Raw genomic sequence first — 144,179 nt, forward strand, 5'->3', positions numbered from 1 at the left:
TACACATTGTCATTGTAGTAGACAGAAAACCTCCTTCAGTTCTTTTGAAAAATATTGTGGTGCTTCAAGCCTGAAGGTCCTGGCAGAGAGAGGAAGGAAGTGTTTTGTTAAAAGGAGCCGCAGCCACATGGTCAGATAACCACTAACAGGGAGAGGCTAGGGGGAATAACTGGAGACGACAGCAAGTAGGGGCATATTTGGTTTTGGGGCCATGCAGGGTAACTGCTGGGAGTTCCATGAAAATAAGTAATTGGAGAAACACACACAAATACATCCCTACTGATAGATTAGATGATGGCTCTGTTATTTTAAAAGAGATAACTATAGTGTAAAGTCTGAGTTTGTACCTGCATTGACATGGTAGTGGCTGGTGGTTATGTTTTTATTTATGACTGGCCAACTAGTCAAGACTTCAGGACTGGAGCTTCTTAGTGTTAAGCAAACCTGATCCAGAAGCCCGCAGGCAGGTTTTAATTGCTGTGGTGATGGGTCACATTCAAGGCGTATTAGAAGTCAAGCTGTTTGCATGCAATAGTATGTGCATGTTACAACACAAAGGCATCTTACCTGACATACACCCTAATCAGAATGCACAACTGCTCATAACATCTTTGGAAAATATAGCACATTGACGTTAAACAGTTTTTTTCTCTTCTCTCTGAGACAGGAAGGTACCCACATGAAATAATACTACAGTTTACTGGATAATATTACAGTACTTACTATAGAATGCTATAGTAAACTGTAGTATACTGTAGAATACTATACTGTATTATCCCTCGATCACGTGTAGTACTTACTTTAGAATGTTGTAGCATACTGTAGAATACCATAGCAAATACTACTGTATTATCCACAAAAAACACTATTGCAAATACTAACGTCTGCAAAAACCCTACACTTTTTTAACTAGAGAAAATACTATAGTTTTGAATTTGCATTTGCCCTGCCCATTCCTCTCCCCATATCGCAATTTGTGCCTACCGTAAGTGAGAAATCTATATGCCAAGTAAAGACCATATATTGTGTTTACTACAGGTTAAAGAAAAGAGCAGAAGCTCTGAACTATCTATTCAGACCCCAGTCCTTCCTTCCTTCCTTCCTTCCTTCCTTCCTTCCTTCCTTCCTTCCTTCCTTCCTTCCTTCCTTCCTTCCTTCCTTCCTTCCTTCCTTCCTTCCTTCCTTCCTACCTACATTTCTTGAGTAGGTTCCCTGAAGGAGAAAGCCTCCACGCCTTTTTATTTCACCTTTATTTAACTAGGCAAGTCAGTTAAGAACAAATTCTCATTTACAATGATGGCCTACCTCGGCCGAACCCTGACGATGCTGGGCCAATTGTGCGCCTATGTCAAAGATAATAAAACAAAAACACTATAATATTACAGTAATCTCTGCAAAAACACTTGAGTAAATACTACAGTATAGTATAGTCCACAAAAACATTACAGTAATTACTATTGTGCTTCTACACCTGCATTGCTTGCTGTTTGGGGTTTTAGGCTGGGTTTCTGTACAGCACTTTGAGATATCAGCTGATGTAAGAAGGGCTTTATAAAACAATTTGATTTGATTTGATTATACTACAATTTCCTTTAGCTACAGTATTTATACCATAGTTAACTGTAAATACTACAGTATATGACAGTAAATATTACACTTTTTTATTTCACCTATATTTAATTAACTAGGCAAGTCAGTTAAGAACAAATTCTTATTTACAATGACGGCCTCCAAAAGGCAAAAGGCCTCCTGCGATTAAAAATTAATTAATTAATACAATATAAATATAGGACAAAACACACATCACAACAGAGACAACACAACACTACATAAAGAGAGACCTAAGACAACAACATAGCAAGGCAGCAACACACGACAACACGGCATGGTAGCAACACAACATAACAACATCATGGTAGCAACACAACATGGTAGCAGAACAAATCATGGTACAAACATTATTGGCACGGACAACAGCACAAATGGCAAGAAGGTAGAGACAACAATACATCACACAAAGCAGCCACAACTGTCAGTAAGAGTGGCCATGTCATTAAGAGAGTCTTTGAATGAAGAGATTGAGATAAAACTGTCCAGTTTGAGTGTTCGTTGCAGCTCGTTCCAGTCGCTAGCTGCAACGAACTGAAAAGAGGAGTGACACAGGGATGTGTGTCCTTTGGGGACCTTTGACAGAATATGACTGGCAGAACGGGTGTTGTATGTGGAGGATGAGGGCTGCAGTAGATATCTCAGATAGGGGGGAGTGAGGCTTAAGAGGGTTTTATAAATAAGCATCAAACAGTTGGTCGGACGGGTATACAGAGATGACCAGTTTACAGGAGTATAGAGTGCAGTGATGTGTCCTATAAGGAGCATCGGTGGCAAATCTCATGGCCGAATGGTAAAGAACATCTAGCCGCTCGAGAGCACCCTTACCTGCCGATGTATAAAGTATGTCTCTGTAATCTAGCATGGGTAGGATGGTCATCTGAATCAGGGTTAGTTTGGCAGCTGGGGTGAAAGAGAAGCGATTACGATAAAGGAAATCAAGTCTAGATTTAAGCCTGCAGCTTTGATATGTGCTGAGAGAAGGACAGTGCACCGTCTAGAACGATAGCACCCAGCAACAGTCAACAAAGAGCTATTTGAAAGCGTAATGCTTAAAACCAGCAAATCAAGTTGTTTAGGGACAGATTTGGTGGAGACAAACAAGCATTTAAGGTGATCCTTGGTAAAAAATTAATTGGCACTCCCCCACCTTTGGAAGATCTGTCTTGCCGGAAAGGTTAACATCAGTATTCAAAACACTCTTCCTTAACCACATCTCAGTAATGACCAACACATCTGGATTGGAGCTGTGAACCCACACTTTCAATTGATCCATTTTAGGTGATATGCTTCTAGTGTTAATTATGTATAGCTTTCCTGGAACTGGGTTGGTGGTAATCAGATAAATGGCATCTTGGCTGTTTTCTGAAAGTCATTCGGTGGAAAAATACATCTGAGCTCAAATTACATCTCAGGCCAGCAAGGGAACCATGGAGGCTTTTCTCCCATCATGCTTAGAAATCGATATTCTTTCTCCCCAGGTCCTTTAGAAAGTGAGCAGCTAACTAGGACAAGGACAGAATCCATTGTGAACACAATACAGAGGCCTGTACAAGATTACAAATCGGCACCACACTGGAGAAAGGAATAATGGTGTGACAGTGGCAATCGTTTTTCCTGTCATTTTCAAAATGTCCTTGTTCTCAAATTACATTTTTTTTGTAAAGTGAAGCTACATTCTGCTTATAAACACGGACTGTGCTTCTCTTCATTGTCCCTTCATATGTGAAGAGAAAACCGTAATTTCCAGAAGCCATTCAGATATGAATGTTTCATGGCTTACTGACTTAGAGCCAGATGTGCCCCTGCCAGGCAGATAGTCTGTCTAGCTCTACTTCCTGTCTTCAGATTTCTACATCAACAGCCCGGGAAGAGAGAGATGCTTCCCAACCCGCAGCCTGCGGTCCGAGTGGCCCACCCCCATAGTATCCTTTATGTAGCTTGGTCAACCCTGATTAAATAAACAGCATAGACCAGCCTTCATTTATTTTTCTACGGCGACCAGTCTTTGCTGCATTTTTGCTGGTGACCAGCGTAAATTGGTTACCCACAAAACCAGCATCAAGTCACCTTATGCTGGCTTGCAAAGTGATATCTAATTTCTATTGGAATCCAGCCGGAATGGAGATAGCCAACAGTTGGAACTGTATCATCACCCACAATCTGCATTCAGAATGACTGCCAATGTAAAATAGATGAATGAGACGAGCTAAGCCATCTCCACTGGAACAACCCTTTCAGGAATGGGTGCAATAAGTCCAACTCAGAGAGTTGGATTAGTTTAGTACAATTTAATTATCTTTGTGTAGCATAAGATAAACAAATTGATTCATCAATCAATCAATGTACACGCAAAAAAACACAGATGTTGAAACAAACAATTCTAAAAATCAAACTGCAATAGACCATGCTGGGAAATATATGGGTGCGGTTTTGCAGACCAGCTTGACCAGCTAGACCAGGGATGCACAACCCCAGTCCTCAGGTGGCCGGAGTGGTATCACACCTTTTCCCCATCCCTAGCAAACACAGCTGATTAAACTATTTTAAATCTAAACTGATTAGTTGATTGTTGGAATAAGGTGGATTAGTTGTGGCTGGGGCAAAAGTGTGACACCAATCAGGCCCCCTAAGGACTGGAGTTTCCCATCCCGGAGCTAGACCATGCTGGACCAGCATATACAAAACAATCAAACAAAAGGGTACTTTGTCAGGGGTGAGGGTGATAAGGGTAAAAAAAAAGCATACCAGGAAGGGTTCTTTACTGCTGTGATGGTGGTGAAGAACCATCCTGTTCTTTCCTTCACTGTGTTTCCTGTTTATGCCATGAAATGCTACACTGTTCAAGTTCCTATAATTTTACGGTACAACTGGTTGCAGTGAAAGTAAGGTGAACAACAACAAGTTAGTTTTTTTTACAGCTGAATTAAGGTGTTATTGCTGTAAAATGACAGTATGCTGCTGAATGCTGATTACTAGTCTATACCTCACTTGGGATTTGAACCCAAAACCACTCGTGTAACTGATGTGAAATGGCTAGCGAGTTAGCGGTGGTGCGCGCTAATAGCATTTCAAATCGGTGACTTCACTTGTTCTGAGACCTTGAAGTAGTGGTTCCCCTTGCTCTGCAAGGGCTGCGGCTTTTGTGGCGCGATGGGTAACGATGCTTCGAGGGTGCCTGTTGATGTGTGCAGAGGGTCCCAGGGACGGAAGCACTACTGTTACACTTGCATAGTAATGAACCAAATTTCCTGCTACACCTCCAGATCTGTGGTAGAAGAGATAACATCACAGATTTCATGGCAAAAAAAATACATTTATGCACTAAAAGTTGCCCTGAATCAAGTAAATCGTTTTCTGATTATCGGACAACACCAACATAAAAACAATAACAGTGCTCCGGGACATGTAATGTAAAGTGTGTATAGATGCTTTGGGGATTTGAACTTGCAAGCTTTTGGGTGGAAGGGCATTAATGTGTTAGCAGTGCCACCAGGTACTTTATTACCAAGAACATATATCCACACAATCTCCAAATTCGAATACGGTTAAGGTACAGTGTTGTTCCCTGGGGTACAAAAAGGTCAAAGGTACACATAAGGTAGGAATGAACAGGAACTCATGGAACTTGTCTGTTCGTTTTAGGGTACATGTGTGGATAATCTAGTATAATGCTAAATGTTTCTACCCAATACTTTTAATAAAAGGTACAATCATCTGCTTTGAAATGTAGGTAGGGGCAATGAACCAGTAGGGCTCAATATCATATTTGGGGGCATACTTGATGGTTATGTTGTCAGAAGTTAAGCACCTCTTTTAACACTGTGGGTTCTGTTCTGCAATTGTTGTAACAGCATATGACATTTAAGAGCTTCCTTGGCATTTCACAGTAACCTAATTGGAGTACGTTGCCTGGAAATTGTTCTAATTTTGTATTACTACATGGCAACCAGCTGACAGTAAGTTATTGAAAAATTAAACATGAACATCCCAGTGACCAACTGCCATTAAGTTACTGGAAAATGAACAGTAGCTGGTAACTTACTGTAAAATTACTGGTAATTTTTAACAGAGTGTGCCTAAAGCACATCTGAAGTATCCTATAAGTATAACTGTAGAACCTGTCATTGGTTCTAACCGGAACCAGAGGGTTCTTCATTACAGGGTTCTGTGTAGAATCCAAAAGGGTTCCCCTACAGGGACAAATGACAGAATGTCTATTGGTTATAAACTAGCAACCGAGAGGTTGTGATTTCAATTCCCAAGTAATGAGAATTTTGATGTGATTGTTCAAAAGACCAATTAGTTGAAATAATATCAGAATTGGGCTGCCTGAGTAAACATGGGTACCCTCTCTCTCCAGAAGAAACAGAGCTAGACCAGTGGCTCCCTCTCTCTCCAGAAGAAACAGAGCTAGACCAGTGGCTCCCTCTCTCTCTCCAGAAGAAACAAAGCTAGACCAGTGGCTCCCTCTCTCTCTCCAGAAGAAACAAAGCTAGACCAGTGGCTCCCTCTCTCTCGACAGAAGAAACAAAGCTAGACCAGTGGCTCCCTCTCTCTCCAGAAGAAACAAAGCTATACCAGTGTCTCCCTCTCTCTCCAGAAGAAACAAAGCTCGACCAGTGGCCTCCCGGGGGATGTACCCGCCATTCCACTTCACTTGGGAGAACCCTCAGCTAATGGAGAGCTGTCAGACAGGAGGCGCTAATTCACTTTGGTTGCATACCCAAAAATCACCATGCCATTTGGAACTTACCTCTCTGCCTCTGTCAATGGCAGCTTTTCAAAGGCAGTGTTAACACACTTTCCCAAACTTCCTGCTTTCATTATTGCTGTCCTCTCAGTCACACAGTCCGACAGCAGGGTGAGCAAAGTTTGTTTATTAGAGAAGTGCTTTGTGTCAGGACGCACACTCTGGAATGGCTTGGGTGCTTTGGGAAATACTTACTCCATTATAAGTACATGAGAACAATCATGAAGTTAATCAATTATGTGTGTGTGACTGTGATGTGAAGAAGTGTACTAGCAGTGGTGTAAAGTACTTAAGTAAAAATACTTTAAAGTACTATTAAAGTAGGTTTTAGTGGGTATCTGTACTTAACTTTATTTATATTTTTGACTAATTTTACTTTTACTTCACTGCATCCCTAAAGAAAAGTATGTAATTTTCCCTGACACCCCAAAATACTTACATTTTGAATGCTTAGCAGGAAAGGAAATTGTCAAATCCACGCACTTATCAAGAAAAAAACATCACTTGTCATTCTTACTGCCTCTGGTCAGGCAGACTAACTAAACATCACATGCTTCGTTTGTAAATTATGTCCGGGTGTTGGAGTGTGCCCCTGGCTATCCGTAAATTTTAAAAAACATAGTGCCGTCTGGTTTGCTTAATATAAGGAATTTGAAATAATGTATACTTTTACTTTTGTACTTAAGTATATTTAAGCAATGAGATGTACTTTTGATACTTAAGTATATTTAAAACCAAATACTTTTAGACTTTTACTCAAGTAGTATTTTACTTGGTGACTTTTACTTGAGTCATTTTCTATGAAGGTATCTTTACCTTTACTCAAGTATGACAATTTGGCTCTTTTTCTACCACTGTGTACTAGTTTCATATCCACACTGTATGTGCTGTCTTCTACCATTTCCATGTCTTCTACCATTGCGGCCCCAAGTGGCAAAGAGAGGTAGTGCCACGAGTTACAGAGCGCAAGAGAGAGAGAGAGAGAGAGAGAGAGAGAGAGAGAGAGAGAGAGAGAGAGAGAGAGAGAGAGAGAGAGAGAGAGAGAGAGAGAGAGAGAGAGAGAGAGAGAGAGAGAGAGAGAGAGAGAGAGAGAGAGAGAGAATAAACTTTGATTTATTATGTACTTAACTTGCTTTGGCAATGTTACATAAATTTAGAGAGAGAGAGAGAGAGAGAGAGAGAGAGAGAGAGAGAGAGAGAGAGAGAGAGAGAGAGAGAGAGAGAGAGAGAGAGAGAGAGAGAGAGAGAGAGAGAGAGAGATTGAAGGTTGGGAAGGAATACGTTTTGAGAGGGATCATGATGGCACTGGGAAACTTAAAGCTGGAATCAGTAATGGTAATACTGCTACGTCATTTTGAGATATTACAACAACAAAGATATTACTTCAAACAGCGAACACTTTTCCCCCCCTTTGGAAATCATTGCACATAATTGCTTGCGCAATAGAACAGTAGAGTAGCCTATGTATTGCGATTTTTGTTTTGTTTTACCATGACGCTATTCGGCTTCGTCTTATAAACGAAACACAAACAATAATACATGTGCAGGGGCGAACAGTGTTTATATGCCCTTCACACCCTAGTTGAGGACTCCAGCCCATAGGACAGGCTTTGGCTAGATGGGATGCAGCTAGTGTCAGAAGTGACAGGTTAGGAGAATTTAGGGATTGAGTCAAAATGAAAAAAATTCTCCCTGACGTGACTCAAACACGCAACTTTTGACATCACTTTGCCATTAGCTGCATCATTTCTAGACATGACCCAGAGGACAGTCATTGAGGAGTGTTGCTAGTGTGGCATTTTCCATTGGTGGCCTGAAGATATTTTATTTCTGTGTCTCTCTCCTGCACTGCCCCAATTATGCAATCAGAACATCACCCAGTCCTATGGTCTGAGTCCAGACACACTTTGGCGAGTCACTGGATTGCTTTTGTCCTTTACCCTGCACAGATGACAGTGCTGAATCTGTGATTGTTACAATATGTGTGGGAATGTTCCATAGAGCTTTTGTTCCAAGTCCTCGCTTGGTTTGAATTGTCTGTTTGTGTGTTAGAGAGTGGCTGTCTGGCAGATAGGTCAAAGTGCAAAGGTCAAGGAGAGGTCAGAGATGCACATATCCATGGCAACCAAGAAGTGCATCACTGCGTGGCCAATAAGGCGCACCGATTGGCCCTCACCCTCTCCGGGCAGTTTGGCCAGGTGGCTGTTGCTTGGCATTTACATGCTCCTCAGAGAAAACTTCACAATAAAGAGGTCGTAAGTCAAACATAATTGTTTTCAGGTCATTTTGAATTCTTCAGCCAATGCGATTTTAGCTAGCTAGATAAGCTAGCAAATGTTGCCAATAACAATATGGTCAAACTAGCTACATTATCCACATTGATAAATACGTTTGTGATTGTCCAAAACTGAGTTGTTGTCATCTTTAGGTTGAAGAGGTGAAAGGCCAGTGGCGAAACATCACCACTTGGCAACTCAGGTTACAACATTTTTTCACATAGAGTTTCACACTTGTAATTACGACTTGGAGGGTTGTCAAAGTGAAATTCCCCATTCGGAACTCCAAACTCCCAATAACTCCGATTGCATGTGAATTCCCGGAAAAAAAATGATCTATGCAAGACTCAGTTTTCAAAACTAACTATGCAATACATTTTGTTGTAGGCAGAACGCATCGGAGTAGGATTCTATTGCATTGACAGGTTTCAACTCAGTCCTGTACTCTACACAGACCGGTGAGCCATAACCAATCCTTCCTGTTTGGCCCTGTCCGGGGGTGTCATCGGATAGGGCCACGGTGTCTCCTGACCCCTCCTGTCTCAGCCTCCAGTATTTATGCTGCAGTAGTTTATGTGTTGGGGGGCTAGGGTCAGTTTGTTATATCTGGAGTACTTCTCCTGTCCTATCCATTGTCCTGTGTGAATTTAAGTATGCTCTCTCTAATTCTCTCTTTCTCTCTTTCTTTGTCTCTCTCGGAGGACCTGAGCCCTAGGACCATGCCCCAGGACTACCTGACATGATGACTCCTTGCTGTCCCCAGTTACCTGGCCGTGCTGCTGCTCCAGTTTCAACTGTTCTGTCATGCTGGTCAATTATGAACATTTATGAACAAAAGGCACCTAAAGGACTCTCAGTCCATAAGAAACAAGATTCTGTGGTCTGAGGAAACCAAGATTGAACTCTTTAGCCTGAATGCCAAGCGTCACGTCTGGAGGAAACCTGGCACCATCCCTACGGTGAAGTATGGTGGTGGCAGCATCATGCAGTGGATGATTTTCAGCAGCTGAGTCTGGGAGACTAGTCAGGATCGAGGGAGAGATGAAAGGAGCAAAGTACAGAGAGATCCTTGATGAAAACCTGCTCCAGAACGCTCAGGACCTCACACTGGGGCGAAGGTTCACCTTCTAACAGGACAATGACCCTAGGCACACGGCCAAGACAACACAGGAGTGGCTTCAGGACAAATCCCTGAATGTCCTTGAGTGGACTAAGCCAGAAACCGGACTTGAACCAGATCAAACATCTCTTGAGAAACCTGAAAATAGCTGTGCAGTGACGCTCCCCATTCAAACTGACAGAGCCTGAGAGGATCTTCAAAGAATGAGCGAAACTCACCCAAATATAGATGTGCCAAGCTTGTAGCGTCATACCCCAGAAGACTCGAGACACCGGCAATCAACCTGCACCATCACACCTCCTCCATGCTTTACGGTGGGAACCACAGATGAGGAGATCATCCGTTCGTCGACTCTGCGTCTGACAAAGACACGGCGGTTGGAATCACAAATCTCAAATTTGGTCTCATCAGACCAACGGACAGATTTCCACCAGTCTAATGTCCATTGCTCATGTTTCTTGGTCCAAGCAAGTCTCTTCTTCATATTGGTGTCCTTTAATAGTGGTTTCATTGCAGCAATTTGACCATGAAGGCCTGATTTACGCAGCCTCCCCTGAACAGTTGATGTTGAGATGTGTCTGTTACTTGAACTCCGTGAAGCATTTATTTGGGCTGCAATTTCTGAGGTTGGTAACTTATACTAACTTATACTCTGCAGCAGGGGAAACTCTGCCTCTTCCTTTCCTGTGGCAGTCCTCAAGAGAGCCAGTTTCATCATAGCGCTTGATGGTTTTTGCGACTGCACTTTCTGGATTGACTGACCTGCATGTCTTAAAAGTAATGCTAGATTGTCGTTTCCCTTTGCTTATTTGAGCTGTTCTTGCCATAATATGGACTTGGTCTTTTACGAAATAGGGCTATCTTCTGTATACCACCCCTACCTTGTCACAACACAACTGATTGGCTCAAATGCATTAAGAATTAAAGAAATTCCACAAATTCAGTTTTAACAAGGCACACCTGTTAATTTAAATGCATTCCAGGTGACTACCTTATGAATCTGGTTGAGAATGCCAAGAGTGTGCAAAGGTATCATCAAGGCAGAGGGAGAGTACTTTGAAGAAACTCAAATATAAAATATATTTTGATTTGTGAACACTTTTTTGGTTACTACATGATTCCATATGTGTTATTGTTTTGATGTCTTCACTATTATTCTACAATGTAGAAAATTGTCCAAAAAACAAAAACCCTGGAATGAAAAGGTATTTCCAAACTTTTGACTGGTACTGTGTGTAAAACATAATATTTGGAAGCAGTAAAACGGTGAGTGGACAATCTCCCTTTCTATTTACAGTTGAAGTCTAAAGTTTACATACACCTTAGCCAAATACATTTAAACTCAGTTTTTCACAATTCCTGACATTTACTTCTAGTAAAACTTCCATCTTAGGTCAGGTAGAATCACCACTTCATTGTAAGAATGTGAAATGTGAGAATAATAGTGGAGAAAATTATTTATTTCAGCTTTTATTTCTTTCATCACATTCCCAGTGGGTCAGAAGATTACACACACTCAATTAGTACTTGGTAGCATTGCCTTTAAATTGTTTAACTTGTGTCAAACATTTTGGGTAGCCTTCCACAAGCTTCCCACAATAAGTTGGGTGAATTTTGGCCCATTCCTCTCTAACAGAGCTGGTGTAACTGAGTCAGGTTTGTAGGCCTCCTTGCTCGCACACTATTTTTCAGTTCTGCCCACACATTTTCTATAGGATTGAGGTCAGGGTTTTGTGATGGCCACTCCAATACCTTGACTTTGTTGTCCTTAAGCAATTTTGGTACAACTTTGGAAGTATGCTTGGGTTCATTGTCAATTTGGAAGACCCATTTGCGAACTAGCTTTAACTTCCTGACTGATGTCTTGAGATGTTGCTTCAATATATCCACATAATTTCCCTACCTCATGATGCCATCTATTTTGTGAAATGCACCAGTCTGTGAAGGACATTCCCTCCTGCAGCAAAGCACCCCTACAACATGATGCTGCCACCCCCGTGCTTCACAGTTGGGATGGTGTTCTTCAGCTTGCAAGCCTCCCCCTTTTTCCTCCAAACATAACAATGGTAATTATGGCCAAACAGTTCTATTTTTGTTTCATCGGACCAGAGGACATTTCTCCAAAAAGTGCGATATTTGTCCCCATGTGCAGTTGCAAACCGTAGTCTGGCTTTTTTATGGCGGTTCCTTGCTGAGTGGCCTTTCAGGTTATGTCGATATAGGACTTGTTTTACTGTGGATATAGATACTTTTGTACCCGTTTTCTCCAGCATCTTCACAAGGTCCTTTGCTGTTGTTCTGGGATTCACTTGCACTTTTCGCACCAAAGTACATTCATCTCTAGGAGACAGAACACGTCTCCTTCCTGAGCGGTGTGATGGTTGGTTGGCTCCATGGTGTTTATACTTGCGTACTATTGTTTGTACAGATGAACGTGGTACCTTCAGGCGTTTGGAAATTGCTTCCAAGGATAAACCAGACTTGTGGAGGTCTGATTTCTCCCCTGTGTGAGTCCGTATATGTTGAGTTAGGTTCCCGCTGCGATTAAAGCTTTTCTCGCAGTCACCACAGCTAAATTGTTTATCTCCTGTGTGAATCATCATGTGCTTGGACAGAACTCCTTCAAGTTTGAAGGTCTTGTCAAAAAAGGGGTATGTGCTGGTTTTCCCACCATGACACAGTCTGACATGGGCCTTCAGTTTGCAGGTAGAGTTGTAGAAATGTTTGCAGAATTGGCATTCACTGCGTTTCTTCTTGGCGAGAGTCACATGCATCTGCAGGTCAGATTTTAGAGCAAAGGTTTCACCACAGACACAGCAGCTGAGAGTTTTTATGTTTCTTAAATGATGGGTTGTGATCCAATGGTGGGCTGGGATCTAATGTTGGGCTGCTGTCGAGTCCTATTGAGTCGCTGCTTTCGTCTGTGCTGTGGCTGGATGCATCGTTTTGATTATTTGGAGGGTCACAGGGAATATTGAGAGCCTTTAGCTGAGTCACAGTGCCAAAAGGTGTGAGATTCACTTGTTTAGGGTCACACTCTCTGTTCTCCACAGTCTAGATTTGAGGAGGAGTCAAGGGGTCCTCCTGACCACATTTACTTGTCACACAGGCAGGAGTGAACATTGTGTGTTTGGTATCAAAGAGCTCTTGAAGCTGTTCTTCCTCCTGACTGATTTGCCCCTCTTCCTCTTTAATCTGTGTGGCTTCAGTGTTCTCTTGCCCCAGACTGAAGCTCCACTCCTGCTCACAGTGCTGATGCTCAGGGAGAACCTCCTCTTCAGAGACAGCAAGAGAGAGCTGCAAGGAATTTGGAAGGAATGGGGGGGGGCTAAGGTTATCCAGCCTTTAGACAGCAGGGTTACAGTGAATTTGAATTGAAAGGAGCAATCTGCAGTTCAAACAATAACAAAGCAGGTACCCCGTCACTGTTTTGGTAAAGGGGTGAGGCTTGCTAAATGGAACCACTATCAAATTCATAGACAGCGCTATGGGTGAAAAGGACTGACCAGCTATGATATCAAAATGACAGTTTTAAACATGTTGAGGCTATAAAGTGTTTGTTTACAATTACATTGTTTAGAAACACTGTAGTAAAACAAGCTTATATTTGGGGTTCGAGGCATCCATAAATTATTATTCTTCTTCAAGAATCCATGGGTATATTATTCATTTTAAGGTTTTAAAAAATGTATGTACCAATCGCAGATTGCAAATCTAGAATCTATTTCCAATTACCTCTCAATAAACTAAAGTGAAAAAGCGATTTATTTCAAAAAAATTGTCCATTTAAAAAAAATGATAAATTCAAATCACTTCCAGGTTTTTGTGATATAGAACAGTTTTCTCCATACTAGTAAACCACCACCTCCAGAGGTAAACATGTTAAATGATTAAATAGTTACTGTTATGCATGTGTTTTATAAACTGCTATGTTTAACACTTTTTTATTTTCTTCATATATCTATAGCCCTTCGCACCAGTTTCCACCTCCTTCAAAAACCCCTGTAGCTTCCTCTAGAGAAGGAGCATGACACATGCTCTGCCTAATAGGGCTGTTGCGATAGCAGTATCGCAATATTCTTTCCATGTTTCCAAAAATGAAAACATGAAGCAGATAATACTTCGGTCCTTTAAAAACCTGCTGTATGTAAAATATTGTGTGCTATAGCTTGGAAAATAAATCAATGTGACTCTGGATGGAAATATAATGATGTTTGTTTCCACATGTTACATTAGGTCTGTTTTCCTGAAGAAGTTCAATCCGCTCCGTGTTTTGGTTCCTTGGCACGATACTAACGAGAAAAGAAAAGCTCCTACGGTCACCTCTGTCACGCCACCCTCAGGTACTTCACAATCTTCTCTCAGTTGTATCAACTACTATTGTTGACGTAATACCTCCACGCTCATCAATTTTATTTTATTTTTCAAATACAAGTAGCTAAAAACACCATCTGCTGTGCCCGCTGCGGGAGCGTGGTCCATCTGCAAGCTCCCCTCAGGAGCGTGAGACGGAGGTGCCAAGTGTGTGCTGCGACTTCTGCCAGCACTGCACCCACTGCTGTTGTGTGCTGCAGGACACAGAGAGGGCAGTGGAGCTGGACTTTTAATGCGATATGTGTGACAATATAGGGATGGAGGTCGGGATTTAGTTGTCTTGTTTGCTTTGATGTATGTATTTATGAATCTAATATATGCTATTTAATATATATTTATTCAAACCATGTCTTGTTTTCTTTCCAAGTGTATCACTGTAACACAGTGTTTTACTGTTCACGTCAATACATGTTTATTTAATGTCTATTATTCGTATTCCTTTATATTTTTGCATTAAACTAGTGTCTACTTTGTCAAAACATAAGATGCATCTGTACATCTGTTTTTGGTTCCAACACTGAAAAATATGTTGGTGAGGAATCATGTTTTAAGAGTCAGTCAACAGAAGACCGCAGCGGCGTATGAAAGATGGACAGGTAAGTACAAGTTTTTAAACCGAAAAGATAACCAACTAACCAGTTACCTACTAAACGCTTGGGAGAAGAGATCGATGCATCTTTTTTTTAACACACTTAAATGGATGTAATAAGGTGGCCACTAACTGAGGACCAAATACCGATGAAACGTTTATATTGCTAAACCGCTTATCAAATACCCGATAATAGTAGCTCGTATAGTAGCTCGTATTTCCAAAGGAATGTCAAACAGGCGAAATGCTAACGTTAACCAGTTAACTACATCTTTACGACACCGATAATCACAAAACATTGACGGCTTAATAACACTGTCGAAAATAAGATATTTCTAAAACATTGTAGAATGAGGCGATCACACATGGTTGTGTTGTACATACGAACCTATCCGCAGCAGTTCTCCGTAGACGATAATTTTCCTCTTGGTACTCAGCTAGTTCTCGACTACCCCGAAAATTTCGACAGCAGCAGCCATTACACGCTCATTTAAAAATTCACGCAGAAACTGTAGTTGAGACATTTTCAATGGATTGATAGTTGAGGATTCAACGAATATGGCTTTTGTCCACGAAAAAAAAACACGTTGATCACAAACAAAACAAATCCGCTTCAAAAAATGATATACAGAATCAGCGCTACCAGCGTCTCATCAGCAACACTAAAACAAGTATGTCCGGGTCACGGAAGTTCAGAAATGTTCATTTGCATTACATTTGTGTTTTAAAACATGTTCCAATGTCAAATAAATGCCCCCAATGCAATACACTGTATACATAAAATACATATTGGCTTATAGAGAAAAAACTATTCTAGGTGCCAAAGTAGAAGTGGGGTTGGGATCACCCTCTAGGCCAGTCTAGGGTCTGTAAAATCTACAGTACCAGTACCATATATATGGTGATATTTCATGAGGGACTGAGGTCTATATGACTTTCTGTTCCACCCACTCCGTTGATCCAAATGCAATACACGACACACCTATAAGTCACATATTGGTTTATAAAAATAAAAATATTCTAGGTGCCAAAGTAAAAGTATGGTTAGGATTAATCACCAGGGACTGTAGAATATATATATATGGTGTTATTTCATGGGGGACTGAAGTCTAATTTTCTTGACTTATTCCTGTTTGCTCCCATTGGAGCAAAAGGCCTCAACAGTCCATCTCCAACATAGATTTTTGAATGTAATTTATTTTGGGTAACAGACATATTAATCAGCAAGTGCATAGAGGATGCTGTTCCCACTGTGACGATTAGAACTTATCCAAACCATAAACTGTGGAAAGATGTCAGAATTTGAGCAAAACTGAAAGCGAGAACCACCGCATTTAACCATGGCAAGGTGACTGGGAACATGGACATATACTGTACAAACAGACTAGCTCTGACTTCTGTAAGGCAATCAAAGAGGCAAAGCGACAGTCAAGGGACAAAGTGGATACCGCCCCAACAGATCCACGGACTACGTTATTGTACTGCCCTATGCCACCTGGACAAGAGAAATAGCTATGTAAGAACACCTACAGTACCAGTCAAATGTTTGAACACACCTACTCATTCAAGGGTTTTTCTATATTTTTACTATTTTCTACATTGCAGAATAATAGTGAAGACATCAAAAATAGGAAGTAACACACATGGAATCATGTAGTAAACAAACAAGTGTTAAACAAGTCCAAATATATTTTATATTTCAGATTCATCAAAGTAGCCACTCTTTCCCTTGATGACAGCTTTGCAAACTCTTGGCATTCTCTCAACCAGCTTCACCTGGAATGCTTTTCCAACAGTTTGAAGGAGTTCCCACATATGCTGAGCACTTGTTGGCTGCTTTTCCTTCACTCTGCAATCCAACTCATCCCAAACCTTCTCAATTGGATTGAGGTAGGGTGATTGTGGAGGCCAGGTCATCTTTAAGAGGCTCCTCTGTCCTCCACCCGTTACCTGTATTAATGGCACCTCTTTGAACTTGTTATCAGAATAAAAGACACCTGTCCACAACCTCAAACAGTCACACTCCAAACTCCACTATGGCCAAGACCAAAGAGCTGTCAAAGGACACCAGAAACAAAATTGTAGACCTGCACCAGGCTGGGAAGACTGAATCTGCAATAGGTAAGCAGCTTGGTTTGAAGAAATCAACTGTGGGAGCAACTATTAGGAAATGGAAGACATACAAGACCACTGATAATCTCCCTCAATCTGCGGCTCCACGTAAGATCTCACCCCGTGGGGTCAAAATGATCACAAGAAGGGTGAACAAAAATCACAGAACTACGCGGGGGGACCTAGTGAATGACCTGCAGAGAGCTAGGACCAAAGTAACAAAGCCTACCATCAGTAACACACTACGCCGCCAGGGACTCAAATCCTGCAGTGCCAGACGTGTCCCCCTGCCTAAGCCAGTACATGTCCAGGCCCGTCTGAAGTTTGCTAGAGAGCATTTGGATGATCCAGAAGAAGATTGGGAAAATGTCATATGGTCAGATGAAACCAAAATATAACTTTTTGGTAAAAACTCAACTCGTCGTGTTTGGAGGACAAAGAATGCTGAGTTGCATCCAAAGAACACCATACCTACTGTGAAGCATGGGGGTGGAAACATCATGCTTTGGGGCTGTTTTTCTGCAAGAGGACCAGGATGACTGATCCGTGAAAAGTGAAGAATGAATGGGGCCATATATCGTGAGATTTTGAGTGAAACCCTCCTTCCATCAGCAAGGGCATTGAAGATGAAACGTGGCTGGGTCTTTCAGCGTGACAATGATCCCAAACACACCGCCCGGGCAACGAAGTAGTGGCTTCTTAAGAAGCATTTCAAGGTCCTGGAGTGGCCTAGCCAGTCTCCAGATCTCAACCCCATAGAAAATCTTTGGAGGGAGTTGAAAGTCCAACAGCCCCAAAACATCACTGCTCTAGAGGAGATCTGCATGGAGGAATGGGCCAAAATACCAGCAACAGTGTGTGGAAACCTTGTGAAGACTTACAGAAAACGTTTGACCTCTGTCATTGCCAACAAAGGGTATATAACAAAGTATTGAGATAAACTTTTGTTATTGACCAAATACTTATTTTCCACCATAATTTGCAAATAAATTCATTAAAAATCCTACAATGTGATTTTCTGGATTTTTCTTTCTAATTTTGTCTGTCATGGTTGAAGTGTACCTATGATGAAAATTACAGGCCTCTCTCATCTCAAGTGGGAGAACTTGCACAATTGGTTGCTCACTAAATACTTTTTTTGCCCCACTGTAACTGTTGCTGGTTTGAGTTGAGGCTATTATGTTGAATGGTCTGGTGCCATTTTATTATTGCAGTTTGAATCATGAAAGGATATTGCAGGATGAATGATATATGGACATTAAGATGAATGATGAATGGATGTTAGGATGAATGAATATGAGGATGGTTAACTGGGAAAAACAAGGAAAGAAAAAACAAATCCCTTACTAAAAAGTTCCACGGGAATCTTACAGGAATTTGGGCCTCTGTGAAGGAATTGTGTAGGAATCCTGCAGGATTAATATATATATATAATATTATCAACAAAAGTTGATAACTGTCAGAAGTTTTGTATATGCTTCTACAGGACTTTTGCATTTTGCTTTGCACCAGATCTTGAGACTAATACAACCTCATAGTTTGTCTGAGGTTAAGATTACTCCAGTGATAGATCCTTTATTCAAGTTGATAACATGATAACCAATAACCATAATACAAGCCATGATTTAATCAATATTAAACAGCGATTCAGCAAACTATATGAATAATTCCTACCGTAAGATAATTCTACAAATACAACGTTAAGTACTCAAATATGTATCTGAGTAATGCGCCTTCTAGTCTCCACGCGGTAGGTGGCGCTTTGTCTATCTTAACTCTAACCGGATGCGCTCGCAAGGAAGGTCACAGTTATCGAAGATGGCGAAGTGTTGACAATAAGCCATATATTCTTACCAATATTACTATTTATTGAACAAGCTGGGTAAAACAATTTTTTTTGTAAAGGTTTTTCATCTTCATAGTAGTTCTACAGTAGTTGTGACCGGTTTCACAAAAACAAGTGCTTAAAATGTCTGAGACGAGTGGTTTGCGTCAACGGATAAGCTCCGTCATGGACATTCTAGCCTCCGCTGTGGTGACAGAGATTTGCAAATTAGTAGAGGATTGCTGTGGAGCGTTAAGTGTAGAAGTCTCTCAAAGCAAAGAGCAAATCAAAATGCTAGAGAAGCAACTCAGCCTGACCGAGTCGAGGTACATGTCGGTGAGTGGCAAAGGAGGTCAGACGCCTGTCAGCAGCGGCTCACCAATAAACAACAGTCCTTCGGGCAATTACCCCACGGCCAATGCCGATGATGCGGACGACACTCACGATGACAAAGGTGGGATATCGATTTGTAACTGGCTGTTGTCAGCCTTTGCCCTAATCGTAAACTAAGAAATGGTCAAGTTGATCTCTCTCTCTCTCTCCCCGGTAGCGCTGTACTCCAAATAGAGAGCAATGGCAGTGGTAAAGTACTTAAGTAAAAATACGTTAAAGTACTACATAAGACGTTTGTATGGGTATCTGTACTTTACTGTTTATATTTTTGACAACTTTTACTTCACTACATTCCCAATGAAAGTAATGTACTTTTTACTTTTTCTCCATACATTGACACTCAAAAGTACTAGTTTAATTTTGAATGCCAGGACAGGATGATGGTCCAATTAACGCACTTATCAAGAGAACATCCCTGGTCATCCATACTGCCTCTGATCTGGCAGACTCTCTAAACACATACTTATTTTGTAAATAATGTTGGAGTGTGCCCCTGGCTATCTGTAAAAAAAGAACAACAAGAAAATTGTGCCGTTTGCTTAATATAAGGAATTAGAAATTATTTGTACTTTTACTTTTGATACTTAAGTATATTTTAGCAATTACATTAACTTTTGATACTTTAGTATATTTAAAATTAAATCGTTTTAGGAGGGGCTGGAGATGATGAATACGTGCCGCCAACTGTGTCTGTCTATCCCTGTTCTCTCCTCTCTGCACAGACCATACAAACGCTCCACACCGCGTGGCCGCGGCCACCCTAATCTGGTGGTCCCAGCACGCACGACCCACGTGGAGTTCCAGGTCTCCGGTAGCCTCTGCAACTGCCGATCTGCGGCCAACAAGGCAGAGTTCATCTCAGCCTATGCCTCCCTCCAGTCCCTCGACTTCTTGGCACTGACGGAAACATGGATCACCACAGATAACACTGCCACTCGTACTGCTCTCTCTTCGTCCGCCCACGTGTTCTCGCACACCCCGAGAGCTTCTGGTCAGCGGGGTGGTGGCACCGGGATCCTCATCTCTCCCAAGTGGTCATTCTCTCTTTCTCCCCTTACCCATCTGTCTATCGCCTCCTTTGAATTCCATGCTGTCACAGTTACCAGCCCTTTCAAGCTTAACATCCTTATCATTTATCGCCCTCCAGGTTCCCTCGGAGAGTTCATCAATGAGCTTGATGCCTTGATAAGCTCCTTTCCTGAGGACGGCTCACCTCTCACAGTTCTGGGCGACTTTAACCTCCCCACGTCTACCTTTGACTCATTCCTCTCTGCCTCCTTCTTTCCACTCCTCTCCTCTTTTGACCTCACCCTCTCACCTTCCCCCCTACTCACAAGGCAGGCAATACGCTCGACCTCATCTTTACTAGATGCTGTTCTTCCACTAACCTCATTGCAACTCCCCTCCAAGTCTCCGACCACTACCTTGTATCCTTTTCCCTCTCGCTCTCATCCAACACTTCCCACACTGCCCCTACTCAGATGGTATCGCGCCGTCCCAACCTTCGCTCTCTCTCCCCCGCTACTCTCTCCTCTTCCATCCTATCATCTCTTCCCTCTGCTCAAACCTTCTCCAACCTATCTCCTGATTCTGCCTCCTCAACCCTCCTCTCCTCCCTTTCTGCATCCTTTGACTCTCTATGCCCCCTATCCTCCAGGCCGGCTCGGTCCTCCCCTCCCGCTCCGTGGCTCGACGACTCATTGCGAGCTCACAGAACAGGGCTCCGGGCAGCCGAGCGGAAATGGAGGAAAACTCGCCTCCCTGCGGACCTGGCATCCTTTCACTCCCTCCTTTCTACATTTTCCTCCTCTGTCTCTGCAGCTAAAGCCACTTTCTACCACTCTAAATTCCAAGCATCTGCCTCTAACCCTAGGAAGCTCTTTGCCACCTTCTCCTCCCTCCTGAATCCTCCTCCCCCTCCCCCCCCCCCTCCCTCTGCAGATGACTTCGTCAACCATTTTGAAAAGAAGGTCGATGACATCCGATCCTCGTTTGCTAAGTCAAACGACACCGCTGGTTCTGCTCACACTGCCCTACCCTGTGCTCTGACCTCTTTCTCCCCTCTCTCTCCAGATGAAATCTCGCGTCTTGTGACGGCCGGCCGCCCAACAACCTGCCCGCTTGACCCTATCCCCTCCTCTCTTCTCCAGACCATTTCCGGAGACCTTCTCCCTTACCTCACCTCGCTCATCAACTCATCCCTGACCGCTGGCTACGTCCCTTCCTTCTTCAAGAGAGCGAGAGTTGCACCCCTTCTGAAAAAACCTACACTCGATCCCTCCGATGTCAACAACTACAGACCAGTATCCCTTCTTTCTTTTCTCTCCAAACCTCTTGAACGTGCCGTCCTTGGCCAGCTCTCCCGCTATCCCTCTCAGAATGACCTTCTTGATCCAAATCAGTCAGGTTTCAAGACTAGTCATTCAACTGAGACTGCTCTTCTCTGTATCACGGAGGCACTCCGCACTGCTAAAACTAACTCTCTCCTCTGCTCTCATCCTTCTAGACCTATCGGCTGCCTTCGATACTGTGAACCATCAGATCCTCCTCTCCACCCTCTCCGAGTTGGGCATCTCCGGCGCGGCCCACGCTTGGATTGCGTCCTACCTGACAGGTCGCTCCTACCAGGTGGCGTGGCGAGAATCTGTCTCCTCACCACGCGCTCTCACCACTGGTGTCCCCCAGGGCTCTGTTCTAGGCCCTCTCCTATTCTCACTATACACCAAGTCACTTGGCTCTGTCATAACCTCACATGGTCTCTCCTATCATTGCTATGCAGACGACACACAATTAATCTTCTCCTTTCCCCCTTCTGATGACCAGGTGGCGAATCGCATCTCTGCATGTCTGGCAGACATATCAGTGTGGATGACGGATCACCACCTCAAGCTGAACCTCGGCAAGACGGAGCTGCTCTTCCTCCCGGGGAAGGACTGCCCGTTCCATGATCTCGCCATCACGGTTGACAACTCCATTGTGTCCTCCTCCCAGAGCGCTAAGAACCTTGGCGTGATCCTGGACAACACCCTGTCGTTCTCAACTAACATCAAGGCGGTGCCCGTTCCTGTAGGTTCATGCTCTACAACATCCGCAGAGTACGACCCTGCCTCACACAGGAAGCGGCGCAGGTCCTAATCCAGGCACTTGTCATCTCCCGTCTGGATTACTGCAACTCGCTGTTGGCTGGGCTCCCTGCCTGTGCCATTAAACCCCTACAAGTCATCCAGAACGCCGCAGCCCGTCTGGTGTTCAACCTTCCCAAGTTCTCTCACGTCACCCCGCTCCTCCGCTCTCTCCACTGGCTTCCAGTTGAAGCTCGCATCCGCTACAAGACCATGGTGCTTGCCTACGGAGCTGTGAGGGGAACGGCACCTCAGTACCTCCAGGCTCTGATCAGGCCCTACACCCAAACAAGGGCACTGCGTTCATCCACCTCTGGCCTGCTCACCTCCCTACCACTGAGGAAGTACAGTTCCCGCTCAGCCCAGTCAAAACTGTTCGCTGCTCTGGCCCCCCAATGGTGGAACAAACTCCCTCACGACGCCAGGACAGCGGAGTCAATCACCACCTTCCGGAGACACCTGAAACCCCACCTCTTTAAGGAATACCTAGGATAGGATAAAGTAATCCTTCTCACCCCCCCCTTAAAAGATTTAGATGCACTATTGTAAAGTGGCTGTTCCACTGGATGTCATAAGGTGAATGCACCAATTTGTAAGTCGCTCTGGATAAGAGCGTCTGCTAAATGACTTAAATGTAAATGTAATGAATATGAAGAGAAAATAAAATAAAAATATAAATGCCCCTTTAAGAGATTTCATACATTTTGTTTTGAGATATGTTACATTACCTGATGAAGATTCTTGTGAATTTGAAGCATTTATTTAATAAAAACAAGCACACAGAATTGATAAGGGTAATGTTAACGGACTGATATTATCTCCTAGAACAAAATGTTTTTAAGATCTCCTAAGAATTTTATTTGTTGTTGTTCCAAGACCAATGCAGTGTGATTGTAAAGATTTTGGACATGTTTGCAAAAGGGAGAAGCCAAGACGTTCAAGTTGTGGAAAAGATCATATCATACGTTTTAAAAGTGATGAAAATGTGACCTGTTGCAATTGGGGTGGGAACCATGAATGCCCAACAAGGGTGAAAAAGTATGAGCTGGCCAAACTCTGGGCTGTCCAGAGCATTTCACATGACGTGGCTGTTAAAAGGGTTGAGGGTTCGAATGGCGCTCCTGAAGAGTCCATGGTGTTGGATAGGCCTTCACTGAAGGCTGCAGCGTTTGCTGTTCAACATCAAGACCCAGATATGTTAAAGGTTAACAATGTGGCCTTTTATAGCTATGGGGATTAATGGCACTGCCAAGGTAGAGAGGAAGTCCAGAAACATAGATGTCATTGTGGACGGGGCAGAGCGGTTCTTGGAAATGAAATACTTCTCGGCGAAGGAGTTGCATGGAGTATTGTCACAAGCCAAACCACCCTCTCAGGTCATAGAGTCTGAGAAGGGAGATATGGAGTTTTGAAGGAAGTGGGAGATTTGGGGTGTTTTATTGTGGGTGGATTAAATACATTTTCTCTATCACATATGGGTTTTATTTATACCTTGTTTTTTTCCAACCCTGTCTAGTTGGTGGCAGTAATACACCTTTTTGTGATCCAGAACTTAATTGAACAGCTGACCAATTATGCAAAAGTTTAGTTCTTTGGATTACTGAATACAGTCGCACGCTGCACTACCTTTGCTTTCTTTAAATGGACCATTAGTGGTGTTTAGACCAGTATTGAGCAATGCGCCTTCCATTATAATCATTAGAGTCAGATTGCGGCTACTGGTAAAATGGTTGCCCATTATACACACTTGAAAAACTGTTTGGGTCAATCGACAACAATACAGATTCTTATTTTTTTAACCTTTATTTAACCAGGCAAGTCAGTTAAGAACAAATTCTTATTTTCAATGACGGGCTAGGAACAGTGGGTTATCTGCCTGTTAAGGGGCAGAACGACAGTTTTGTACCTTGTCAGCTCGGGGATTTGAACTTGCAACCTTTCGGTTACTAGTCTAACACTCTAACCACTAGGCTACCCTGCCACCCCATGAGCGTGAAATCCTGAACTATCTTTAAAAAAGAAGGTTGTGCCATCCTATCCTAGACCCCGTTATGTCAGATGGTGCATAAGCACCTATCTAATCGGTGTGTAAATGTTTTTAGCAGCACTAGTATTTGCACAACAGTGTTGATGGGAATTAGCTTGCAAAAAAACTTAATAGTGAAATAAAATGATATTTCTATTTACTCTGTCAATTGTCTGTAAGTTTGGTCCTTATGCAGGGGGGGAGAAATAAAAAAAATAAAAAATCTAATGGAATGTATAATTGAACAGACTTTCCAAACATGGGTCTGTTGTAACCCACTTTGTCTCTGCTTACCTCATGTAAAAAAAGAAAAAAAGTCCCCAACAACTTGTTGATTTTTTTTCTGTGCAGGTATGGTGCATGTGCAGGACTTTTATTTTGACATGAGGTAAGCGAAGAGGAAGTGGGTCTACAACAGACCCATGTTTGGAAAGTCTGTTTAATTTACGTTCTATTGTGTTTGTTTTTTTCAAATTTAAGTCCGTTTAAATTTAATTTAACTTCTGTCCTCAGGCAGACTTCTGTTTTTTAATTTTTTTAAACCCAACTAATTCCTAGCATTGCTAGTGTGTAAATACTAGCGTTGCTAGTGTGTAAATACTAGTGTTGCTAAAACCAGCTAATTAGCATTTCAGTTCTAACTCATCCTTTCTCCTTCAGATTTCCAGCAGTTCAATGTCTCTGAAGTGGAGTTTCTCCCTGAGCAGCAGCATTGTAAGCAGGAGTTGAGCCCCATCCTGGGGCAAGATGACTGGCACCCCATACAGATTAAAGAAGAACAGGAGGAATTCAGGATCATCCAGAAGGAGGAAGACTCTGTATTCACTCCTGCCTGGGTGAAAAGTGACTATGATCAGTACTCAACTCAGTCCTCACAAACCCAAAGTGAAGAATATGAAGACAGAATGGCCTCAACTGAACAGATCAAAACAGAACCTAAGGAAGATAATTCCTCAGAGCCAACCAGTGATTCTTATCCCCAGTGCAAATTGAAGAAGACATGGACAGAAATTGGACAAAGCTCGAAGGGTAGAAAAACCATGGATCTAAGGTCACCAGTGCAAATGAGTCACACAGAAGAGAAATCATTTTGCTGTAGTGATTGTGGTGAACGTTTCACTCAGATGGGAAAACTGGATGCTCATAGGAAGGCCCACAAAGGAAAGAAACCGCATCGCTGTGATGAATGTGGCAAATGTTATACTCAAAGTGGGTATCTAAACTATCACAGAAAGACTCACACAGGGGAGAAACCTCATCGCTGTCATGATTGTGGCAAATGTTTCTATCGAGTTGGTGATCTGACACTTCATATGAGGATTCACACAGGGGAAAAACCACTTTGCTGCCAGGTCTGTGGCAAATGTTTTGCTCGTCCTAGTAATCTGAGGTCTCACGTTAGGATTCACACAGAGAAATGTTATTCCTGTCATTATTGTGGCAAATATTTTCGGCGTAAAGATAGTCTGACCGTGCACATGAGGATTCACACAAGGGAAATCATATAATTGTTGCTATAGTAGCACATCTTTCAGCACTAGTGGTAGTCACATGAGTTCATGTGAGGATAAGTCACATGAGCTATAAACTATCAGGATTGTTGTAAATGTTTCAATAATTGTAAGAATATGAGGAGACTAAGAGCAGGAACCACATGCTACCATGACTTGCAAATATTTCATAACTGCCTTTCTTTAACATTAGCTAGGTTTCCATTCAATTGGCGACAGATATGAATGTGAATATTCTAAATTCTGCATAAGGAAAATATGCGCATTTTCCCACCTGTTTCCACCAAGCAGACTTGTTGTGGATAAAAATCAGTGTGTGATGACGTGGTGCACACAATGTACATTTTCACTTAAGTTTTCATGTACCAAATAAAAATCTAACTTTGTGAATAGTTTCGTCACAAACTGTTGCTATAAATAGCAAATGTGCCTACTCTGGTCTTGGCTCGTGCTCTCTAACCAACAGGTCGCAGAGACAGGGTAGGCTAGCCTTCATGATGAGATTTATTATGGATAAGAGTGAGAATATTTGTATTCATCGATCTTCATCTCAATAAGACCCTCAATATTTTTGAGAAAGGAGCATCAAGCTCATACCATGCACTTTCACCACCCTGTGAAGTTCATCATAACATGACACGTTCTACTCTGATTTAGCCATCGCCTCCTGTGTTCCTGACCCTGAGTTGGCTCTAGAAAATGTATTCTCCATATTTATTCCTCTGGCAGATACACACACCCTTTTTAAACAATTCAGAGTCAAAGATAGATCTAACCCTTGGCTTGAATCTGAGCTCATTCAGATGAGAAATCAGGCCTGGGCCAATTCAAGGAAACTGACTTTGTAGTGGACTGACAATCTTTCAGACAATTGAGAAACAGATGTCCTATCTCGATTTCAGAAGCTTAATCAAGCAATCTCTGACTCTGCTGGTGATCCTTCTAAGTTTTGGAAAACAGTCAATGTGCTGAATAGAACACATTCCTCGTCTTCCGTGCCAAGGCAGGCCTCTGGCATCATAACTGAGAAGAATGGGATAAGTGATGCTTTTAATCATCTTTTTTTATCTAGGCAGGCTTTTTACTTGAGAAAAACTGGTTTAAATGATCCTGGTAAGTCAATCAACTGCTCTTCCCTCTGCCAGCCTCCAGCTGACACGACTGTTAACCCGTCAACTTATAGTGAATCTTTGTTTATTTCAACAATTTACTATCTGTGATGTACTAGATGCTTTGCTTAAGATTGATGTGTAAAAATGTTTTTGTTTTTTAAATAATAATATTTAAAAATCCCCTGGGACTAATATGCTTGATCCATTTTAGCTGCAGTTCTCTGCCCCCCTGATTGCTAAATTATTAACCCATCTTTATCCTGACCATTATACAGTGGGACAAAAAAAAGTATTTAGTCAGCCACCAATTGTGCAAGTTCTCCCACTTAAAAAGATGAGAGGCCTGTAATTTTCATCATAGGTACACTTCAACTATGACAGACAAAATGATAATTTCTCTCCAGAAAATCACATTGTAGTATTTTTAATTAATTTATTTGCAAATTATGGTGGTAAATAAGTATTTGGTCAATAACAAAAGTTTATCTCAATACTTTGTTATACACCCTTTGTTGGCAATGACAGATGTCAAAGTTTTCTGTAAGTCTTCACAAGGTTTCCACACACTGTTGCTGGTATTTTGTCCCATTCCTCCATGCAGATATCCTCTAGAGCAGTGATGTTTTGGGGCTTTTGCTGGGCAACACTGACTTTCAACTCCCTCCAAAGATTTTTAATGGGGTTGAGATCTGGAGACTGGCTAGGCCACTCCAGGACCTTGAAATGCTTCTTACGAAGCCACTCCTTCGTAGCCCGGGCGGATCAGTCGTCCTGGTCCCTTTGCAGAAAAACAGCCCCAAAGCATGATGTTTCCACCCCCATGCTTCACAGTAGGTATGGTGTTCTTTGGATGCAACTCAGCATTCTTTGTCCTCCAAACACGACGAGTTGGGTTTTTACCAAAAAATTCCATTTTGGTTTCATCTGACCATATGACATTCTCCCAATCTTCTTCTGGATCATCCAAATGCTCTCTAGCAAACTTCAGATGGGCCTGGCCATGTACTGGCTTAAGCAAGGGGACACGTCCCGCACTGCAGGATTTGAGTCCCTGGTGGCGTAGTGTGTTACTGTTGGTAGGCTTTGTTACTTTGGTCCCAGCTCTCTGCAGGTCATTCACTAGGTCCCCCCGTGTGGTTCTGGGATTTTTGCTCACCTTTCTTGTGATCATTTTGACCCCACGGGGTGAGATCTTGCGTGAAGCCCCAGATCGAGGGAGATTATCAGTGGTCTTGTATGTCTTCCATTTCCTAATAATTGCTCTCACAGTTGATTTCTTCAAACTAAGCTGCTTACCTATTGCAGATTCAGTCTTCCCAGCCTGGTGCAGGTCTACAATTTTGTTTCTGGTGTCCTTTGACAGCTCTTTGGTCTTGGCCATAGTGGAGTTTGGAGTGTGACTGTTTGAGGTTGTAGACATGTGTCTTTTATACTGATAACAAGTTCAAACAGGTGCCATTAATACAGGTAACGAGTGGAGGATAGAGGAGCCTCTTAAAAAGAAGAAGTTACAAGTCTGTGAGAGCCAGAAATCTTGCTTGTTTGTAGGTGACCAAATACTTATTTTCCACCATTATTTGCAAAGAAATTCATAAAAAATCCTACAATGTGATTTTCTGGATTTTTTTCCCTCATTTTGTCTGTCATAGTTGAAGAGTATCTATGGTGAAAATTACAGGCCTCTAATCTTTTTAAGTGGGAGAACTTGCACAATTGGTGGCTGATTAAATACTTTTTTTGCCCCACTGTACATGGACTTGAAATGGCCACTTTAATAATGGAACACTAGTCACTTTACTCATGTTTAATGTTTACATACTGCTTTACTCATCTCATGTGTATATACTGTGTTCTATTCTACTGTATTTTAGTCTATTCCACTCTGACATTGCACATCTTAATATTGATATATTCCTTAATTCCATTATTTTCCTTTTAGGTTGTGTGCATTGTTGTGAATTGTTAGATATTACTGCATGGTTGGAGCTAGAAACACAAGCATCACCACACCTGCAATAACATCTGCTAAACATGTGTATGTGACAAATAACATTTGATTTGATTTAACTCGAATAAAAACTGTGGATGGAAATGTGGCTACTGTGTGTGAGACATTCACACAGGAGGAATCTTTCACACAGGAGGAATCTTACAAGTGTCTGTCAAATGCTTAAGTGCCAAAAGTGCATTGAATATTCTTTAGAGAATAAAAACTAAGAAGAAACTATATAGGCTAAGTGATGATTGCTTCAAAACAAAGGCTTAAGCAGACACATGGAGAGAATGCACGGGAACATGACTGTGCCCTGTGTAGGGAAGGGCATCAGACAGACAAGTTACTATTGTTCACAGTTTAACTTGATTATATTTGTCTCATTTTATAACTTTCCATGTGAACCCTGCCAGGCAATCACTGCACAATATCTGTCAAATAATTGGTCCAACGATAGTGATACAATTATCTTGATCTGATGAAATCCACGTTGATGCAAGCTGTAACTGAGTCTAGCTCAAACGGCCACTTAAACTGGTCCTATTGAATCCAGTAGAGACCATTAGATTCCAGTTCAGCCCACTAGACACCAGTAGCCATTCTCTACCTGAACAAACTGGATTTTCACCTAGGGAATTGATACATTGTTTATCTACACATACATGTATGATACCTACTTCGGTGTGTAGTTATCGTGTGTTTAACCCTCTTTATATATATATATAAATAAAATAATTGATATTTAAAAAAATATATTTAAAAAATACTTATATATTCTTTAAATTTAAAAAAATAATAATCACAGCCCCCATCTCCGCGGGAAGTCTTTTGCCTTTTGGGAGGCCGTAGTTGTAAATAAAAATGTGTTCTTAACTTACTTGCCTAGTTAAATAAAGGTTACATTTTTTAAAAATGAGAATTTTCATCCTTGTAAGTCAATAAAACATTTTATGGAAAGGTTATGGAGTGATTTCTTGAAGAGTGGGAATCCTGTTTTTTTTTATTAAACAATTACCACATTACTTCAAGAGATCCGTGAGTTGTAATACCAGTATAAAATGTTAATTCCATTTTTGCTTTTATTGTTAATTTTACAGTTTCACATAATATTCTTACTTTGAAGGATTAAAATAACTTGCCCCGGAAGTTCTTCTTTACTCTTATAGGCTTCACGGGTGACGGAACGCAATACGAGCTAGCCATTGGCATTATCTGAAAAAAATGTCTAAATTGGAGTTGTTGAGAGTGATTTTTAACCAACGATGTACAGGGCCTGCGGAGGAGATATTCAGAGCCGTTGCAAAAACGATATCAGAGTACCAGGACAACGTTTATCTATCGAAAGAAGACAACCGACGTCTACAGGGGCTGCTTGACATCATCCTGAAACCTGAGATAAAGATGTATAGAGCCGGTTTGTTACTTTCTCAGTATTCAACATTAATTTTAAAAACATTTGCATTGTTTAGGATTTAATTCAGTGCTGCAGGAAGCTAGCTTAAGTAACGTGGTTAGAAAACTAGGCAGCAATGTTGAAGGGGTGATCAGGGGTTGTCACTAGTTGCCACAGCCACAAAATCAATCGGCTCTATCGTAAACATTTATAAAAACAAAAAGTCGATTTTTGGTATTAATTTAAGGTTAGGTATAAGGTTAGCATTGGGTTAGGGTTAAAAACAGATTTTTTAAGAAGAAATTGTACAATAGTTTGACTTTGAAACAGAGACCGTGGAGCATGTATTGCAACAGTGTGGGCAGTATCAGAGGGAAAGAGGTTGCGATCTAGAATGAGGGAGAAGGGGATACAGGAAATCAGTTTAACGAGTATATTGAGTAGAACGTCCTTAGATATAGTCTCAAATATTTTATATATATATATATATATATATATGAGCAATGGGGCTGGCAGGTAGGTTTTAGTTTCACCCTGTCACTGGCCCACACTCCAGGACAGTAGGTGGCGGTAATTCACCATAACGTTGGATGCCAAGATTGACCACACCAAATAAGTAGTGACGCAACTATGGCTGGGGGCATCTTCGTTACGCCAATTATGTTGCAAAACCATTAGTAAACAGAAGCGAATGAAACGGGAGGGACCTACCTGAATTTGTCAAATAGAAACAATCGTTTGCTCTGTTTGGTTCTTAAAAACTGAACGGTTTCCGTAATGAAAACGCCCCAGATATACTGTATGAGGAGATGCTTGTCTTCTCCCTAACAATTGGATTTGATGTCCACAGAGCAGAACGGAGGGCTGTCAAGCTCATTCCTGTTCCTCTCTTTGGATTGGTGGAAATACCTTATTTGAATTTTCTTTTGAATATTTGACGAGGGGTGTTTTAAGTCAACGGATAATATTCAATGGGGAATGAGACGCTATGCTATCCTCATGAATATGCATTGAAGTCTTGAATTTCAACAGGGACAACTAGTGTTTTTTTCCTCAAAGTTACCAGGATGTCAGTACATCATATTTATATCAGTGGCACCATCATTTGGGAGGGTGGGCTTCTAGTATGGAATCAATGGAAATGTATTAAGGTATGTGTTTGATATCATTCCATTTACTCCATTCCAGCCAATACTATTAGCGGTCCTCCTCTCACCAGCCTTCTGCAGTACACTTGTAATAACCTAAGTGTTACAAAACTTATATTAGATCAAATTAGCCTTTAAAAAAAAATCAAAATGGCAATACATTTTTATCCTGACAAAATTCCACACTCATTCCCCCCCATGCAAAAACTCCTCACTTGCTTGATAATTAATGACCTGCTTAATGTGGACAGATTTGGGGGGGAATAAACCCTCTCGCTTCGGCTCTTCCCCTCTGCCATGACTCCACTAGCAGCCTGCCTCTGCATCATTTCTAGCCTGAACAGTCGTTAGTAGTCGCTGTTTCTGTCTTTTGATGTTCCCACTATCGTTTGAACAGACATTGTACATTAGCTAACACACTAATTTCCCTGCTATACATTAAACATCCTCCATTAAGGTTGCGAAAGGTGCCGGTGTCCTCCTTACTAACTTAAATGGATAGAGGCAAAAAAAAAAAAAAAACGGGCAGAATATGCCTCCTGTCTTAATGAAACACTTTTCCAGTTTATAGTCAAATCAACTGAAATCAACACAATTATTTGATTTAGGGCTGTCCCTGACAACAACAAAAACATCTTGGTTGACCGAAAGTCTTCTGTTCTTTTCACAAATCTATTGCTCAATTTTTCACAAATCTATTGCTCAATTTTTCAACATATATTTTTTTCTATATATAGAGACACTCTGTTTTAATAAAATCAACTATATGCATTGAGCTTGTTTGATGCCTCAAGAGGGCGACAGAGATCTAGATAACCAGAAGAAAAAAACAATTAACCTGACCAGACTATTCTGCTCCAGCTCCTGCTGGCTTTTGCTGATTCTGCCATTACTCTCCTGAAGTTGCTGGTAATAGGCTACATGGGGAGTCGGCAACCTCTCTCATATGGAATGCCAATTTATCTTACCATTTCTGAGGATCTGTGTGCCAGTTATGGTTTTCATATGCATTTTCACGAAACCATTTAATTTATAACGTCTTCATATCTTAATCATTGTCATGTAGTTAATCAAAATTCTATCCAAATGAAAATGATACAAACCTAAAAAGCAACTTCTGTTGCCATTGTCAACTATGTAAAAATAGCCTACATAAAGCCAACAAATAAAAATATTGCAGCCTGCAGGTAGAAAATATCCTGATAAAAATAAATATCCTATAAATCACATTGGCTACATTTGGCCTGTCTGCAACAAACTTGAAACATTGTATTAACTTGGGTCCAGCTGGAAGCTTGCTACTTGCAACATTGTATAAAATACAGTGAGCTTGGGACAGACACAGCTGTAGGCCATTTGCGCAAGGGATAAGAAGCAGTGCTTGACTTGGGCAGGAGCTCACCAGAACTGAGTACCGACACCCTCAAAAAAATGCTTGAGCTCCTGTTCCTCTTATAGAATATAAGCTCAAAAGTATTGTGGAGCTCCTGCACCTAAATATAAACAGTACCAGGACCCAAAATGAGTACCATAACCTATTTCAGTCCAAGTCAAGCACTAATAAATAAGCCTATTTTTATGACTTTTCCACTGGATCAGAGCATGACATTTTCCCCTTTCACGCCGAGTGGTTATCGAAAGAGAGAAAGAGCTGGAAAGATTGTATTGTAATTGTAAAAGACTTAGTTTGCTTGCTGTTTTTGAGGTGAAGAAAACATTACTTTGAGAAGCTCCACAGGTCATTAGTGGTGGTGCATTAAGCCAGTCAGAAATACTATCAGATCTCCAAATGGGCACCTTTTCTATGCCTACATTTGCGCGCAGGCCAGGTAGCCTATAGAACTACTTCTATGCGTGCACATCCTTACACAACATTGACAGCAGCGCTCGAAACAAAACACACAGACTAAATTGACAGAACTCAAATTGAATTAAATAAACCAAAACTTGTTTCTCACAAGTGTAGTATAGGTTGTGCAAACAATTGTCCACTCTGACAATGAGAACAGGAATAATAATATTAAATGCATTAAAATAAATGACTGGAACCAAAGTAAAACATTGAAGATTAGTAATTATAAGAATTAACGGTAAATGTACTACTGGTGATATACACTACCGGTCAAAAGTTATAGAACACCTACTCATTCAAGAGTTTTTCTTTTTGTACTCTTTTATAAATTGTAGAATAATAGTGAAGACACAAAACTATGAAATAACACATGGAATCATGTAACCAAAAAAGTGTAAAACAATTCAAAATATATTTTGAGATTCTTCAAAGTAGCCACCCTTTGCCTTGATGACAGCTTTGCACACTCTTGACATTCTCTCAACCAGCTTCGTGAGGTAGTCACCTGGAATGCATTTAAATTAACAGGTGTGCCTTGTTAAAAGTTAATTTGTGGAATGTCTTTCCTTAATGTGTGTGAGCCAATCAGTTGTGTCGTGACACGGTATATTGTTAAATATATTTTTATTGAACACTTTTTTGGTTACTATATGTGTTATTTCATAGCTTTGATGTCATCATTATTCTACAATGTAGAAAATAGTACAAATAAAGAAACCCTTGAACGAGTAGGTGTTATAAAACTTTTGACCGGTAGTGTATGTAATGAGAATTAATATACACTAACAATCAAAAGCAAACATTTCACACAATGAAGTTGTGAAACGATGGATGTGCACAAATTGCCGGGAGAGAGCGCATTCTGGAGAGTGAAGTGCATTGTTCATCTGGGCGCATGTTCAATCTGCCGTTTGCATTTACCATGCAGCATTTATGATGATATGACCTCCGCAGAAGTCAGGGCATTCATACTTCTGTGAAGCGCAAGAGCAGTGCAGAGATGTTGTCAAGAAAGTGAGTTTGTGTTTATACAGAATGTACCACCCCCACGTACTGTCAACCAATCATGTCAATGCGGAGCTATACAGAGCCCTCTGCATTGTTGCAAAATTTGGGAGGTGCATGACGATGCGGCACAGAGCTCGATTTGGCCTCTGCGTCATGTGGAGTCTCCGACCACGTTTTCAAATCAAGCATAGATTGGCTTTAGTCTAGGCCTCCGCAATGGATTAGTTCAGAGATGGGTGCAGATATATATATATATATATATTTATTTATTTTATATTTAAGCACTGGCGGTCACACCCCAATTTGTTACTGCTTGACTAAAACAATCTCGGTTGACCAACAGCCTAACGACCAAACAATCGACCAGTCGATTAATTGGGGTCAGCCCTAATTTGATTTGACATTGCACAGTTGCAATTCCATAGATGTTTTGCTAGTTGTGGCTTAAGTTAGCCAATGTTTGTCGTCGGCTGTTTAAAGATTCATAGGCTACTTTCAAGGTGAAGAACCAACTAGAATTACGTCGTAAAAGGCTGGACTTATACTTCAACAGGGACCCCGATTATTTTTGTCGGTAATTGTCTACACTGTCAGTTGAGGATGAAGTACTGCCTGACATAAGACAATGCAAAGACCACCTGTCTCATCAGCTTATAAATTCTAACTCCTCTTTTCTCCATCCCTTCAGATTTTGAGCAGTTCATTGTCTCTGAGGTGGAGTTTCCCCCTGAGCAGCAGCACTTTGAACAAGAGTGGAGCCCCGATTTGGGGCAAGATGACTGGAACCCCATACAGATTAACAAGAAGCAGGAGGAATTCCGGATCATCCAGGAGGAGGAAGACTCTATATTCACTCCTGCCTGGGTGAAAAGTGACTATGATCAGTTCTCAACTCAGTCCTCACAAACCCAAAGTGAAGAATACAAAGACAGACCAAAACCTAAGGAAGTGGATTATTCAAAGCCAACCAGTGGCTCTCGGCCCAAATCGAGGAGGACACAGACAGAAAAGAGAAAAAGTTTTATCAGCTCCGAGGGTAGAAAATCAATGGATCTGAAATCAGCAGTGCAAAGGAGGTGTCAGACAGCAGATAAATCATTTTGCTGTAGTGATTGTGGGGAGTGTTTCACTCAGATGGGAAAACTGAATTCTCATAGGATCATGATACACTCCAGAGGTAATCAGTTTTGCTGTGATGAATGTGGCAAATGTTTTGCTCAGTGGGGATATCTGGATTCTCATATGAAGATTCACACAAGGGTGAATTGTGGCAAAGTATTCACTCAGTCTGACCGCTTCGAACCCTCCTTGACCACTTTGAAGGATCACACAGGAGAGAAATTGTATTGCTGTGGGGAATGTGGCAAATATTTTTCTAATGCTGGGTCCCTGAATTATCATACGAGGTCGCACACAGAGGAGAAATCGCATCGCTGCCATGATTGTGGCAAATGTTTTTTTGAATTTAGGGATCTGAATATTCACATGAGGATTCACACAGGGGAGAAACGTTTTTGCTGCCAGTTCTGTGGAAAATGTTATAATCAGCACACTTCTCTAAGTTATCACATGAAGAATCACACGGGAGACATCTTGTAACTGTCATTATTGTGGCAAATATTTTCGTCATAAAGGTCATCTGACAACGGATATGAGGATTCACACGAGGGAAATCAGATAATCGTTGCTATAGTAGCAGATCTTTAAGCACTGGTGGTCACAAGTGCATACGAGGATAATCAGATGAGCAGTAAACTATTTTGCTGTCAGGATTGTTGTAAATGGTTCACTTCTTCCAATCTGAATCGTCTGGGGAGACCGAGGGGAGGAACCACATTAATACCATGACTAGCAAATCTTTTCTGTAGAAAATGCTTTAGTGCCAGAAGTGCGTTGACTAGTCATCGGAGAACACACAGCTAAGAACAACCTTCAAAGCCTAAAAGGGTCACCTGAGGACATTGCTTGAATGACCTTTACTCTGGTAGTCCTGAAAACAAATGTTATTTTATTGGTCACATACACATATTTAGCAGATGTTATTGCGGGTGTAGCGAAATGCTTGTTTTCCTAGCTCCAACAGTGCAATAGTATCTAACAGTTTTTAAAAAATGCCCTGGGGGGTAAGAAACAAAGGATCCAATTTGGGAAAGTTGTAATGCTGGGGAGTTACCGCCACTCTGATATCCAAAAGTACTTTCCGGCTGTATGTAATAACACAAAACGTTCTGGGCCAGTAAATGTAAGAAATAACAAAACAAACAAAAACAAATACTGCAAAGTTACATAGCTAGAGGCAAAGCTGCCATGTCTGTCGGCATCATCTATGCATAACTATTAAAAAGCCATAATCGAGACATATTCTGCTTAACCTGTCATTTTCCATTCTGCATTGGCTGTAACTTTCATTAAGTGTAAAGCTGTATTTTTCTACTGAGAACAGAACTTGTATGGTTAATTGTGTAGCCCGCCTCTTCCAGAAACCATTTTGTGTGTTTCATTGTTCAGTATCACCCATCGTCTATAATGATGCATGTATGTCTCATTCAGAATTAATATTCTTATCACTCCGAAGAATAATTAGCCCTTGAGCCATTTTAGCAGTTGTATCTTGAAGAGGTTGCTGACTTTGTGCTGAGTGATCTCCCAGTAGGCCTACTGTTTGCAACATTAAATACTTTTTCTGAATGTGATGACTGTCACCTGACTTGTCTCTTTTCACACTGACAATTTTCATTGGAGCCTTTAAGGCCATGATACACTTGGAATTTCTGGAGGTAATGTTGCCTCTGTATCATGGGCTTAAGAGTACACATGGAGAGAAACATGACTGTCCTGTGTGGGGGAAGGGCATCACAGAAGATTGAGGCACATTTTGTAACTTCCACCTGTTAGTGGAGACATGCCACAGTTCTTATTTTAAGTCATTCAGTTTTTCAGAAGTATCTAATCGGATTACAATATTTTTGTAGTCAGATTAGTTTTGAATGTGTTGAAGTCTGTCCAGTGTTGTGGCGGGGAGTCGGTAGAGAATAGTGTTGCAGTAGTCCAGGCCGGATACAACAAGGGCGTGAATGAGGGTTTCAGCAGTGGGGTCAGTAAGAGAGGGTCTCAGTCATGAAATGTTTGAGGTGGAAGAAGGCTGACTTGGTGGTTTACTTCCCAGAAGATCCAATCAATATCATGAACGAGCTGTATTAGGTCAACATGAATGAGAAATACTCTTGGACATAAAGAAGGCAATATTATCCGGAAAGTATGTATTTTGAATGTATCAATAACATCATTCTGATACTCTCCTCATACAGAGACATTCAAAATATAACGGAATCCCTGTTTTTAATCATGTGAAAACAGACTTTGAACCAGAGCTGTGAGTTTCCTACAGTACTCTGTACTGTTTAATAGTTACATAATTCAAATCAAATCAAACTTGATTCACTTAGGGACCTATTTACTCAGGACATTTACGGCATTCCTAGGCATGCCTTTACTACGCACTTCTCAGTAGTTGGTATTCGGACTAACCTTATGTAGGTACGAGACGATTTGTGGGTGTGGCTCCCTTGCGCGCACTGAATACATTTTGTTTTACCCTAGAAAACACCCACTGAGCGACAGACTTGAATCGATCAGGTAATTTATTCAATTATTTTTTTCTGCTCCCGTATCTAAAGCAATCCCTTTAAATACGGTGTACCTTTAATTTGAATCTGATCGGCACAAGACAAATCTAGCCTACGGATAATGCGTTCAGAATATGGAGATCAATGAAAGATACCCATCAAAACATGAATATTTGTCTCCGTTTCAGAAACCATGGGTAGATTTAAAAACCCTCTGATAGATATATTACACATTTTTCGTAAGGTAAGTATTCATGAATCCTAGGTTACTTCCAGGAAAAATAGGGTTGTATAGGGCTTTTATGCATAAAAGAAAACTAAGCAGTGTACATTATTAGTAGGATATAAATGAACCCTGATTGCCCGCACTGATCATGGAACTGTGTGACAATAAGGTCCAAGTCTTGCGCTGCAATTTGAGTTCAAACTATAATGATTTGGTCTGCGCTCCATTATTGTTTTATAAGCTTAGATGCCGGGATGAATACTACAATTTGTGCGAGGCCTTCAATTAAATCATATCCACTATTACTAGCGACCCTCCGTAACAACCACAAGAACGTGACAGCGTTTACAGAAGAAAAAAAATGAAGGTAGTCTAAACCAAACAATGCAATGGAATTATACGAAATGTAGGGTACCAACTGAGGGGAACTAACACTAAATGTGTTAAATAAGAGTTAATACTGAGGGTCACTACCTATATAGCGGCGAATAACATTTGACATAAAGCAAATGATAGGAAACAGGAAACGTCGTAGCATATAATTAAAGCATTTTAGAGCGACTCACTGTGCTCGGCTTTGCTTTGTCATCTCATTTGGCTTGCGTCTCCAAGTTTAGTCCTACAAGTTATAAGAGCATAGAATTGCAATTATTTACAACGGCACAGCATTCCATACTTCACAGTGGGGAAAAGGGCAGAAATAGCATTCGTGTTGATTTGCTTATGAGTTTTCTTCAGCAATCATAAAGGTAAATGCTCTTATCAGTTTATAAATTACAGTGCATGGAGAATGGTGTCAAACCTATGGGGGGAAAATGAAGTATATGTTTTTCCACTTGAAACCGACAGGTTGCTCAACCTTATTCTTGGGATTTTCACGGTAAAGTGGTGACATTATGAGGGAATGAAGTCGAGGTCAGAATATGGTTTATATGTAGACACACCTCCATTTATTTGATCTCCTCCCCAAACACGTGCCTGGCTGGCACTAGCGTTTCCCATGCTTCAGTTCAACGTCAGAATACCATAGAGAGGGCAGTGCAAAAAAAATGGAATTAAGTTCCATTTACATTTGCAACTCGGTCTGAATTACCCCAATAGAACTGTTTACAAAAGTAAATCTATCACATCTAGAGCACGTATTATTCAGAGTTTACATAACTTTTTTTTCAGTTGTCCAAACCCTGCCTTTTAACTTCCATCTTCTGATGCAGGTCAGCGTTTTTTTCCGTTATGAGTCTTGTTCTGGAGGCAGCTCTGCAGACTGGTCACTAGGTCGCACAGCCACAAAATCACGAAGTCTGATTTGACCTTAACCTTAAATTAAGACCAAAGAGCAAAAACATTTTTTCATAATTGTTTCGATATAGCTAATTTTGACTTTGCAGCTGACCCATCTAGCAGAAATCACTCAATTTTTCCTCAAGGACAAGACTCAACCCAATAAACTTCAACCGGCTCTTCTGACAGATCTTTGTCTAAATATTTTTGCTTATGTTTTATTCTTGTTCTCTTTTGTGAACTTTATTCATATGTTTTAACAGCTGAGCTGTACGACTGAATCTTTTCCCACAGCCATATTCCTCTCATGTGTGTCAGTTTGTGTATGGTTAGGTTCCCCTTGACACTAAAACTTTTCCCACAATCACCACAGCCAAATGGTTTCTCTCTTGTGTGAGTCAGTTTGTGCACATTCAGGTGCCCCTTCTGATAGAAGCTTTTCCCACAATCACCACAGCTAAAGGGTTTCTCTCCTGTGTTAGTCAGTTTATGCTTCTTTAGCGAGTCCTTAAATTGAACCTTTTCCCAGTCACCACAGCTAAATAGTTTTACTCCCATGTAAGTCAGATTATACATGTTTAGGGGCTGCTTGCGATTGAAGCTCTTCCCACAGTCACCACAGCTAAATGGTTTCTCTCTTATGTGAGTTAGTTTATGCATGGTTAGATTTCCCTTCTGTTTGAAGCTCTTCCCACAGTCCCTACAGCTAAATTGTTTCTCTCCTGTGTGAGTCTCAACATGTTCGGTTAGGTTACTCTTGAGACTGAAGCTTTTCCCGCAGTCACCAGAACTAAATGATTTCTCCCCTGTGGGAGTCTGTATATATTGGGTTAGGTTCCCCCTGTGATTAAAGCTCTTCCCACAGTCACCACAGCTAAATGTTTTCTCTCCTGTGTGAATCATCATGTGCTTGGAAATATCTACTTGGAAAGTCTTGGGGCAGGTTTTCCCATTGTGACATAGTCTGACATGGGCCTTCAGTTTACAGGTAGACTTGTAGCATTCACTGGGTTTCTTCTTGGCGAGAGTCACATGCATCTGCAGGTCAGATTTTAGAGCAAAGGTTTCACCACAGTCATGGCAGCGGAGAGCTTTTATAGCTGTGGTGCTGGGTTTGGATCTTTGTTTCTTAAATGGTGGGTTGTGATCCAATGGTGGGCTGGGATCTAATGTTGGGCTGCTGTCAAGTCATATTGGGTCGCTCCTTTCGGCTGTGCTGTGGCTGGATGCATTGTTTTGATTATTTGGAGGGTCACCGGGAATGCTGAGAGACCTCAGCGGAGTCACAGTGCCAAAAGGTGTGAGATTCACTTGTTTAGGGTTCTGTACTCCACAGTCTGGATTTGAGGAGGAATGAAGGACTGAAGTGGGTCCTCCTGATCACATTCACTTGTCACACAGGGAAAAGCGAATATGAATTCTTTGGTATCAAATCGTTATTGAAGCGGTTCTTTCTCCTGACTGGTCCCGACTTCCTCCTCTTTAATCTGTGTGGGCTCAGTGTTCTCCTGCCCCAGACTAAGTCACATTGTGTAGAAACACTGTGGTAAAACACGCTTATATTTGGGGTTCTGATGGGGTACGACAGTTGAAGTAAGCTAATGAAGCATTATCTTAGGGTTAGTTGTAATTCTTCAACAGTCAATGGGTATATACACTGTACAAAACATTAGGAATACTTTCATAATATTGAGTTGCAGAACAGCCTCAATTCGTAAGGGCATGAACTCTACAAGGTGTTGAAAGCATTCCACAGGAATGCTGGCCCATGTTGACTCCAATGCTTCCAACAGTTGTGTCAAGTTGGCTGGATGTCCACACGGAAAACTGTTGAGCGTGAAAAGCTCAGCAACGTTGCAGTTTGACACAAACCGGTGCAGCTGGCACCTACTACCTCATCCAAAGGCACTTAAAACGGTTGTCTTGCCTATTCACCATCAATGGCACACACACACAATCCATGTCTCAAATATCCTTCTTTAACCGGTCTCCTCCCCTTCATCTACACTGTATGAAGTGGATTTAACAAGTGACATCAATAAGGGATCATAACTTTCACCTGGATTCATCTGGTCAATATATGTCATGGAAAGGTGTATCATTTAGGTGTTCCTAATGTTTTGTACACTCGGTGTATAATTAATTTAAAAGAAAAAATTACCAATCGCAGATTGCCCCGTTAAGACAATAGATTTGATTAATCAACTGAAATTTCCAATTCAATCATTTGAAAACCATAAGCTATTTTTTCAAAAGTTGACTGTCAAGACACATGATTCACCTGTAAAACTAATGAGACAATATTTGGTTGCGACACACAGAAAGTGGACGAGGAAGCATGTTTGAATTAAGCAATAAGGCACAAGAGGAATACAGTAATGAATACAGTCATAGGTAAATGGCGTTGTTCGGCCCGACGCGAAGCAGTCAGACTCGCATGCCTTATTTCTTTTATAAAACGATTACCAATATATTCGTCAGGTTGTCCATGTTACAGACGTGTGCGTGTCAGTCGCATTTGTTTTAGCGTTTTGCATTGGCATTTACTTGGATATATCCATAATAAACGAAGAAAAACATTCGGGACGCTTCACTTTTTTTGGGCACAGGAGAAATCACAGTTCAAGAGTGAAACATATTTCCGATGTCAGACAGCAACGCAAATGCCGTGTTCACGTGCTATCAGAAACCCGGAACCTCAGAGTTCAAACGGACACTTTTTTTGCACAGAGCTTCCTATTAGTTGAATCTGTTACTTCCCAAGTGGGAAACGTATCTTTCTACAATGAGTTAGTAAATCAGGCATTTCAGAGTTTCCTAGTTCCGACTAGCACGCGAATGTGACATTATAGTAATCCCCGCTGTTACAAACCAAATAGTAGCTTAGAAGCAAGGAGAAATAATGTACAGGTTGAGATACATTCAAGAGATGATTCGGACAGCAAAATGATCTCATGAAGTGAAAGCGCAGGGATTCAGATGGAACTGTTAGCAGGCAAAAGTGTGCCTGTGTCATCCAATCAGTATCCAGGATCCATACAAACCATTTTACAAGTCCACATGAGACGCAGCTGGTTATGCAATGAAATGAAAAGTTGACGGGTCGATAAATTGTTTTTACCGGAAAACTAACCAACTAGTCAGATATCTAGGAACACGTCAAAGAGGTTCATCTCTCTTTTTTAAACAAAATTAAACGGATATATCTCGTTATTTAAAAAAAATAGTAAGGTGGCCACTAACTGGGGACAATATGCCGATGGAAATAGGCTGTCAAACATGCTAATTACAAACCGTTAGCTAAGATTTCTATGACACCATAATCACAAAACACGAGAAAGGTTTTTATTGACCCAAGTTTATAGAACAAACTCAATGTCCCCAAAAAATACACAGCTATAGGATATTTTTTTAAAAGATCAATCTGTTCGACGGGTGGATTTTTCTTTTGTCTAACTTTATTGCGACAAATGATGATGGAAATGTCGTTTTTTTTTCAAATAAATGATTGCCTAATAATAAGGTAATAAGGTCAAGTGACGTCACCACGTATCTAACTATAAATTTGTAAATTATTGCGTTCTATCCATGCTCGCTTTTGTAGCTACCGGAGACATGGAGCAGGTACACTACATGGCCTTTAAAAGTATTTGGACACATGTTCGTCGAACATCTTATTCCAAAATCATGGGCATTAATGGAGTTGGTTCCCCTTTTTATGCTATAACATCCTCCACAGACAATTTAAGCTTCCCAATTTAATTAGTGTCTGAGTTTGATGTGAATTTATTAATATGATAGTACATTGTAGACTTTATTATTATTATTTTTTTTTACGTATTTACTGATAGTTACTATGAGGGTGCTCAACCTTTTTTACGTGTGTGTGTGTGTGTGTGTGTGTGTGTGTGTGTGTGTGTGTGTGTGTGTGTGTGTGTGTGTGTGTGTGTGTGTGTGTGTGTGTGTGTGTGTGTGTGTGTGTCTCATCTCCCCTTCTCCTTTCAGTAACACTGCAACGAACTGGGCGCCAGCCTGGCCTCCGCCAGCTCCTCTTCTAAGGATTGTTACCTGCAACAGATAACAAGAACAGCCAACAGAGCCACCGCCTGGATCGCTGGATTCAACCTCCAGCTGAGAGAAAGGGTCCCCCGACAACGTGACGTGAGCAGAACCTTTTTGGTCCCAGAATTTTTCACTCGGGTCACATGGTCCGGAAAAACACTTGGGCCTAAGCAAAAATAGTTCTGATACTTTACTCATGCAGCTAGGCATGATATCAGATCTGTTAGTGGAAAGGGACAGCAGTGCAGCTGTATGTAGCGTAGTTGTTAAGAGCGTTTGGCCAGTAACGGCAACTGAAAGGTCGGTGGCTCGAAACCCTGAGCTGACTAAGTGGGAAAAAAAACTGCCATTGTGCATTTGAGCAAGGCACTTAACCCTAATTTCTCCTGTAAGTCATTTGCTAAATTACTTATTTTTTTTACTATAACAGCTGGTATAGCCAGAGCACTGCAACCAGCAACTACTTTATTTATTTAACCTTTACTTGTGTTCCCCATTAAAATGAATGGCAGGTCAGATTAAACTACTAAAATGACACATTTTCGATTTTCCTTTTGTAGTGGGCCAGGGCTGGAGGAACCTCACACATGGCACACAGTACCCATTCATTTGCGCATGTTAGACCATAAAATGCTTCACAACGTTGACTATCTTGTTAGCAACACACAATTCAGTGCATGAAGATTTCTCACTGCTTTGAACGTTGGTCTTATTTTACTGCAAACAGTTACTTTAAATAAGTGTTTGCCAACAGGTTAAATGTGTTGTAATTTCTCAAAAAATGTATTTCTATGTACTTAAACTGGTATTATTGTGTAAGTAAAACATGTTTTTTGTGTGTGTGTGTGTGTGTGTGTGTGTGTGTGTGTGTGTGTGTGTGTGTGTGTGTGTGTGTGTGTGTGTGTGTGTGTGTGTGTGTGTGTGTGTGTGTGTGTGTGTGTGTGTGTGTGTGTGTGTGTGTGTGTGTGTGTGTGTATAAAAAAACATTGGATATGTTGCTTTTGGTTGACAGCATAACATGGAATGAGAAAAGATTTAAGATGAGAACAGAAAGTCTGTAGAATCCTCCATTTATTTATTGAGCCTCAATTCACCTGTTTACTGAGACCTGTCTTAGGCTCGGCTAAGGCTCTGTTAAATACAGTAAAGGGTGTAGACTGGATATGGGGGTGTGTTTCGATGAGAAGTTTTGCATGGAATGTTTATACAGCCTTATTTGGATAAGAGAGTTTCCATTTCCAGTAAGAGATGGTGTACAAAAAAAGACCGACCATATTCTATATCTATGGTAAAAACAATAAGCATATGTACTAGACATGAACAATATTAATAACGTTTTTCTTAAGCCCTTGAGACTAATACAACTGCATAGTTTGTCTGAGGTTAAGATTACTCCAGTGCTAGATCCTTTATTCAAGTTGATTAACCAGTAGCCACAAAAAAAAACATTTTACTCAAATATTAAACAATGATTCTGCAAACCAATAAGATAAATTCCTACTGTCAGAGAATACACCAAATTCAATTAGTGCTCAAAGATTTGACTCTGAGTAATACGCCTTCTAGTCTCCACGCGGTAGGTGGCGCTTTCTAACTATTTGTTTATCTAAAATCTGACCGGATGTGCTCCCAAGAAAGAACACATTTATCAAAGATGGCGAAACATTGATAACAAGAAGCCATATGTTCTTTAAAAATATGACTATTTCGTGAATTAGCTGCTGCTGCAAAAAACGTTTAGAATCCAAATAGATTAAGTAATTGTGACCGGTACAAAAAAAAAGAAAAAAACAAGGGCTTAAAATGTCGGAGACGAGTGTTTTGCATCAACGGATAAGCTCCGTCATGGACATTCTAGCCTCCGCTGCCGTGACAGAGATTTGCAAATTAGTAGAGGATTGTTGTGGAGCGTTAAGTGTAGAAGTCTCTCAAAGCAAAGAGCAAATCAAAATGCTAGAGAAGCAACTCAGCCTGACCGAGTCGAGGTACATGTCGGTGAGTGGCAAAGGACAGACGCTTGTTACCAGTGGTTCATCGAGAACCAACAATCCTTCCGGCAATTCCCCCGCGGCTGATGATGAAGGTGGGCTATCGATTTGTAACTGTCTTTAGGGTTGCCAGGTTGTTAAACGGGTGGGCCTAATCCTGAATGCTGATTGGTTAAAACCGCATTCCAGCCGTTATCTATTTAAGCAATAAGGCCTGAGGGGTGTGGTATATGGCTAATATACCACGTGTAAGGGCTGTTTCTTGAACGACTCAACCCGGAGTGCCTGGATACAGCCCATAGCCGTGGTATATTGGCCGTATACCACAAAACCCTGAGGTGCATTATTGCTATTATAAACTGGTTACCAAGGCAATTAGAGCAGTCACAATACATATTTTGTCATACATCAGACCTATACCACAGGTATCACAGCTGTCAGCCAATCAGCATTCAGGGCTCAAATCACCCAGTTTATAATCCACAAATTGCCACAGGCATTTTAACGTCATAGATTTAGCCGATTTACTCTGTTCCATCTGACTGTGTGATCCACTGTCTCATCAGCCCAGCCAGGCAATTTATAAACTTGGATCTCCACTATAAAAAGCATCTAGACATTCTCACATTTCTTTTAGACTAACATTTTGTTTTCAACAGCGGAGATTTGTATATACCTTGCTGTCTGTCTCAGACATTTGCAAAATAGTTTCAATATTTAAATTCGATCTCCTGCTGTCCCATAGTAATGAACGTGTCGGGACGAGACGAAATCGTGAACCAATTGGCATCATTTTTATGGATATATATCAAATGAAAAAATATAAAACGAAACGAAGTGCAGCTAGTTGGCAGTCTCTTTTCAGTTTGAAGTGATTGTGTTTTCTGTGTTGTTGGCTAGCTTCTCTGATCAAGTGTCCTGACAAGTGAGCACATTCTCTATGCCAGGCAAATTGCGCCTCATTAGCTCGTTATGGATGTATCCAAATAAATGTCACTAGAAAACAGCTTAAACAAATGCAAATGCGGCTACGTTGCTGTTAATCTGGCTGCACTTTTTGACGTGACTGTAAATTAGCCTTAGTTGGCTAGCTAGAAAGTAAGGGATAAGAACATACACAATGAAACATTTAGAACAAACAACTGGGTCACGTCCATAGATACAGAACAAAAAGACTGATTGACTGGGTCGTGTCTCCAGCAACCGAACCAATAGAACGAACAACCGCCCCCGGCTTGGGAAGCAACCCTAGATTTGTGTCGTCGGGACTATATCTTGTGGAAAGGTGAAATAGTATGAATACATGTATTTTTAGGTTTATAGTAGCAGGTACCCACGTGCCATCTCCTCATTGGTTATGTCGTAATCGCGTTTGGTGTGTGGGGGGGGGGGCAAAATACATTTATGCACGATGGCGCACCCGCGCAACCGTTTTGGGTTCCGTGTTAATCCAACTGCTTTACCTTGTTCTCTCCATTTCTCCCTTTGTTATTGGTTCATGATAGTGAATGGTTAAAACATATGCTGTTTTTTCTGAACATTCTTGTAAAATGGTATTGCTCTAAAATAATCATATTTTCTACTGGAGTATAGAAATCCAAACGCGCCAACAGTTTCCTTTTTGTCTTGTTTTATGAAAAGAAAACATATTTTTTTGCTGCAGACTTCCATCCCTCTGAACAGCCAGTAATGGACTTAATAGGAACCTGTCCTCCCCTCTGCTCCGTTGTGCACAGCTCTCCTCTCTCTCTCTCTCTCTCTCTCTCTCTCTCTCTCTCTCTCTCTCTCTCTCTCTCTCTCTCTCTCTCTCTCTCTCTCTCTTCTCTTTCTCTTTCTCTTTCTTCTTTCTCTCTCTTTCTCATAATCGTCCCAAACTGAAGATGAACTGTCCCAAATTTCAAATACGTTTTTTTTCCCTTCATATGACGACATGGGTGTACTCTAGGACCAAGGTCATTCACAATGATTTAGTAGGCTGTCATGACTTTACTTTCATTAATCTGATGACTTCTATTTATCTAATCAACTATGTTTAATTGTTACCCGATTTAAATTCATTGTGTAACAATTAACTCATTAGGATTTGGGGCACCACGAGAGCGGTTGTTTAAAGACTTGCCATCGCCTGAATTAAACTCTAAAGGTCTTTACCTATCACATCCATAAAACAGTCAACGTATTAATCATAACCTCATATCATAATTCTGAACAGTCGTAACCTACATCTGCGAAAAAAACAGCCTTACTTATGATTCAGTACGACACAAAACTAAATGGTAACACAGGATAAACATACACACTTAATACATTAAAACAGGTCCCTAGCAGTCTGACGCAATATGGCGACTTGTTACAAAGGAGATGGGGAGGGTGAGAGAGAGGGACAGAGACATAATACTTTGGAACATTTAGAAACTACTCTCACAGTTATCATATGCACATATGCACACGAACCGCTGCCCATTTTGGAGTAAGAAATCACAAATGCTCTGACATAATTCACATATCCCAACTTCACCTAGGTAGAGAGGGACTCCGCTTAAAAAAACAAAAGGACGCTCCTCACTTTCTCTCCATTAACCACTCAATTTGCCCGACCTGCGTCATCCACTCCAGGGATATTCTTCTATTCTTTAACGTCAACTCCCCATGACACGCCCAATATTACCCCCTTAATCTGAGTTTTCACATTGATGGGCGCCCTGCTCAAATCGGATGAGCCAAACCACATGCTCTTTCTGCTCCGCAGAAGTACAAGAAATCAAAACTAGCCCACTTCTCCTGATCCTCACTGCTTTAACTTTACCTAATACCTTTCCCACCAGTTAAATCTAATCAAATGTTATTTGTGACATGCTCCAAATACTACTAATACTAATACTACTACTACAGTGAAAGGCTTACTTACAGGCCCTTAACCAATAATGCAGTTTCAGGAAAATACAAAAAAAAGATGAGAATAACAAATGATTAAAAAGTATCAGTAAATAATAATAGAGGGGGTTACCGGTGTTGAGGTAATTATGCACATGTAGGTAGAGTTATTAAAGGAGCTATGCATAGATAATGACAGAGTTGCAGGTGGGGTCTGGGTAGCCATTTGATTAGCTGTTTGGAGTCTAATGTAATCTCTTCTCTGACGTTGAGACTGGTGTTTTGCAGGTACTATCTAATGAAGTTGCCAGTTGAGGACTTGTGAGGTGTCTGTTTCTCAAACTAGACACTCTAATGTACTTGTCCTCTTGCTCAGTTGTGCACCAGGGCCTCCCACTCTTTCTATTCTGGTTAGAGACAGTTTTTTGCTGTTCTGTGAAGGGAGTAGTACACAGTGTTGTATGAGATCTTCAGTTTCTTGGCAATTTCATGCATGGAATAGCCTTAATTTATTGCATGGAATAGCCTTTATTTCTCAGAACAAGAATAGACTGACGAGTTTCAGAAGAAAGGTTTTTGTTTCTGGCCATTTTGAGCCTGTAATCGAACCCACAAATGCGGATGCTCCAGATACTCAACTAGTCTGAAGAAGGCCAGTTTTATTGCTTCTTTAATCAGGACAACAGTTTTCAGCTGTGCTAACATAATTGCTAAAGGGTTTTCTAATGATCAATTAGCCTTTTAAAATGATAAACTTGGATTAGCTAACACAACGTGCCATTGGAACACAGGAGTGATGGTTGCTGTTAATGGGCCTCTGTACGCCTAGATATTCCATAAAAAAATCAGCAGTTTCCCGCTACAATAGTAATTTACATAGTAACGTAAAACATTAACAATGTATACAATTTTCTGTTATTTAATACAAAAATTTGCTTTTCTTTCAAAAACAAGGACATTTCTAAGTGACCCCCAAACTTTTGAACGGTAGTGTACATCTCTTTTCCATAAGAAATGTTTGAATTTTTAAAAATACATTTCATTGGGAAGGCAGATAAAAGCATTTCTATCAAAAGCAATCACTTTTGCATTTGAAAACACAGAATCCTACTCATTACTCCATGTGTTTTGAGCCGACTTCACCCATTGCAAAACACGCTTACCCGGGCCAGATTAGTTAAATCCCCTCACCAGTCAAGAAATGGTCAAGTCAGGGGTCGCCTTCCCCTGCTCAGTCCTTGCATGCATCATCCAATGGCTGTGTGTCACGTCAACAACGTGTCATCGACTGACAGATTGCTATAACATATGATGTGGTTAGCTAATACTGTAAAATACCTATCTAGGCGTTGTAAGATCTGGCAGGCCTCTCACTCACACACAGCACTGTTTTCCTAATTATCCGAACTGACAAATCAAGAAAATTGAAATACTGCTCGTTTTTAAAAGATGTTGTCAGTAGGCTAGCTAACGCTATAGCAGGTCAAAATCAATGGGTTGATTTAGTATTAGCTAAGATCAAAGTTCCTCCATAGAAGCCGCTCCACCTAGGTGCATTTCTGTGGGCCTAATTCAGATAATGCATGTCCAGCAAGATGTCCAACGCTTCAACCCAAACCTTCTCCACCCTCTCTCCCTACCAGCAAAATGTTAGTCGCATCTCGCTCAAACTAGCTTGCCTGCTCCATAGAAAGCTGCTCTATCCTCACTGTTGGGGAAGTAATTTAATGAGCTAAATGTGAGAGGAAAATAGTCTTTTACAGGTTAAAAAAAGAACAATATGAATGGTACTTTTTTTGGTTTGAACCGGTTCAGAACTTAATTTTGCTGGGAGGAACAGTGGAACGGATCGAAAAAATGGTGGTTCTGTTCAGAACAAAACGATTGGAAAATTATTGTGGTTCCAACCCGTGGTTAGGATAGTTAGGAGTTTGTTTTCTGAGCCATATCTCGCGCCGACTGTCCTGATCGTGGCATAGCACTGTTCTGACTAGAGTGAGAAGTCGTGAACATCTAGTCCGATTCTTATGGCTAGCAAGCTCCCACTGGTCAGCCACACTAGAACTGTGAAATGAGCAACATTAAGAGTAGTGGAATCAAATGTTCGCCTCCAAATGAAAAGTCCTGTATTGAAAACGATGCAAATGGACACAAATGTGCCGAACAATGTTGGAATGTCTTTACATAATTTCAACAAAAGACTCATTTATTTATTTGACAACAAACATAAAAAAAATATGTTAATCTCACTCTGGATGCATTGGACTGCATAATTGCATAGGGCAGGGGTGTCAGTCAAATGGACGGAGGGCCAAATAAAAAATTTAGCTACAAGCCGAGGGCCGGACTGTTCGAATGTTCATTGAAAATTTTTTAAATGACGCATATAGTCTAGTGAACCTAATTGAACCTACTGAAAACCTAACAAATATATTCCAATATGATCAGATAAATAAAGCAATATTTTCTTATGGCTCTGTCAGTAATCTTTAATTTTCAACAGACACAAAAGACAAATTTCCTTTATATAAAAATCCCCATAACATGAACATTAAATGAAAGAAACCGGTATTCAAGGCACCATCAGTAGCCTATATTTTCTATTTTAGCAAAAGTGGGCTAAATTTACTTCAAAGAAAAAAACAATAATAGCAATTTTCTATCATCCACTCAACTGAAATATTTTTAAAATATAATTGGATTGAAATACAATAAAATAAAGTGCAAAAATCTATTAATCAAAAACAACACTTTGTTTAAGGAGAAGTAACATGCAGTGAAAACAAATATTAAACTTTAACTTTTAAACTTGAACTGAGTAAAAACTCTAAATATGTGATTGCACAGTAATGTTCACTTGTTTGAGGTTGAGGGTGATACTTGGTGGTGTCCCATCTTTTCCACAAGTTCATCAATGTTCGGGGTAAGGCTCTGAGCTGAGGAAATCCTCAGAATTGAGTGGAGGTGTTCAGCAGTAAGTCGACTTCTGTGTGATGTTTTGTTCAAGTTCATCAAAGAAAACAGTTGTTCACACAGGTATGTGCTGCCAAACATAGACAACGTTTGAGCAGCCTGGATGCGCAGCTGGGGCATTGTGTCGGGAGGAAAAACGGGCGAATTCCGCAGCACCCACTGCCGCATATTTTGCCCTCAGTGCATCATTGCATTGGAGGTCAATCAACTCCATTTGGAGGTTTGGTGGTGAGCTTTCCACGTCAACAGCAAATGGGTTACCGAGCAGTTCCAACCTGCTTTTTTGTGCTTCAAAGTCAGCAAATCGGCGTCGAAAGTCAGCGGCAAGCATACCTATTTTATCAGCCAACTGTGCGCTCGGGAACGCACTGGTAGAGAGCTTCTCTTTCATGGTCTGGCAGCTGGGAAAGTGGCTCAAATTTTCTTTCCGCATCTGCGTCTCCCACAGAGTCAGTTTGGTTTTAAATGCCTTCACTGTACTGTACATATCAGAGATGACACGATCCCGACCCTGCAGCTGCAAGTTCATTGCATTCAGATGACTCGTAATGTCACACAGAAAAGCCATTTCACACAGAAACATTTCGTCTCGGAGTTGTGTTGTGTCTTTCCCTTTGCTGTCCAAGAACAGACAAATCTCCTCACGAAGCTCGAAACATCTTTGAAGCACCTTTCCCTGGCTTAGCCATCGCACCTCTGTGTGATAAGGCAAATCACCATGCTCCGTTTCTAACTCCGTCAGAAATGCCTTGAACTGGCGGTGATTCAAACCTTTGGCTCTGATAAAGTTAACTGTGCGCGTGATGATGCTCATTACATGCTCCATTTTCAAGGCTTTACCGCACAACGCTTCCTGGTGTATGATACAATGATAAGCTGTCAGCTCACCTGTCGCGTTTTCCTCTTGCATCTTTTCCCGTATCTTTTCCACCAGTCCGCTCCTGTGTCCACACATCGCAGGTGCTCCGTCGGTTGTCAAACCCACGAGTTTTTCCCAAGGCAGCTCCATCTCATTTACACATCTTGACACCTCTTCATACGAATCATGCCCCGTAGTTGTGCCATGCATAGGACGTAAAGCCAAAAACTCCTCTGTCACGCTTAGGCTGGAGTCCACTCCGCGGATGAAAATTGACAACTGGGCAATGTCAGAAATGTCGGTGCTCTCATCCACAGCCAAGGAATATGCAATGAAATCTTTTCCCTTTTTCACAAGCTGCTCTTTTAGATTGATGGACAACTGGTCTACTCTCTCGGCAATGGTGTTTCTGCTCAGACTCACATTTAAAGAGTTGCCTTTTTTCTGGGCAAACTTCGTCACAAACTTTAATCATGCAGTTTTTGATGAAATCCCCCTCCGTAAATGGCCGGGCTGATTTAGCGATCTCTTCTGCCAAAATAAAACTGGCCTTGACAGCAGCCTGGCCTTGTGATTTGGCTTTTTTGAACAGAGCCTGTCGAGATTTGAGGCCTCGTTTTAATTCCTCTGCCTTTTGTAGCCTTTGTTCCATGTCCATATTCTTGTTTTTGTCCGCGTGTTTCGTTTCATAATGTCGTCTCAGATTATACTCTTTCAGTACCGCCACACTTTCTCCACACAGAAGACACACAGGTTTTCCAGCTACCTCCGTGAACAAATACTCCGACTCCCACCTTGTTTGAAACCCCCGGTTCTCAGTGTCCACCTTCCGTTTTGCCATTTTTGATGGGTATCTGAAAGTTAATTTTACTGTGATGCTGACAACTGCTGTGCCAATAAATATTGAAATGAAGCAGCCTACTGCTCGGTGCGTCACCGTTGCATTGTGGGAAATGTAGTATTGGTGCGTGTAAAAGATCTGCGGGCTGCCGGCTTGCTGCGGTCTGCGGGCCGGTTCTAATAATAAATCAAGATCATCCCAGGGGCCGTAAAAAACCTTCTCGCGGGCCGGATGTGGCCCGCGGGCCTTGACTCTGACATATGTGGCATAGGGGGACATACACTGTACTAGTGCCTCCTCTCATACAGAGGTGTTGCAGGTGCAGGCCCGTATGTGCTGTTACAGGTGCAGGCCCGTATGTGCTGTTACAGGTGCAGGCCCGTACGAGCTGCTGCCCTCAGCTGCAGACCACTGACTGCAAACTACCTCCATATGGCCTGAATACTAGTAATGGGGGGGGATGATACAATTACACAAGTACATTATTTTAACCCAGAGTCTCTGGTGGCACAGCTGGCGCTGCAGTACAGCGTCCTTAACCACTGCGCCACCCGGGAGGCCTCTATTGCAATATTGTTGCGCCAGTTGGCTCTACCAGGTCCAGTATTTTTCCTTCACAGCTTGTTCTCCATCTTTTTTTCAGCACTTTTATTTCCTTGACTGATCCAAACTTGTTTTCTCATGGCTGTCTCGTCCCTCTGCAGCAGACATGGTGAGCAATATGTTTGGACGGTAATAGTCACAGTATTAAATCGCAGTACATATAGGATCGTGAGAATTGAATTACATATCGTATCGGCACCTGAGTATCATGATCGTATCGTGAGGTCCTTGGCAATTCCCAGCCCTACTAACTTACCTAGCCAAATGCCACACCCCACTAGTATTTCTTCTCCACGATGAGTCAGGATTTGCTTTGGTCCCAGAAAACCAATGGGTTGGGCCAGATGGGGCCTACAAAAATGATGAATCACAACATTGGCTTTGATTCTCTGATTGGTTGGAGACTATCCAGTCACTGATGAATGAGTTTTATACAACGCCCCCTCGTTTTAACATTAGCACAAACAAATCTGTTTTAGAGGTCGACCGATTAATTAGGGACAATTTAAGTTTTCATAACAATCGGAAATCGGTGTTTTTGGACACTGATTTGGCCGATTTTTATTTTATTTATTATTATTATTTTATTTTTTACACCTTTATTTAATCTGTATTTAACTAGGCAAGTCAGTTAAAACCTCTCTGGGATATGTGGGACAGTAGTGTCCCACCGGGCCAAAAGCCAGTGAAAATGCAGAGTGCCAAATTCAAATAAATTACTATAAAATCAAACTTTAATGAAATCACACATGCAAGATACCAAATTAAAAGCTACACGTGTTGTGAATCCAGCCAACATGTCAGATTTCAAAAAGGCTTTTCGGCAAAAGCAAACAATGCTATTATCTGAGGATACCACCATAGTAAAGAAAGAGAGAGAAGCATATTTCAACCCTGCAGGCGCGACACAAAACGCAGAAATAAAAATATAATTAATGCCTTACCTTTGACTAGCTTCTTTTGGTGGCACTCCAATATGTTCCATAAACATCACAAATGGTCCTTTTGTTCGATTTAATTCTGTCGATATATATCCAAAATGTCAATTTATTTGGCGTGTTTGATCCAGAAAAACAGTTTTCTCCACGAAACGTGACCACAACATGACTACAAAATATCTCAAAAGTTACCTGTAAACTTGCCAAAACATTTCAAACTACTTTTGTAATACAACTTTAGTTTTTTTTTTTTTGACTCATGTTAAAAGGAACCACCAGCTTTCATATGTTCTTAGCAAGGAACTTAAACATTAGCTTTCTTACATTACTTTCTTTTCCAACACTTTGTTTTTGCATTATTTGAACCAAATTGAACATGTTTCATTATTGGAGGCTACATTGATTCTATTGATGTATTATAGTAAGTTAAAATAAGTGTTCATTCAGTATTATTGTCATTATTACAAATAGGTAAAAAGTAAATAAATAAAATCGTCCGATTTATCGGCTTTTTGGGTCAACCAATAATCGGTATCGGCGTTGAAAAATCATAATCGGTCGACCTCTAGTCTGTTTCAGAATGTGTGGAGCTGTCAATAAATCAGTGGAATTAAATTCAGGTTTGAGACATCAGGCAAACCTCCCTCCACAGACATTTCCAGTCAAATATCAGGTTTGATTGGGTGTTTGGGCTTTGTCCGGCTCTAGGATTCTAACTCTTCTAATTCTAATTCTAACTCTAACAATCAATAGTGCCGGTTTCATATAGCGAGAGAAATTAAGTAATTTGCAGTCAATATTAATCATTTTAAATGTGAATATAATAAACAATGTAAAATCCATGTTTATTAAGTACATCCTCTGTAGACGTTCTCTCGTGGACAGACTATGTAAACGTAAATGATACCGTAGATGTGTCTAACGAGCAGGAATAGTTCCGGTGCTTGGATTTTTCCTGTTTTTAATTATTTATTTTTTTAACAAATCACGATTTCAGAGTTGGATAGCATCTTTAGAATTTCGGGAGGGGACTTTTGGCCCATAACTTGCAAAGAGAGAGGGTGGAGCTCCTCGTTCTTGTTCCGCTCCTTGTTCTAGTGTCTCTTCTCTTAAGAACTTAATCGAGCAGCTGACCAATTACGCAAAACTTGAGGTCTGTGTTAACAGAGATTACTGAAGACAGTCACTCGCTGTACTACCCTTGTGTTTTTTTTTATGGATCATTATTGTTGTTTAGACCAGTAATGAGCTATGCCCCCTCCATTATGATAATTAGAGCCAGATTGCGGCTGTTGGTGAAAATGATTGGCCCAAACAGTTTGCGTACATAATAGTCAATCAACAACAGCGCAGATGAGTGCGAAATCCTGAACATAGCATAGGATATCTTAGACCCCATGTATCTTATGTCAGATCATCAGTACCTAGCTCATCAGCTTATAAATTCTAACTACTCTTTTCTCCTTCCCTTCAGATTTCCAGCAATTCATTGTCTCTGAAGAGGAGTTTCCCCCTGAGCAGCAGCATTATAAGCAGGATTGGAGCCCCAGTCTGGGGCAATATAATTGGAACCCCATACAGATTAAAGAGGAAGACGAGGAATTCACCGTCATTCAGGAGGAGGAAGACTCTGTATTCACTCCTGCCTGGGTGAAAAGTGACTATGATCAGTACCCAACTCAGTCCTCACAAACCCAAAGTGAAGAATACAAAGACACAATGGCCTCAACTGAAGACAAAACAGAACCGAAGGAAGACTATTCCTCAGGGACAACCAGTGACTCTCATCCCCAGTCCAAATTGAAGAAGACATGGACAGAAAAAGGACAAAGCTCGAATGGTGGAAAATCCATGGATCTGAAATCTCCAGTGCAAAGAAGTCGCACAGAAGATAAATCATTTTTCTGTAGTGATTGTGGTGAATGTTTCACTCAGATGGGAACACTGGATTCTCATATGAGGACCCACACACGGGAGAAGTTGTATCACTGTCAAGATTGTGACAAAGTATTCACTCGGCTTGACCGCTTCAAATTGCATAGGAAGGCCCACACAGGAGAGAAACCGCATCGCTGTGGTGAATGTGGCAAATGTTTTTCTCAAGTTGGATATCTGAACTATCACATAAAGACTCACACAGGGGAGAAACCGCATCGTTGTCATGATTGTGGCAAATGTTTTTTTCGAGTTGGTGAGCTGACACTTCATAGGAGGATTCACACAGGCGAGAAACCACATCGCTGCCTGGTCTGTGGCAAATATTTTGCTCGTCCTAGTAATTTGAGTAGTCACATTAGGATTCACACAGGGGAGAAATCTTATAGCTGTCATCATTGTGGCAAATATTTTCGTCATAAAGGTAATCTGACAACGCATATGAGGATTCACACGAGGGAAATCCCATCATTGTCGCTATAGTAGCAGATCTTTCAGAACTGGCGTTAGTCACATGAGTTCATATGAGGATAATCACGAGCGATAAACTATTGCTGTCAGGATTGTTGTAAATATTTCACTAATTGTTTGAATTGGCTGGGACATCGGAAAGGAGAGACCACATTACTGCCACGACTAGAAAATATTTCACGACTGCCTTTTTTTGACATTGTGTATGAGACATTCACACGGGAGGAATCTTACAAGCGTCTGTCAAATGCTTAAGTGCCGAAAGTGCATTGAATTGTCTTCAGAATACACACTGAGAAGAAACAATATAGGCTAAGTGATGATTGCTTCAAAACAAAAGCTTTAGCAGACACAGGGAGAGAATGCACGGGAACATGACTGTGCCCTGTGTAGGGAAGGGCATCAGACAGACAAGTTACTATTGTTCATAGTTTTTAACTTGATTATATTAGTCTCGTTTTATAACTTTCCATGTGAACCCTGCCAGGCAATCACTGCACAACATCTGTCAAATAATTGGTCAAATGATAGTGATACAATTATCTTGATCTGATGAAATCCACGTTGATGCAAGCTGTAACTGAGTCTAGCTCAAACGGTCACTTAAACTGGTCCTATTGAATCCAGTAGGGACCATTAGATTCCAGTTCAGCCCACTAGACACCAGTAGCCATTCTCTACCTGAACAAACCTAGAGAATTGATACATTGTTTATATACGCATGTATAATACCTACTTCGGTGTGTAGTTATTGTGTGTTTAGCCCCCTATTGAGTACTATTGTCTTCCTTGTAAATCATGATAAAACATTATGGAAAAGTTAGGGAATGATTTATTGAAAAGAGTGGGAGCCCTGTTAAAAAATATTTAAAAAATCAGAATTACTTCGAGGTCCATGTGTTTTATAACTAGTATAAGATATGTTGATAATACAATCATTCTAGCCTATATTATTAATTTGACAGTTTCACGTGACATGACTAACTTTGAAATATTTACACTTGACCCGGAAGTGCTTCATTACTCCTGTTGGCTTCACGGGTGACAGAACATAACACAAGCTAGCCATTGGCATTATCTGAAAAATGTCTAAATTGGAGTTGTTGAGAGTGATTTTTAACCAGGTGCTGTGGATGAGATACTCAGAGCATTTGCAAAAACGATATCAGAGTAACAGTTACCAGGACAACGTTTATCTATCGAAAGAGGACAACGGACGTCTACAGGGGCTGCTTGAAGTCATCCTGAAATCTGAGATAAAGGTTTATAGAGCAGGTTTGTAACTTTTTTTTCTGTTATTCAACATTCATTTCAGGAACATTGACAATGTTGACGGTTTAATTCAGTTAGTAGGAAGATAGGCTACATCTAGCAAGCTTACACTGGGTCACTAGCAGCCCGGCCTCTGCATCATTTATAGCTTGAACAAGCGCTAGTGATCGCTGCAAGGTTATTATAGTTTTGTGATTTAATATTCATTTTTTATTTTGATTAGAAATAGTTAGTTTTTAGACTTGATTTGCTAGTTTTTATTTTGTTTGTTTTGATAGAAATGTTTATTTCGTTTTTATATTTAGTAGCCTATGTGTGGGAGGCCAGGAGACATTTGTTGTTTTAGGATGTCACTTCTGGGCGCTGTAATATATACGTTGATGGGCCTGGACCATAGACATAACATCTCTGTGTCACGATGGCATCTGTGAGAGAATGGGCAGTGCCGTTGAGGCCATCTCATCTAAAAAGTCAATTTTCTTCTTCATGAGTAAAATTCATAGGGTGATTATTCCTAATGACCCGGCATCAGGACTCCAACTGGATCATCAGGAAGGAACAGTCAATGAATTGGGACGTTAATGAAAGCAAAATGGTGAAAGTCCTCAAAAACACTGCCCAGGCTTTTAGCCAGTAGAGACGACTCCATGCAACTTGACGGCTGGGACATTGGTTTGGTTTCAATTATAAAACAATCCGAATGTGACTTTGATTTAAAGGATAAGCCCCTGGTGAAAGAACTCTTTCCAAAGTTTACACCAATCCAATGCCTTTTTAACTTTAGTAATAGTTTGTTAGAATAATTAAGTTCCTTAACCTGACAGAGAGGAAAAAACAAATGAAGGTCATGGCACATTTGACATGCTATGTTTATGTAATATTAAACATGTTCAGTGCATTCGGAAAGTATTCAGACCCCTTGATTTTTTTCACATTTCATTACATTACAGCCTTATTCTAAAATGGATTAACCCCCCCCCCCCATCAATCTAAACACAATACCCTATAGTGACGAAGCAAAAACAGGTTAACACTTTTGCGAATTATTAAAAGTAAAAAACTATCACATTTACATAAGTATTCAGATCCTTTACTCAGTACTTTGTTGAAGCACCTTTTGGCAGCGATTACAGCCTCGAGTCTTTAGGTATGACGCTACAAGCTTGGCATATCTGTTTTGGGGGAGTTTTCTCCCATTCTTCTCAAGCTCTGTCAGGTTGGATGGGGAGTGTTGCTGCACAGCTATTTTCAGGTCTCTCCAGAGATGTTCGATCGAGTTCAAGTCCTGGCTCTGGTTGGGCCACTCAAGAACATTCAGAGACTTTTCCTGAAGCCACTCCTGTGTTGTCTTGGCTGTGTGCTTAGGGTTGTTTTCCTGTTGGAAGGTAAACCTTCTCCCCAGTTTGAGGTCCTGAGTGCTCTGGAGCATGTTTTCATCAAAGATCTCTGTACTTTGCTCCGTTCATCTTTCCCTCGATCCTGACTAGTCTCCCAGTCCCTGCCGCTGAAAAACATCCCCACAGCATAATGCTCCCGCCGTATTTCTAAAAGAAAATCCAGCTCTCTCCCTTTCAATAACCACTCAGCATGAAAGTAAAAAGTTTAATTCTCTGATCCAGTGGAATCATAATAAAATAGGCCTACCTGATTACTTCTGGTTCCTTGCGCAAATAACCTACATCTTGGTCTGCATGGGAAACTTAGGGCCCAGATTATTTTTTACAATGTTGCATGGAACTTCAGGCTGGACCCAAGTTAGTAGTTTAAACAATATTTCAAGTTCGTTGCAGACAGGCCATGCATAGACAATGTGATTTATAGGATATTTATTTTTAGCAGCATATTTTTTTGTGGGGGCTTTCTAGTCTATTTTTACATAGTTGGCAATGGAAATAGAAGTTATTTTTTAGGTTTGTATAATTTTCATTTAGATACAATTAACTGACCACATGACTGAGTTACCAGCGGTTATGGATGAAGACAAACGCGTTTTGAGTAAGTTTCTTAACGTGTTAACTTTTTGTTGCTCCTTGCTGAAACAAGCATGGTGTTGTGGAAAACAAGTCTACAGTTGCCTTGGCAACACCCCCCTCCATGCAGCACACAGAAATATACTGCTTTAAAAAATAAAGGGAACACTAAAATAACACATCCTAGATCTGAATGAATGAAATATTCTTATACTTCTTTATATAGTTGAATGTGCTGACAACAAAATCACACATTATCAATGGAAATCAAATTTATCAACCCATGGAGGTCTCGATTTGGAGTCACACTCAAAATTAAAGTGGAAAACCACACTACAGGCTGATCCAACTTTGATGTAATATCCTTAAAACAAGCCAAAATGAGGCTCAGTGTGTGTGTGTGGCCTCCACGTGCCTGTATGACCTTCCTACAACGCCTGGGCATGCTCGTGATGAGGTGGCAGATGGTCTCCTGAGGGATATCTCCTCCCAGACCTGGACTAAAGCATCCGCCAACTCCTGGACAGTCTGTGGTGCAACGTGGCGTTGGTGGATAGAGTGAGACATGATGTCCCAGATGTGCTCAATTGGATTCAGGTCTGGGGAACGGGCGGGCCAGTCCATAGCATCAATGCCTTCCTCTTGCAGGACTTGCTGATACACTCCAGCCACATGAGGTCGAGCATTGTCTTGCATTAGGAGGAACCCAGGGCCAACTGCACCAGCATATGGTCTCACAAGGGGTCTGAGGATCTCATCTCGGTACCTAATGGAAGTCAGGCTACCTCTGGCGAGCACATGGAGGGCTGTGCGGCCCCCCAAAGAAATGCCACCCCACACCATGACTGACCCACCGCCAAACCGGTCATGCTGGAGGATGTTGCAGGCAGCAGAACGTTCTCCATGGCTTCTCCAGACTCTGTCACGTCTGTCACATGTGCTCAGTGTGAACCTGCTTTCATCTGTGAAGAGCACAGGGCGTCAGTGGCGAATTTGCCAATCTTGGTGTTCTCTGGCAAATGCCAAACGTTCTGCATGGTGTTGGGCTGTAAGCACAACTCCCACCTGTGGACGTCGGGCCCTCATACCACCCTCATGGAGTCTGTTTCTAACCGTTTGAGCAGAAACATGCACATTTGTGGCCTGCTGGAGGTCATTTTGCAGGGCTCTGGCAGTGCTCCTCCTGCTCCTCCTTGCACAAAGGCGGAGGTAGCGGTCCTGCTGCTGGGTTGTTGCCCTCCTACGGCCTCCTCCACGTCCCCTGATGTACTGGCCTGTCTCCTGGTAGCGTCTCCATGCTCTGGACACTACGCTGACAGACACAGCAAACCTTCTTGCCACAGCTCGCATTGACGTGCCATCCTGGATGAGCTGCACTACCTGAGCCACTTGTGTGGGTTGTAGACTCCGTCTCATGCTATCACTAGAGTGAAAGCACTGCCAGCATTCAAGTGACCAAAACATCAGCCAGGAAGCATAGGAACTGAGAAGTGGTATGTGGTCACCACCTGCAGAACCACTCCTTTATTGGGGGTACTAATTGCCTATAATTTCCACCTGTTGTCTATTCCATTTGCACAACAGCATGTGAAATTTGTCAATCAGTGTTGCTTCCTAAGTGGACAGTTTGATTTCACAGAAGTGTGATTGACTTGGAGTTACATTGTGTTCCCTTTATTTTTTTGAGCAGTGTATAATTAATAGAATGAGCTTGGAATCTAACATGCTGACCAGACACGTCGAGTGTGTGAGCGTCGCAAAATAAATGTAGATATCCAAGTTGTTCAATTATTGCACCCACACTGCTCACTTGCCAACGAGTGTCTGGAATGCAAAGGGCTAAAATAGAACTCCTTTCTATTTCTGATGCAGATCACGCTGAAAGTCATGCCTCTCCCATCTCCTCGTTGGTTTATAAAAGCAGGTATTGGTTATGCCCATGTGGGTGATTGAAAGTCAAACAATTTTTTTCAGTGGTGGTGGTAATACTATGAATGTGTAGATGCGATTACCATACAAACTCAAAGATGAAAAAGCCTGGAAGGAGAGATGACTAGAAACGATTCGGTTGGCCATTGTGTGGATTAATTGTCGGAATAGAGTTCCTTGTGCATTTCAGGTAAAATAACTCAATGTTTATATCCCAGGTCAAATTAGCTAGCAACAGCAAGCTAGCTAAATCGGACAAATTAGCTAGCAAGTGCAAGCTAACTAGCTAAATTGCCATACATGTTTAATGCTTTTCGACCTGTCCCCAAATTAATGTCATTGGTTCAGAATTTGTTTTGATATTTTAACCTACGTGTCGTGAACGCGTTTGGTGTAGGGGGACAAAATACATTTATGCAGGATCGGTTTGGGTTCCGTGTAACCCTGTCAATTTGACTGGTAAAATCATGGATACACTCACAATGACTAACTGGTATTGTAATGTTCATTCAAATGATAACTGCTGTGGCTCAGGCAACGTGTGCTGTATTCACTAAAGCCTTGCTCCCATTGATCTTTTTTTTTTGTTGCTACACAGCCAGCTTAAACTCTTCCATAAACCAGGCTGGACCTGTCTTAAGTCCATTTAAAGACATGCACTGGCACTTTGATTACTAAGTCTTTTTTAAACCTCCCATTTCTGACTGGATGTATACATTTTTACCTCATACATGCATAATCTGATCATAATTCATTATTTTTTACCACAAAATCTGTAGTTTTAAAGCAACTTTGTCTGGATGCTGTGCTGCACCATTTCCCCCACACGTGGGCCAACCCCTAGCCAATGAGCTTCAGCCCCTCGCCATTTGAGTGGCAGCTAACAAGTTGCACACACAGCAGTGCGAGAGAGAGCAAAGGTGTGGTACACATGTGACATAGTATGCAATTTTCAGGGACCAATTTTGTCTCGTGAGCACTACTTTCAGAACTCCTGGCTATGAAGTGTACAAAAGAATCTTTAATCAGAACTGTAACAAAAGACACAGGATACAACAGGTAAGTACCATAGGTTGCAATTACACAAGCAGTCCAATTCTGATATTTTTTTCACTAAATCGGATCAGCTCTGAAAAAGATCTGATGTGATTGGTCAGAAGACCAATTGGTGTGAAAAGTATCAATTGGCTGCCTGTGTAAACAACCATATTGGGGTTCTACTAAGATAATGTATTGAATTGTTTTAAGATGGTCATACCAAGGAGCATTTAGCTATTTGATTTAAAATTTTAGGTTTAAAAAATAAAAGTATACTTTTTGGGGGGGGTGAAACATTGAATTTGGCCTAACTGCTTTTGGCTCATAAATGCATTGAATAACAGATTCATACATGGAAAAAGTCAAATCAAGGAAGTTTGTTTTGAAATGTCTGTCCTTTATCAGGGATATAAGAAGTATCCAGATTTTTTGGGGGAACATATTTAACCCCTTTTTAGGCACTAAACCTCTTCCATACATTTTTTAAACCTGGTACCAGGCTACCTTCAGATGAGGCTCGTGGGCATCCTAGAGTGATTGATCATCCAAAATTCCATGACAGTCACAGCCCTATCGAATATTAATACCTGTTACATTTGGTTAGGTACCGTTAGTCGGCTGTACCAAACTGGAGTTTCCTCCACCTTTTTAAATATTGAGCTAACATGCACAATTACTTCCATGACTGATCAAAAAGGTGGTTAGCTAGTTGTGGTAGAAGTTTGCAGACTACTTTCATGGTGCTGAACCTATCCTGTAACAGAGGCCCCATTGTTCTACGTCAGATAGCACAAATCGTCTACAATGTTAGTTGAAGGACGAGCACCGCCTGACAAGACTATTCAGAAACCCCTATCTTATCAGCTTTTCAGTTGTAATTCATCCCTTTTCCTTCCCTTCAGATTTCCAGCAGTTCATTGTCTCTGAAGTGGAGTTTCTGCCTGAGCAGCAGCACTGTAAGCAGGAGTTGAGCCCCATCCTGGGGCAAGATGACTGGAACCCCATACAGATTAAAGAGGAACAGGAAGGCTGTATTCACTCCTGCTTGGGTGAAAAGTGACTGATCAGTACTCAACTCAGTCATCACAAACCCAAAGTGAAGAATACAAAGACAATGGCCTCTACTGAACAGATCAAAACAGAATCTAAGGATCTAAGGAAGAGGATTCCACAGAGAAAACCAGTGACTCTCAGCCCCTGTGCAAATCGCAAATGCAAGACAGAAACAAAAAAGGTTTTTCGGAAGTTGGGTATCTGAATTATCACGAGGATCCACACATGGGATAAAATATTTAGCTGTAATGATTGTGGCAATTGTTTTCATTTTGGCACTGGTCTTAAAATCTACGAGTCACACAGGGGAGAAATCATATCACTGCCAGGTCTGTAGAAAATGTTTTGCTTAGTGGTGATGGAGAGTTATCACATTAGGATTTTTTTAAAGGGAGTGGGCAGCCTTAAAGCTGTCATTTTGGCATATCATTTCTGCATGGCCATAATCTGACTACGCATGAGGGAAATCATATGGCTGATTTAGTAGCAGATCTTTGAGCACTGGCGGTCACGAGAGTGCATGTGAGGATAATCGTTACACCATTATGCTGTCAGGATTGTTGTAAACTTTTCACAAATTGTTCTAATCTGAACTGGCATGTGAGGGGGAGAAACCACATTCTACCATGACTGTTGCACAGCTTTCACAATAGTCTCTTATTTGACATTGCATACAGAAATTCACAGGATAAATCTTTCACCATTTATATTTACCGTCATGCTTTAGTGCCAGAAGTACATTGTAAGAGAATATAACATGATACAAAGCAATGCATAAGGACACGTGGAAAGAAGGCACAGAAACATGACTGTGCCCTGTATGGGGGGAAGGACATCAAACAAGTTTGAGAAGCACATTTTATAACTTCCACCTGTTAGTGGCAACGACAGTTCTTGGGCGATGAGGAAATGACTACCAATATTGTTTATAGTTAACTTTCAATGTGAACACCGCAAGATAATCACTGCACAAGTGGGCTCCTATCAAAGTTTGGTGGAGGGATAACTTCTATTGATACAGGCCAGATTAAGATAAACACCTCTTCCCCCCCCCCCCCCCCCCCCCTCCCACACTTTAGCAGTGGTTCATTCTGATTTAGAACAAATATAATATTTGAACGTGTGCTTCTCATGAGGGACTCAAAATTCTGCCCAACCTAAACTGTTAGCCAAACACACAATGTATTGATTGTGGCTCACTACACGCCCATTTGAAGAGTATTGAGATGCTGACAACGGGTGCAAGGAATCCACTTTAAAATACTGAGCAGATTCATGATTTAAGTAATACAGTCAATAAGGAAAATGTATCGGGTTACCAAATATTACTCTGTATGAGCAGCCATTTTATTTTGGCGAAAGAGTTAACACGATACTCAATTGATAGGCAATTTATTTAATCAGTCATTACCACACATCTTAGTCTACAAGGAGTCATGTTTCCTTCAATGTCAGTGCATTTCACAGGTCAGCAAGACAAACAAGTAATATTCCAAACCACCAAGTCGACGTGTAAAACACCATTCAGGGGTCTGCGCTACTAATGTCTTTCTTCAAAACAGGAAAGAGCGCAACAAATACCCCAAAACTAATCCATATTTACATACGATCGAATCATTCATAACGGTGACAGGGAAACAAACAGGGCTGGATTACAGAACTGGCACGCAGGGCATATGCCCCGGGGTCCCCGACCTCAACGGGTCACTTCCCCTTGGAGGTCCCCAGATATATGTAGAATTGCCCAAAATGAGCTTTAAAAAACAGCTAAATGTACTCAGGCCAAAATGTGTAGAACAGCAGTGTGAAACTGCTATGAATTAGCTGACTTCCAAATGCAGTAATCCATCCTTGGGGGGAGATGCTATAATCTTGGACTGGAAGAAGCACATAGGAAGAGATTGCTTAAGGCACCATGACGTGGAGAGTAGGTTATCAATGCGGAGTTAAAAATCACATCCCATGCTTCAAGCAGGTCTTTGCATTCTACCTATCAAAAAGGGGTTGGGGACACCTTTCCAGGCTGATATTGACTGCATTAGTGTTCATGAGACTCCACTTCTGTGTATTTTACATACATTTGTGGAGGGGAATGACAATTTGAGAACCGTAGCTTTTGAAAAGAAACACCGCGAGGGCACGATCGCATTCAAAACCAACAAATAAGGTGACGATATTAGTTATATTCTGTTCTCCAAATTAGAACAGACTGACTGAGATATCCAGGAGGTTAACATTCATTCTTAAACAGAAAAATAAGTAAAACATTTGTTTGCATATGAAAACAAATGAATTTGGTTAAAAGCTTTAACAAAACATTAAATTGTGGAATTCAGACATAGTAACCAGAGTATAATACTTGCAGTACACAAAGGGGGGAGAAAAAAAAAGACATTGCTCATCATGTGTCCCATTTTCCGAAATTCCTCAAGCAAGGAAGGAGAACTAAATCCCTTTGGGACTGCGAAAGAAATGATTGTGACTATCATACATCTCATATCAACAAATGCGTTCACTTTGCGGGCCTAAATCGTTAAAATACTACCTGGATCATGCCAAGCCTGGTCATTCATTCTGAACGATGGAATCATCCAATTGGAGACGTCTGAGCAAAACCAAAAGGAGTAATGTCATTCGTTACCTACAGTCTGAATTCAGGAACATTGTCCCCATTTTAAACTTCTTCATTGTAGTGACCGGTTGTGTGCGCGTCTTATCCAAGCTGTGTCGTGAGGCACCATACGGAATTAAACTCACTGAAACAGAGAGGGACTGTATGCACATATCCAATAAGAACTCATTTTCCATTGTAACGCGTAAAAAAAAAAAAAAAAAAAAACATTGTCACGTGCCCTAATGAACATGACCCGGGCCTTGCCAATCACGTCCCAAAGTATGTCTATCCAGTTCACACCTTCGAACGTCAATTGTGTACTTTGAAAGATGCACGTTGATTCTCGGTCTCGTGTGCGCCATCACTGTAAAACAAAACAAACCTCCCTCTGCTGAACCGTGATTCTTGAACACTTGAAACAATCCAAACGAGCGCGGCGTCATACGGTTGTTACGGCGACGTAAACGGAGTACCTTTTTATCTGTACAAGGAGAAATGTCCTCATTGAGTCGATTATACGAAAAAGTCATCAGCACAAAAGCCCGTACGGCGAGCGTGAGATGAAACTATATAGCCTGTCGTCATGTTATAGGGCTTCCCCAATACTTTTGCATCCGTATGCATGCATGCAAGTGGAGGTTGTGCTTTACCTCGACCGTTTAGGACTTCACCCCACACACACACAAACCAAAAGAGACCGTCAGTCTCGTGGCTACACCCGTTATTGATGATGGGATCTCGCTGACCGGTAGGACTAAGTTTTCAGAGTGGGTGCTTTCCACAGTGGTTTGTGGTACATCCAGCCTTCGCCCTAGCACAGAAAGAAGACATGACAAAAAAATAAAAAGTACAATCTGTGAGATTTCCGATTACTCAATTGTCATTTCAACCTATAAATGTCTGAAAGAAGAGAACCCATTATAAATATCCATATTAAAATCCATTTATTCCTGAATATAAACTGTAAATGCCCCATTAGATATATGTTCATTATCCTTGCATTCTTCTCGGAAATGTCGGTGTCAAAATGTCTGACCGCTTAACAAAACACAATAATAATAGAACGTTTCCCAAAGAAAAATGTGTGCGCTTGCTTCAGCTGTACAACAGCATGTCTGCCCAAAGCTCCCCTAGGTCTTGCTGGAGCAAGCACGCTAAATACAAAAAGGTTTGTCAAGATTATGTCCTTACATACCTCGCTCTCAAAATATCTGGTCCTCCATGGGGTCTCGGTCTCAGTGCGGTGTCTCTCCTCGGTCCTCTGTCTCTCCTCCAGGATCCTCTTGTACTCCGTGGCCTTCTCAATGTCTTTCTGACGCAGCGACTCAGTCACGTGCTGCCACAGGCGCCTAAAAAAACCCAGAGTGATCCATTTGTATCATGACTATTAAATGGGACAAGACACAATAAATCAACAATACAGAGGCGACAGCGCCAGAATTAACTAAACATCTTATTCTACAGTCCTCATTTATGCCACAACCTCACATGAAAGCAAATCTGAGCATATTAATGCAAATAAGAATTTACTTTTTTTTGTCTAACCTTGATTCAGTTGGTCCTTGCTTGTTGTTGGGGCGCACCCGCTTCTTGGTGACGGGCAGCTTGGTGACGTCCACCATGCGCGTGTCGCCGTTCTGGTAGCTGAACTCGAGCACACCGTTCCACTCGCCCTGCACGCGGCACACCACGGCGTTGGTAGCGTTGTGCTTCACCTCCGCCGTCACCCTGCGTGCGGCGCCACAAGAGCAGAAGGACACATGGCCAACGATATCAACCAACACAGCCCCTCCACGCAAACTACGCAAAACCATTTGAGGTCAATCCAAAGAGTTGTGGCTTTTGTACATTTTTCAAAAACACCAACTCAAAATCAATTCATCTTTATTTAGCCAGGATAATCCACTCCTCAACAGTCACTGTGTTCCAGGGAGTTCTAGGATCCATTAAAAAAAATTAATAGTTTAAATCTAAAAACACACAGTAACATAACATGGAAATTACTTTATGAAGCTGTAACGGCACAGGGACATAAACCTAACCAAACGCCAATGCAACAATTTATTGACGGCATTAGAAATTCCTCTGCAGGTGTGTGCGAGCTCTGAGGGGCACTCACTTGTGCAGTTTGCCTCCGTAGAAGGGTTTGGTCTGGAAGGTGATGACTGCGGAGTATCCCGACTTGGTGCAGTTCACATTTACCTTTCCCCCCAATTCCACCCAGGGCACGGTAAGGATGGAGCGGGCGTAGGCACAGGGCAGCGTGAACGTGTACTCCTCGTCATGCTCCAACAGGTATAGGCAGCCTACACGTACAGATTACATTATGGTTTATATCCTGTTAGAATTAGACAGATGCATATTACAGACCATTTTTAGCCAGGGGTTTAGCACCAACCACTCTGGTTCTAGCATGCACAGACGGTGGAATAATCGATACCCAGTCTCTGGCCGGCCTTACCTTCCCCGATCATGGACACCCCGATAGACATGCCCATGAACTTGCTCTTGGTCCACACATGGGTGTTGACGCACATCTGCCTCTCGGGGCACTCGGCATAGAAGCCCGACACGGGTGGGTGGTGAGACACCTGCTCAGCCACGAAGCGCAACTGGTAACTGCCGTTCTCCCCCTCGGTGGTGGGGCTTCCCTGGGGAGGAGAGGAGAGCGAGGGGGCATCCTTGGCGGGTTCCCCTGACCTGGGCACCTTCCAGGAGCAGTGGAAGCTCTCGCCGATGATGGGGTTGTAGGGCTTCTTGGCGATAGCGCCCTTGCGGCCTTCGTGGAAGGAGGTGAGGTAGTACTCGACGAAGCACACCATGCGCTCCTCAGGCCCTTGGCCGTCTGTGATGGCTACGAACAGGTCCGGGTGGGACATGAAGTCAGCGTACATCTCTAGCAAGGAGCGCTTCTCCAGGATGAAGGTGGGCAGCACCACCTGAGGACACAGAACTATTTATGACCTTTAATAAAGCAGGTGAGTTGACAACTGTTCAATAACCTAGTGTGTGATCTATAATGACAGGTAGCTATGAGGTAAAGATGATTATAAAGAAATCTTCAATTTTAATTTGAGGTCATTGAGAACACATTGACTTTATGACTTGACTAACCACCATCCGACACCCAACAGGCTTTGAGCCTACACTAGCTGCTGCTGACCATGGGAAACTGAATTTCACTGAAGTAGAGCTGGGACGATGACCGAAAATTATCAACACCGATCACTTAGTGCAGGAATTTTGTAACCTATACTAGAGAAATGTGAAGTTTGAAACAAAATAAGTTTGCTAATATGGAGGATTGTTAATGGGAAAACTGATGTCTAAAACTATCAAACTACTGGTATTAGTTTGAAAGATAATACCAATAAAAACTGGTGCACATTACCTTTAAAACGTATCATTCTATTTATTGTTATCGCATCAATTCATCACCCAGCTCCACTATGAAGTCAACAAGAGGAGCGAAACGACAAACCGATGCATTTCTTAACCCCAATAATGCAGTCCTTTACAATAGCCAATCAGAGGACGGGAAACAAGACACTACTATGGTCTGTTGTATGTATGTTTCAGGCTGTGTCCGGGTGGGGGGGGGGGGTGGGGGGGGGGAGGGTGCAGCTTTGTGAAACTCGACCTACCCGTGTGAGGTCCATGCCCAGCTTGAGCTGCGAGAGCAGGTGTAGGACAACACTGCGCTCCTCCTCCACCGCCACCAGTTCCTCCTCCTTTTCCGTGAAGGCGTTCTCCACCTCATCCTCCCCGTCAATCTCCTCCTGCCAGGGGATACAATATTTACTTTGAGAACAACAAAAGTTGTGGCTTGCATCTTGAAAAACAGTCAAGCTGAAGCACAAACAATAAAAGGCCATGATTGAAAATAAAAAGGCCTTTATTTAGTTATATGTACTTTACCATCCTCATCTGACCATGAACACGTTGTTAGATAGACAAATTGATCATTGGAAATGTTGATATTTATTAAATTATTAAATTAAAAGAAGTCAAACTGTCCTGTCCAAAGAGATACACCTACATCACTTTCCACATGGCCCTTTCCAGCACAGTTCCAGCAACTGTGCTGGATGCGTAACCAGGCCACCTTCATTCAGAAAGTCTAAGAGTATCAGTGCTGATCTAGGATCTGTTTTTCCTTTTAGATCATAATGAATATGATTATATGGATGAACCTAGATCAGCACTCCTACTCAGAGCTTGATACATACAGCCTCAGGTCAGTAGACTTTGGCTTGAGAGTGTGAAAAGCCCTTTTGGGTCTTGTAATGTTCTGTGTCCTCACCCCAGAGAAACTGCAGGGCTCCGTGGCACTCAGCTCCAGGAGGCCACGCTCCAGGAGTCCGCCCCCCAGCAGCCCTCCCTCAGTGCTGAAGCTGTCCAAGGGCCCGCCGTTCTTCAGGATGTCAGGCAGCTTGGGCTCCAGCCACTCGATGGTGGGCCCTGTAACAATTGACACAGTGCCCTTCAGCTCAGAGGTACTCATGCTAGGCTACAAGGCTACACTACGAGGCCCCTTAACTACCGGACCAAAACTAGGTTGTATGCAGCGACCATTCAAAAAAACAGGCTGGCTCGACGGGGTGGCTGGCTGGCTTGTTCCTCTGACAGTTCCCCAGGACCACAGGATGGAGACATTAACCCGATCCCCGGTGAGTATCGAGATACGTTTCATGCCCCGCCAACAGGAAACGTCCTCGCTTGATTGGTGGGTTAGCATTAGGGTATTTCTATGGGTGTTTGGGAGGGAGGCGAGACCCATTCAAGCATGGCCCACACAATCCTTGACAACTTTTCCTGATTGGCTAGTCTCCAGGTTCAGTCCTGTTCGTGGGCCTAATGAAATATGGTTGCCAGGTAACAAGATCTCTTACGATCTCCTACGTTAAACTGGGAACTTGTGATGGATTTTCCCCGTTTCCCCTATTCCACAATGTCTGGTTCGCTCTGTCAATAGAAATGGCTGAGATCTTAGCAGCCATACTACTTTTGGTAAGTCTCTTGGCTGTCAGTATGGTGCTGTGTGAGCAAAAAGGAAGAAAGGTAGTTAATTGGGAGAGCTGTTATTACTCAGTTACCCAATGAGAGATCTGGTTACCACCCTAGACAGTCGGTAAGAATTAGCACCGCTCCTTCATAAATTATTGAAAATAATTCCACTGTCGGCTTTCGGAGTACATCTGGACTGGGAGAGTTTACATGTGCAATTCCATGATTTGTGAGGTAGAATTGTGCAAGCACATGATGGGTGTCTAGTACATGTCGCATACAAACTAAACACGACTAAAACCATTCTTGGAAACAAACCACCTTTAATCCATGTAGACTTCCATGGCTAACTTTGAGCAATGGGTCAAAGAAAAGGTAACTTAAACCGTTTCTACCTTGCTCTCTTCAGTGGTAAATTAACCTGCATCTAGAGGGCAAATCTGAGAAAGCCTGGCAATAAAGATCTAAAACTAACTGTCCTTTTCATTAGAGTTCATCCATAAATTAACACTCATTACTGTCACCAGTAGTGACCTTCTCCCCATCCCCTCCAGCCTTCACCCTCACCTCCCAGGGAGCTCTTCTGGCGGGCCACCTGCTGCAGCTGCAGGATATGCAGGCAATCGTTGAGGCAATTCATGGTGGCCATGGAGGTGGCCTTGAGCATCAGCAGGTCCTGGTCCAGTGGGGAGAGAGGGCCCGCGGCCAGGGGCAGGCCCTCGATGGTCTGGATCAGATCTCGGTGCTGGCCCTGGGCCTGGGTCATCATCTATGAGTAAGAAGAGCGGAAGGAACCGGAGGAGTGCGTTGATACAGATGTATAAATGTGCTTACCGTATTCGTCATTAGATTAAAACAAGAAGTCCCTGTAACCTAGTCCTAGATGAAAGGTCTTCATAAAATGACAAAAAAAAGCTGGGTCAAAAGACTAAGAGAATACCCTCGAAGACAAAACACATTTCAAATAAGGCAGAAGAGATATTCTTCTCTCTACCACCGGCTATTCCTGTTGAGACGCAAAGTTATTAAAAAAAACATTGATGGAAAATAAATACAAAACACAGAGAAAATAATTAAAGCTATGCTAAACCCCAGTTCTATTTTGGTTCATAAGGTAATAGCTACCGTCCCTATCCCCAGCCTACCTCTCTGGCGTCAAGCAGATGGTCAGGCAGCAGGGACCTCTTGGAGGAGTACAGCGAGGAGCCCTTGTGGAGCTGAGTCATGCTGAAGAAGGAGGCCACGTTCTGGTTCTGGAGCTGGCTAGGTCTGCGCTGGGACAGGGGCGAGCTGGCGCTCCCTTGAGACGCCATGGAGTAGCTGCGAGACTTGGGCGGAGGGTTACTCTGGACAAAGACAGAACATGTTTGTCATACAGTGCATCTCATCTGTGATAGGATGTTGTGAAAAGTATATTTTGATCATTTGAGCTTGTGGAATGTAAGTAAAGTTACCCCTAGATGCTGATATTGGGTCAGTTTAGCATTTCCCTCACTAATGGTTACAGCATAGAGATAGAAGACTCATCTTTGTATCTGTGCCATTAGTGTGTGTGACAGCATGGGCAGTGACATTAAGGCTTTGTCCATTGTCTTCTTTTACATTTAACATTTAAGTCATTTAGCTTCTTCAGCTGATTGCACTCAACTTATAGGAATCCCCACCAGTTGACTACTTTCAAAATGGTGGAAGCCCTCAATGGAAAAGTCCATGTTAAAACAAGTTATATCAATGATAAGTCCCCTCTCTATTAGTTATGGTTAGGATTGTGGGAGGGGAAGAGGATCCTAGATCTGTACCTAGGGGAATTTTAACCTATGGTGCCATCTTGTTTGTGACCATTTGTGTTACCTTATGGTGTCATGTCAATGTATAATGTAAAATGTTGATTGTCTTCAACTCAAGTGCTCAAGATGCGAGACGAATTAAGGCCAATAATGTGAAGTACTGAATCAAGTTATGGTTACGCCACAATTTATCCAAGAATAGAGATAGCATCATTCTTGTGGTTTGTCACATTCTGTCTTATCAGTATTTCAATGGAAAGTGGAAATCTGTTAGGAAGGAAATCCCACAGTAATGCTGACTCACTGACTTCAGCCAGGAAAGTAAGATCAAACCTGTTTGTCTTATAAGGAAGTGTCACACACCACACCCCCCCCCCCCCCCCCCCCGTTTGTCTGCCATGATGCAGCCAGGCGTGTCTTTGGCGCATTACAACACTACACTCAAAGGCTGGCATCTCGGATGGTCTTGGCTCATAACTAAGCTAAATGAATAGTAGCTCGAGTTCCCCGTCAATATGTTCTCATTATCAAGCACAAACACTACTACATCTAATCTAAATACAAGACATCCGCTCTGCACTTCTGTTATGAAGCTCATGTTACAGGCAACCATGGACACGATCAATGGGATTGCATAACAAAACGAGCTAGTAGAGTGTTTGGATCAAGGGAAAACATTGTTGCGAGTGAGAAAGAACTTGTGGTGGGGAGTGCGTGTGCCCGTCTGTGTACGCATGCAACTGTGTGTATATGCATCTGCGAAAGTGGGTGTGTGTTAGATGAAAAGACCTTGCCTTTACCTTCCCCATGGCCTCAGTGTGGTGCTGCGTGCAGATCTGCAGCCGGCTCACCCAGTGCTGTCTCTCTTTGGCATCCGTGGCTGGGACACACACAACAGCACCACAGGGTCACACTAATTAGTGCACACCGTTGCAAAATGTTTTGCAACTGAACATGAGTTTCCTATTGGATATGTTCAGTTAGAGTGCATCCCTGTTTCGGTCAGCTTTCTTTAGTTTGTTGCCTAATAGTGAGAACTCATTAGTGCAGCCGAGTGAATCTCTGCATGGATCAATAACGACAACGTTATCCCTCTCTTCATAAAGTCTTGGTCCAATAGTCTGACAGTGACTATATGTGTATCTTGCCTGTCCAACGACTGACTGATGCATTTAGGATATAATAACATTGTGCTGAAATGCAAACATGTCCTGTAGTAGGCAACTCCTACAAGAGTGTCATGTTGTATGAGTTGTTGTAGCTGTTTTGATTGGCGAGTGTGAGAGACAATAGTGTGCGTGTTTCACCTCGGAGCTTGTATTGTTCCCCACTTATGGCGTTGACCGTGAAGGTGTGGGAGTCCTCGTCGCTGGGGGATATGACCGCCCCTGCCAAGGGGAGTGTCCCGCGAGGTTTCTGGGGCCTGGACTGCTCATTGACAAAGTACTCCAACAACCCTGCCTCATTGTTGAGGACAAAGAACCTGCACGAAGAGAAGAACGTTCAATCAAAAAGATTTACATTTGAGTAATTTAGCAGACGCTCTTATACAGAGCGACTTACATGAGAAAACAAGGTTGAGTGCCTTGCTCAAGGGCATATACAGATTTTTCATCTGGTCAGCTCAGGGATTCAAACTAGTGACCTTTTAGTTACTGGCCCAATGCCCTTGAGCTCAAGATGCTTGTTGGCAAAACATTGAATCTATTCAATAGTATGTGTAGTCGATTTGATCATATTGTAAATACTTTTATTAAATGCACATAGCATTGTTTCATCAATGTTCTTCAACCTGGGCTGGCCACTCACCTATATTGCCATCCTGTTACCAGGTTGGTGTATTTCATCAGGCAACCATCAATATTTTCCATGTGGTCACTGAACAGAGCAGAGATTGAGAAAATTATTGACAGTTAGCAAAAAAACAAGAAGCTAGTTATGCTTCAATAACAGCAGTGGGTTGGCAAAGTTCAACTCCAAATGAACCTCTGATTCAACTCTGGCTAGCCTGTTAATGAACTAATAGCGAAGTCAGTAAACTCAGCTAAGAAAAGCTAGAAACCATAGCTGGCCAGCCAACTAACATTTGACCAAGGGCTTGCTAATTATAGTTACCAATTGAAGACGTGTTGCACTGCCTATTAGCCAAACACATCACTGCAGTTAACTAGGTTAGCCAGATATGGCTAAATCAGAGAATTAGCCTAGCTAGCTAGACAGTCATCATACCTGTACTGCCAGCCTTTAGAACTCCCTCTCCCAGAACTACCAGGAATCCCTTTCTGGGGAAAGACATCCAGTTTCCCTTCACTGTCCGATATTCGTAGTGCACTGGCGGTTTCCCCTTGCATAGTCATAGCCAACGTTATAGTTAGCGAACAAGCTACAAACCGTGCCAGAAACGCTAGCCAGGTGGCTAGCTAGCTTCAGAGCTAGCCACACATCAAACGCTAGACTGATTTGCTAACTCGAAGGCCTTGCTCACAGATGGACTTTTTCTGCTTATGGCGTGACAAAACACATCGTTTTTCCATGAACGACAGCTATCTAAACGACTGATTAAGTCATCCATCACAACATATTCTTATAAAAACAGTGGCGTGCTAGGTTGTTAGCTTGGTGTTTACATGATCCAAATCGCTGCTAGCAGGCTTCACGATGACGCGGTCCTGAAGTCATGTGATTCAATTCCATGAAAGGACTTCCGTATTGGCAAAAAAGGGGGAATATTTTACCATACAAAGTTTGTCGAATTCTACAAATGCAACCTATCTTCAAATATATCCTGCACATACCCCATCGAGCTACCGCCAGCATATATTCCAGTCATGTTGCATGACAGACAGTGAGAATTTTGTTTTTCCTCCGAGCTCTGCAAATCGAGAAAACTATAGTACTTTCTCCATGCATTAATGTTCGTCGTGGTGACACACCCAGAATAACCCTACTGTTATCTAACGCGTACAAACCTTTCCCTTCTTTTATAAACACGTTTAAAAAAGGGCGGTGTGCTAAAAAAGAATGTGCTGCCCACACGACTATGGCGTATAAGGAAGTTATGGTTATAAACACGGCATTTTACTGATCTGTTAACACTGTTAAAGGAATCGTGCCTGCTACTCTACCTTAAAAATGCCTGCTAAGAAAGTGTGCATCGTTGGATCTGGAAACTGGTATATTTATGTGCTTTCTCTATTTGCATGTGCCTGCATTCGACAACATTGTATCGTCATTAATTCCACTGATTTATTCATAATGTAGCCAACTAAGTGCTGATATTTGGCTAAATTTACAACTTGCGTGTAGTTTCATAGAATATCAAACATAACGTTTGATTTACATTCATTGAATGTAAGGTTTGGGGATATGCAAGCCATTCCGTGTACTGTTATAATCTGGTTATGGTACCCCCAGGATATATTTAGCATGTTCATTTTGCGACTGGGATTTTGAAAATATTAATGGTGTTATTTCATTGCCCTTCAATCTGTTTTCATCATCACCTAGGGGCTCTGCGATAGCCAAAATCGTCGGTCACAATGCAAAGAGATCCAACAGGTTTGACCCCATTGTCAACATGTGGGTGTTTGAAGAGATGGTCGAAGGCAAAAAGTTAACAGAAATCATCAACACAGAGCATGAGAACGTCAAATACCTACCGGGTCACAAGCTTCCCAAAAATGTGGTAGGTATTGTGTTTTGTTTAATATGATATTTTTTCCCCTCAAGATTACAAATCATTGAGTTGGGCAATACATTGGACTTAACATTATCTCCTATCTCCGGACATGCTTTGTGGTTGTGTAAAAGGACACACACAGATAGTGAGTGAAGTTTGACCTATACAGAGCTAACAACATGTTCTCAAGAACCCAAGGCATTAACAAGGCATTCTGCCTTATCCCTAGGGTTCTCAGCTATAAACACCGTTTACCGGTGGGCCCATTTAAACTACAATCCCATCTCTTTGTTTTAAAGTTTAGAAAACTCCAATAATCATTGCTTGCAATGTGGTTTTTGAAACATGGAATAATCTTTCATATCAGTGAGAAGTAATCTTTCAAATATAAAAGATAACGCTTACTGTATCAGGTTTGCACAGAACCGTAGGGCTGTGTGTATGCGCAGTATGGGATCAATATCATGCCAAATGTGTTCCTCCAGACCACAAACTACATTTCCTTTCCAGTTACGCTTACACACAGGTGTTTAAGCACGCTAGATAGCTAATTAACACAGGTGGTCTTCTCTGCCTTCCATCAGTCTTCCTTAAAAAAGTGCTTGTAACATGGCCATGTGGGAACACAAACCCTAACCGTATAAAATAGTGCTGGTGTAAGAAATCTATACAGTTGCATGTCAGGATATTACTTTTGACAATATATCATGTAGTTTTGAAAATATTGCAATATAATTTTTTTGCTAGTTGTTTGTAGCTAAACCAAAACTGCAGTACTTTTCCTTCATAGCTTGTTCTCCATCTTCTTTTTATACTTTTTTACAAATTGCGAGCCAATTTGTTTTCAGTAGTTTTATTCCCATGACTGATCCAAACTTGTTTTCTCATGTTCTTGCTTGTTCCACTGCAGCTATGATAAACAGTTTGGAACACTGAATCGCAATAAAATCACAGTGGCGAATCGCAATACATAGAAATGTGAGAATCGCAATACATATCGTATTGGCACCTAAATATTGTGATAATATGGCATTGTGAGGTCCCTGGAAATTCCCAGACATACTATAAAGGTGTGTAGAAATTTACACTTTAGGTTTTTGGGTAATTATTTCTCGCTGCTATAAAAGATACGTCCCTTATATTTCCCAAACCGTACCGCAAGCGATGCATGTTAACGTTCAGAATGAACATCGAGGCTCTTAACAAAACTCCCCCAGCCAGAATATACCTTCATGAATAGATTCTAAAGGTAGTTGGCATCTTTGAATGGCCTACCAGTCTGACATACCTTGCTTTCCACTGTGTCAAAACGTAATGTGTGTGTTATTGTATCCAGCCGCCCCTTATGTCAATTCCTTAACCGACCATGTAACAAAATAACATTATATAACGTCTTGTAATCACAGGAGGTTGGTGGCACCTTGATTGGGGAGGACGGGATCATGGTAATGGCTGGAGCGGGGAAATAATGACAGGGCATCAAACCCATGGTCTCTACGTGTTTGACCGCATTGCGTCCGCTCCGTTCCAGCCATTGATTATGAGCCGTCCTTCCCTCAGCAGCCTCCATCCACTGCGTAATGTAGATTCACGATAAATGCTACTACATAGTAACATCCATCATGAATAGTACAGTGTATCATGCTATCTTTTCGCGCTCCGGTTTACCAGGTTGCTGTTCCAGAAATCACAGAAGCGGTGAAAGGGGCCAGCATACTGATCTTTGTCATTCCACATCAGTTCATTGGGAGGCTATGTGATCAGATGAAACCTCATATTGCACAGGGAACCATTGGGATATCCCTCATCAAAGTAATGTCATTTACCTCTTTTTCACACCAGCTCTCACTTAGAAAAAACAAATCTATACAATTTTATAAGTCTGACTTTACTCTGGCTTCTTATCACTCAGGGAAAGTCTCGGCTGTATGAATTTATCATCATGGCTATGATTTTACACTCATTATGTAACAGCAGCCTAGTCAAAAAATGCAGCCACCCAAATGCTGGTAACGAGGGTTATATGTTACAAAATGAGTGATAGAAGGCAGCCTAAGATCTCTTTTCTGCCCTGATGCCTATTCAGGGCATCGATGAAGGTCCCGAGGGCTTGAAGCTCATTTCTGACATCATCCGTGAGAAACTGGAAATTGAGGTTAGTGTCCTGATGGGGGCCAACATTGCCAACGAAGTGGCTGATGAGAAGTTCTGTGAGACCACAATTGGTAAGACATTTTTAGATGATTTTATCTACACTTTTGCTGTAATGTTTTGTGTCCTCGCTTGTGTGGCATCTCCCACTGATGCAGTTATGTGTACCTTAACTTTCTATCACTACCTAAACAGGAGCTAAGAATGAAGCAAACGGACATATCTTTAAAGAGCTGCTGCAGACTCCCAACTTCAGGATCACCGTGGTGCAGGAGAGTGACACCGTAGAACTCTGTGGGGCTCTTAAGGTAGAAATGACATTTCAGCAACTTTTGCTACATATAGTTACATCGTTAACGTAACTTACACAGGAGGCCTATGTTTCGTTGCAATGCACCTCTGTTTTATTTGCTCACATTGGCGAATAATTATTTACAAACCATGAATCCTAATATTGCTACAAAAAGAGTAGAAAACTGCAGATAACACTTATGGTTCCTTTCCCACTCTCTCCTTCCCAGAATATTGTAGCGGTAGGCGCTGGGTTCTGTGACGGTCTGGGCTTTGGGGACAACACCAAGTCTGCAGTGATCCGGCTGGGGCTGATGGAGATGATCGCCTTCACCAAGCTGTTCTGTAAGGGCCAGGTGTCCTCCGTGACCTTCCTGGAGAGCTGTGGGGTCGCCGACCTGATCACCACCTGCTACGGGGGGCGCAACCGCAAGGTGGCCGAGGCCTTCGCCAAGACGTCCAAGGTGACATATCTAGACAAATGCGACTCAAGGATGTGCCTCTGCTGTGACCAGTACAACTTTCACCTGTTTTGTCTGGTTGATAACAGTTAAGATTTTACTTCAAGAAACCAATGGAATGTTTGTGTGTGGATTAGAGGTCGACTGATTATGATTTTTCAACGGCGATACAGATTATTGGAGGACAAAAAAAGCCAACACCGATTTAATTGGCCTATTTTTACATTTTATTTGTGATAATGACAATTACAACAATACTGAATGAACACTTATTTTAACTTAATATAATACATCAATAAAATCAATTTAGCCTCAAATAAATAATGAAACATGTTCAATTTGGTTTAAATAATGCAAAACAAGAAAGTAAAAGTGCAATATGTGCCATGTAAGAAAGCTAACGTTTAAGTTTCTTGCTCAGAACATGAGAACATATGAAAGCTGGTGGTTCCTTTTAACATGAGTCTTCAATATTCCCAGGTAAGAAGTTTTAGTTTGTAGTTATTCTAGGAATTATAGGACTATTTCTCTCTGTACCATTTGACTATTGGATGTTCTTATAGGCACTTTAGTATTGCCAGTATAACAGTATAGCTTCTGTACCTCTCCTCGCTCCTACCTGGGCTCGAACCAAGAACACATCGACAACAGCCACCCTCGAAGCAGCGTTAGCCATGCAGAGCAAGGGGAACAACTACTCCAAGTCTCAGAACGAGTGACGTTTGAAACGCTATTAGCGTGCACCCCGCTAACTAGCGAGCCATTTCACATCGGTTACATGAGCCTAATCTCGGGAGTTGATAGGCTTGAAGTCATAAACAGCAGAGCTGCTGGCAAAACGCACGAAAGTGCTGTTTGAATGAATGCTTACGAGCCTGCTGCTGCCTACCACCGCTCAGTCAGACTGCTCTATCAAATCATAGAATTAATTATAACATAACACACAGAAATGCCAGCCTTAGGTCATTAATATGGTCGAATCCGGAAACTATCATCTTGAAAACAAGACGTTTATTATTTCAGTGAAATACGGAACTGTTCCGTATTTTATCTAACGGGTGGCATCCATCAGTCTAAATATTCCTGTTACATTGCACAACCTTCAATGTTATGTCATAATTACGTAAAATTCAGGCAAATTAGTTCGCAATGAGCCAGGCGGCCCAAACTGTTGCATATACCCTGACTCTGCGTGCAATGAACGCAAGAGAAGTGACACAATTTCACCTGGTTAATATTGCCTGCTAACCTGGATTTCTTTTAGCTAAATATGCAGGCTTAAAAATATATACTTCTAGGTATTGATTTTAAGAAAGGCATTTGTGTTTAGGTACACGTTGGAGCAACGACAGTCCTTTTTCGCGAATGCATCTATTATATGCAATGCAGGCCACGCTAGATAAACTAGCAATATCATCAACTGTGTGTAGTTATAACTAGTGATTTTGATTGATTAAGTTTAATGCTAGCTAGCAACTTACTGCATTCGCGTAATAGGTGAGCTCCTCGTGAGGCAGGTGGTTAGAGCGTTGGACTTGTTTTTTATTTATTTATTTTATTTATCTGTTATTTTACCAGGTAAGTTGACTGAGAACACATTATAATTTGCAGCAACAACCTAGGGGGATTAGTTACAGGGGGATGAATGAGCCAATTGTAAACTGAGGATTATTAGGTGACCATGATGGTTTGAGGGTCTGATTGGGAATTTAGAAAGGACACCGGGGTTAACACCCCTACTCTTACGATAAGTGCCATGGGATCTTTAATTACCCCAGAGAGTCAGGACACCCGTTTAACGTCCCATCCGAAAGACGGCACCCTACACAGGGCAATGTCCCCAATCACTGCCCTGGGGCATTGGGATATTTTTTTTTAGACCAGAGGAAAGAGTGCCTCCTACTGGCCCTCCAACACCACTTCCAGCAGCATCTGGTGTCCCATCCAGGGACTGACCAGGACCAACCCTGCTTAGCTTCAGAAGCAAGCCAGCAGTGGTATTCTGCTGACTAGTTCACTGTAAGGTTGCAAGATTGAATCCCTGAGCTGACGAGGTAAAAATCTGTCGTTCTGCCACTGAACAAGGCAGTTAACCCACCGTTCCTAGGCCGTCATTGAAAATAAGAATGTGTTCTTAACTGACTTGCCCAGTTAAATAAAGATTAAATAAAGGTGTAAAAAAAAAATCGGCGTCCAAATTTACAGATTTTCCGATTGTTATGAAAACTTGAAATTGTCCCTAATTAATTGGCCATTCCGATTAATCAGTCGACCTCTAGTGTGGATACATGCTTTAAGTAAAGTAACTAGCTATGTTGCATACTTCTCCAGTCTATTGAAGAGCTAGAGGCAGAGATGCTCAATGGCCAGAAGCTGCAAGGCCCACAAACCTCCGCTGAGGTGTTCAAGATTCTCAAGAAGAGAGACATGATCAGCAAGTGAGTACAACCGCTTTCACCTTAAAGCGAGTCTCAGCGCTATGGCTTTGCTTGCTCTCACACAGAGTATCTGCGCCTGTGCACGTGTCCGCTTCACGCTGTTACAACATAATGGCTATGGGACCAAAATAGTGCTTCAACGCTCTTGTGGAAATTGGCCCAATGTTTTTGTTTGCTTCGTGAATTGCTGAGCCTACCTTTTAATACATTTAATGACCTGAAAATGTTCCCCTACTCATTCACAACATACATGTTCATCAAATTACCTGCAAGTATGAACTGAATCTCTCCTCAACATATGTGTGAGTGCTGCTAATGGAACCACCTCTTGCTGCATTGAGATTTAGTGCAATGTTTTGTCTTGTAGGTTTCCGTTGTTTGCCTCTGTGTACCAGATCTGCTTTGAGGGTAAAGCTGTGCAGGAGTTTATCACATGTCTGCAGAACCACCCTGAACATATGTGATCACTCTGGAACCGGCAGCTACGGAACCTGCAGCCACGGAACCTGCAGCTCCTCCAATGGTGTCGAGTGAAGTTTCCCCTAGATGCTGATCTTGTCAGCATTCCCCTATGGTTAGGTTGGGATTGGAGAGGGGAAGCTGATCCTAGATTTGTATCTATAGGGAAACTTCACCCCCGGAGCCACTTCCATTAGCACCATCATACCATCAGAGGGCAGCAGTGCTGCATAAATGCTCATTATAATACTGTAACCACAAAATATTCCTTTTCGTTTGATACTAAGTCTGAAGAACCACTACTTAACGTGCTTTGTCGAATATTCATATGTTTTGTGTTTTGATTGTGTATCAGCTTATCAACTAAAGCACTTGACAAATGTTAAGTAACCATTGTTGGTTACAAAAATGTTTTCTATTCATTTGACATTTTTACAATTTCTGGAACAAATATTCTCCCAAAAATTATTTTGATTAAAAAAAAGAAATGTATTGTGATTGTTTTGTTTCACTTCATCTTGTCACATGGGGGCACGCTTACTCTAGCTGCAAGGAAATGGATGTCACTTGCCCTTTTTTAAAACTTTGAAAGCCTTTCAGAGGATAACAGTGAACAATTACATATTTGAAATAGTTAAGATGAGGGAGAAAGAACAAAGAGAAGTTTATTTGATTGTCTAATGTTGTCCGTGCTCATGTTTTGAAAGAAAATGAAAGATCATATTATATTAATTTTAATTAGATGTTCCCCTGATGAAATACGGATTGATTATGTTTAACTGATTGATCAGCTTTTAATAACAATGACATTTATCTAGTTCTTGCCTTCACTTCAAAGATGTCCTACTTATCCTAGAGAACACAGATGTAAATGTAGCACAGATATCCCACAAACCCTATTCCCGGGAGTCTTCTGTGACACAACCATATCAGACCCAGGATTAAAGAACAATCGTGGCCCTTGTCTCTTCTGGCCGTATCACAGTGAGAAGAACAGAGGCTTAGTGGGATAGCGAGTAATCAGCTAGGCCTTTAAATGTCCCATCAGATCAGAGGGACCTTGATGCTTCCATCCATCCCTCCACGCTTCCACCTTGTCAGTAGCCACGACGTATCCAGCGGGGCAGCCGGGTTCACTCTTTCCTGGGTAACCTGATGAGGAGGAGGCCTCTTTTCTGGTTGACAGCTCCACAGACCGGGCTGCCCCAGATCCCACACATCCCTGGACATCAAAGAGCCCAACGGCAGGGAGACATGGAGATGGCAGAAGATGGACAGGCACCCTGTCCTCCACAGTTTCCCGTGGGACATGGGGCCCCAGGAGAGGACTTGTGTGGGTTCTTCCAGCAGGTTAGGCTCCCCCTCATCTCCCTTCACCTCCAACTGAACTGTCATCAGTGTTTTGATGTGAGAGCCTTGTGCAGGTTGAGACCCTGATCCTCTGTCACAAAGAGAATAGGTGCACATTCAGTCCTTGGCCTGAAAGAGCAGCTTAATCACCATGGTAACTGCACTGAGGCCAACCAGTCCCTACACAACACTGTCCCGTTGTGAGAGAGAGTGAGTCTTGGACTCAGGAGGAGAACGTGAGCAAAACAGAGTGTGCGGTCCGGATAGTTCATGGTTGAGATATCACTGAGTCTGCATGCTGCTGACAAATACATCTACTTATCCAATTATAACAGAACAAGTTGACAGTGTGACTGACTGGAGTTCAAACTCGGCTCTGCTGGCTGACACAAGACTGTGTTAGACTGCTGAGCTAAAGCCTAGGCATTCGCTTGAGGAACTAACACAAGTTGTCAAGCCTCAGGCAAGGTTACTCATTTAACCAGTGCGGTTCTGAACCACCTCTGTTACAGCATCAACAAATCAAGGCTGTCATTACATGAGGATTAATTCAACACTTTGCAATATTAAGTTACAACAAGTAGTGTTCGATGTGATTTACTGCGTGTAATGAGGTGGGGTGAGTTATTCACAGTTGGTTGATCACACCTGTGTCTCACATGGATGGTTCTGTCAGTGTTCCTCCTCCAAATGTTTCCCCCAGGCCTTGCAAGCTCTATATGGGCCACCCCAGGCCCCAACCACCTGGCTCTCACAACCTTAGATTTATAACAGTCGTATAATTCTAGTTCTGTGTGAAATCCCACACAGACTTTTGCAGAGGTTGATGGTTTTAAGTCCTCCCTTCTCTCAGTCTAGTTCTGTGTGAAATCCCATGCAGACTAGAATATCTGGCTGGGTAAGCTATATAAGCTGTGTCAAATAGGATGTATTTTCTTTCAAATACTTGATTATTTCACTTGTACTTCATCGAACACAGTATGAAGGAAGCAAAGGAGTAGGGCAAACCTGCACCCTATACTTAAAATGTACGCACGCATGACTGTAAGTTGCTTTGGATAAAAGCGTCTGCTAAATGGCATATATTGTTATATTATAAACTGGGTGGTTAGAGCCCTGAATGCTGATGACAGCTGTGGTATATCAGACTGTATACCACGGGTATGACAAACATTTATTTTTACTGCTCTAATTATATTGATAACCAGTTTATAATAGCAATAAGGCACCTCAGGGGTTTGCGGTATATGGGCAATATACCACGGGTAAAGGCTGTGCGATGCGTCGTGCCTAAGAACAGCCCTTAGACATGGTATATTGGCCATATACAGTTGAAGTCAGAAGTTTACATATATCTTAGCCAAATACATTTAAACTCTCTTTTTCACTATTTCTGACATTTAATCTGAGTAAAAACACCAGAGCTGGTGTAACTGAGTCAGGTTTGTAGGCCTCCTTGCTCGCACACGCTTTTTCAGTCCTGCCTAAAATGTTCTATGATTGAGGTCAGGGCTTTGTGATGGCTACTCAAATACCTTGACTTTGTTGTCCTTAAGCCATTTTGCCACAACTTTGGAAGAATGCTTGGGGTCATTGTCCATTTTGAAGACCCATTTGCGACCAAGCTTTTACTTCCTGACTGATGTCTTGAGATGTCGCTTTAATATATCCACATCATTTTCCTCCCTCATGATGCCATCTATTTTGTGAAGTGCACCAGTCCCTCCTGCAGCAAAGCACCCCCACAACATGATGCTGCCCCATGTGCAGTTGCAAACCATAGTCTGGCTTTTTTATGGTGGTTTTGGAGCAGTGGCTTCTTCCTTGCTGAGCGGCCATTCAGGTTATGTCGATATAGGACTCGTTTTACTGTGGATATAGATACTTTTGTACCTGTTTCCTCCAGCATCTTCACAAGGTCATTTGTTGCTGTTCTGGGATTGATTTGCACTTTTCACACCAAAGTACGTTCATCTCTAGGAGACAGAACACATCTCCTTCCTGAGCGTTATGACGGCTGCGTGGTCCTATGGTGGTTATACTTGGGTACTTATGTTTGTACAGATGAACGTGGTTCCTTCAGGCGTTTAGAAATTGCTGCCAAGGATGAAACAGACTTATGGAGGTCTACAATTTTTTCCTGAGGTCTTTTCCTGATTTCTTTTGATTTCCCCAAGATGTCACGCAAAGAGGCACTGAGTTTGAAGGTAGGCCTTGAAATACATCCACAGGTACACCTCCAAATGACTCAAATGAGGTCAATTAGCTGATCAGAAGATTCTAACGCCATTACATTATTTTCTGGAATTTTCCAAGCTGTTAAATGGCACAGTCAACTTAGTGTATGTAAACTTACTAGATTTGTGATACAGTGAATTATAAGTTAAATAATCTGTCTGTAAACAATTGTTGGAAAAATGACTTGTGTCATGCACAAAGTAGATGTCCTAACCGACTTGCCAAAACTATAGTTTGTTAACAAGACATTTGTGGCGTGGTTGAAAAACAAGTTTTAATGACTCCAACCTAAGTGTATGGAAACTTCCGACTTCAACTGTACCACACCCCTCATGCCTTACTGCTTGATTATGGTATTACTGTACCTGCCATTTCAGATAGGCTCAATTAAACGCTCAAAGTATTTGAAAGAAAACAAACACTAGTTGAATCCAGGTCTGCTATACCCAGTTTGTCTGTTTTTCAGAATATGAACAGTGATGCTGAATGTCAAAGGGGGAGAGGGGGAAGCAATGGCCCATCCTACATCCTCTCTGTACACACACAGCTAATTACAGGGCCTGCTCTCCTCAGCTGTCACTGACACAGTCTCTTTACATGTCAATGCCAGCCGAATGGGCCTTCATCACCGGCGCACCCTCCTTGTCCCAGGGCCCTCATAGGAAAATAAACCAGACAAAAATGCCTTGTCCTCGCCCCAGCTGCCAGTCTCACAGGGCAAACATGGCACAATGGCGCAGGGCACTGAGGCTCAGTCACAGGGCACGCACACACACACACACCCCTCTCTCCACCCTGCCCTACCCTTCATCTGCACCCACCCTATCCTACTCCATTCACAGGGGCATAACGTAGTCTTTCTGGGGTCCTCTCATCACGCCACGCCCCACAACCGCCCTCCTTTGTGTTGGTCTAGCACTCTGAGGAAATGATAAAGTACAAGGAGTGGGTGTGTATTTGTAGCGGGAACTTGTGTGTTTTTTTTGTCGGCCATTTGCCATTTGTGGAAGGGGAGGTAGGGCCTTGGCTAGGAGCCCGGCTGTGGTGTGGTGGTGTTGGCTGCATACAAACATCGAGGGTGAACACAGGCACATTTGTTTAGGCCTCCTCCCCCCTCACCTCAGGCAGCCTTGGGAGGAACAGTTGACAATTCCTAACCACACCAGCCTGGACTGCATACCCATCCACACACTGGGGATAGACAAGGCTGGTTGGGGACAGGAAGAAGAAAGGAATTTTACTTGAAGACTGGACAAAAGAGGCAATATCAAAACATTTTTTTAAGTAAGTTGACTTTGAAATAGTTTCTAAAACAAATGCATGACTTATCACTCAAAATGACAGTGGACTGTCTCTAAAAGAAATCAGGGAGGTCAGAGTTGTATAGCTCGCTCATGTTTTTATTCCACATTTTGTGCCTTGGTTCACCGGCATCTCTGTTCATCTCCTGGGAAGCAAGAGTTGCTAGAATCAGTGAGCTTAACGTTTCAGGATGTGGACCATTTATTTATCTATAAATTCCCTTTGTAGCTAACGAATGTTGATGGTCATGTAAAGGGCCTCTCTTCGAGCTTCTGATGTGAAATGGGACATTGCTTTTTTCCCAGTGGGACTGCTAATAACATGGCTTGGACATTCCAACATGTCATTGTAGCATGGGGCGATGCATGAATCCACTTAGTGTTCCTCTGAGAAAAAACATTTGAATAGACACAGAATCTATGTCCCAATTGGAACCCTTTCCCTTGCATTGCAGTACTTTTAACTAGAGGCTTGTATATTTCTATATTTGTTTATTTGTAGTTCTGTTCTTGTCTATTATGTTTCTGTATTATGTCATGTTTTATGCTTTGCGTGGACCCCAGGAAGAGTAGCTGCTGCTTTTGCAACAGCTAATGGGGATTCAAATAAAATCCCTGGTCAAAAGCAGTGCATTTTAAAGGGTATAGGGTGCCATTTGGGACACACTCAGAGACTGCCTCGACACTGAGCACGTTTCAGTAGACACAGACTGCCTCTACAACCCCAAGTCATCTCACTACACTGGGAGCTACACTGTCTTAGAGCCATCTGGTTGGATAGAGCGTTTTTGGTTGGATTCGTATTGGATAGTAGATTTCCTTCGTTATTATGTTCTCCATTTATGATGTTATCGAATCTGTTATCGAATCATTTTTACCTTTACATGTATAGGGCACTCTATAGCATTGAGTTTGCTTGTTTTCATATTTGTTCTAATAAGGAACAAAACGCATGCGCTTTTACCGTTAACCGGATGCCTGGCTAATTAAAAGTCATATTTATCTCAGTGTTGGTATGGAAGCAGTAGGACTGACTGCTTTATGGCCAAGCAGATTTAACTCCCAGATGCAGCTGAGAGAATCGCAAAGGGTAGTGTTCTGGTTAAATGGTATAGATGGAAAAATGCATCTTAACTCTTGAGAATTCTCTAACGATGACTTTGGCCGAGACATTGGTCAACTCTTCATCCTCATGAATCCCAGACATTGGTCAACTCTTCATCCTCATGAATCCCAGACATTGGTCAACTCTTCATCCTCATGAATCCCAGACATTGGTCAACTCTTCATCCTCATGAATCCCAGACATTGGTCAACTCTTCATCCTCATGAATCCCAGACATTGGTCAACTCTTCATCCTCATGAATCCCAGACATTGGTCAACTCTTCATCCTCATGAATCCCAGACATTGGTCAACTCTTCATCCTCATGAATCCCAGACATTGGTCAACTCTTCATCCTCATGAATCCCAGACATTGGTCAACTCTTCATCCTCATGAATCCCAGACATTGGTCAACTCTTCATCCTCATGAATCCCAGACATTGGTCAACTCTTCATCCTCATGAATCCCAGACATTGGTCAACTCTTCATCCTCATGAATCCCAGACATTGGATTGTGTCTGATTGTATCAAGGTATGGATTTGCCATTCCATTCCATCACGTAATACGTTATGGCAGACAGAAGAATGGAAATATCTTTCAAACACGAATCGGTCTGAGACTGTTTGAGAAGAGCTTTGGTTGTTCCAGTATGGTACACTCTGGTATGCATTTGCTGCAGAGTAAAGTGTAGTAGCCTATAGCTCACCCCATGGACCAGCTCCAACCTCTCGCTAATCATCAGTGCAAAGAAAACAGGAAGGGATGTCTGGTGAAAGCTGGTCCGCACTGAAAGCAATGAAAAGTGCATATTTCGTCATTCTGACAATGATGCCATGTAACGATGAGGGCCGGCTAATTGTACGGGTTTCTGACCATATAAGTCCAACGTTGCTCCTCCCCAGTGTCCCAAACGGGTTATTAAATCATATAAAATGGCATTTGTCACATGCTTCGTAACAACAGTAAGCCCTTCCGAACAATGCATAGAGAATATAAATACAAAAAATATAGGAAAATAATAACACAAGGAAATAAATACACAATGAGTAAAAATAATTGGCTATATACACGGGGCAACAGTACCGAGTCCATGTGTAGGGGTACGGGGTCGTTGAAGTAAATATGTACGTATAGATAGGGATAAAGTGACTAGGCAACAGGATTGATAACTGACAGTAGAGTCAAAAGAGTAAGTGCAAAAAGGGTCAATGCAGATAGACCGGGGAGCTATTTGGTGAAGTATTTAGTAGTCTTGGAGGTAGAAGCGGTTCAGGGTCCTGTTGGTTCCAGATTTGGTGCATCGGCACTGCTTGCCGTGCGGTAGCTGAGAGAACAGTCTTTGACTTTAGATACTGTATGTGAGGTATTGCTCTCTTATTGGAAAGAGCAGGGTGAAAAATCACTGGAGCTACTGGCCAGATACACATGTTCTATCCTATTTAAAACCTCATTAGAGAGCAATTACAGCCAAAGTACAGCCAATATGCTGCTAAGTACACTTCTAAAACAATGGGCGATAGCTCAACATTCAGTTGCTAATAACGATAAATCCATAAATAAGTAAAACTACTATGGCACACTTAATGTTGAGTACTTGGCTCATCTTCTTTTGAGAGTCTCTCTCGACTAGAACCTGCATTCCACGTTTAATAGGTTTAGAATGTTCTGGATTTGAAACTGCTGACATTACTCTTTACAATAGTCTCTGTAGTCTTTGCAATAGGCTTTTTATGGCTCACAGGCCTCTACCTATCTTAACCAATATGACTCAAAGCAGACTAGATATGAAAGACCTTATGAGAAACACTTCTGTTTGGAACATTGTTCAACACATAACACTAGTGTATAATTATGTTGTGAGAGATGTTATTATTATTATTTGTCAATGTTGCGTAGTTCCAAAATATGAGGAATCAGATTTGAATTGTAATGGGAATTAATGATCTACATAGCAACCTACTTTCCTCTGTTCTGATTGGTTAGATGTTGAGAACAGGAAGTACTTGAAGTGACATATTTCTGTGAATGTAGTCTGTTCACGAGTAAAAGACAAATCCAAAAAGTAAAAGAGTAATCTGTCTCCATCCAGTGTTGTCAACATAGAGAGTCATCGATCCGCCTTCTAAAGAACCCCAAACTACGTTAGTACAGCCAAAGAGGAGTAATGGTAAGTCTGGCATTGGCAACCTATTGTCAAGTAGTACAGGCAATAACAAAAATAGAGTGACTTTGAAATAATTACTATAAAAAAATGCCCTTTTCTCCCCAATTGGTAGTTACAGTCTTGTCTCATCGCTGCAACTACCGTACAGACTCGGGAGAGGCGAAGGTCAAGAGCCATGCGTCCTCCGAAATGCAACCCAACCAAGCCACACAGCTTCTTGACACAATGCTCACTGAACCAAGAAGCCAGCCGCACCAATGTGTCAGAGGAAACACTGTTCACCTTGCGTCTGTGTCACCATGCACTGTGCCCGGCCAGCCACAGGAGTCGCTAGTGCACGATGGGACAAGAACATCCCTGCTGGCCAAACCCTCCCCTAACCCGGACGACGCAGGGCCAATTGTGCGCCGCCCCGTGGGTCTCTCAGTAACCAGCCGGCTGCGACAGAGCCTGGACTCTAACCCAGAATCTCTATGGGCACAGCTAGCACTACAATGCCTTAGACCACTGCGCCACTCGGGAGGCCTGACTTTGATATAATTTAAAGAAAGCATAGGCTATTTGTCATGTATCCTGTCCTCAACTCCTTCCCTTCATCCGCACTGATTGAAAAAAACTACAGGGCCATGTTCAGCACGACACAATAAAAACCTATTATGTAGAACAAGCATGCCCCTGGCACATAGAACAAGGACTCATGAGAGCTCTATTCATGGTATTTCTATGTGAAATGTTCCACAAGGTGTGCTTGCTGAAAATGGCCCAGGTAAAAACTATAAGGTGGAATCTCGTCATTAGGCTGGTCTTCACCTGGGGCAAAACGTTTTGTTTTGCAACTGTTTGGAGTAATGATCAAACCCCTGGTCAGTTCTTTCAGATCAGTGCATATAACGGAGAAGAGGTTAGAAGAGGAATGATCTTTAAAGCTTTCTTCCTCTTCAGTAGAGGGAGGAATCGTTTCTACCGTCCCCTCAAAGGGTCTGACCCTTAACCCCCAACAGTTTAAGGTCTTCCCTCCAATGGACGGGTTCTAGCCACGGGTCAAGCCATATATTTTGTGCATGATTACCTTGTCAGTAGCCTCTCAGGCCATGTAGCCAGCCACAGTGAAGGAGAGATGAGAGAGGAGAGAGATACTCTTTCCACTTCGAAACTGAGATGTGAGTGTGTTCGATTGCACAAAAATGATTTATACCACCATGTATTCAATGAATTAGATTAGATTGAATAGAATAGATTGAATTTGCATGTTCAAATGTCAGTTCGAAGATAATGGAGTGCTCTGTCCCCATACATAACTTGAAGTGCCTCTTCATAAGGGGCTTGTGTACTAGCATTTGAGCCAATTGATTAATACTTGGGTTATTCTGCTTAGATTTATGTACGAAGGCTTATCATAGCCTACAAATGTTTTTGACAGTATGTAGCATTTGACGCTTTCCAATTTAATATCACAAGGAGTAGGCTACACTCTCATCTGACCGGCAATGTAGTTGCCTTATTGCAGTATTCCCAAACTGGGGTGCGTGCAATGCCGTCGGGGGTACGCCAAATAAAAATGTGATTCACATTTTGTATATTTAAAAAACAAATTCTTCACATTTTCGAACAGTCCATTTATATTTTCCAATGGGGCTATACGTTTGGGTGAGTTTTTTTCTCTCGCCTGAGTAGCCTCGTTTCACTGCCAAAAATAAAATTTAACCATCTAGTGTTCAGCGAAATAACAACACAATGTCAAATACAGGTAGCCTCGTCAAATAATTAACATCCAATCACATTAACCGTTAATCTCTCACTGGAATTCCACTAACGGTCCGTATGTAGCCAAACATAGCAGCTGCTCGTGTTGGTATCTGTTATGATGGCGCAAAAGTCATGACAGGGAGACATAGTGGAGTGGTAATCCACGTGCAAGCAGTTGCTCCCGACGCCACTTGGGTACACTGCAGCATCCACCGAGAGGCTCTTGCTGCCAAAGGAATGCCTGACAGCTTGAAAGACCTTTTGGACACTAGTGAAAATGGTTAACCTTGTTAAAGCAACACCCCTGAACTCTTGTGTATTTTCTGCACTATGCAAAGATATGTGCAGCGACCATGTAACACTTTTACAACATACAGAAGGGCACGGGTTGTCAAGGGGCGGCAGCGTAGCCTAGTGGTTAGAGCGTTGGACTAGTAACCGGAAGGTTGTGAGTTCAAACCCCCAAGCTGACAAGGTACAAATCTATCGTTCTGCCCCTGAACAGGCAGTTAACCCACTGTTCCCAGGCTGTCATTGAAAATAAGAATATGTTCTTAACTGACTTGCCTGGTTAAATAAAGGTAAAAAAAAAAATTGAGAGACGAGCTTGAAGTGTTCTTTGCTGACCATAATTTTCATTTGTCCGACCACTTGCATGATGACGAGTTTCTTACATGACTGGCCTATCTGGGTGAAGTTTTTTCCTCGCCTGAATGATCTGAATCTAGGATTACAGGGACTCTCCGCAACTATATTCAATGTGCTGGACAAATTTGAGGCGATGATTCAGAAGTTGGAGCTCTTCTCTGTCCGCATTAACAAGGACAACACACAGGTCTTTCCATCATTGTATGATTATTTGTGTGCAAATGAACTCAAGCTTACGGACAATGTCAAATGTGATATAGCGAAGCACCTGAGTGATTTGGGTATGCAATTACGCAGATACTTTACCGAAAAGGATGACACAAACAACTGGATTCGTTATCCCTTTCATTCCCTGCCTCCAGTCCACTTACCGATATCTGAACAAGAGAGCCTCATCAAAATTGCAACAAGTGGTTCTGTGAAATTTGAATTGAATCAGAAACCACTGCCAGATTTCTGGATTGGGCTGTGCTCAGAGTATCCTGCCTTGGCAAATCGCGCTGTTAAGACACTGATGCAATTTGCAACCACATACTTATGTGAGAGTGGATTCTCAGCCCTCACTAGCATGAAAACTAATTGCAGGCACAGACTGTGAGGAAAGTTATGTACATCCTTGAAAGCATACCCTTCTCATTGACCTGTGGTGAGTTATTCACAATTTTTGATGAACAAATAAGGTTTTATATGTAAGATGGCTAAATAAAGAGCAAACAAATGTATTATTATTATTTGTGCCCTGGTCCTATGAAAGCTCTTTGTCACTTCCCACGAGCCGGGTTGTGACAAAAACTCACACTCATTCTTATGTTTAATAAATGTATTGTATAGTGTGTGTGCGGCAGGCTTACGATGATGGCAAAAAACAACAGTTAAGAGTGCGCTGACCCTGGTGCTAGAGGAGGTACGCAGCCAGAGGTTGAATGTTTGAAGGGGTACGAGACTATAAAAAGTTTGGGAACCACTGCCTTAAGATATAAGACCCATTGTGTATCCAAATAACAAAACAACCGTGAAGCTTAACAGGACTAAGTGCCACAAACAAAGTTAACTACCCACACTGGGCGGCGGGGTAGCCTAGTGGTTAGAGCGTTGGACTAGTAACCGCAAGGTTGCAAGTTCAAATCCCTGAGCAGTCAAGGTACAAATCTGTCGTTCTGCCCCTGAACAGGCAGTTAACCCACTGTTCCTAGGCCATTGAAAATAAGAATTTGTTCTTAACTGACTTGCCTGCTTAAATAAAGGTAAAATAAAATAAAACTGAAAGGTGGGAAAAAGGGCCACCTGAGTATGATTCCCAATCAGAGACAACAATAGACAGCTGTCCCTGATTGAGAACCATACCCGGCCAACACAAATCATAGAAATAAAGGACATAGAATGCCCACCCAAGTCACACCCTGACCAAACCAAATAGAGACATAAAAAGGCTCTCTAAGGTCAGGGCGTGACAGTCCAAGAGTCAACACCAACGTATGTTTCTTCAACCGAGTCAACCACATCCCAGCCTTGCTTTGACAGCCAATGTCATGGGTCTCCACGACATCTCTTGCCGACAGCAATGCAATGAGCTATGAGAGGAGGAATGCGAAAACAGTGTGGAATCTATCTAAAAATTATTGCATTCGTGGCCACAAGGTATGCAACAGAGGCATTTAGAGAGGCTGAATCGGTGCATTTGTGCTCGCCGACTGTGATGACAAACAGTGGGTGACGTGACCCGGTCTGATGGTTTCTGTCAGTGTGCCCCTTGTCTACTTTATTATGGGTCTGTGGTGAGGAATGCTTAAAGTGTTAAGAAGCAGACATTCTGTGGGGAGCCCCAATGAAAAGCAGACCAGGGTCCTTATTTGGAAATACTGTAGTCTTACTAGCATGAGGGCTGATCTAGGATCCCCTCCCTGTCAACATTTTAACTAATAACACTTATTGAATATAACTCCAGGGCGTCTATCTAAGAGTAGGAGTGCTAATCTAGGATCTGTTTTGTATTTTGGATCATATTGATTAATGTTATATGGACAGGGAGAATCCTGATCCTAGATCAGCACTCCTAGTTTTAGACACTTGAGACATACAGCCTTTAGTCTAAGAGTAAGAGTGCTGTCCATAAAATCAAGCTCATCATTATCTAAAAGGCTAAACTGACCCTAGATCAGCACTTCTAAACTGATCCTAGATCAGTACAACTAACAGCTCTCTTGAGTTTGTGAATAATAGCCCAGACCAGTAGTTTCCAATCAGCATGATAGTAGAAAAATCTGGTTGGCAGTAAAGCTGTGAGTCATGTGTCTCCCTTTAAATGAGAAAGAGAGAAAAAAAGATAAACACTTTAAACCTTCTGAGAGACTGGGGTCTACGCCAGGCCCAGACGCTTAAGGAATGCAGCTGGGCCTTGCTTGGTTTGCCACAGTTGAAGCCTGAGAGAGAGACATAATAACGCTTGCTGGTCAGACAGACTCAAGTCAGCTAGCTACCTAGCGTAATCAAAAACTAACCAACAGAGCTTTTGAGAAGGAAGTATAGCATATATGGTTGGATTCCATCCTTGTGGGGACCTAAAATCCCCAAAAGTCCCCACAAGGACAGTAAAACAAGGAAAAGTATCCCCTGTGGGGACATTTCCCACGTCTCCATGAGGACAAACGCTATTTTAAACTTAGGGGTAAGAATTAGGGTTAGAGGTTAGTAGTTAGGGTTTGTGTTAGCGTTATGGGTTAAGGGTTAAGGTTAGGGTAAGGGTTATGGTTAGGGGTTAGAGAAAATAGGATTTTGAATGGAAATGAATTGTAGGTCCCCACGAGGATAGAAGAACACGACATAATTATGTGCGTATGAGTAGAGTAAATGTGATTGTTCATGATATGGGCGAGTCTGTGTAAATTGGTGGGCATTTCTTTGTAGAAGTCCCATTAGCAGTAAACGGGAAGTTCATAGGAGCACATGAAATTTGGTGTCAAATGTTTTATTAAGGCATATACAGTGGGGCAAAAAAGTATTTAGTCAGCCACCAATTGTGCAAGTTCTCCCACTTAAAAAGATGAGAGAGGCCTGTAATTTTCATCATATGTACACTTCAACTATGACAGACAGGTTCAAGGGGTCTGAGTACTCTCCGAAGGCACTGTGCCTTGTAGACATTTTCTCATTTCTCTCCCTCATGAGGACGGCAGACAATGAAAGCTCACAGAATGAACAAGTAAAGGCTAGAACTAACAATTAGTTATAGTGTTTTTACTGATAGCAATTTGGTTAATGATCGTAATGGGGAATATTTAAGACAAATGAAGTTTATATTCCGTTAGGTGTAATTAACACAATGAACACAATACATATTTATATGTTTTCACTGTCTGTAATAAAAGTGATTACAGACACCACCCCCAGGTGGTGAGGGTAGGCAACAACATCTCCTCCCCGCTGATCCTCAACACGGGGGCCCCACAAGGGTGCGTTCTGAGCCCTCTCCTGTACTCCCTGTTCACCCACGACTGCGTGGCCACGCACGCCTCCAACTCAATCATCAAGTTTGCGGACGACACAACAGTGGTAGGCTTGATTACCAACAACGACGAGACGGCCTACAGGGAGGAGGTGAGGGCCCTTGGAGTGTGGTGTCAGGAAAATAACCTCACACTCAACGTCAACAAAACTAAGGAGATGATTGTGGACTTCAGGAAACAGCAGAGGGAACACCCCCCTATCCACATCGATGGAACAGTAGTGGAGAGGGTAGCTAGTTTTAAGTTCCTCGGCATACACATCACAGACAAACTGAATTGGTCCACTCACACTGACAGCGTCGTGAAGAAGGCGCAGCAGCGCCTATTCAACCTCAGGAGGCTGAAGAAATTCGGCTTGTCACCAAAAGCACTCACAAACTTCTACAGATGCACAATCGAGAGCATCCTGGCGGGCTGTATCACCGCCTGGTACGGCAACTGCTCCGCCCTCAACCGTAAGGCTCTCCAGAGGGTAGTGAGGACTGCACAACGCATCACCGGGGGCAAACTACCTGCCCTCCAGGACACCTACACCACCCGTTGTTACAGGAAGGCCATAAAGATCATCAAGGACATCAACCACCCGAACCACTGCCTGTTCACCCCGCTATCATCCAGAAGGCGAGGTCAGTACAGGTGCATCAAAGCTGGGACCGAGAGACTGAAAAACAGCTTCTATCTCAAGGCCATCAGACTGTTAAATAGCCACCACTAACATTGAGTGGCTGCTGCCAACACACTGTCATTGACACTGACCCAACTCCAGCCATTTTAATAATGGAAATTGATGGGAAATGATGTAAATATATCACTAGCCACTTTAAACAATGCTACCTTATATAATGTTACTTACCCTACATTATTCATCTCATATGCATATGTATATACTGTACTCTACAACATCGACTGCATCCTTATGTAACACATGTATCACTAGCCACTTTAACTATGCCACTTTGTTTACTTTGTCTACACACTCATCTCATATGTATATACTGTACTCGATACCATCTACTGTATGCTGCTCTGTACCATCACTCATTCATATATCCTTATGTACATGTTCCTTATCCCCTTACACTGTGTATAAGACAGTAGTTTTGGAATTGTTAGTTAGATTACTTGTTGGTTATCACTGCATTGTCGGAACTAGAAGCACAAGCATTTCGCTACACTCGCATTAACATCTGCTAACCATGTGTATGTGACAAATAAAATTTGATTTGATTTGATTTGATTTTAAAAGTGTTGTATTTGTGACACTCATTTGTGTCACGGGTTGACGATCACGAGGCTTGATGCAGTATTTGACATATTAAACTGATATCCGTTGACGGTGATTGACGTCAGACTGGCGGTACACCGATCGTTTCTCTGTGAAATGGTGTGATTCTGTAGCCGCTGATGTTGCCTTCCTCACAGCCTCTCAGGCTGGTGTTTACAGAACATCCGGTACTGTCTGTTAACATATACAGTGAGGTCCAAAAGTATTTGCGCAGCAACACTGTTTTTGTTGTTTTGGCTCAGAACTCCAGTACTTTGGCTCTCGTGTATGTTTCCGTGTGGCAGAGATAGTTTCTCTGCTTGTGTGCTGGAGGTGTATCCCTGCTGCAACTTGTAATTTAACCTGAAATGATTTATGGTTGACTGTATCTGCGACTGCTCTTCTCTTTGGTTCACCTGAAAATCCCTTTTTGCAATGACTTATTAAGTGGTTCAAATGCTTCATTCTGTTACCAAATCGGGTAACGAGATGACTAACAAAAATCCGTAACAGAATGACTACAACTCAATTGGCTACAATGGGAATTCATAGTAGTCACATACCACAGTTGAGTCACCTGCTACTGTCCTCTCTTCCACTGGCATACTGTTATGTTCAGCTCATAACTGTTTTCTTTCTCTTTCTGTCGCGTGGTGGTCAAAGTAGAGTATAGTATTGTAGAGGTCAGTACAACACAGTACTGTACCGTACTGTACAGCACACTAGAGTACATTATAATTTACTGTATTTTTTAAATGTATTTTTATTTAACTAGACACTGTACTGTACTGAACTATACTATACTATACTATACTATACTATACTATACTATACTATACTATACTGTACTATACTATACTATACTATGCTCTACTGTGATGTCCAAACTTGTGAAACACAGTCATCTGTGATTGGTACAGATGAATTTGGTCTTGTTTGGGGGTGGAGCTCATTAGAATAATAGCCAGTGTGTGGAATAATATCCAGACATGCAAAGCATGATATCACTGGTTCTACCTTTGTGTCTATTCAGGATGCATCACCATGAAGAGAATGACATTCATAATGATGCATTTCTGTATAGTACAGATCAGGGACCCATGACGTCATTCTGTTACCATCATTATGTTACCGGGTGTTAATCCACTTCACTTCCTGTCAATAACCAAAATAGATTTTTTTCAAACTCAGGTTGTTATATCATAGCTGACAGACCATTCTCTCTTCATTTGGAGTAGATATTCAAACGATTTTGAACATGTATGTATAGTTACCAAACTATACATACAATTTTCTGTGGAAATTGTTAACAGTAGTCATTGTGCATAGAGTTGAGTAAGCATTTCACTGCTAGTCTACAACTGCGAAGAATGTGACATGCAATTTTGATTTGAGTTGTGTGGTTTCTTTAACTTTGCCATAAATATGTGAAAGTGATAAATCATAGTCTCGGCATCATTCTGTCGCCGTGTAAATACCGTCCGTCAGGAGGGTTGTGAAGTTGTGTTATATTATGTTCCATTAGCATGTTGCGTTTGAGTCAGTGTCTGCTACTGTATGTGTGTGTAGGCCCACCTCCTGCCTGTATGCGTGCAAGTGTGTGTGCACATGCGTATGTGTGTGCGCGACACAGGAGGTTGGTGGCACCTTAACTGGGGTGAACGGGCTCGTGGTATTGGCTGGAGCAGAATGGTATCAAATACATCAAATATATGGTTTCCAGGTGTTTGATGCCATTCCATTTGCTATGTTCCAGCACATTATTAGGAGCCGTTCTCCCCTCAGCAGCCTCCACTGGTGCGCTCGTGTGATCTCGTGCGTGCGTGCGTGTGTGTGTTTGCTTGCGTGCGTGCGTGCGTGCATGTGTGTGTGTGTGGCAAAACGGGGTGTGAATCCTGCAGCAACAGATCCCATGGCTCATGACAGTTAGTTAATAAACACTGGCCTGTCAACAGCTGCACATGATGTAATGTGGAACTTCTTCTCACCCACACCACCCCCTCCCTCCCTCCTCCCTCCCTCGTTACAAGTAGCAGGGTGTTTGCAGAGCACCAGTCTGGCAAGCCAGAGTGAGTTTGTGTTGTTCGCTCAGTCTCCCCTTCTACTCCTCACTGGGAATTTACCAAAGGAGCATGTTTCCAGCCACCTTCAAAGGGAATTCCATGTTACAACGTCTGATGTAGACTTATCAGAGGCTGCTGCCAACCTGTTGAGTGAAGCAGAGGATTTGCCAGGCAAGACGTAAGTTATAGATGCTCATTTTCTGACGCACGTTGACACGGACACACAGGGCCATGGGTAATTGGTGTGATAATTTGCATTAGAGAGAGAGAGAGAGAGAGAGAGAGAGAGAGAGAGAGAGAGAGAGAGAGAGAGAGAGAGAGAGAGAGAGAGAGAGAGAGAGAGAGAGAGAGAGAGAGAGAGAGAGAGAGAGAGAAAGAGGAGCAAACAGGTCAGGATCAAATTGCTTACACACATTCCAAATGTGGCCACATACTCAGCAGGCATAACTTATGTATTAACATAGACAAGGCTTGGAAGATCCCTGTGCTCACACAGCTTGGTGAGATACATGCAGTGTCCCTTTGGACTTTAGTGTTTTTCTGTTTCTCTTCCTAACCAGCTGCCATGATGAGAGAGACAGACCGCAGCCCAGTCATGTTCCTGTCAGCAGGGCAGCTGGGGCTAGGCTACACATGCTGGACATTGTGATTGAAAGTCCCAAGCAGACCTGGGTTCAAATGCTATTAAAATGGTTCAAACACTTGGAGCATTTGCCTGGAGTGCCAGGTGGTGGGTGGGACTTTTCAGTTGGTTCCATTGCATCAGGAAATCTCATCAAGCGCCGGCTAAAGCATTTGAAATGATTCTGAAGCACTATTTGAACCCAGCGCTGGCCCGAAGGCAGGAAACCCATCTGATTTGTTTCAGGATGTAATAAGGTCTTCCTAAGGGCCTGTGTTTGGGGTGCGATCGGTGGAGGGAAATGTGTTTCTGCAGCGTTGAATCCCTGATGAGCTAGACGATGACATTACGCTCATTGTTTTGATGAAAAGCTTCAACCTAAGCAACCCTAATGAACTTGTGTGCAGTGGCGCAGTGTCACAACACGTTTTCTTCCATAGACCAGCAATGAATTTGTGAGTTTTGAAGGGAGTTTGAAGTCTTGTGTCACTGTCGCAGAAATGAAGGATATTCGTTAGAATTCAATTTAATTTCTATCAGTTACGGTAGATTGTTTCCCTATGTCATGTTTAATGCAGTATTTGCAGTTCATGTTTTATTGCACGTGACATGAGCGCAGAGCAAAAATATGTCAATTCATTTTGCCAGATGCTCCTAGGCTTTTTCTTAACAGAGCAAGCATATTTCATTTGAAATGTGTCACATGTTTGTCTCTGGCTGAGACATCTACAGCACAGCAACACTCCCATATTCAACCTGTTGAAAGGCAACACAACATGAACAACCCCCCCCCCTCCTCTACAAATAGGGTCAGCTACGTTAGGTGTAAAACCCTGAGCCGACTTACGACGTGTTAGAAAGGGCGTCGGGCGAGGGTTGTAATAAAAACACACTCGATAGAATGTGGATCGGAATGTAACAAATGTCTGTCTGTTCATCTCTTAGGAGTGAGCTCACACGTAGCACATGACTTGCTCAATAACTCACACCCATCCTGTATCTCACACAGCTGTGTGTGTGTGTGTGTGTGTGTGTGTGTGTGTGTGTGTGTGTGTGTGTGTGTGTGTGTGTGTGTGTGTGTGTGTGTGTGTGTGTGTGTGTGTGTGTGTGTGTGTGTGTGTGTGTGTGTGTGTGTGTGTGTGTGTGTGTGTGTGTGTGTGTGTGTGTAAGTGTGTAAGTGTGTAAGTGTGTAAGTGTGTAAGTGTGTATATAGCATATGTATTTACAGAATGTGTGTGTGTGTATAAATCAACACTGTGGAACACCTTGATCACATGGCAAGTTGTTTGATGACACTTCCTGTCTTCTCCAGTTAATTCTCCCTACACTCCCAATGTGTTAACTAGACCCTATAGGGAGCTCTGCTTTGTGTACAACCTGTTGTTCCTCACTCAGCTCTCTGTCTCTGCTGTCTGTCTCCTTCAGCTGTCTCATTGGCCCTGGCCTAGCTCTGTTTGTTTTTCCATATCCAATCCTCCTGGCCTTGTGGACACACACATACACACACACAAAAACACACACACACACACACACACACACACACACACACACACACACACACACACACACACACACACACACACACACACACACACACACACACACACACACACACACACACACACACACACACACACACACACACACACACACACACACACACACACACACACACACACAACAACCCCCCTCCCAGCCACACACACACACGCACATACACACGCATGCACATTCAAAGGTCTCACATACATCCTTTGCTACTTTTTTTTACACATATCAGCCTGTAGACAATTTCAAAGTGCTTGTACCTTTGACCTTTACCACTTAACAGTGCCACTGTCATTGTTACACCTTGCTGAGAAAGGCTGTAGCTATAGCCCAGTTAAAGCTTCACCCCCACAACAGCATGTTAAAACAGTACAGCGATACAGAAGGGCAGCAACAGGGAGTAAACACATTGGATGTGTCCCAAATCACACCCTATTCCATTTACAGGATAGTGCACAACAGTACTTTTGACCAGGGCGCCTTAGGAAAGCTAGTGGTTGGCAGATTTTGTAGAGAGCAATGACAATGTACATCTTTAAGCAAACTAAAATTACATAAGTGTTTAATCTAGGATATAATTGAACTTTTTGTAGTATCTCTAATACCATGATGACTTTTGGTCTGTCTGTCTGTCTGTCTGTCAAAGCCATTTCAGAGTAGATTTACCCTGAGTGTGCTGTACACCTGTCAAAGCCATTTCAGAGTAGATTTACCCTGAGTGTACACCTGTCAAAGCCATTTCAGAGTAGATTTACCCTGAGTGTGCTGTACACCTGTCAAAGCCATTTCAGAGTAGATTTACCCTGAGTGTTCACCTGTCAAAGCCATTTCAGAGTAGATTTACCCTGAGTGTTCACCTGTCAAAGCCATTTCAGAGTAGATTTATCCTGAGTGTTCACCTGTCAAAGCCATTTCAGAGTAGATTTACCCTGAGCGTTCACACATGAAGGTTCATTTAGAATAAATATATCCTGAGACTTGAAGAGAATGCTTCCCAAGCTCCTCTTATTCTGTCTGGAGCCAGGAGAGGAGAGCAGCAGGGAACTAGGTCAATAATAATGCACTAATTCAACTAGCTCAACTCAGCCAAGAGTCTCCCTGTGTCTGCCTTCCAAATGTCACACTTATCCCTATATAGTGGATTACTTTTGACCAGGGCTCATAGGGTTCTAGTCAAAAGTAATGCACTATATGGGGACTAGGGTGTCATTTGGGATGCAGCCTGACTCCCACTAACGCTGTTCTGCCTCAGGACGAGACTAATTCAGCTGACTCAACTCAGCCAAGAGTCTCCCTGACTCACTGTAATACTCACTAATACAGCTTTACCTCAAAGGTCTGGGGGAGGGACGGACTACATAGAGGTTCAAATTGAATAGGCAGAAACGTCCTCTCTGTATGTATAGAGTATATGGTAAGAAACGTCTTTTTGAAATGCACTACAGGCATGATTATTAGAATCAAAGATAATTGACTGCCACAACTGCATGGATTACTACAATGAGGTGTCTGATGGTGGTGATACAAGGAGAAATAATGTGCGTGTACCATGCTATAGTAGCCTACCTACCAAGTTCTCCTACAACTTTCATCCAACCAACAAACCACCAAACCCTCAGTATGCTGACCAGCTGCTGGGACCAGACGGGGGTTAGATAGCCCACTGACCTGTCTGTCTGTCTGTCTGTCTGTCTGTCTGTCTGTCTGTCTGTCTGTCTGTCTGTCTGTCTGTCTGTCTGTCTGTCTGTCTGTCTGTCTGTCTGTCTGTCTGTCTGTCTGTCTGTCTGTCTGTCTGTCTGTCTGTCTGTCTGTCTGTCTGTCTGTCTGCCTGCCTGCCTGCCTGCCTGCCTGCCTGCCTGCCTGCCTGCCTGCCTGCCTGCCTGCCTGCCTGCCTGCCTGCCTGCCTGCCTGCCTGCCTGCCTGCCTGCCTGCCTGCCTGCCTGCCTGCCTGCCTCAAACCTTGTCCCAAATGGCACCCTATTCCTCAGGTAGTGTGCTACTTTTGACCAAAGCCCAATGGGCTGTGGTCAGTAGTAGTGCACTACCCGAGCTAAAGAGACAGGAGGTTGAGGACATATTGGACTGATCATCATATACCATCTGTGCTGCTAGCCTGCCACACAGATGGACCTCTCTCGCTCTCTCTCTCGCTCTCTCTCTCTTGCTCTCCTTCCCTCCCTCTTGCTCTCCATCCCTCTCCCTCCCTCTCCCGCCCTCCCTCTTGCTCTCTCTCTCTCCCTCTCTCCCGCTCACTCAATCTCTCTCTCTCCCTCGCTCTCTTTCTCTCTCTCTCTCCCTCCCTCTCACTTGCTCTCTCTCTCTCTCTCTCTCTCTCTCTCTCTCTCTCTCTCTCTCTCTCTCTCTCTCTCTCTCTCTCTCTCTCTCTCTCTCTCTCTCTCACACACTCTCTCTCTCTCACTTGTCTCTCCCTCTCACTCTCTCTCTCACTTGTCTCTCCCTCTCACTCTCTCTCTTTCTCGCTCTGTCTCTCTCTCCCTCTCGCTCTCTCTCTCTCTGTCTTTCTCTCTCTCTCTGTTTCTCTCTCTCAGTGTGCCCCCCTCTCTCTCTGTGTCTCTCTCTCTGTGTCTCTCTCGCTCTGTTTCTCTCTCTCTCTGTTTCTCTCTCTCTCAATTCAATTTCAATTTAAGGGCTTTATTGGCATGGGAAGCATACGTTAACATTGCCAAAGCAATCTCTCTCTTTCTATACCCTCACATTCACATCATGCTTACCCCCCCACCTCTCAATGATTGAAAAGTAATAGCTATCTGGGAATTAGGAGGTAGCCTAGACTCCTCTCTCTCAAATCTCCAATGTATAATTATCCTCCCCATTCATTCTGCACCCTGCCTGAGCAATCTGGATGAATCATTCACAAAACGAGGCCTTGGCTGGGGGGTGGTTCCGGGTTCCAGCCTGACCCCCTTTCCTTTATAGCCCTCCTCCATTCAAACACACAGACAATATAAATAGGGTCCCGGGGCAAGGGCCGGTGCTCCAATCAATGTCAACCATCGCTATCCATCCCAGGCTGACTGACACTTCCTGGCAAGCTCATTTTTCTTTTTTTTTGGGGGGGGTGGTATTGATCCAGGCTGCATCCAAAATGGCACCATATTCCCCATATAGTGCTATTTGGGACACACATACTACCTCGCCAATTGGGCTTTTCTTTCGACGTGAGAGTCCATTTTCCTCTTGTTTTCATTGTATTATGTGATAGATGAAAGTGCTATTTGAGAACTCATGCAACAGAACGCATGTCTGGAATCATTCTCTCTGAGAGTTTATATGGCACTGAGAGACCAGATGGTGTTTGCCGACCGAGTCGGTCATTGTGTTTCGTGATGTGTTATGACCAATAATGTTCAACTGTCAACACACAACACCAAACATTTATCAGACGTTCACTTGTATTCAGCTCAGAGGAAATGGCAAAATGTAATGGTGATTGTGGGTGTAATCATTTGTAGCCAAAACGTTTGTTCCTCCAATAGAAATCGTTTGGGGTTTAAAGTTCAAGCGACAACAACCAATGGATATCTCTGTTTGATCTCCCTTCACAGAACAGCGCAAACTGGCTCTAACCAGAATAGAAAGAGGACTGGGAGGCCCTCGGTGCACATGTGAGCAAGAGGACAAGTACATTAGAGTGTCTAGTTTGAGAAAGAGAGGGCCTCACAAGTCCTCAACTGGCAGCTTCCTTAAATAGTACCCACAAAACACCAGTCTCAACGTCAACATTGAAGATGCGACTCTGGGATGCTGGCCTTCTAGGCAGAGTTGCAAAGAAAAAGCCATATCTCAGACTGGTCAATAAAAATAAAAGATTAAGATGGGCAAAAGAACACAGACACTGGACAGAGGAACTCTTTCTAGAAGGCCAGCATCCCGGAGTCGCCTCTTCACTGTTGACGTTGAGACTGGTATTTTGTGGGTACTATTAAATGAAGCTGCCAGTTGAGGACTTGTGAGGCGTCTGTTTCTCAAACTAGACACTGTAATGTACTTGTCCTCTTGCTCACTTGTGCACCTGGGCCTCCCACTCCTCTTTCCATTCTGGTTAGGGCCAGTTTGCGCTGTTCTGTGAAGGGCGTAGTACACAGCGTTGTACGAGATCTTCAGTTTCTTTGCCAATTTCTCGCATGGAATAGCCTTAATTTCTCAGAACAAGAATAGACTGACGAGTTTCAGAAGAAAGTTATTTGTTTCTGGCCATTTTGAGCCTGTAATCGAACTCAAAATTGCTTATGCTCCAGATACTCAACTAGTCTAAAGAAGGCCAGTTTTATGACTTCTTTAATTAGGACAACATTTTTCAGCTGTGCTAAAATAATTGCAAAAGGGTTTTCTAATGATCAATTAGTCTTTTAAAATGATAAACTTAGATTAGCTATCACAACATGCCATTGGAACATGGGAGTGATGGTTGCTGATAATGGGCCTCTGTACGCCTATGTAGATATTCCATAAAAAATCTGCCATTTCTAGCTACAATACTAATTTACAATATTAACAATGCCTACACTGTATTTCCGATAAATTTGAAGTTCTTTTAACGGACAAAAAATAGCTTTTCTTTCAAAAACAAGGACATTTCTAAGTGAACCCAGACTTTTGAACAGTAGTGTATGTGAATTAAAACAAGAGTTTCATTTCATCAGCTGATACTTAAGATAGCCCAAATTCACCATCAAATAGAACCTGAATGAATAACATACCTAGACAATGTCTATAATTTTCTGATATTCAACAGCAGAACACCATACAGATGAAGGATCTTAATTTGAGCCAGGTTGCTACAGCAGGAAAATGCCGCAACCGGAATTATTATGTAGATTATAATTTATGGACATTTTGTGTAAGGGTTGATACATTTTTCGTTAGGGCAAATCAAGTCTGACATTTTTCAAGTGGAAATTGTAAACTTTGGATGCCTTTTTCTTAAACATTGAATACATTACAAGTTTGCATTTCTTGCTGTGAAGGAAAATTCTCAGCAACAAAATAATGATTAGATCAAGATCCTACATCTGTTGATGGATCAGTGCATCCACAGAACAATAACCTATCGCAGTGCATATGTCATTTAAGTGATGTATACCTTATTACAATTGTATATAAGTGATCATAATGCTATTTTCTTTTCTCATTATCCTCAGCCAGCCTCTCACCTCTCTGGTCCACCCCTGTGCAACCCCAAAAGCACCCCCCCCTCCTCCTAGTTTCTCCCTCAGCAGATGTTAAAAAGAGTGGTTTCCCCCCCTCCATAACCCTCAGAGCCGCCTCCACCTCCACCCTGGCATCTAATTAATTGCATTAGCGTAGCCTCTTCTGTAGCCTGTCAACTATGTGTCTGTCTATCCCTGTTCTCTCCTCTCTGCACAGACCATACAAACGCTCCACACCGCGTGGCCGCTGCCACCCTAATCTGGTGGTCCCAGCGCGCACGACCCACGTGGAGTTCCAGGTCTCCGGTAGCCTCTGGAACTGCCGATCTGCAGCCAACAAGGCAGAGTTCATCTCAGCCTATGCCTCCCTCCAGTCCCTCGACTTCTTGGCACTGACAGAAACATGGATCACCACAGATAACACTGCTACTCCTACTGCTCTCTCTTCGTCCGCCCACGTGTTCTCGCACACCCCGAGAGCTTCTGGTCAGCGGGGTGGTGGCATCGGGATCCTTATCTCTCCCAAGTGGTCATTCTCTCTTTCTCCCCTTACCCATCTGTCTATCGCCTCCTTTGAATTTCATGCTGTCACAGTTACCAGCCCTTTCAAGCTTAACATCCTTATCATTTATCGCCCTCCAGGTCCCCTCGGAGAGTTCATCAATGAGCTTGATGCCTTGATAAGCTCCTTTCCTGAGGACGGCTCACCTCTCACAGTTCTGGGCGACTTTAACCTCCCCACGTCTACCTTTGACTCATTCCTCTCTGCCTCCTTCTTTCCACTCCTCTCCTCTTTTGACCTCACCCTCTCACCTTCCCCCCTACTCACAAGGCAGGCAATACGCTCGACCTCATCTTTACTAGATGCTGTTTTTCCACTAACCTCATTGCAACTCCCCTCCAAGTCTCCGACCACTACCTTGTATCCTTTTCCCTCTCGCTCTCATCCAACACTTCCCACACTGCCCCTACTGGATGGTATCGCGCCGTCCCAACCTTCGCTCTCTCTCCCCCGCTACTCTCTCCTCTTCCATCCTATCATCTCTTCCCTCTGCTCAAACCTTCTCCAACCTATCTCCTGATTCTGCCTCCTCAACCCTCCTCTCCTCCCTTTCTGCATCCTTTGACTCTCTATGTCCCCTATCTTCCAGGCCGGCTCGGTCCTCCCTCCCCGCTCCGTGGCTTGACGACTCATTGCGAGCTCACAGAACAGGGCTCCGGGCAGCCGAGCGGAAATGGAGGAAAACTCGCCTCCCTGCGGACCTGGCATCCTTTCACTCCCTCCTCTCTACATTTTCCTCCTCTGTCTCTGCTGCTAAAGCCACTTTCTACCACTCTAAATTCCAAGCATCTGCCTCTAACCCTAGGAAGCTCTTTGCCACCTTCTCCTCCCTCCTGAATCCTCCTCCCCCCCCCTCCTCCCTCTCTGCAGATGACTTCGTCAACCATTTTGAAAAGAAGGTCGACGACATCCGATCCTCGTTTGCTAAGTCAAACGACACCGCTGGTTCTGCTCACAGTGCCCTACCCTGTGCTCTGACCTCTTTCTCCCTCTCTCTCCAGATGAAATCTCGCGTCTTGTGACGGCCGGCCGCCCAACAACCTGCCCGCTTGACCCTATCCCCTCCTCTCTTCTCCAGACCATTTCCGGAGACCTTCTCCCTTACCTCACCTCGCTCATCAACTTATCCCTGACCGCTGGCTACGTCCCTTCCGTCTTCAAGAGAGCGAGAGTTGCACCCCTTCTGAAAAAACCTACACTCGATCCCTCCGATGTCAACAACTACAGACCAGTATCCCTTCTTTCTTTTCTCTCCAAAACTCTTGAACGTGCCGTCCTTGGTCAGCTCTCCCGCTATCTCTCTCAGAATGACCTTCTTGATCCAAATCAGTCAGGTTTCAAGACTAGTCATTCAACTGAGACTGCTCTTCTCTGTATCACGGAGGCGCTCCGCACCGCTAAAGCTAACTCTCTCTCCTCTGCTCTCATCCTTCTAGACCTATCGGCTGCCTTCGATACTGTGAACCATCAGATCCTCCTCTCCACCCTCTCCGAGTTGGGCATCTCCGGCGTGGCCCACGCTTGGATTGCGTCCTACCTGACAGGTCGCTCCTACCAGGTGGCGTGGCGAGAATCTGTCTCCTCACCACGCGCTCTCACCACTGGTGTCCCCCAGGGCTCTGTTCTAGGCCCTCTCCTATTCTCGCTATACACCAAGTCACTTGGCTCTGTCATAACCTCACATGGTCTCTCCTATCATTGCTATGCAGACGACACACAATTAATCTTCTCCTTTCCCCTTCTGATGACCAGGTGGCGAATCGCATCTCTGCATGTCTGGCAGACATATCAGTGTGGATGACGGATCACCATCTCAAGCTGAACTTCGGCAAGACGGAGCTGCTCTTCCTCCCGGGAAGGACTGCCCGTTCCATGATCTCGCCATCACGGTTGACAACTCCATTGTGTCCTCCTCCCAGAGCGCTAAGAACCTTGGCGTGATCCTGGACAACACCCTGTCGTTCTCAACTAACATCAAGGCGGTGGCCCGTTCCTGTAGGTTCATGCTCTACAACATCCGCAGAGTACGACCCTGCCTCACACAGGAAGCGGCGCAGGTCCTAATCCAGGCACTTGTCATCTCCCGTCTGGATTACTGCAACTCGCTGTTGGCTGGGCTCCTGCCTGTGCCATTAAACCCTTCAACTCATCCAGAACGCCGCAGCCCGTCTAGTGTTCAACCTTCCCAAGTTCTCTCACGTCACCCCGCTCCTCCGCTCTCTCCACTGGCTTCCAGTTGAAGCTCGCATCCGCTACAAGACCATGGTGCTTGCCTACGGAGCTGTGAGGGGAACGGCACCTCAGTACCTCCAGGCTCTGATCAGGCCCTACACCCAAATAAGGGCACTGCGTTCATCCACCTCTGGCCTGCTCGCCTCCCTACCACTGAGGAAGTACAGTTCCCGCTCAGCCCAGTCAAAACTGTTCGCTGCTCTGGCTCCCCAATGGTGGAACAAACTCCCTCACGACGCCAGGACAGCGGAGTCAATCACCACCTTCCGGAGACACCTGAAACCCCACCTCTTTAAGGAATACCTAGGATAGGATAAAGTAATCCTTCTCACCCCCCCCCCCCCCTTAAAATATGTAGATGCACTATTGTAAAGTGGCTGTTCCACTGGATGTCATAAGGTGAATGCACCAATTTGTAAGTCGCTCTGGATAAGAGCGTCTGCTAAATGACTTAAATGTTTAAATGTTTAATTAGGGGTGTACACAAAGACTCCCAGATGTCAGGATTGTCCGTGGACCTTTGATTGCATCCATTCAACCCGGCTGACTTGCTGGCTGGCTGACTTACTGTCTTACCGGCTGGGACGAGCGCGTAATATGGCCGTAGACGTGTGTCTCTCTTTGTTGTCTCTGTGCCGCCCCCAACAGAAGACTGGTTTTACACAGTGGTAATTGGGTTTGGTGTAAATCATTTAGAGAAAGGAGGGGCTGTGGTGTATGAGGAGATCGGGAGATGAGGATAGGGAGGTCCCCGTGGGATTGTATTTCATGATGATCGCGTGGGTTAGAGATCATCACCGACGTAATCTGTTCCTAGTATTCTATGGCCTATTTATGCTGCTGAGTTCCCTTGGCCAATAAACAGACTGGTGAGACTCCAACAGCTTCTACAGCATATGGGATAGACTGGGTATCAAACCCAGGTCTCAGGACAGTGTTAGCCCTCTGAGCTAAAGTCTATAACCAATTCTTCAGGACTATCCCAAATGTGCCAATCACACCAAAAAGGTTACTCATCACACAAGTGTATGTTCACTGAACCACCTCTGTTACATACAATGATAATAATAATAATCTTAATAATAATAATAATATATGCCATTTAGCAGACCCTTTTATCCAAAGCGACTTACAGTCTTGCATGCATACCTTTTACATATGGGTGGCCCTAGCGGGAATCGAACCCACGACCCTTGGCATTGTAATTGTATGAAATAATATCCCTGAGCTCCATTGGGGACATTTCCAACCACTTGGCCTTTTCATTGACGTTACCACAGACGTTTGAATCTGACGTCTTTGTAAAATATCACGTGGCGCATTTACATAGACACATGTTATTGTAGTCTTTTCACCATTCGGCTGGTGATGTAGGACACTGGCCTACAGACGGACGTCCTGCCTCGTGCGTTTTCTCTCCTTTGCTTTTGGCCAGTTGCACATATTTCTCCGAACTTGACCATGTCAGAAGCTGCTTATCCAAGATCGAGAGTCAGTTGCTTTATTCAACCATTGGGTTTTGTCATTGTACATTATCGCGTTTCCCTACCTTTCCCATTCTCATATCTGACTCCAAATGTGTTTGACTCAGCTTCCCGACCTCCTATCGACCACCTGTTTCTATACAACCTTACTGAACTGCTACACCACAACCGTGACTTTTGCCGAGCGTGAAATGCCCCCCCATTCATTTCAACGAAGACTGGGCATAAGCTGCACGGCTCCATCAGAGGCTCTCACCGCTCAGCGTAAACGTATTCTCTGGTTTCTAATTTCCGGACTCCCCTCCCCTACCTTCAAGCGAAATGGTGTCATTGCATTTGACTGGTTAATCTATTATGTTTTTCGAGTCAGGGCAGTCAAGTTCAAACGTTAATCCATTTGAATCATTTGCTCTTGATTACCCACAATCCCTATCTGGGCGTCCGGAGGAAGCGTGGGGGCTTTACATCCAGTCTTGTCTTTAGAGAGAAGGCACTAACTGAAATGTAATCTTAACATGGTATGAGAATTATAGCTGAACGTAATGTCCTGGCACACAAAGGAATCAGACCTGGGTTCAAATACTATTTGAATAATTTCAGCGACTTTGGACATTTGTTTTAGCCTACCAGATGGGGCAGGTTTTGTAGTTTTGTGACAATTCTATTGGTTCCGTTGCTCCAGGCAAGCTCAATGGAATCCAGCTAAAGTATTTGAAATCATTTCAAATAGTATTTGAACCCAGGTTTGATTGACGTCAAAACTACTGAATGTAAGATCATCAGGGAGAAATGAAGAAGAACAGAAACCGTCTGTGCTGGTGGCATAACCAGAGTAAGCCTGCATGACGCCCTGTCCTGTCGTTGATCAATCCCCTTCCTTCCACGTTTAGATGTAGAACAGCAAAAATGCGCTGACCAACCCGGCAAGACTGGGAGACATGTCATCATAATGACGTCATTTCAACCAGTTTCTGGGTGTAATGATGCAATCTCAACCAGTTTCACCGGTGCTGGGGTAAGAGCAGTGAGTAGTCAATTGGGTTTGAGATGAACAATTTCTGTGTGGGTGTGAAATGCTACCTGGATATTAGCAGTATATTGACTGAATCTTTTGGATATGGGAGATTGACATTGGATGTAGCGTAGCATTTTGACGTCAGTATACTGACTGACAAGTGTAGTCAAGCCATTGAAGTCTCAGACAGGGTGGAACAGACAAGCCAGAGACAGAGGGCCTTGGGACCAGGGGGATGTGGTTAGAAGACAGTCTGCGAGGCAAGTAAACCTGGAATAATTCAGCATTAAAAGAGATGAATTGTATTCAGTACCCAAAGCAATTTACACAGACTCAAGTGTAAGTTGCTGTTGAATCAAAAGAGAGATTTTCTCTTTTGAAGTGGCTCCTAGAATACGTAACACACACACACACACACACACACACACACACACACACACACACACACACACACACACACACACACACACACACACACACACACACACACACACACACACACACACACACACACACACACACACACACACACACACACACACACACACACACACACACACAGAATTCATACATTACATACTATACAGCGGTCATGACAGAACGTCCCTAACCCTTGGCGGTCATTATGCGACCTTTGACCCGGGCGCTTCACTGATGAGGAGGTTGTGTGGTGCTTACTCTGTGGCAGGGCTGAGCGGAGGCACAGAGCCTGCTCTTTGTAGAGGAGTAGTATGCGTGAAGTGAAGTGTTTATTTTCTCCCTTAGCCTGCATTGGCCCGGTCGCGCTGGTTCCCAGCTCTGTTTGGAGAAGCCTATGAAAACATGGAGTAGGAGAAGGGAGGGAGGGGGACAGAAAACGTATAAACTCAGGGATGATCAGTGGAGTGAGGCTCTCCCTCTCCCTCTCTCCAACACTTCCGGTTGCTATCAGGTTAGCAGAGCGAGCAGGCGGGCTGCACAACAATAACAGAGCGAGAGAAGCGGTAGGGAAAAAGCGAGAGATAGGGCGGGCAGCCAGGAAAGAGGAGGGAGAGATAGAAAGGGTGAGGTAGAGGGAGAAGGAGAGAGAGAGGGAGCGTAGCGGTGCCGCCTTCTCAGCTTCAAAGACGCAAAATATAACATGGACTCTGAGCTCTACTAACGTACTACAGCCTCACTACTGATGTACCCAGCAGCCAACTGGGAGGAACAAGGGTAATGTCTCTCCTGTACAAAAGAGTGATATTTGGCTTCTCCCCTCTTCTCCCCACTCCTCCCCTCCCACAGTGGCTCCCAGGGCCGTGGCAGCGGGCTGCAGTGGAAGAGGAGGACCATGAACAGACACCTGGAGAGGAGGGAGCAGCTAAAGAGACTGTCGCTGGACAGCAGCTTGGTGGTAAGTCAAAGTGGAAAGCTCCTCTCCCTCTGTGTTTGTCTCTCTCTGTGTCTCTGTCTGTCCGTCTCATTCTCTCTCTCTGTCTGTATCATTCTTTCTTTCTTTCTCTCTCTCTCTCTCTCTCTCTCTCTCTCTCTCTCTCTCTCTCTCTCTCTCTCTCTCTCTCTCTCTGTCTGTCTGTCTGTCTGTCTGTCTGTCTGTCTGTCTGTCTGTCTGTCTGTCTGTCTGTCTGTCTGTCTGTCTGTCTGTCTGTCTGTCTGTCTGTCTGTCTGTCTGTCTGTCTGTCTGTCTGTCTGTCTGTCTGTCTGTCTGTCTGTCCGTCCGTCTGTCTGTCTCATTCTTCGTCCGTCCGTCCGTCCGTCCTCCTCCGTCCGTCCGTCCGTCCGTCCGTCCGTCCGTCTCTCTGTCTCATTCTTTCTTTCTTTCACTCTCTCTCTCTCTCTCACTCTCTCTCTCTCTCTCTCTATGTCTCTCTCTCTATGTCTCACTCTCTCTCCCTGGCTCTCTGTGTCAAATAAAATAAAATCAAATGTTATTTGTCACATGCGTCGAATACAACAGATCTGGACCTTACTGTGAAATGCTTACTTACAAGGTCTTAACCAACAATGCAGTTCAATAAATAGAGTTTACTAAATATAAATATTTACTAAATAAACAAAAGTAAAAAAAATAAATAAATAAAAATATATACAGTATATATATATAACACAATAAAATAACAATAACGAGGCTATATACACGGGGTGCCGGTACTGAGTCAATGTGTGGGGGTACAGATCTCTGTCTGTGTGACTCTCTCTGTCTGTGTCTCTCTCTCTCTATGTCCCTTTATGTGTCTCTGTCTCTCTCTGTCTCTGTGTCTCTCTCTGTCTGTGTCTCTCTCTCTCTCTCTATGTCCCTTTATGTGTCTCTGTCTCTCTCTGTCTCTGTCTCTCTCTGTGTCTCCCTCTCTCTATGTATCTTTCTGTGTCTCTGTCTCTCTTTGTCTCTCTCTGTCTCTGTCTCTCTGTGTCTCTTTCTCGCTATGTCCCTTTATGTGTCTCTGTCTCTCTCTGTCTCTGTCTCTCTGTGTCTCTTTCTCGCTATGTCTCTTTCTGTGTCTCTGTCTCTCTCTTTGTCTCTGTCTCTCTCTGTCTCTGTCTCTCTGTGTCTCTGTCTCTCTCTTTCTCTGTCTCTGTGTCTCTGTCTCTCTCTTTCTCTTTCACTCTCTGTGTCTCTGTCTCTCTCTGTCTCTTTCTGTGTCTCTGTCTCTCTCTTTGTCTCTGTCTCTCTCTGTCTCTGTCTCTCCGTGTCTCTGTCTCTCTCTTTCTCTTTCACTCTCTGTGTCTCCATCCCTCTCTGTGTATCTGTCTCTCTCTGTTTCCATCTCTCTGTGTCTGTCTCTCTCTGTCTGTGTCTCTCTCTCTCTATGTCCCGTTATGTGTCTCTGTCTCTCTCTGTCCCTGTCTCTCTGTGTCTCCCTCTCTCTATGTCTCTTTCTGTGTCTCTGTCTCTCTCTTTGTCTCTGTCTCTCTCTGTCTCTGTCTCTCTGTGTATCTGTCTCTCTCTGTTTCCATCTCTCTCTGTGTCTGTCTCTCTGTCTGTGTCTCTCTCTCTATGTCCCTTTATGTGTCTCTGTCTCTCTCTGTCTCTTTCTGTGTCTCTGTCTCTCTCTTTGTCTCTGTCTCTCTCTGTTTCTGTCTCTATGTGTCTCTGTCTCTCTCTTTCTCTGTCACTCTCTGTGTCTCCATCCCTCTCCGTGTATCTGTCTCTCTCTGTTTCCATCTCTCTCTGTGTCTATCTCTCTCTCTGTGTCTCTTTCTCGCTATGTCCCTTTATACACTGCTAAAAAAACACTTAAACAACACAATGTAACTCCAAGTCAATCACACTTCTGTGAAATCAAACTGTCCACTTAGGAAGCAACACTGATTGACAATAAATTTCACATGCTGTTGTGCAAATGGAATAGACAACAGGTGGAAATTATAGGCAATTAGCAAGACAACCCCAATAAAGGAGTGGTTCTGCAGGTGGTGACTACAGACCACTTCTCAGTTCCTATGCTTCCTGGCTGATGTTTTGGTCACTTTTGAATGCTGGCGGTGCTTTCACTCTAGTGGTAGCATGAGACAGAGTCTACAACGCACACAAGTGGCTCAGGTAGTGCAGCTCATCCAGGATGGCACATCAATGCGAGCTGTGGCAAGAAGGTTTGCTGTGTCTGTTAGCGTAGTGTCCAGAGCATGGAGGCGCTACCAGGAGACAGGCCAGTACATCAGGAGACGTGGAGGAGGCCGTAGGAGGGCAACAACCCAGCAGCAGGACCGCTACCTCCGCCTTTGTGCAAGGAGGAGCAGGAGGAACACTGCCAGAGCCCTGCAAAATGACCTCCAGCAGGCCACAAATGTGCATGTGTCTGCTCAAACGGTCAGAAACAGACTCCATGAGGGTGGTATGAGGGCCCGACGTCCACAGGTGGGGGTTGTGCTTACAGCCCAACACCGTACAGGACGTTTGGCATTTGCCAGTGAAAACCAAGATTGGCAAATTCGCCACTGGCGCCCTGTGCTCTTCACAGATGAAAGTAGGTTCACACTGAGCACATGTGACAGACGTGAAGAACGTTTTGCTGCCTGCCACATCCTCCAGCATGACCGGTTTGGTGGTGGGTCAGTCATGGTGTGGGGTGGCATTTCTTTGGGGGGCCGCACAGCCCTCCATGTTCTCGCCAGAAGTAGCCTGACTGCCATTAGGTACCGAGATGAGATCCTCAGACCCTTTGTGAGACCATATGCTGGTGCGGTTGGCCCTGGGCTCCTCCTAATGCAAGACAATGCTAGACCTCATGTGGCTGGAGTGTGTCAGCAGTTCCTGCAAGAGGAAGGCATTGATGCCATGGACTGCACATCTGGGACATCATGTCTCGCTCCATCCACCAACGCCACGTTGCACCACAGACTGTCCAGGAGCTGTCCAGACTCATCAGGAGCATGCCCAGGCGTTGTAGGTAGGTCATACAGGCACGTGGAGGCCACACACACTACTGAGCCTCATTTGGACTTGTTTTAAGGACATTACATCAAAGTTGGATCAGCCTATAGTGTGGTTTTCCACTTTAATTTTGAGTGTGACTCCAAATCCAGACCTCCATGGGTTGATAAATTTGATTTCCATTGATAATTTTTGTGTGATTTTGTTGTCAGCACATTCAACTATGTAAAGAAAAAAGTATTTAATAAGAATATTTCAGTCATTGAGATCTAGGATGTGTTATTTTAGTGTTCCCTTTATTTTTTTGAGCAGTGTATATCTCTGTCTCCCTCTGTGTCTCGGTCTCTCTGTGTCTCCGTCTCTCTCTGTGCCTCTGTGTATCTGTCTCTTTCTCTCTCCTTCATTACAGCTCAAACAGGTCAGAGAAAAGTACAAACCAGACCTGTGTTCAGAGTGCCAGATGGTCGGGATTTGCAGTTGCACTTTTGTGACTACTCCATTGGTCCCATTGAGGTTAACTCAATCAAGTGCAGCTAAAGTATTTAAAACAAAACAGCTACTATTTGGCTTTGAGCCCAGATCTGGTACACTAAACATACCCTGTCAGAAGGTTTGAGAAAAAGCAGCCTCCTCTGGCTGTGTTTGTGTCGACGTGATTGACAGGCTTATCTGTCCCCCGGTGTCTCGAGCGACACACAAGACTGGTGAGTGGAAACTTGTTTTTGTCAGGGTTAACTCAAGGTGAACCCGGTATTAAGTGCTCCTTTGGAATGTCAAGTACAAGCACGCCTGTCTGTGGTGGTGGGTCTCGATTAAGGCCTTTTTAAAAATGGTTTAATTGTTCTTTCCAGCATGGTTCCAGCAACTATGGTGGATGTTTAACCAGGCCAGCAGAGTACAACCTGCCCTAGCTTGGCTTGGTTTAGACCTAGTGTAGGGTGTCCACCCACTCTGCCCTCTGAAATGTCACTTCTTTATGTTTTCAAAGAAAATACAGTCGACCAGGATATTCTTCATGTTCTGAATCATTCAGTGGGGTCTTTCTTTAATATATCATTAACATTATATTCAAAATATGTCGGACACATCCGAACAATACGCAGCAAACTCTGTTGTCAGAGCGGTGTCGCTTCTCTCAGCAGCATGTTGTGGCGGTATATTCTGCAGAGTTGGTTCCTGACACGAGCTGAATTAGATGTGAAAGGCGTTGGCGATAAAAGCTCAGTGCTCTGTAGACATTTCACAGAGATACGCTTGTTTTTCTGAGAAATCTTCAAAAAAAGAACAGGTACTTCCCATTAATATGAAAAGCCATATACTAAAATACGAAAATACTACGTCATGTCTCAAAATTGATATCTATCTTACCTTTATATTGTTTTATGTCCTTCGGAATCAAGACGAAAGATGAGAGTTCAACGGTGAGCCTGTCAGTTTGCCTTAATTCTCTAACGGCATCCCGTCTAGCTGACGTACTGCTATTTTGCAGATTTTTTTGTCACTTTTATTCTCTGGCCTCCATTGATTTAGTTACCCTTAATCTTGGCCATCCTACAAGGGTAAAAACTCCAATAACTTTGAACGGAGGGTTGGACCATTGGTGTTCTCAGAGGAGTATCTACGCAATTTACCCATTGGTCAAAATATGCATTTTTGATTGGACACCCTCCCTAGTGGGAATGAGGTTTATGTGTATCAGAATTACGTGACGCAGAAATTATTGGTTTTAGGTCATTTTCAGAAGAGAATGAAATCAAAAAGTCTCTAATTCCCGTCTAAGATGTTGATTAAATGGTGGTCATGAAATTATACTGAAAAGTGGTTCACTTTCCCTTCACCATGATATGATCATACCCTCAAAGCACTTCAGAAGGACATCACCACGTGCCTGATTATTGCGCCTTGTTTATGGCACCCTATGTGATAGCAGGCGGTGCAATTACCGTTTGAAGATTTGGTGATATGGTGTTTATTGCTTTCATTAGACACGTGTTGGCCTGGTTCACTGTCTAGGCTGATACTGGGCCATATTAACCAGACGCTGTACCATGCAACAATATTTGTCTGGTCATTTAGTCATGCATGCGCTGTCTCTTTCTCTCTCAAGGGACAGCTTGAGCTAGATGCGGCTGTTTTATAGTGGACACATGAATCACATTATGACTATTAGACTTGTAGACTTATAGGCACAATAGCGTCATCTACCGTGCTAGTTCCCAGACATTTCCGTAACACTAACATATGTTGTCTACAGAGCATTATGAGTTATTATGTGTGTGCATCTCAAAATTGTCGCTGCATTATGACTCATTGTGAGGGTTTGTAATGCATTATAGATATTGGTGACATAGAAAGTGTTACCGACAGTTCTTATACCAGCTGGAGTATATAGGGGCAGAATGTTGTTCCGTTGCCCTAGGAGAGGAGCAGAAGGAGCCCTGTAGCATTAGTAGAGGGCTAACGTGGAGCTAGTGGCGGAATGGGGCCAGCGGCGCTGAGTCGCTACCCAGGGACGGGGGCACTATGGTGGGACATGTCTGCCTCTGGCCTGCCCTGGTGAGGAGGGATGTGGAGGATCCCAGCCAGGGTTCCAGAGCCCTCGTGGCCCTGGCAGAGAAACTCACTAAAGCCTGTAAACACTCCCTTTCCTGAGAGGATATGAGCCTCCCGATACATTTATTTTCCCAGGCATCTGCGAAAACAAGAAAGGCCATTTCTGACATTCCGTCTGGCGACAGGCCCAGCATTCTTGTTCCAGTTTCCAGCTCGAATCCGAATGTACCTGTATCTGGTCACCGGTTAGACAATGGGTATCTATGAATACAGCCATTTTGTGTAGTTGTTCAACACATTGTCCACCAGTAGATATGAAAGCATTCTCTTTATCGGGTCCCTTTGTTGGGATATACAAATTATTTTGACAACGTTTGTTAACATGTTTGCCGTTGGTATTTTTGCTGTACCAATAAGGTTTTGTGAAGATAATAACACTTCTAAAGGTTTCCATTTGGTGAAATTATATTTAGTTACAAGTTCCATTGAAGCGCTTCTTGTTTTGCTCACTGTTGATTGAGATATGTACACGCTTAAAGCATTTACCTTGGGGTTCCTGCACAAGACGCACACATCTGCTGTGTAAGGCCAGTAGGCCAAACTTCTCAACCATTTCAAAACCTTGTGACGTACATATTATGCATTTCTGTTCATAAAGCAACATGTAGTTGGAGGATAGTGTTGGTTAAGTTAATCTGCTGGTATTAAGAGTCACTACTGTCCAGTGGAATAGTACCTACTGTACACATGAAAGAAGATATCCGGCCTTTATTGATCCAATTAACTCCAATAGACTGTATACAGGAAGTCATTTGGGTTTAACCATTTAATAACCCCATGTCTCTAAAGGAAGGGCATAGGGCGAGCTGTAGCCTAACTAGGGCACTCTCTGCCTTACATTACATAAGAGATCTGTGTTGCTGGGTGGATTCTCTGGGTATATGTATTTTTATCAGTTAAAAGTCTGCCTGCTGCAGATGAGACTGCTCTTCGTCATGCAATTATGCAGTGATGCAGTATATTGTATCTGAATGATGCCCTTCTGTGTCTGCTGCCTCTGCCTGCCCACAGCCCCATCAGAGTCCTCATGCCCTGTCACTTCTCATAGTACATGTTAGTACATGTTAGCCATGCATGCACCATGGATGAGGCCACACCTACAATTATTAAACAGGCAATCTGCGATTGGTACATCCATTTGAAATAACTTATAAATGTACCTGCCTCATGAGGTTAGGGTGACTGCTTTAGTATTGTTGTTTGAACTGCAGACTGGCCCTTCAAAGCTATGGGGTGGGTTTCCATTTGTGAAATTCTACAGGTTTTTGTCTATTTGAGTTGCCAAATTCTAGTAACTTTTTCAAGATTCCCAGTCTTGCAGAAAGCCTAGTTGCGATGCAAACTGTGAATTTCGGGAAATGTATCAGCATTATCTAACTGTCTTTCCATCTGTGACATCCGGCGCATGCCGTACGATGATGTATCGGGAGGTATCAAGAGAAGAATGGGTGTGTTTATAAATCAACAGACATGAAAACAACACAATACATCATAAGGTCGAACGCATCAACACACCCTAACGTGAGTAAGCAGCTCAGAATACTGTTCTTTCTGCAACCTCTCCCCTACTTCCTTCCAATATTGCATGTTATCCGTGCAGCTGTGCGTTCATGCGTTCAAAAAGAAAATTGAAAACACTCCACCTGGAGGGTTAATAGTCAAGTGTTTCACGTTACTGATTAAAATCTCACTGGTTAGCTGTGAATTGTTGCTGAATGAACAGCATGTGGGAGTACTTTACTGTTTGTCTGTGTTGTGTTTCTGGGCAGAGCTGGGTTCACATAGTATTTGTTTTCTTTGGACGTTTGATTGAGCCATTCCGGAGTGCCATTTGAGCAGGGTTTGCACCTTGCACTTTTGGTACTATTCCATTGGCTCCATGTGCACCAGGCAAGCTCAGTCAAGCGCAGATGACGTATTTGAAAGGTAACAAACACTATCCGAACCCACGCCTGGTTTCTGGGTAGCTGTCAGGCTCCTGGTTCTGGGTAGCCTTTCCTCATATAATATATTTGATGTGCTCGTTTTTGTTCCATTGTTGTTATCCAGAGCCTACGTGTTGTTTCATAGACCTACTCCACATTGGCTGGAGACAGAGCAATAAAACAAGCCCGAAATGGGAGCATATCTCCAAAAACAGACAAATTAGTTTGGATTATGCGTCATTTAAGTGCAAATGAATTGGAAGATAAGCCAGCATGGAGTCTGGTTGGTAAAGCCTGTTTTTTCACCATAGCCATATTACAGTCAGGTACCACAATGCCAAGTAGAGACATATACATAACACATGGATCTGGGTAGAAACTACTGTGTACTGGGGTAGACATGCTGGTTAAGGGGATTGGGCTCTCACATTACTACATTACTATGCAGTCCAATGGGGAAGTTTGATATCACATCTTATGGCTTAAACGACTGTGTGTAACTGAGAGTTCCAACCAGTGTAGAAATCCAGTGATGAAATCCACTGTGGTCAGAGGCCAGTTCTCACACGAGACTATGGTATAACAGCGTGTATTACTCTAAAGGGGATGTCTCCACAGTCCACACACTGTTTTGAAGGTGGATTAGGGTTACTATGACATGTGTCAAATAGTCATGATGAAGAGAAGGGATCAGAGTTCACTTCTCCCCCCCCCCCGTGTGTGTTTAAAATGAACTTCTCCTGGAAGGGGTGCCCCAACCTCCCAGCCTCTTTCTCCATGAAAGCCTCTCTTAGTGGTAGGGACATACCGCTCATACCTGGCACGGCCCACAGGAGTATCTGTGTGGTGTGGGAACAAGGTAGAACGCGGGGCCACTCTGGCGCTTACTCTGGCTGAGAGCTAAAGGGTTTTAAAGAAGTTTACCCCCAACCTCTAGTCTCATGGGAACTGCCTTGGTGGAGTTGGCTCTCATGGGGCTAGAGACAAATGATTACAGCCTTGGATGTTGGATCATGATTCCCCAGAGCTAAGTTCCAACCAAGTGGTATCCCCCATAATCACCTTATCCTGTGGGTAAGAGTAGTCGGGCGCTCGGCCTCCTGTTTGCTCATAAAACCGGTTTAATCCCTACCGAGGTCGTTTTGATGGTGCTACTGGCCACTCGTCTAGTTTTCCGACCTTATTGAGATTCGTCTAGCCCCTGAGACACAATGAAATGTTCCTCTGGTTTTATTTCCTGCAATTATGAATTCAATATGGACTTGTTAATCACATTCTGTATAACATCTATTAGGTATTTAATACACATATTAGATTATATTTCTGACTCACAACATGTCTGGGAAAACATAGTAAAATGAAATCGTTCTAGGGAACGGTACCTTGTTGGGCGTTTGAGACATCATACTAAATCTCACGAAGTTGATTAGCCCATACAAAGAGGACATGTGGATACAGTTACTGTAGAGAAAGCACTGAGTGGCATTGCTCTTCACTAAAGCATTCCTCTTTAACTAATTGTAAGAGCCACATGTGACTGTATACTGTAGGTTTGTGGAGAACCCTGGCCTGCTATTTCTTGCTTGCGTTTCTGGTAAATGAACTCTAATAAATAGGCAAGCAATCCATGAGCCGTAACAGTCATGTTTTTGCGCTCGCTCTGCTAGATGATGAGGAAAACATTTCAGTTGACCTGTTCATGTTCTGCTAGGCAGGAGATCTCTCTCTTTTTCTCTCTTTCTTTTTCTCCTCTCGCCCCCCCCCTCTCTCTCTCTCTCTCTTTCCCTCTCTTTCTCTTTCTCCCCCTCTCTCTTTCCCTCTCTTTCTCTCCTCTCTCTCCCCCTCTCTCTCTTTCTCTCTCTTTCTCTTTCTTTCTCCCCCTCTCTCTCTCTTTCCCTCTCTTTCCCCCTCCTCTCTCTCTCTTTCTCTCTCCCCCTCTCTCTCTTTCTCTCTCTTTCTCTCCACCCCCCTCTCTCTCTCTTTCTCTCTCTTTCTCTCCTCTCTCCCCCCCTCTCTCTCTTTCTGTATCTTTCTCTCTCCCCCCTCTCTCTCTCACCCCTCTCTCTCTTTCTCCCCCCCCTCTCCTTCTGCTGTGTTCTGATGTTTGCTGAAGTCCCTGTGTCGTAAGTTATCTGTGTTACACATGCTTCAGTAATGATCCTGAAAAACACGATTTCTCCACTAAATGTAGAGTTCTGTCGCTGTCAAACCTCTTATTTAACCATCCATGAGGCTATCGGTTATTAAGTTGGCGAAATCAAAGGCGAGAAGCATTCAAAGGGACAAAATGTCATGTATTGTCATGTTATGTCTTGTTCCTGTTCTTTCTCTTCACTTCGTTTCCCCCTGCTGGTCGTATTAGGTTACCTTCTCTTCCTTTCCTTCCCCCAGCTGTTCCTCATCTCCTCTAACTACCTCGTTTACCCTCTCCCACCTGTTCCCTTTTTCCCTCTGATTAGGTCTCTATTTCTCTCTCTGTTTCTGCTTCTGTCTTTGTCAGATTCTCGTTTGCTTCACCCTTGTCCCATCCTGTCGTAATCTGCCTCTTCATCAGATGTTACGTGTGATCTGGTACCTCTGTCCTCTACAACCCGCGCCTACCCGGAGAGACCAGCAGTCAGTTGCCGCAAACCCTGCTATTCTCCTCTGCTGCTAGAAGGGGACTCTCCTGTAAAGATCAGAGGACTTTATGATTTATTTGTAGCCCTCTCTGAGGGTTGTCTATTTTGTCAATCGATACCTCTGAAGAGGATCTATGTCTTCCCTGTGTTTGGACATTAAACGACTCTGTTTCTGTTAAACCGCTTTTGGGTCCTCACTCACCTGCATAACAGAAGAATCTGACCAAGAATGGACCCAGCGACTTCGGATCCTCTCCACTCAGCCGTCAAGATCCAGGGAGCGATGCTAGGCAGACACGAGCAGGAATTGTCTGCTGCTCGACATGCCGTTGAGACCCTGGCCGCCCAAGTCTCCGACCTCTCGAAACAGATTCACCATCTCCGCCTCGATCCACCGGCCACTTCCAGGGCTTCCGAATCTCCGGAGCCCAGAATTAATAACCCGCCGTGTTACTCTGGGGAGCCCACTGAATGCCGCTCGTTCCTCACCCAGTGTGATATTGTGTTTTCTCTCCAGCCCAACACTTACTCCAGGGGCACAGCTCGTATCGCCTACGTCATATCTCTCCTTACTGGATGGGCTCGTGAGTGGGGCACGGCTATCTGGGAGGCGAGGGCTGAGTGTACTAACCAGTATCAGAACTTTAAGGAGGAGATGATACGGGTTTTTGATCGTTCTGTTTTTGGGGAAGAAGCTTCCAGGGCCCTGTCTTCCCTATGTCAAGGTAATCGATCCATAACAGATTACTCTATAGAGTTTCGCACTCCTGCTGCCTCCAGTGACTGGAACGAGCCGGCTTTGCTCGCTCATTTTCTGGAGGGTCTCCGCGCGGAGGTCAAGGATGAGATTCTCTCCCGGGAGGTTCCTTCCAGCGTGGATTCCTTGATTGAACTCGCTATTCGCATAGAACGACGGGTTGATCTTCGTCACCGAGCTCGTGGAAGGGAGCTCGCGTTATCCGTTGCCCCCCTCTCCGCATCACTACCATCTTCCTCCACTGGCTCGGGTGCTGAGCCCATGCAGCTGGGGGTATTTGCATCTCGACTAAGGAGAGGGAACGGAGAATCACCAACCGCCTCTGCTTCTATTGCGGTTCCGCTGGTCATTTTGTCACTTCATGTCCAGTAAAAGCCAGAGCTCATCAGTAAGCGGAGGGCTACTGGTGAGCGCTACTACTACTCCCTCCTTCAAGATCCTGTACTACCTTGTCGGTCCATCTACGCTGGACCGGTTCGGCAGCTTCCTGCAGTGCCTTGATAGACTCTGGGGAGGAGGGCTGTTGTATGGACGAAGCCTGGGCTCGGGAACATGACATTCCTCTCAGACGGTTAGGGGAGCCCACGGCCTTGTTCGCCTTGGATGGTAGTCCTCTCCCCAGGATTCAGAGTGAAACGCTACCTTTAACCCTCACTGTCTCTAGTAATCATAGCGAGACCATTTCTTTTTAAATTTTTCGTTCACCTTTTACACCTGTTGTTTTGGGCCATCCCTGGCTAGTGTGTCATAATCCTTCTATTAATTGGTATAGTAATTCTATCCTCTCCTGGAACGTCTCCTGTCATGTGAAGTGTTTAATGTCTGCTATCCCTCCTGTTTCCTCTGTCTCTTCTTCACAGGAGGAGCCTGGTGATTTGACGGGGGTGCCGGAGGAATATCACGATCTGCGCACGGTGTTCAGTCGGTCCAGGGCCACCTCCCTTCCTCTGCACCGGTCATATGATTGTAGTATTGATCTCCTTCCGGGAACCACTCCCCCCCGGGGTAGACTATACTCTCTGTCGGCTCCCGAACGTAAGGCTCTCGAAGATTATTTGTCTGTTGCTCTCGACGCCGGTACCATAGTTCCCTCCTCCTCTCCCGCCGGAGCGGGGTTTTTTTTTGTTAAGAAAAAGGACGGGACACTGCGCCCCTGCGTAGATTATCGAGGGCTGAATGACATAACGGTTAAGAATCGTTATCCGCTTCCCCTTATGTCTTCAGCCTTCGAGATCCTGCAGGGAGCCAGGTTTTTCACTAAGTTGGACCTTCGTAACGCTTACCATCTCGTGCGCATCAGGGAGGGGGACGAGTGGAAAACGGCGTTTAACACTCCGTTAGGGCACTTTGAATACCGGGTTCTGCCGTTCGGCCTCGCTAACGCTCCAGCTGTCTTTCAGGCATTAGTGAATGATGTACTGAGAGACATGCTGAACATCTTTGTTTTCGTTTACCTTGACGATATCCTGATTTTTTTCACCGTCACTCCAGATTCATGTTCAGCATGTTCGACGTGTCCTCCAGCACCTTTTAGAGAATTGTCTTTATGTGAAGGCTGAGAAGTGCTCTTTTCATGCCTCCTCTGTCACATTTCTCGGTTCTGTTATTTCCGCTGAAGGCATTAAGATGGATCCCGCTAAGGTCCAAGCTGTCATCGATTGGCCCGCCCCTAAGTCACGCGTTGAGCTGCAGCGCTTTCTCGGCTTCGCGAATTTCTATCGTCGTTTCATCCGTAATTTCGGTCAGGTGGCAGCTCCTCTCACAGCCCTTACTTCTGTCAAGACGTGCTTTAAGTGGTCCGTTTCTGCCCAGGGAGCTTTTGATCTCCTCAAGAAGCGTTTTACATCCGCACCTATCCTTGTTACACCTGACGTCTCTAGACAGTTCATTGTCGAGGTTGACGCGTCAGAGGTGGGCGTGGGAGCCATTCTTTCCCAGCGCTCCCGTTCTGACGACAAGGTCCACCCTTGCGCGTATTTTTCTCATCGCCTGTCGCCGTCGGAACATAACTATGATGTGGGAAACCGCGAACTGCTCGCCATCCGCTTAGCCCTAGGCGAATGGCGACAGTGGTTGGAGGGGGCGACCGTTCCTTTTGTCGTTTGGACTGACCATAGGAACCTTGAGTACATCCGTTCTGCCAAACGACTTAATGCGCGTCAGGCTCGTTGGGCGCTGTTTTTCGCTCGTTTCGAGTTCGTAATTTCTTATCGTCCGGGCTCTAAGAACACCAAGCCTGATGCTTTATCCCGTCTCTTCAGTTCTTCAGTAGCCTCCACCGACCCCGAGGGGATTCTCCCTGAGGGGCGTGTTGTCGGGTTGACTGTCTGGGGAATTGAGAGGCAGGTAAAGCAAGCACTCACTCACACTCCGTTGCCGCGCGCTTGTCCTAGGAACCTTCTTTTCGTTCCCGTTCCTACTCGTCTGGCCGTTCTTCAGTGGGCTCACTCTGCCAAGTTAGCCGGCCACCCCGGCGTTCGGGGTACGCTTGCTTCTATTCGCCAGCGTTTTTGGTGGCCCACTCAGGAGCGTGACACGCGTCGTTTCGTGGCTGCTTGTTCGGACTGCGCGCAGACTAAGTCCGGTAACTCCCCTCCTGCCGGCCGTCTCAGACCGCTTTCCATTCCCTCTCGACCGTGGTCTCACATCGCCTTAGACTTTATTACCGGACTGCCTTCGTCAGCGTGGAAGACTGTTATTCTAACGGTTGTCGATAGGTTCTCTAAGGCGGCTCATTTTATCCCCCTCGCTAAGCTTCCTTCTGCTAAAGAGACGGCACAAATCATCATTGAGAATGTTTTCAGAATTCATGGCCTTCCGTCAGACGCAGTTTCGGACAGGGGTCCGCAATTCACGTCTCAATTTTGGAGGGAGTTTTGCCGTTTGATTGGGGCTTCCGTCAGTCTCTCTTCCGGTTTTCACCCCCAGTCTAACGGTCAAGCAGAACGGGCCAATCAGACTATTGGTCGCATCTTACGCAGTCTTTCTTTTCGTAACCCTGCGTCTTGGGCAGAACAGCTCCCCTGGGCAGAATACGCTCACAACTCGCTTCCTTCGTCTGCGACCGGGCTATCTCCTTTTCAGAGTAGCCCTAACCCTAACCCTCCTCTGTTCTCATCCCAGCTCGCCGAGTCCAGCGTCCCCTCCGCTCAGGCTTTTGTCTAACGTTGTGAGCGCACCTGGAAGAGGGTCAGGTCTGCACTTTGCCGTTATAGGGTGCAGACTGTGAGAGCCGCTAATAAGCGTAGGACTAAGAGTCCTAGATATTGTCGCGGTCAGAGAGTATGGCTCTCCACTCAAAACCTTCCCCTTAAGACAGCTTCTCGCAAGTTGACCCCGCGGTTCATTGGTCCGTTCCGTATTTCTCAGGTCATTAATCCTGTCGCAGTGCGACTTCTTCTTCCGCGACATCTTCGTCGCGTCCACCCGGTCTTCCATGTCTCCTGTGTTAAGCCCTTTCTTCGCGCCCCCGTTCGTCTTCCCCCCCCCCATCCTTGTCGAGGGCGCACCTATCTACAGGGTCCGTAAGATTTTGGATATACGTCCTCAGGGCCGTGGTCATCAGTACCTAGTGGATTGGGAGGGGTACGGTCCTGAGGAAAGGAGTTGGGTTCCATCTCGGGACGTGCTGGACCGTTCGCTGATCGATGATTTCCTCCATTGCCGCCAGGTTTCCTCCTCGAGTGCGCCAGGAGGCGCTCGGTGAGTGGGGGGCTACTGTCATGTATTGTCATGTTATGTCTTGTTCCTGTTCTTTCTCTTCACTTCGTTTCCCCCTGCTGGTCGTATTAGGTTACCTTCTCTTCCTTTCCTTCCCCCAGCTGTTCCTCATCTCCTCTAACTACCTCGTTTACTCTCTCCCACCTGTTCCCTTTTTCCCTCTGATTAGGTCTCTATTTCTCTCTCTGTTTCTGCTTCTGTCTTTGTCAGATTCTCGTTTGCTTCACCCTTGTCCCGTCCTGTCGTAATCTGCCTCTTCATCAGATGCTACGTGTGATCAGGTACCTCTGTCCTCTACAACCCGCGCCTACCCGGAGAGACCAGCAGTCAGTTGCCGCAAACCCTGCTATTCTCCTCTGCTGCTAGAAGGGGACTCTCCTGTAAAGATCAGAGGACTTTATGATTTATTTGTCGCCCTCTCTGCGGGTTGTCTATTTTGTCAATCGATACCTCTGAAGAGGATCTATGTCTTCCCTGTGTTTGGACATTAAACGACTCTGTTTCTGTTAAACCGCTTTTGGGTCCTCACTCACCTGCATAACACAAAATAGGCCTCAGTCTCTTTAGGTCAACCACTAGAGTTGTTTGGAATTTGGGCCGTTGGAGAAGAGAAGTTACATCTTCGTAAAGAGGACACTGAGTTTGTCCTCTCCTCTGTAGCTTCGAAGCTACAGTACCGAGGAAAAAAAGAGCCAAGAGCCCAACATGTGTAATTGAACATCAGGGACATCCTATAAGATGTCCCTTTGTTGCCCTGTTGAGTCAAGAGGGCCTCCAATTAGGGGAATTTCTCTTCTTTACCCATCATGCCCTAGATGAAAGTGGTTGCCGTGGCCATGTGCATATTCAAACATTGGTGCACACAACACCATGCGCACACGCACACACACGCACGTACGCACACGCACGCACACACACGCACGCACGCACGCACGCACGCACACACACACACACACATATAATACTATCGATTCTCTGTGTCACTCTTCCTGAAAGAGCCAAGAGCCCAGGGAACAGGATAGCAGTTCACAGCTATTTGTTTTAAAGGCCCGAGGGACTCAACTATCTTCAGGTTTAACCACAGGCTGAAAGAAACTGCTCTACTATTATCAATGACTTCAGATTCAGGCCCATTGTGCCCAATGATGGTGACACGGCAATAGAATAGAAATAGAAATAGAGTGACTGGTAATTATACATCTATGGGAATTTTGTTTCAAAATCTCAACAATGAACTACCCCAGTCAACTAACTGGTAGAAACAATAGTTATGAAACGTGTGAATCCTCTTCCTGTGATTCCCCTTGTTAAAAGCCAAACGTGCAGATAATCATTGTCCTACTAGGAAGTGGTCCATCCTGGCAATCGACATTGCTGCATGTGTTTTGTCCGTAGCTGTTAACCACGCCCACATGGAACTGGCAGTGCTGATGTCTTTGGGGGTTTATTATTATTATGGTGTGTGGAACTGTGGATCACTGATCCAAGATCAGGGCTTATTGGCAGAGTGTGGTTCAGGGGCCTGGGAGTGAATGACGCAGAGATTGGCAGAGGGGCAGCTAACAGGATTGAATGTGGCGGATTAGAGCCTGGGCCTTGGGGGAGTGGTGAAGGGTGGAGGGGCCTCCACACTGCATCTGTCAGTGAGGGGAAGAGGGGATGCCCACCCTTTCAACATGCAGCTGTGACTAACAGGGATCGAGGGAGGCCAGACTGCCCTGCCCAGGAACACTGAACTCGGGAAGGGCAACAGAGAGGGAGACCGGCTGGGTGGTTGTGAGGGTGAATGGGTGTGATCACATCCTTATCAGTCTCCAAAGTTATGACCTGTAGTCTGTGGTCTGTTAACTCTCTCAGTCCCCAATGTTCGGGTTTCATTCACCACACCCCATCTGGAGATTTGGATGGACTCGCTTATTGGTGGATAGCCTGATTGGTTTATTGATTGTAGGAGATTTAAAGGTACAGTCAGGGATATGACATCATCATGTACAGCAGGGCAACTTCCTGCTCAGAAATTGACAACAACATCAATCTGTCAAGATTGCCACTATTAGCCTCCATCCAATATGTGTATGTCTCAAGGGAGGGCTCAAATTGTCAGATATGAATTTTGTTTTTGTTGATTTCTGCATGCAGGAAGTTGCCCGGTTGAGCATGCAATGATCTTTCTAAATCTACATTTAAAAATGTATACATTTCTGAAGAACACAGTGGGATAATTCCCTTTCCACAAATCCCTAGAGGGGTTTCATATTTTACAAGAAGACTACTGTTTAAATCCACCCTGGCTTGGTGCATGGCGCAAGGTCTGGAAGGATCTACTTTCCATAAATAATTTCCCCTCAGTCCAGGAAATATTGACATTTTCCGACATTAGCCCGACTACTGAGTAAATAAATGCAAAAGCCACTTGAAAACACTGAAGAAACCAGTCTTCGTTTGGTTTAGTTTGACAGGTACTGTTTATATTATATTGTTCGAATGATTTTGGTTTTAACTGATGTGGTAGACATCGGAGAAGAATTTGAGGGGCCATTGTTTGAGTAAAGAATATTGTGAAAGCTATTAGGGTGTGAATGGGGAAACATGTCGACATACATACTGGTTTGGCCTGTAGTGTGAGACGCTTCCAGGTGTCCCAGAGAAGGTGAGTAGAACGTCCATGCACCTGGCGACCCCTTGTAAAGAAAAGTATAAAAGTTAGGTTGGTCATTGAACAATATAGGACTTTGTTTTTACAAAAAAAGTTATATATTGGTTATTGAGCAATAGGAGTCGAAAAAAATTGCATGTATTCTGGCATCATCGTACAATTGTATTGTAAAATCAGTATACAGGTGTCTTGTCCTGTTGAGGTACCACCAATATTACTTTCAATTCATGTACTTGAAGCTTATTGTTAGAAACTGAATTGTCAAAGTTGAAGTAGTTTATGCAATTGATTACATAACTGAAAGGTGACTAAAGCTGCGATGCAAATCCAACGAAATGTAGACTCTGTGTGATTCATTATGCGTCATCAACACTTGATGAGAAAATGATTAGTCACCTAGATTGGATCTACGGACATGACAGGCCCCTTCGATTTACAATTACAACAGAGCGCACCCTAACCTGCTCAACAACTGCAGGGACATTCTGTCATAATTGCCTCTAAGAGGCTTGGCTCCGGGGTGAAGTTTCCCCTAAGTACATATCTAGTAGGATCAGTTTTCACCTCCTCCGATCCTAACCTTAACCATTTGTGGGGGAAATGCAAAACTGACTCAAGATCAGTGTCTGGGGGTAACTACACTCTACTCCAAGTGGCTTGCCCAGGCACCTGATGTGACATGTTTGTAATTTTACATTTTTACATTTAAGTCATTTAGCAGACGCTCTTATCCAGAGCGACTTACAAATTGGTGCATTCACCTTATGACATCCAGTGGAACAACCACTTTACAATAGTGCATCTAAATATTTTAAGGGGGGAGGGGGGGTGAGAAGGATTACTTTATCCTATCCTAGGTATTCCTTAAAGAGGTGGGGTTTCAGGTGTCTCCGGAAGGTGGTGATTGACTCCGCTATCCTGGCGTCGTGAGGGAGTTTGTTCCACCATTGGGGAGCCAGAGCAGCGAACAGTTTTGACTGAGCTGAGCGGGAACTGTACTTCCTCAGTGGTAGGGAGGCGAGCAGGCCAGAGGTGGATGAACGCAGTGCCCTTATTTGGGTGTAGGGCCTGATCAGAGCCTGGAGGTACTGAGGTGCCGTTCCCCTCACAGCTCCGTAGGCAAGCACCATGGTCTTGTAGCGGATGCGAGCTTCAACTGGAAGCCAGTGGAGAGAGCGGAGGAGCGGGGTGACGTGAGAGAACTTGGGAAGGTTGAACACTAGACGGGCTGCGGCGTTCTGGATGAGTTGTAGGGGTTTAATGGCACAGGCAGGGAGCCCAGCCAACAGCGAGTTGCAGTAATCCAGACGGGAGATGACAAGTGCCTGGATTAGGACCTGCGCCGCTTCCTGTGTGAGGCAGGGTCGTACTCTGCGGATGTTGTAGAGCATGAACCTACAGGAACTTTGGTGTGTAATCTTTGGTGTGAGCTGTAATGTCATCTTCCACTCACTATAATACCCAGAGGACTGGGACCTGGAGGTGGAACTCAACTCTCTTCCTAATGACTCTTCTGGAAGAAAACCTGTGAATCAATAGGTCAGTGTTACAGAACCTCTTGGTTGCTTTTGTCTATTTGAAATAGGGAGAAAAAAAGACAAATTCTCAAGTTTTCCAGAAGTCTCAGTTGGGGGGATTCCTGGACCTCCTGCTCATTCCCTCCTAAATACAGAAATCTTCCAACTGGGGTTTCTGGAAAATCTGTGAAATTACCTGCATTTTGCAACCCGAAGGAAAACAATGTAGTACGTATGTGAATATGTCAAATTATGCCATCTTCTGATTGTCCTTCAAACTAATGATACTATCTACACTTAAAAACCTATATATTTTACTGTGGTGATACGTGAATAGCCTCAACCGGAATGCATTAGATGTTGGACTGCGATGATCCCAGTATTGCGATATTCATTAGTATCGTGGGAAGGAAACAAAACACAACGTGGATTGAACTTCTTTAGGAAAACAGAGCTAATATTGTAAACAAACAACATTACGTCTTCATCCAGAGTCACATGGATTTATTTTCCTGGCTATAGCTCACAATATTTTACATACAGCAGGTTTTTAAAAGACCGACGAGCTTGGGCTGCTTCGTGTTTTTATTTTTGCTGTAGAAAAAAATCTTGGTATACTGGTATCATCCCACCCCCTAATTATACGTGCTTTTATGAGGTATCATAAAGCGCTACATGGACATGTTCATAGAAAGTGCTACTGTAAATAAATGTGGCCCCCGGAATTGTCATTGCTCGACTGAGACTTCCTCTCTACTCTCTCTGTGCCCTGCAGTGGGTGTCAGTAGGTTTTCATTTGTTACTTTCCATTTGCACTGCTTAACTGTGAGACTGACTGTAGTTCTGACTGACTAGGAGAATATTCCGGAGACGAGCCCCCTTACATTGGTCGTGGCTCTCTTGCTCTGCCAGTCAGCTCTCCTCGCCTCGCGATGCTCATTTCAACCTCCTGCTGCTGTAAACACACAGGAGAAGCCACCGCTCAGTAGACAGATGGAGCGGCAGAGAGCTGAGAGATAGGAGGAGAGGGTTTTGGGGGTTTGGGGGTTTCAGGAGGGCTCGTCTGTTGATGTGTTGGATGTCCTTGCTCACACACAACCCTGACAAGACATCGATGTCCTTGGGACCTTTTCAAACGAAATCGATGGCTCTTTCTTGTGACCAGCCTGGACAAGACACACACACATGCACGCACGCAAGCAAGCAAGCACATACACACACACACAATGCCACGCTCCCAGAGCGGCGTCAGAAAACAGGGGATCCTGAACAGGTGATTTAATCCAAATTGACAAACTAGTTAAATATTGACAAGCAGCAGAAGAGTGTATGTGCTGCTGTGCCTGGGAGGAGGAGAGGATGAGGAGAGGAAGAGCTGTGTGCCACCAAGGAAGGACAGAGGGAATACAGGGCTTCCTGAATCCTGCATCATCATTTCGGATTCCGGTACACATTCGCCACAGGTGTGGCAAGCGTTTGGAAGGGAGGCACATTAAGAAGACGGCGAGAGAGAGACAGAGGGACCGGAGAGAGAAAAACAGTACAGGGTACACTGAAGGAACAGTATGAGTCGACTCAGGGACCATGCCGTCGTCTCCATATGCGGGAGGATATGCAACATTCCTCTGCTTCAACTGCTGGTGGTGAGTTCACCATCCGTCCTCTCTGGCTATGGGATTCAGCAGTCAGTCAGCGTGGTGTCTGTAGTGGAAGTAGGGAGTGCTGGGTGTTAATCATGCTAGACCTGGCCTCCGGACCGTCATGGCTGCAGCAGACTGGGAGGCAGGAACTGCCCTGGGCAGATGTTACAGCACATGGAGGGGGGAACATATACTATATGTGGTTCACAAAAAAAGATGAATGGCCTCCATTGACAATAATGTGAGTTAAAACAAATATATAAATGTAGGGGGTTGATCCGCTTTCAAATACCATATATATTCTTTGTGGATATATACAGTGGGGCAAAAAAGTATTTAGTCAGCCACCAATTGTGCAAGTTCTCCCACTTAAAACGATGAGAGAGGCCTGTAATTTTCATCATAGGTACACTTCAACTATGACAGACAAAATGAGGAAAAAAATCCAGATAATCACATTGTAGGATTTTTTAATGAATTTATTTGCAAATTATGGTGGAAAATAAGTATTTGGTCAATAACAAAAGTTTATCTCAATACTTTGTAATATAATCTTTGTTGGCAATGACAGAGGTCAAACATTTTTCTCTAAGTCTTCACAAGGTTTTCACACACTGTTGCTAGTATTTTGGCCCATTCCTCCATGCAGATGTCCTCTAGAGCAGTGATGTTTTGGGGCTGTTGCTGGGCAACACGGACTTTCAACTCCCTCCAAAGATTTTATATGGGGTTGAGTTCTGGAGACTGGCTAAGCCACTCCAGGACCTTGAAATGCTTCTTACGAAGCCACTCCTTCGTTGCCCGGGCGGTGTGTTTGGGATCATTGTCATGCTGAAAGACCCAGGCACATTTCATCTTCAATGTCCTTGCTGATGGAAGGAGGTTTTCACTCAAAATCTCACGATACATGGCCCCATTCTTTCCTTTACACAGATCAGTTGTCCTGCTCCCTTTGCAGAAAAACAGCCCCAAAGCATGATGTTTCCACCCCCATGCTTCACAGTAGGTATGGTGTTCTTTGGATGTAACTCAGCATTCTTTGTCCTCCAAACACGACGAGTTTAGTTTTTACCAAAAGTTATATTTTGGTTTCATCTGACCATATGACATTCTCCCAATCTTCTTCTGGATCATCCAAATGATCCCTAGCAAACTTCAGACGGGCCTGGACATGTACTGGCTTAAGTAGGGGGACACGTTTGACACTGCAGGATATCACTGGCGGTGTAGTGTGTTACTGATGGTAGGCTTTGTTACTTTGGTCCCAGCTCTCTGCAGGTCATTCACTAGGTCCCCCTGTGTGGTTCTGGGATTTTTGCTCACCGTTCTTGTGATCATTTTGACCCCACGGGTGAGATCTTGTGTGGAGCCCCAGATCGAGGGAGATTATCAGTGGTCTTGTATGTCTTCCATTTCCTAATAATTGCTCCCACAGTTGATTTCTTCAAACCAAGCTGATTACCTATTGCAGATTCAGTCTTCCCAGCCTGGTGCAGGTCTACAATTTTGTTTCTGGTGTCCTTTGACAGCTCTTTGGTCATGGCCATAGTGGAGTTTGGAGTGTGACTGTTTGAGGTTGTGGACAGGTGTCTTTTATACTGATAACAAGTTCAAACAGGTGCCATTAATACAGGTAATGAGTGGAGGACAGAGGAGCCTCTTAAAGAAGAAGTTACAGGTCTGTGAGAGCCAGAAATCTTGCTTGTTTGTGGGTGACCAAATACTTATTTTCCACCATAATTTGCAAATACATTCATTAAAAATCCTACAATGTGATTTTCTGCATTTTTTCCCCTAATTTTGTCTGTCATAGTTGAAGTGTACATATGATGAAAATTACGGGCCTCTCTCATATTTTTAAGTGGGAGAACTTGCACAATTGGTGACTGACTAAATACTTTTTTGCCCCACTGTATATATATATATATTATTTCAATATATACATATTTTTTATATATTTTTTTCTGTACTATTTTCCCGTAACCCTACCACCCCTCCCCTAATTGGAGTAAACTAATGGACAACAACACTTAGGCTTCTACTTCCTGCTTATACTGTACATACTATATACATTTTTACGGACACAGCGTTTCTTTTTACATTAGTTATCTTTTGTTCATCCCTTCCTTCAGTTACCCTCAATAATGTGATTGTTAGTGTTGCTGTGTTGTAGTATGTAGGTCGTTGACCTGCCAACTGCTGCGAACTGCCAACAACCGCTAATTGCCGAGGGGATCGAGCATGCTCTATCTGTCGAGTGTCTCCAGACAATTTGGACTGAGGGATGTGCCTGCCATACGTACCTCTGTATGGAAGTGATTCACTGTGGGACGTCATGGTGCCACATATCGCAATGTATTACTAGGGCTTCCCTTTGTGTTCTATGGCTTCCTTGTGTCCTATCTGTCTATGTGTAAGTGGATTCTCCGTTGTGTGGCAGTGGGCAAATCTAAAAATGTCTCTACCAGGAATAGGATGGGGGGGATTTATATGTGACAGCGGGTTTCGACTCTATAGTGAGAAGACTTTGAGATAGGATGGGGGGGGGGGATCTCCCCCTGGATGGACAGCAGACAAGGATAGAGACTAGATTTGTGTTTCCGTGGAAAACGTATACAGCTCTTAGAGTTATAAAGGGAGAGAGGGAGGGAGAGTAAGAAAGAGAGCTCAATAGAGCGAGAGACCAAGAGGGAGAGGGAGAGAGACAAATCAATGGAGAGAGGGACAGAGAGACAGAGAAAAACAGCGAGAGAATGAGAGAGAGAGCAAATCCTCCAGTCTTCTGGGTAGGATTCCTCTCCTTCTCTTCTCCTCTGTGGCTTTGTGTTCAGGGCAAAGCTCCCAGACACAGCACTCCAACTGAATTATTTACCCAAAAGTGTGCTCGTATGGAGCCAAGGGTCCTCGTGCTCCACTGTGACTAGGAACCTATTAAACCAGACAAATCACTCCATATACCCTTTGTCTAACTACATTACCAGAAGCTGTGTTATGATGAATCACCCGTAAAGGAGGGAAACACACTATGAGGTGCTGCAGAGAGTTTTGATGCATGGTTGAACGTTTCCATCCTATTTCACATGGTGTGTGTGTGTGTGTGTGTGTGTGTGTGTGTGTGTGTGTGTGTGTGTGTGTGTGTGTGTGTGTGTGTGTGTGTGTGTGTGTGTGTGTGTGTGTGTGTGTGTGTGTGTGTGTGTGTGTGTGTGTGTGCGTGTGTGTGCGCGTGCGTGCGTGCGTGCGTGCGTGTGTCGTACCATTATTGTGTATTTTGTGGAGAAAATGAATTCTGTGTCGATGGAAATACTGTATGTCTCTTGACTGAAAGATAATAACTTATGTTGTCAACTGGTTACATATTTTGAATTAGATGAGGGATGCCTTGGTTATTGTGTCGTTGTATTTTTGGGGGGTTCTGGATTTGCTGTTGGCTTATGCACTAGGGGCCAGGACTAGTAACCGGAAGGTTGCAAGTTCAAACCCCCGAGCTGACAAGGTACAAATCTGTTGTTCTGCCCCTGAATAGGCAGCTAACCCATTGTTCCTAACTTTGAATGAAATTGAAGCTTTTCTTACTCACGCCTTTCCGACGCACTCGCAGGAGTTGGTATTCAGACTTACCTTATGCAGGTGCATAGTGGGCTTTTCAGGCCTGATTCCCTTGCGCTCACTGAATACATTTCATTCAACCTCTGAAAACCCTCCCACTTGCTGGCCAACAGATTTTTCTTGTGGAGTTTTCATTCAATCGGGTTTTCAGTACATCAATCTAAAGCCACCGCTTTAAATTTGGTGTACCTTTTTCCCCCCGACAGACTCATTCAAATATTCAGGATCAATGAAAGAAAGCCATGTAAATACATGCACATTTGTCTCCTTTTCAGCAATAATTGGTAGATAAAAAAAAAAACTCTGATCTTCTATGTTTTTTAGGGTTAGGAAAGTACCACACCTTAATTGCTTTGATCTCCATCCCAAACGAAGAGCGGGTGAATAGCATGCTTAAGTTTAAGGTCAGAATACGCGTAGAGAGAAACGTGCATCAAAAGGGAATTCCCTAGCAGAGGTCGGAATTCCCTAGCAGAGGTCGGAATTCCCTAGCAGAGGTCGGAATTCCCGAAGCAAAATTCAGTTGGTTTACAGTGTGGTAGATTGTTATGTAGGTTCAGTTCATAGGTTTTTGTGGATATCTTTCCTGGCCATCTATCCGCTGCTGTAGGGTTCCTACAGTACAGTATGTTAAGAGTGGGTTCTATGATTGACTGCCCTTCGAAATATACTCTCACAATCTAGTTGGCCCTCCAAGACAAAGTGAAATAGATTTTCATTCATCCAGTTTCACAGTGACCCAAGAGCGAGAAGGTTATCTACATCTTCATGTGTTTCCTGGATTCCACACATGCTCTTTATTTGGGGGTAAAAAAAAAAATCAGATGTCAGTCACAGTGAGCGAATAGTGAGAAGGTTATCCACCTATCTTCCCCTTCATCACATATTTTCTTCATCCCACAAATTCTGTCTGTTTCCTTTTTTTTTTTTTTTTGGTAATTGAAAAAAAAGCAATGTCAGTCTTTTTTGCTCGTTTCCTGTCTCCACGGCTGCAAGTTGCATGCGGAAACGAGCCGTCTGCTTCACATATCCATATGCTAATATCAACCCCGGCTCCAGCTGCAACCTGGAGCAGCCTGCCTCGCCCCCAGGACAGCCATGAGGGGGGAGCCATGAAAAGGAAGTGGAGATGATTAATTAACTCTGCCTTCGTTTGATGCCGCCTGCCTTATTGACTTTCAACAGGGTCTGTGAGCGTTTGCTTTCCTTAAAATAATTCAGGTCAGATTATTCATGCAGTGGTGGAAAAGCAAAAGGTTGGAGTGGAAACTGGAAACGGCTGGTTCTGTTGTTACGGACACTTTTCGGTAATTTGATGGCTACTGTCTGTGTAGGGTTGACATTACTCATGTGACGAGTAAGCTCCACTGTGGGAGTTCTTGTTTCATCTCTCCAGCTTGAAGAAGCTACTGTTAATAGATTGTATACTGCATTTCATTCTAAGTATGTACTGTTATAGATGGGCGAGAACCAATGGCATTGCAGGCTGGACATTGCATATTAATATCTGAGGTTTCACACTCTGTCACACCTCTAATGATCTTTAATCCGTGCTATCATAGTCCAAGTAAGGATCAAGTATGTACTGTATAGGCCTTTGATAAGCTTCACTCATACATAACAAAGTAATGTATTCAAACCCATGCCGATTAACCAAACAGCATAGATTATAGAGGCAAGCAGCCTCAGTTGTGTTGACATTAGTGACAGCTGATCCAGCTGGTTCCCTGCTCATGTATGTTTTTACATTTATGACCACATCTGAGAACGTAGCTTCAGCCTATAATGAGGCTCTCGCTACAGGACAACACAATGCAACGTTGCCCCTGGGGGAGAGCTCACAGCCTGGGGCTCAGCCTCTCCCTCTGTCTCCCTCTGTCTCTCTCTCTCTCTCTCTCTCTCTCTCTCTCTCTCTCTCTCTCTCTCTCTCTCTCTCTCTCTCTCTCTCTCTCTCTCTCTCTCTCTCTCTCTCTCTCTCTCTCTCTCTCTCTCTCTCTCTCTCTCTCTCTCTCTCTCTCTCTCTCTCTCTCTCTCTCTCTCTCTCTCTCTCTCTCTCTCTCTCTCTCTCTCTCTCTCTCTCTCTCTCTCTCTCTCTCTCTCTCTCTCTCTTTCTCTTTCTCTCCAGCACACAAAAGATCACCTGCCTCCACGCTCCCAGTCCCGGGGGCCAGGATCCAAGGGGGGCGTCCCACAGGCCATTGTGAATGTCTCTAAACTCATGTATCACCAGCCCCTATTAGCTGCTATAATGATCCTCTCCGGGGCCATTTCCCCCACCACTTGATGTTAGATTAGCCTTCCAGTTCCAATCTTCTTTTTTTTTTAACCAAAGCTGGTACTCCTCAGTGTGTGTCCTCTTGACTAAGTCTGGCTGGGCCACTGTTCTGTTTTTAGTTTGTGCTGTGAATGTGTGAGTGAGTGAGTGAGTGAGTGAGTGAGTGAGTGAGTGAGTGAGTGAGTGTGAGTGAGTGAGTGAGTGAGTGAGTGTGTGCGTGGGTGTGTGGGTGTGTGTGGGGGGGAGGGGATTATGCTGACAAGGTTGTTTGCAGTAGCAGTGCTGTATCTCTTCTAAAATGGGTATGATTCACCCTGACATTTTGTCCAACAAATAACCATAGATGTTTTTCTTCCAACAAGGTAATTCAGCTGGACATCTTTCCTGAACCTCCAGCAGTTGGATTTCTATTTTGCCCATATTCCATTTCAAAATAAGATATCGCCACAGATAACAACCCAGGGATCTGTCTTTCCTCAAAGTGCGTACTGCGTCATACTGAACTGCCTCATATTATATTAAGGTATTTTCCTTCTGACATAGCTAATGTGGTCTGTCAGAAGCAGTTGCGGCTGAGGAAAGCATGGTTTTCTGCCATTGAATTCTGGGTGAAGAGAAGCCACCCTTGGGTGCCCACTGTTCTTTTCACATCAGAATTTTACCAATGAGGATGCGATGACCTCTATGCCCGACCCACTATTTTGAAACGGAAACAGGAAAAACTACAACTATAGAATAATAATAATAATATGAGATTCAGCTGAATGTGATTCAAAATCCGTACTGCATAGTAATGTGTGGGTGGGTGGAGTTCATTGAGTCATTTTCTCAAGAGTTCATAAGACAGTGTCATAGAGAGCAGCAGTTTTCTCTCCCATAGAACTGGGTGTCGTTGTTCTGTAACTCTTGTTTCCTCTCTAATCAAATGCTTCCCCCCCCCCCCATTTTGTGGTTTGGGAAGTCACGTAGAGTGCTTTTCCCAAGTGGGAGGTTTCTTTTCAAGTGGGAACCAATCACGTAGCAGGAGACACTTGCCCATGTTATATTCTCATGGTTATAAACAATTTATTTAAAACCATGTCATGCTCGTATAGCTATTCCAAAATAGCATGACAATATACAGTGTCATTATGAAGTTGAACGTCAGAGAAAGCTGTCATTATTTGTTTTATTACATAGGACTCATCATAATATAATATTATGATGGAAGGGCGGTTTAAGTCCTCGGGAGGCTGTATTCACAGTACTGATGTCACGCCCTGGTCTTAGTATTTTGTGTTTTCTTTATTATTTTGGTTAGGCCAGGGTGTGACATGGGTTGTTTATGTGGTGTGTTTTGTCTTGTTCTTTTGTAGGTCATGGGATTGTGGTTAGTGGGGTTGTCTAGAATAGTCTATGGCTGCCTGGAGTGGTTCTCAATCAGAGGCAGGTGTTTATCGTTGTCTCTGATTGGGAACCATATTTAGGCAGCCATATTCTTTGAGTGTTTCATGGGTGATAGTTCCTGCCTCTGTGTTTGTTTGCACCAGATAAGGCTGTTTAGGTTTTCCATGTTTTTTGGTATTCAGTTGTTCATGTGTACTATTTCGTATTAAAAGAACCATGGACACTTACCACGCCGCATATTGCTCCTCCGATCCTTTTCACCTCTCCTCTTCGGAAGAAGAGGAGGAAATCCCTAACAACTGACCATATTGCTGACGTTAATCAATTACGTTGTATGCAAACCAATTCCCACATAAGCCATGAAGGCCCATTATTCTAATGATCTGATCACACAGAGAGTAGAAAAACAGTCCCTCTCCACTACCTCAGGTTAATAAGAGCATTTGTCTTGATATGGCAATTCATTGGTTGGACCACCACCATCCATTCAGCCTATTGAGTCTTAGTCGCTTTCTAAAGAGGCAATATTATCTATCTCCTATTCATGTGTCCATAACTCATGTTTATGGCGATGGGCTAGTGACACTCAATGATTCCCTCAACCTCCTCATGATGGTGGACATAAATATAATGGGGGACGTCCAGCCCTTCAGGTGAATGAGCGTAGCTTCTCTTCGGACCCTCTTTTGACCCCAGGGCCAATTGTCCACCGGTCAATGACTGTCCTTTGTGTGTGTGGCCCGCGGTTGCAGTAGTCACCAGGCCTAGGGGCCATTGTAAAGGATAGATAGATAGTGTCAGGGCCCGGTTACGAACCCGGGTCTCCGGAGTGAGAAACAGTCACTTAACCAACTGAGCCACGAATAGTCGGCAGAACCCAGAAGATGAGGCAGACACAGCAGTACTTGAGACGGTGTATTTAATGAAGTAAAAAGTGAAGTTCTTCAGGAAAACATGTAACTCCACAACCTCAAAAGGAATTCCACAAGAACAAAGGTAATCCTCCAAGACAAAAAAGGTAAATCCACAAGGTGGAAGGCACAGCACAAAAAGCCTCAAAAGATACTCAAAAACAAACAAACAAGAACAAAAATCAGAATTCCACAAGAGAGTCCACCGGGATCAACAAGAGTTCACAGAGTACTAGGGCTGGGTGCTAACATACAAACACAGAGCAAAGAACTGAGGAAAACAAAGGGTTTAAATACAATCAGGGGAAACGAGGCACAGGTGCAAATAATAATGGGGATCAAGGGAAAACAAAAGGTCAAAAGGCACAATGGGGGCATCTAGTGACCAAAAACCAGAACAACCCTGGCCAAATCCTGACAGATAGATATAGCCTTGCTATTGAGAAAGGCCGATGTAGGCAGACATGGCTCTCAAGAGAAGACAGGCTGTGCTCACTGCCCACAAAATGAGGTGGAAACTGAGCTGCACTTCCTAACCTCCTGTCCAACGTATGACCAACATATTCCCCTCAGATTACACAGATCCACAAAGAATTCGAAAACAAATCCAATTTTGATAGAATCCCATATCTACTGGGTGAAATTCCACAGTGTGCCATCACAGCAGCAAGATTTGTGACCTGTTGCCACGAGAAAAGGGCAACCAGCGAAGAACAAACACCATTGTAAATACAACCCATATTTATGCCTATTTATGTTATCTTGTGTACTCTAACCATTTGTACATTGTTAAAACACTGTATATATATATATAATATGACATTTGTAATGTCTTTATTGTTTTGAAATGTCTGTATGTGTAATGTTTACTGTTCATTTTTATTGTTTATTTCACTTTTGTATATTATCTACCTCACTTGCTTTTGCAATGTTAACACGTTTCCCATGCCAATAAAGCCCCTTGAATTGAATTGATAGATTGACAGACAGACAGACAGACAGACAGACAGACAGACAGACAGACAGACAGACAGACAGACAGACAGACAGACAGACAGACAGACAGACAGACAGACAGACAGACAGACAGACAGACAGACAGACAGACAGACAGACAGACAGACAGACAGACAGACAGACA

General features: G+C 43.3%; 5 protein-coding genes and 1 long non-coding RNA gene across 9 annotated transcripts; 5 read left to right on the forward strand and 1 right to left on the reverse strand.

Moving 5' to 3' along the window:
* The first annotated feature begins 12,145 nt into the window (after nucleotides 1-12,145).
* On the forward strand, nucleotides 12,146-14,612 carry LOC124008481. Its single transcript, XR_006834103.1, has 2 exons — nucleotides 12,146-14,100; nucleotides 14,193-14,612. It is a non-coding gene; the product is annotated as an uncharacterized LOC124008481 (long non-coding RNA).
* Nucleotides 14,613-18,631: 4,019 nt separating this feature from the next.
* Nucleotides 18,632-27,143, forward strand: LOC124008303 (gastrula zinc finger protein XlCGF48.2-like). 2 transcript variants are annotated; one of them, XM_046319470.1, is made up of 3 exons: nucleotides 18,632-19,111; nucleotides 24,550-24,586; nucleotides 24,859-27,143. In XM_046319470.1, exons 1-3 carry the CDS (start codon nucleotides 18,802-18,804, stop codon nucleotides 24,881-24,883), a joined length of 372 nt encoding a protein of 123 aa, XP_046175426.1. In that variant the 5' UTR covers nucleotides 18,632-18,801; the 3' UTR covers nucleotides 24,884-27,143. The 2 variants fall into 2 exon arrangements, with proteins under 2 accessions (XP_046175426.1, XP_046175425.1); XM_046319469.1 differs by lacking the exon at nucleotides 24,550-24,586.
* A 2,844-nt stretch (nucleotides 27,144-29,987) lies between these two features.
* On the forward strand, nucleotides 29,988-36,908 carry LOC124008394 (zinc finger protein 184-like). Its single transcript, XM_046319654.1, has 2 exons — nucleotides 29,988-30,228; nucleotides 34,904-36,908. The coding sequence occupies exons 1-2, from the start codon at nucleotides 30,036-30,038 to the stop codon at nucleotides 35,812-35,814; spliced, it is 1,104 nt and encodes a 367-aa protein (XP_046175610.1). The 5' UTR covers nucleotides 29,988-30,035; the 3' UTR covers nucleotides 35,815-36,908.
* Nucleotides 36,909-45,059: 8,151 nt separating this feature from the next.
* LOC124008186 (zinc finger protein 184-like) lies at nucleotides 45,060-59,073 on the forward strand. The gene is made up of 2 exons (XM_046319277.1): nucleotides 45,060-45,493; nucleotides 55,961-59,073. The coding sequence occupies exons 1-2, from the start codon at nucleotides 45,214-45,216 to the stop codon at nucleotides 56,902-56,904; spliced, it is 1,224 nt and encodes a 407-aa protein (XP_046175233.1). The 5' UTR covers nucleotides 45,060-45,213; the 3' UTR covers nucleotides 56,905-59,073.
* Nucleotides 59,074-65,469: 6,396 nt separating this feature from the next.
* LOC124007941 (oxysterol-binding protein-related protein 11-like) lies at nucleotides 65,470-77,689 on the reverse strand. Of its 3 annotated transcripts, none has more exons than XM_046318830.1 (13): nucleotides 77,647-77,689; nucleotides 75,372-75,440; nucleotides 74,870-75,045; nucleotides 74,363-74,442; nucleotides 72,921-73,121; nucleotides 72,343-72,544; nucleotides 71,072-71,229; nucleotides 70,413-70,547; nucleotides 69,230-69,707; nucleotides 68,888-69,074; nucleotides 68,314-68,496; nucleotides 67,964-68,117; nucleotides 65,470-67,579 (listed from the first exon to the last, which is right to left on the reverse strand). In XM_046318830.1, the coding sequence occupies exons 2-13, from the start codon at nucleotides 75,431-75,433 to the stop codon at nucleotides 67,523-67,525; spliced, it is 2,073 nt and encodes a 690-aa protein (XP_046174786.1). In that variant the 5' UTR covers nucleotides 75,434-75,440; nucleotides 77,647-77,689; the 3' UTR covers nucleotides 65,470-67,522. The 3 variants fall into 3 exon arrangements, with proteins under 3 accessions (XP_046174786.1, XP_046174784.1, XP_046174785.1); XM_046318828.1 differs by lacking the exon at nucleotides 77,647-77,689 and adding an exon at nucleotides 75,792-76,605; XM_046318829.1 differs by lacking the exon at nucleotides 77,647-77,689 and adding an exon at nucleotides 76,358-76,603.
* On the forward strand, nucleotides 76,266-83,533 carry LOC124007942 (glycerol-3-phosphate dehydrogenase [NAD(+)], cytoplasmic-like). Its single transcript, XM_046318831.1, has 8 exons — nucleotides 76,266-76,735; nucleotides 77,070-77,247; nucleotides 78,913-79,053; nucleotides 79,328-79,466; nucleotides 79,588-79,700; nucleotides 79,914-80,147; nucleotides 82,476-82,582; nucleotides 82,950-83,533. Exons 1-8 carry the CDS (start codon nucleotides 76,695-76,697, stop codon nucleotides 83,044-83,046), a joined length of 1,050 nt encoding a protein of 349 aa, XP_046174787.1. The 5' UTR covers nucleotides 76,266-76,694; the 3' UTR covers nucleotides 83,047-83,533.
* Nucleotides 83,534-144,179: the final 60,646 nt, after the last annotated feature.

This window comes from Oncorhynchus gorbuscha, linkage group LG21, assembly GCF_021184085.1.
Source record: "Oncorhynchus gorbuscha isolate QuinsamMale2020 ecotype Even-year linkage group LG21, OgorEven_v1.0, whole genome shotgun sequence".
Taxonomy (NCBI): domain Eukaryota; kingdom Metazoa; phylum Chordata; class Actinopteri; order Salmoniformes; family Salmonidae; genus Oncorhynchus; species Oncorhynchus gorbuscha.

Bases quoted from the DNA above. Each gene is read 5' to 3' on its own strand.
- LOC124008303 (XM_046319469.1), top strand. From the start codon at position 18,802: ATGTCTGAGACGAGTGGTTTGCGTCAACGGATAAGCTCCGTCATGGAC. The intron at 19,112-24,858 runs GTGGGATATCGA...TTTCTCCTTCAG, and splicing joins CGACACTCACGATGACAAAG to ATTTCCAGCAGTTCAATGTC.
- LOC124008394 (XM_046319654.1), top strand. From the start codon at position 30,036: ATGTCTAAATTGGAGTTGTTGAGAGTGATTTTTAACCAACGATGTACA. The intron at 30,229-34,903 runs GTTTGTTACTTT...CCATCCCTTCAG, and splicing joins GATAAAGATGTATAGAGCCG to ATTTTGAGCAGTTCATTGTC.
- LOC124008186 (XM_046319277.1), top strand. From the start codon at position 45,214: ATGTCGGAGACGAGTGTTTTGCATCAACGGATAAGCTCCGTCATGGAC. The intron at 45,494-55,960 runs GTGGGCTATCGA...CCTTCCCTTCAG, and splicing joins CCCCGCGGCTGATGATGAAG to ATTTCCAGCAATTCATTGTC.
- LOC124007941 (XM_046318828.1), bottom strand. From the start codon at position 75,919: ATGACTATGCAAGGGGAAACCGCCAGTGCACTACGAATATCGGACAGT. The intron at 73,122-74,362 runs GTAAAGGCAAGG...GTCTTTGTCCAG, and splicing joins ACACTGAGGCCATGGGGAAG to AGTAACCCTCCGCCCAAGTC. The intron at 69,075-69,229 runs GTAAGGCCGGCC...CTGTACGTGTAG, and splicing joins GGTGTCCATGATCGGGGAAG to GCTGCCTATACCTGTTGGAG.
- LOC124007942 (XM_046318831.1), top strand. From the start codon at position 76,695: ATGCCTGCTAAGAAAGTGTGCATCGTTGGATCTGGAAACTG. The intron at 79,054-79,327 runs GTAATGTCATTT...ATGCCTATTCAG, and splicing joins TTGGGATATCCCTCATCAAA to GGCATCGATGAAGGTCCCGA. The intron at 79,467-79,587 runs GTAAGACATTTT...CTACCTAAACAG, and splicing joins GTTCTGTGAGACCACAATTG to GAGCTAAGAATGAAGCAAAC.